Consider the following 121,896-nt stretch of genomic DNA (forward strand, 5'->3'; position numbering starts at 1 on the left):
CCCTACTTGCGGAAAGTGAAAGGTATCTGGAATACTTTATCCAACGAGCGCAAAAGGAAAGCGAACACATGGAACTGTACCTCAACAGCAAGAAAACGAAAATCATGACCACGGTAGGCAACGGTACAGTGAACATTAAAAAAAAATTAACAAAGCAGACTCTTAGTTAGAGCCAGTTGGGTTGTCTAATGTTTCTGAATAACCGCATATTGCTTATCTATTAACAGAAGCTTCTACGGTAACTTCATCTCCAAGTTTATTTGTTAAAATAAAAAGTATATATTTTTCTAAGCCTGGTGTCAGCATTGTACCCGATTCCTGTGTCACCTGCCCCAACTGCGACAAGTGAACTACCCAATCAGTCATGATCAGAGCAGTGACATAACTTGAAGCCATTGGGTCCCAATGCAAAATGTGTAATGGGCCCCCTACACTAGAAAGCTTTATTTATGCTACTAGCCTTCTATGAGGAAGAGAGACACTATGGGCCCCAATGGGTTTTTTCAGATCCCCTGAAAGAGCTTTACAGCAGTGTCGGGGAGTCAGCTGGAGGACGCGCCTGAGCGGCAGAGAGGTGGGCATATATATATATATATTTTTTTTTCTCCAGCTAGGGATGATTTTCAAGGAAGGGCTTATATTTCAAGCCCTTTCCCGAAAATCATCGCTGCATGGGTTGCCTGCAACCCACTACTTTTAATGGAGCCACAGCAGCACTGACCCTATTGAGAGCAATGGAATAGCGTCCTGGACACAATATACTCTCTATATTTTCAACGGAGCTAGCGCTGCTGCCGCTGGCCCCATTGTAAAAACTGAGCGATATCACAGATTTTTTTTCTCTGCGATGCGAGGCTGGAGTGAAAAATCGCAAATGAGTATGAATCCATTGGAAATCATTGGTTTTATAATCATCGCTCTCGCATCACAGGGAAAAATATCGCTTGTGGGTAGAAGCTCTTTGATATGGAATTGTTGGCAGAATTCTGCTATTTTGAGTTCCGCATAAAAATCTGCACATTAGCAGTGCAGATTTTTGTGCAGAACATTCCGCAGGAGTGCATATTTTTCAACGTGTGAAAGTACCTGAAGGGCGAAGTCAGACGAGCGTTTTTTGCGCGCACCTATGTGTGCAAAAAAGAAGCGTGTCTATTTGGACCATTGGTTTCCTATGCAGTGTTCACATGTCAGTTTTTTACAGGCGCAAAATCTTTGCACCTGCAAAAGATAGGACATGCATGCATCAGCAAGGTCCGTGCTGCTCGTAAAGATTTCCCGCTGAGAGTCCCCTCATCACTGAACACTGTAACAGCACTGTGATGGAACTCCCCGCGGGGACGAAAGAATCCCCTGCCACAGTTGTCACAGCTGTGGCAGAGGATTGCAATGTTCTCCCATTTCTTTCAATGGGGGCTGCGCTGCAGCCACCCCATTGAAAGCAATGGGATGCAGGTAACCCCCGCAGTGATTTTTGGTGAAGGGCTTGAAATATTAGCCCTTCCCTGAAAATCATCCCTAGCTGCTGTAAAAAAATTTATACATCACCTCTCCGCCGCTGTGCAGCTCCGTCACGTCTTCTCCCTTGCTCCCCGACACTGCTCTGAAGCCCTTTCTTCTGGTTGGGGATTTAAAAAAAACAAAACCCTGAAAGTGCTGGGTCTGATTGGTCACAGCGCTCAGCCAATCAGAGGCAGCGCTCAGCCATTTATTGAATTCCGACAGCGGGGGACAGGTGATGTATATATTTTTTTATCTTTTACAGCAGCTAGGCATGAGTTTCAAGTCCTTCCCCGAAAATCACTGCAGGGGTTGCCTGCATCCCATTGCTTTTAAAGGGACGGTAGTGGCGCCGACTCCATTGAAAGCAATGTGTACGGAGCTTCGGTCACACGCATTTTGAACATGCGTGGAGTACATTTTTTTGCGCATGTAGGTGTGCAAAAAAACGCTTGTCTGACTGAGCCCTAAGGCTCCCTAGCTTGGATGCAACCACATATTTTTCACCCACTATAATTACACCCTTGGATCAAACCTAAACACAATGCCTAGCAGCCATCATAAAACCGTAAGAAAAACCCTGCTGTCCCTCTTCCTCCAACCGCCCCTCGTGCTGCGCAGAATCAGCTGCCAAGATCTCACTAAAAACAGCCAGGAATGGTCATCTTTCCACAGAGTATTAAAAGTTCAATCCTAAAAACAACTCTCTCTCCATTAACATACCAACATAAAAATAGAAGAACAAACAGACTGCAGAAGTAAAAGGCAACTCCATGGAAATCTAAAAGTCACAGTCCTCTAATTAGGGGTATAAACCCCTTCCAGCCCAAGGGTGTAAGTTTATGTCCTGGCTAGGAAGGGGTACCTACAAATGGACATACATTTACGTCCTATGGATGGTGCTAGCTGAGACTGACAGCCAGCCAAAAGGTTGCCATGGCCTGTGATTGCAATGAGAAGCAATAGTCCATTGTAGTACAGAGGTACTGCAACTTATTATCAGTGCGATGATAGCATTGCAGGTTCAAGTCCCCTACAGAGACATGATAAAATGTAAATAGCAAAAAAAACTTTTTTTCTGCACTTCCCCCCTTTTTTTTTTACAGAGAAATAAAAAAAACACATTTGGTATCTTCGCATCCGTAATGACCTGTACAATAAATTGAACGCACTTTTTTTTATCCTGCACAGCAAACACTATAAAAATAAAAAAAGAATGAGCCAAAATGCATTTTTTGTCATTTCGCCCCCCCCCCCCTTCAAATAAGGCAAATAAAAAATAAAAAAAATCCATATGTATCCCAAAATGGTACAAATAAATCTTCAGCTTATCACACAAGAAATGCTAAATTGCCATGGATTCTACATCACATCCTGGAAAAATCCACATGGCCTGAGGGCGCTTTTATGCAGCCTAGTGATTGGGCAAGAATGTTTTTAGGAACAATTTTTGGACTGTATGAAGGCGCCTCTGAACACTGATGAATGAGCAAACACACAACTGGGTGATCGCATCTTTCTTCTGGTACCAAAAATCATTGTAAATTGGCAGTGTACTGCTGATGGGGGACGAACGATCAGACATACGACTGTTTGTGCCTATAAGTAATGAATTGACATGTATGAAGGTCACACAAATAGGCACCAAATCTTATTGATTAGCGGTCATTACACGGCTTAGATCGAGCCATATTAAAGAACTCCTATTGTGCTCATGCAGCTGGAGGCAACAGGGGACCATTTTCCCTTCTAGAGATTGTGATTGTCACATACGTCCGACCCCACTGATCTACCAATTACCACATAACCAGTGGATGGGCGATACATGTTTTTGGCTAGAGTATTAGCAGTGTATTTACACATCAAGACAGCAGAAATCTATGGGGCCTTCCTGCGGTTTCTTTTTTTTGCGTGCGTGCGTGAAAATGCAGTGAATTTGCATGCAAAAAAACCACAATGCGCACAGTCCATGAAAATGCTACGTATTTCAAGGACTGAAACGGCATACGCCTATATGTATGAGTCCTTAATGTGCACTAGTAGTCTAAGAAGGTATGCAGCAATCGTGAAATTGCATAGACGGTCCCCATGTACAAGCTGATCCAGGCACCAAGTGATCTTACTCCCCTCTTCGGTGCAGGCGCTTTAATGGAAAACTTTCTAATATACTTTTTATTTCAGTTCATCAGCATTTTTTAGATCTCTGCTTACTGTCAGTGAATGGGAATATTCTTGTTTACATACAGAAGCTGAAAACCTGTACAGACCCAATACTACTCACAGCTGCTACAACTATATCTAGTTTAGGAAACCCTCTGAGTTTAACACACCAGCAGCATAAGGCCGAATGCACATGGCCGGGTTGGATCCCGCAGAGGAATCCGACCTGGTGCCTGGCCGATGACCCTTGCGGACCCCTGCGGACCTGTCCACAGTGTTCTTCTTTTGTAATGCAGATGTGCTGGTCGGCACATGCGCAGTACAGATGACAACGTGCCATTGCTAGGAGATGACACGAATTCCGCGGCCTGTCCGCAGCTGTCACTGCAGGCGGGTTTCGGATCCGACGGCTTCCATTGACTTGGAAATCACGCTAAAATAGGACAGGCTGCGATTTTTCCCACCGCGAGCGGAAAACACTATTGATTTCCACTCATGGGCATGAAATGCAATTTTACATAGCAAGTCTATGGGCAGTATTTGCTGTGGAATCCGGAGGCAGACGCCCACTCTGGATTCCGCAATGCAAATATGCCCATGTGCATTGGGCCTAAATTTCCGGTGCTGGTAGTTTGTTACAATGTATCACTGCAGGTAACCTATCAGTCTGGAGTGCAGGCTTTGTAGCTCATAAAGGACTTTCCCCATTGATTTCAAAGGTCTTTAGTGGTCCCTAGATCATTTATCTTCAGCCATTCAAGGGGGTTCTTGACTGTGTCCCCCTCATCCTTAGAAGAGGATCCAATAAAGTCGTCCTGTAAATGGGTTGTTTTATATCAGACATTTAATTCATACTGATGGATGTGCCATAAATGTCTGATCAGTACGGACCCACAATCATCTGCCCCCTCAGTGCTCAGACCTCTGCCGTTAGAGGAAAGTCGGGTTCCCCCACTACACATCAGATGGATGGGCGTCTCTATTGGTGGTTGCAACCAACATTCATCTGATGTGTATGTTGACCTTTAAGGTGTTGTAGTGTACATAAGTCAATATACAAAACTTTCTATATGTTTCTCAATAGTCTATGTTTGTCTTGTGCCTATGTGTTGTCAGTGTCTTTTATGTGAGTGGATATGATGTGTATTGCATAGCTGCAGCACTGAATCGGTTACTGTCTGAGTTATGTCTGGAAATGGAAATGTATCTTTTGTATGTCATGGGACCTTGTCATATATAAGTGGTTGCAAGGAGCATGAGTGGGTCTTTTAGTTTTTTCAGCAGTCTTCTTCTCCCTTTGGGCTTTTGGCTTGCTCTTTCTGGGAACCTGTTGGCACACAGACACCTTCAGTCAGTGGGCCTAGAAAATGGAAGAGGCAGAGAGGATGCTGTGTATGTCCAGGGTCTAGCCTATCGGGGCCCCTATGCTGAATATCAAGAAAAACTGCAAGACTGTGTAAGTTGACCGTCTAGTGCTGAGTGCATTTCCTAAACCGTGAGTGTGTACTGGTAGAGAGTTGGTGAGTGCAAGTAGAAGACAGTCCAGGAACAGAGAACCACAGATAACTACGCCTGTGAAGGTCCCCGTCCTCCCGTGTTTCCTTCCTCTCACACCACGTGTCCTCCTGCAACAGTGTCTTGCCAGTGGATATAAAACTGTTTTGGACTGTTCTAAGTTTCTTCAAGTTATGCTACAAGTAAACAGCTTTACCGACCATTCCCGTTTCTGCCGTTAAAAACTCAACTCTGCGTGTGTGGATTCTTTATTACACCGTCTGGAGTTCACCGCAGGGGTCAGAACAGTGGCGTCACACGTGACAAAAGAACTCAAGGTAAACCACTCTTGGGTTTCCCTATTTAATAGCCCGCCCTCAGCCCCTTGGATGTGTCCCTGGTTACCCTCCGGGTGGGAGACGATAGAGCCACGTGACTAGGCCCAAACTCTACCCCGCTGTCTCCTAGGTTGGGGCCCCCTCCTCGGACGCTGCAGTGTATTTACAATAGTGATTTTCCCGTGTGAGTTTTGTGCATTGTAAGACACACAAAAACTCACATGGAAATAGAACCCATTTCTATGTGATACTGAGACACGGGAAAAATGCAGCATGTCCTATTTTTCTGCGAGGACAGGATTGTGTGGAGGTATTGAATGGAGTAAATTAGAGATAGTGAAAACCTGATCCAGAGCGCAAGGGACCTCAGACTGGGCAGAAGGGTCACCTTCCAACAAGACAATGGCCCTAAGTTCACAACCAAGAAAACACAGAAGGGGCTGAGGGGCAACTCTGTGAATGTCCTTGAGTAGCCCAGCCAGAGGCCTGACTTGAACCCAATGGAACATCTTTTATAGTGACCCAGAGTTGGGGTCCCTCCAGCACTTGTGGTCTGTTCGTCTTTATGTGCGAGTTAGTCTGTGTTTGGTGTATGTGTTGGTGTCATCAACCTTGTTGAAGTCTGTTTGTTTGTCCTCCTAACCTGCTGTGTGTGATGTGATTGGTGTTTGAGGGGTTAGAGAGGAGTTAGGAGAATGTGGAGAGAAGAAGAGAGAGTAGGATGTAGTCGGTGGAGGAGGTAGTATGCGCTGAGGTCAACAGCACTGACGCTCCTGCCGGGGCTCAGCCTCCATCCGATCTCACAAGCTAGGAGACTTATCCCCTCCGGAGAATGGAGCTCAGGGGATGCAATCTCGGGGCAGAAGTTGTAGTATGGTTGTCACACACTCCCCCGCTGAACTGCATCGCCAAGGGAAAAACAAATACCACTACAGCTAGCACAGGGTGCTGGGAAGGAAGAGGCGAGGAGAAAGAGCGTTTGAGAATTCTTTCTAAGACAGGAGTGACTGCCCCAAGAGAGTGTCCATCAGATAACTATGGCTGAGGATGTGTGTGCCTTGGGGGGAAAAGGACTCCTTGTTTTCAAGTCTGCCGGAAAGGTGTGCAAGGTAAATAAGCATGTCAACAAATGTGGTACTTAATTACTTCAAGAAGAACTTGTTTCTCATTTAAAAGCAAAAGCACTTACTTTTGTATTGGAAAATCAAGATTTGAAAACGTGAATAAAAGAAAAACGAGTGTCTCCGATTTTGAAAGACATTGTGGTTGTAGACTCACTTATTTACTGCGAGTGACTCGTCACTCAATTAGGGGCACTGGCGTCACAAAGATTATATAGAGCTAATCCTCAGTAGTAAGGACTGTTATATCTTATCCCTCCTGCAAGCGGGAAAGCTGGGCTGTACTTCGGCTCTCAGGAGAGGAGACAGTAGTGCCACCGTGAAACATCACCATCTTGTACCCTGCCTTCTACCCGTCTGAAGGTCTGGCTCTCGGTCGCTGTACTTTCGTTGTCCACAGACTGCCCTCGTCCAACCTGACAGAGGTCAGAAAATCCCCAAATCCAGATGTATAAACCTTGTGGCATCATCCCCAAGAAGACTGGAGGCTGGAATTGTGCCTAAGGGGCTTCAAAAAAGTACTGATACAGAGTGTGAATAATTATGTCACTGCAAAATAGGAATTTTTCATTAAATGTACAAAGATTTCTAGCATTCTGATGTCACTTTGTCATTATGGAGTGCTGAGTGCAGAATGATGGGGAACACAATGCCACAACATAAGAAATGTAAAAAAAGTGAGAGGGTCTGAAGACTTTTCAGACTGCCTGTCTGTACATTTTTCCACATTGCTGAACATTCCGCAGCATCCTGCAGAATGTTCCAGTAAAAGAGGTCCTAAAGAGGATATCTGGTCACCTCTCCATTGGGAAGGGGGCAGCAGCTGCTGCCATACTTGAGATTACCAGGGTCTCGGGGCTGAGACCCCTATACATAAAACTTTACTGCTTTGCTTCTCATCTTCGCTGCACGTCATGTGCTGTATTTCTAGGACACATCATATATATTACCTCTTACAAGCTAAAGTTAAGGTGTCAAGTAATAGACCCCACAGCAGTGAGAGTTCAGTTAGTAAGCAGTGCTCTCGGCTGGTGGGACCCTGCCGCTTCGGGTCCGTCACCTCAGTACTTTTCCATTCTCCCTTGGATTCCTCTAAGCTGACAGCTGCTTCAATAAACACGTGACGACTATCAGCTGCTGTGACAATTATACAGACGGCCCCTTCAGTGAGATTGCGACACGGGGAACATTTCTTTTTCTGCCTATAGAGCCAAGACACGAGATAGCCTGAGAATGCGCTGGCAACCAAGAAAAACGGAACGTTTTCCCAGAATTCCAGGCAAGGCTTTAGGACAACAGTGAACATTAAGCACCTCGATGAATCTCGCAGATCACCAGCTAGACGTTCCTGGAAAAAATGTTTTCTGTATTCTTAGAAAGAAGGAATCACGTGGCGTAATAAAGTAGTTATACCAGTGCGTCGCAGCGGACTTAGACTACATTAGATGTCCCGTTTTGTAGATAGTAATTCAATATCGCAGTTGTGTCGTGGAGTTTTCATTGACTTCATGTGGATACAGGAACAGGTCATTTTTGCTCCTTCCACACATGACCATGCCACCATACTGACAGATTATAATAAGGATGGCCTTAATGCAGTTTGTCTGTAGGCAAGGGTGACCTACCATTGGCGCCACCTTAATGGTGTTGTGCCAAGATATAAAGTTATTCCCTGTCCAACGTAATGATCGCTGGGGGTCCAAGTGCTGAGATCCCAAACGATCCCAAAACAGGGGTGCTGAACAGGGGTGTGAAATGGCACCCCCACCAAACACACAAAAACATCAATTTTACAAGCATGGATGGCACCAAAACACAAGATACCCAACTTAACTGACAGAGTAACAATGCCTCCAGTAAGGGCGCCAATAGTAATTGTGACCCCTGTAGCAGCTCCAGTAGTCAGTAGCCCCAGCAGTAGTAGTGCCTTGAGTAGTAATAATGACCCCGTCAGTTGTCCAAGTATTAAAAGTGCCCCTCTAGTGGCCCGGTAGTAATAGTGACCCAGTTAATGGTCCCAGTATTAATAGTGCCCCCATAGTGGCCCCAGTATTAATAGTGTCCCTGGACCTCTGGCCGGGCAGCAACCCAACAGGCATTTCATTCACTCAGTCCACAACCCTAGTCCAGTGGAAGCTGCTACTGCTGGGTGTATGACCCCTGCCCTCTCCGTTCGGCGTCTCTGCAGCGCACTGGCATAAATTTAAAAAGTCAGAAACCCACCTTTCTCCCTTTATTATGAACAAAAAAAAGTTAAAAAAAAAAAAATCTGGTATTGCTGCGTTTGTAAGGACCCACAGAAAAAAGTACATTATTTAACCTACATGATCCACATGATGAACAAAAAAAGAGCAAAAATAGCTAATTTTGTATACCTTGCCTCACAAAAGACAGAATAGAAACCGATCAAATAGTCATATGGATCAGCAAATAGGACCAATAAAACGTACAACTTGACCTGCTAAAACCTTCTTATACAGTACTGTTGACAAAAAAAACATTAGGGGTCTTTGAATCTGACAATACAAAAAAACACTTTTTAGAAAAAGTGTGAAAAAATAGCAAAATATTGTTAAAAAACTATATTAAATCAGTATTGACGTAATCATACGACGTGATCATACTGATCCCCAGAATTAATTTAACATATTATTTATATTAAACGGTGAAAACTGTAAAAATAAATTGCACATTTTGGTAATCTTGCCTCTGGAAAAATCTGAATAGAAACGTATCAAATCGTTTTATTTTCCCCAAAATGGGATGAATGAAGACTAGAGCTCGTCCCACAAATAACAAGCCCTCATAAAGCTCTGTCCATTTAAAAATAAAAATGTTCTGGCTCTTGGACTGCGGCGTCACAAAAGCAAATCTTTACAAAAAAGTGTTTTTAGAGTACAAAAATAGCAAAACATAAAAAGCTGTATAAACTTCCTATCACCGGAATTGTGCGGACCCCGAGCATAATGTTATCACTTTATGGCCGCCTGCAGCTGGCCGGGTCGGAGCTGCAGGGACCAGCGCAGTACTCACCTCTCACGCGGCTCCAGCTCTTTGATGTGCCGGCTGATGGCCAGCCGGCGCATGCGCAGAGCTGAGCCAGTGGCCAGGGAGTGACATTTCTGTGAGCCCCGCACAGAAATAGAGCATGCCGCGATTTGTTTGATTTCACGCGGACAAATCGTGTCCGTCTGCCTAGGATTGCGTTTTTAACGCAATCCTATGGCAGCTTCCACGGGCGGAAATTCTGCGGGCTATCCCGCTGCGGAATTTCCGCCCGTGTGCAGGGGGCCTATTTCATCTGCATGATGCATGCCATAAAAATGAATTCTAAAAAAAAATGGTTGCACTTCTTTTTTCCCTAATCCCCCTCCTCCCAAAATAAATAAATAAAAGTTATACAACACATTATATTTACCCAAGAATGATAGCATTGATCCAACTTGTTTTTCTAAAAACGGCTGTCAACAGAAAAATTAAAAGTTATGACTCTTGGAATGCGACTGAAAAAAACATGAAAAATTGGTTGGTTATTATGGCATAAAATAGCTCTGTCCCTGAGGGGTTAATGATCATACTCGCAAAAGTGTAAATAGCATCAGCATTAACACATACCCATGCAATCATCACCACATCATATGACAGCCTAACCCTGGGTTTTGCCTGACAGCTTCTTGGTTTTTTTCCTGGATGTGCTGTCTGGTGAGACCCAGGCTAATGCCTGCAGAGGACGTGCTTTAATACTGGTGATATTCACACCTTTGCAATTTTCCCCACTGATGTACTAAAATCTGTGGATCTGCAGCAGATACTTCCAGCTGTGGATTTCAATATCAATTATTTTTTTTCTTTTTTGATCATCCACAGCGGCAAATCTGCACTATTTGGTGTAGGTTTGATTTGCGGATTTCCCTACAGACTGTTTGCGGATTGCTGCAGTAATATCCGCAGAAAATCTGACCCATGTGAACAAAACCAAACCTTGTTATTGCCCACTGATTGCGTGTGCTAATGCTTTGCATTTGGCAGAATAAGGAAACCTACGCACAAGCGAGCGCGATATCGAGCCGTGAAACTTGGCCCAATATTGCGCTCATGAGTGTGCGATTTACCCGCGGATGTGAGACATTTTCAGACAAAAACGCCTCGCATGGCACGTGTGAAATTCTGTTCCTCTCGTGTGAGTTTCATTCGCAATAAAGGATCGGAAGTGTTCCCCATTGATTTCAATGGAAAACCTCACATTGCACGGCATGCGAGAGCCATGCGATGTATGAAAGGTCCCATTGAAATCAATGGGCGATGTGTTCCGAGGAACGTGATAAAATAGAGCATACCATAATTTTTTCCCGCAACACATCGCTCAGTTGACATTCATGCAAGATTTGTGCGTCTTGCAACGCACAAAACTTGCGTTAGTTTTACAGCCGCGTGAAAGCGGTCTAAGAGCTTATTCACATGAGCGTATATCGGCCGCCATTTTCACAGCCGGCCAATATACGCTACCATCTGATGCATTGGAGTCCAATGCATCAAATCACACAGGCGTATTCCCACGGCGTAAAAACGGCTGGCCAGCCAGTAAAGCACTGGGCAGGAAAGATAGTCCTGAAACTATCTTTTCCCGCCAGAATATGGCTGCTGCTATAGGCCCTATGGGAGCCAATGACAGCTGCTGGAGAGGGGAGGTGGGATGGAGTTTAGCAGCATGACTGCTAAACTCCCTTCCCCTTCTCCCTCCCTCTCCACCCCTTGCCTGCTGTTTGCAATGGAAGGGGGCAGGGTGGAGCTAAGCTCTGCCCCATCCCGCCCCCTCCCATTGCTGGCTGTCGACAAGGTGCAGAGAGGGGGCGGGAGCTTAGCACACTAGCTCCCGCCTGTTCCAACTCCTGTCCTTGTAGAGAGCCGGCGAGGGGGAGAACAGCTTAGCAAAGTTAAACTGTCTCCCCCCGCCCAACGGCATTGCGGTCTCAGCATATATGCGTCGGGCTAGGGACGTCTGAACGGCGCACTAACATTAGATTTGTGCGCCCGTTCACGCGTTTTTACATTGCCGGTGGGCGAACATAAAAACGCATACGCGCGTGTGAATCCAGCCTCAGCCTGCATTAACATGAATGATTTGTGCAATAGCTGACTGATTGTGATATGGTCAGATATCACGCGTAAAAAGAAGACATTGCTTTCAATATGTTTACTCAGATGAACGATTTTTCACCAATGGCCCGAAATTTAAAGATCGCTGCTATTTTTGGGGGATTCCATTTCAGAATCACCCAATTATTTCCCATGGCAGCAAAAAATATGTAACCGCACTCGCATATATATGTGATTTTCTTGCGAGTGCAATTTAATATTTTTATTTTTCCTATAAAAAAAAACAACATGTGATTTTCACGTGGGGGTTAAAACCGTATGTTCCAAAGATGCAATACCTTTTACTCATGAAACGCAACAAACTCATAGCTGAAATTGCAAGTTCTCAGATTGATATCGCACACGCCTATTTGAAGGCACACTTAGGATGGTTTAACACAGGTGATAAAAATCGCACAATTTTCACGTGATGCGAGAGTGAGTAAAAAAGCAGGTTTATGAAACTAATGATTTACAATGCTTTCCTTCACATTTGCGATGTTTTCACTTATGCAATGTGGAGTAGGAAAAAAATTGCAGCATGTCCTATCTTTCTACGTTTTGCGTTTTTTTTAATCTATGTTTTCCTATGGAGCCTCCTTTTTATAGCATCGCAAAGCATGGCAATGCAATTTTCGTGCGATGCATTTTTAACATCATATGGTCCTATTGACTTTCGTGGCAAATATGCGCGAGAAAATCACGAGCGTCAGGGATTTTTTATAGAAAAAGCAGTGCTGACACAAAAATTGCAGGAAAAAAAATATACTATTTTGCCGCAATTTTCACGTGGCAAAATCACAATCGTCCATGTGGAACTAGCCTTACCGGGAACCACCAGAGAAACTGGCACATGACTGAAGGATTACTAGAAAGACCCAAGGGAGACACTCTAATACCAGTGCTTCGCTCTCAAGTAATTAGGAGCTGGACAGCAAGCATCTGTATCTGGCAGGAAGCGTCAATAGTGCTGTTAGTCATAGAAAATCTGTATGAGGGATTATTCACACGAGCGTATATCGGCCTCCGTTTTCATGGCCAGACGATATACGCTACCATCTGATGCATTTGATTCCAATGAATAAGATCAGACAGGCCAGGCGCTTTTACGCTGGGCAGGAAAAATAGTCCTGGAACTATCTTCCTGGCCAGACTATGGACGCTGCCATAGACTCCTACGGGAGCCAATGACACAGCCGGAGAAGGGAGGTGGGAGAGAGTTTAGCAGTGTGACTGCTAAACTCCCTCCCCCTTCTCTTCTCCTCTCCGCCCCCTCCCATTGCAAACAGCGGCAGGGGATGGGAGCTCAGCACACTAGCTCCCACCCTATCCTGCCTCCTCCCCTTGCAGAGATACAGCGAGGGGGAGGGAAACAGCTTAGCAGAGCTAAACCCATACATCAGACAGTAGCGTATATTGGCTGACCATTAAAAAATGCCGGCCGATATACTCTCGTGTGAATAAGCGCTGAGGATGAGGGGCTTTAGGGCTTGCTAGGAGCTGACCAGACTGCATGGAGACCCTTTGTTCTCCTGTCCAGCCCCCCCTTGAGTACAAGCAGAATTTTATATAGTTCTTACTAAACATGTAGAGACTAAAATGAAATCAATTACACAGTACAGGTGGATTTGCTCTTTAATTTTAAAAAGATCCCTTAATCTTTTGGTATTGGAGGGTAAGACAAGGGGCTGATGTCAGGGTAATTGTGATGGTGGCGTGGCCCAGTGTTACCCTCCCTAAAGGTGCAGGACACTGGGGCACTAGTAATCCATTGTCTTCTCTGCCTCCCATTCATTTTAGTTACTGTGCGTGTTCCATGCAGAGCAGCTAATGTTCTGCTAATCTAGAGTTACAAGTAGTTTGGCTCCTTGGCTGCTGTGGTTTCTTGGTATGTCCCAACAGATGCGGCTCCAGCGTCACCATTTGCTTAAGAGGAACATATCTGTTCACTGACAAAATCATGAGAGCAAAAGAGGCGTCCAGAATTAGATTTGATTACATAATGACTATTCCATTCAGTTCAACGCCTGGCACAGCAAGAAAAATTAAAAAACTTGGGTGAGAACCTGGGCAATGAGTCCATCTTCATCAACCATATTTGAGATCCCCCCAAAAGTCTTAAAGGGGAACTCCGCCTTCATTTAAAGACTCATCACCACTCGCCGCATTTAAAAAAATACAAAATTCTAATTGCACTGGTTGGAGATTTCCAAGAAGGTTTTTGATGTGGTTTGATGCTGAAGCAGAGAAATCAGACATATTTAATATTCCGAGTTATGTAAATTGAAGGGGTCTCCTGGCTCTTAAAAATGCTATTCATGATAAAATTGTAAGGAGCTCCTCTAAAGGGTTACAATATAGCACCAAGATGGCTGCTCCAAACAGAACTGAGCATGCTCCATGGGAACTCTCTAGTGAGATGATGTCAGGACTGTTTTCGAGCTGAGAGAGTACAGGGAGTGTGTAAGTGAGCTGAGGTGCTGCAGGAGGCCGCTGCTGAAAGGATGCAATGATCTGCAGAGGAGCTGCTGCTGTGAGAGGAAAAGTCAGTGGGGGCATAAACCTCTAGATGAGAGAGGGGCTGTTTGGAGAAAGCAGAGCGCATTACGCTAAGAAAATTGCCCGTTGCCAGTGAAAGAGAGAGTGGGACTGTGCTGTAGAACCACGGATCAAGACCGAAGCGGAAAATTGAGGAGCACGTTGGAAACAAGTTGTAAGTGAGGCCAGCCTCAGTAAAAATGCTGAGTGTGCACATTGCTAGGGACAAAGTAATTAGTCAACAAGCATGCTCTGAACAGCAACAAGGACTGTAGAGAGCAATCAGGTGTTGTTATTTGAACAGACTGTTATAAGTTATGGGTCTTACATACTTAGAACTGTATTGAGGCATTGGCATTAAACAGAATTGTGTTGGAAATCACAGAGACATTGTTATTAGAGTTTATCTAAATTGTCTTCCGAACTGTGAAACATAAAGTGTTGTTCCCTTAACCAATGTAACATAATGCACAGTTCATATTTGTCTTTCTATTCTACAGGATTACTCCTTGTACTTTATTTTTAATACTCTTGTGTCTGCATTGCTTCAAATTGTGCATAGTGTTATTGATCCCAGGATTTACATAGACAGCTTGCAATAGGAGATTCTATAGTAACCATTTAAATTTATATGAGAGTAGGGACAGTTGAGATAGGGATCAGGCTTACAAATATACACTACCGTTCAAAAGTTTGGGGTCACCCAAACAATTTTGTGTTTTCCATGAAAAGTCACACTTATTCACCACCATGCATTGTGAAATGAATAGAAAATAGAGTCAAGACATTGACAAGGTTAGAAATAATGATTTGTATTTGAAATAACATTGTTTTTACATCAAACTTTGTTTTCGTCAAAGAATCCTCCTTTTGCAGCAATTACAGCATTGCACACCTTTGACATTCTAGCTGTTAATTTGTTTAGGTAAGCTTGTGAAATTGCACCCCACGCTTCTAGAAGCATCTCCCACAAGTTGGATTGGTTGGATGGGCACTTCTGGCGTACCATACGGTCAAGCTGCTCCCACAACAGCTCAATGGGGTTCAGATCTGGTGACTGTGCTGGCCACTCCATTACCGATAGAATACCAGCTGCCTGCTTCTGCTGTAAATAGTTCTTGCACAATTTGGAGGTGTGTTTAGGGTCATTGTCCTGTTGTAGGATGAAATTGGTTCCAATCAAGCGCTGTCCACTGGGTATGGCATGGCGTTGCAAAATGGAGTGATAGCCTTCCTTATTCAGAATCCCTTTTACCCTGTACAAATCTCCCACCTTACCAGCACCAAAGCAACCCCAGACCATCACATTACCTCCACCATGCTTAACAGATGGCGTCAGGCATTCTTCCAGCATCTTTTCATTTGTTCTGCGTCTCACAAACGTTCTTCTTTGTGATCCAAACACCTCAAACTTGGATTCATCCGTCCACAACACTTTTTTCCAGTCTTCCTCTGTCCAATTTCTGTGTTCTTTTGCCCATCTTAATCTTTTTCTTTTATTGGCCAGTCTCAGATATGGCTTTTTCTTTGCCACTCTGCCCTGAAGCCCAAAATCCTGCAGCCGCCTCTTCACTGTAGATGTTGACACTGGTGTTTTGCGGGTACTATTTAATGAAGATGCCAGTTGGGTACCTGTGAGGCGTCTGTTTCTCAAACTAGAGACTCTAATGTGCTTATCTTCTTGCTTAGTTGTGCAAAGCGGCCTCCCACTTCTTTTTCTACTCTGGTTAGAGCCTGTTTGTGCTGTCCTCTGAAGGGAGTAGTACACACCGTTGTAGGAAATCTTCAATTTCTTAGCAATTTCTCGCATGGAATAGCCTTCATTTCTAAGAACAAGAATAGACTGTCGAGTTTCAGATGAAAGTTCTCTTTTTCTGGCCATTTTGAGCGTTTAATTGACCCCACAAATGTGATGCTCCAGAAACTCAATCTGCTCACAGGAAGATCAGTTTTGTAGCTTCTGTAACGAGCTAGACTGTTTTCAGATGTGTGAACATGATTGCACAAGGGTTTTCTAATCATCAATTAGCCTTCTGAGCCAATGAGCAAACACATTGTACCATTAGAACACTGGAGTGATAGTTGCTGGAAATGGGCCTCTATTCACCTTTGTAGATTTTGCACAAAAAAACAGGCATTTGCAGCTAGAATAGTCATTTACCACATTAGCAATGTATAGAGTGCATTTGTTTAAAGTTAGGACTAGTTTAAAGTTATCTTCATTGAAAAGTACAGTGCTTTTCCTTCAAAAATAAGGACATTTCAATGTGACCCCAAACTTTTGAACGGTAGTGTATATACTTTTTATTTTAACACATAACCTTGGAGTTGAAGTTGCCGTAGAACCTTCTGTTAATACATAAGCAATACGCGGTTATTCAGACACGTTAAATAAGTTAACTGGGTGTAACTAAGAGTATGCTTAACTCTTACGTGAGTGGGAGATGGTAACAATCTGTTACACATCACAAAGATCAGCAACACACTTTAACTGTGCACTACGTGGTAGTACCACCCAATGTTTCAACTCAGCAATGGCGGTCGCCCACATACAGGCGAAAAGTAATGCAAGAGTTGTCCAATAACTTTTCTGCAACTGGTTGATTAATATGTGTTCTACTGGTGTCGAATCAAACTTGCATATTTTAACTGACAGGCCTGCGTTTAAGTTACTACTCGTGTGCACACGTTGGGCTTTTATCTGAGGTTCTACCTCACTTACATATCTCTAGCATGTTCAGTACAGTAATGTAGGTGACACATCTTTGGATGTCTGTTGACGATATGAATCCTTTGTAGCAGTCTTTGTAGCTGTAGTCCCTGCTGCTTTGTTCTCTCTATGATGTTGGTTCTGGAGTGTAACAGAGCTGTGCTTCTCAAACACCAGTTGCCTCCTTTTTTGTGTCACTGTCCCTCTTTAACTGGCACAGATTCTCTAGGACACAGCTCCCCAAGCCAACTCCTCACTTCTTTGACAGCTGCATCTGCTGTCAGTACAGTCTTTCTTAAAGATCAGTACCACTGGAATTGTTCTCTTGCTTGCAGCTCTCTAGGATCTCAAGTTCTCCAGATCTCCCAACTGACCTCTGCAGCCAATGGGAAGTCACATACAACACTCCATAGAGAGATACACAAACTACAATAATGAATGATGGCCAGTAGAGGTCACCCTTATACCGACCCAATTACATAACTATAGGAACCATAATTGAACTCAATACAACACAAACTCGAACCTGGGGTCCCTTCTTACATGCTCCCCCATACCCCGCTTTAAACTTGTCACTCCTCTGGCAAAGGAACTACCAACAAGGTTTTAAATTAACAATAAAAACATCACATTTGCACCTGAATTTTCCAGAAGAATTCTTTGGCAGTATAGCGTTGCACCATTGTTCTAGCTACACGTGTCTTCTTTCAAAGTGTTTGTCCTGCGAGCCATTGTATTGTTTGCAACTGATGCTGATACTTGCACACGCAAGACGTAACAGTTCTTTCAATTTTTATCTTCAGGTTACTCAAGATTCAGCTCAACAATTTCTCTTGCAGCTCATCCAAAAAGCAGCATGTAAGGCGTGTAACCTGTTGGATTGTTGTAAGCCAACACAAGCTTAGGGAGGTATCCAAGTCATATAATTTTCTTATCGTCCTCCAAGTTGTGGAGCATTTATAGCAAGGCCTGTTAAAATGTTCACATGCTCCATTGCCCTGTGAATGGTACGGGATTGTCTGGGATTTCTCAATGTCATACAGCTTATGCAACTCTTGCATGACCTTTCCTTGAAAACAGGCCCCTTGGTCTGAGTGGATACATTTTGGGAACCCATACACTCGAATGAAGTCTTGACAGAACACACAGACAGTGGATTCACTCGAGAAATGGTCTGTCATGACAAAACAGTACTGATGTTCACTCACTGACTGTCCGATGAGTAGGTAGTCGATCATCAGGACTTCGAAAGGCTCTTATGTGGATAGTTTGTACAGGGGCATGCTGTTTGGGACTTTTGGTTAATCCACACTACTGACAAGTCCAACATCCTTTTTAAAAAATGGCTTTTCTGATTGCAGATAATATACAAACTGTTGTAGCCACTGAAATGTCTAATAGGTCCCAAAGTGAGCTGCCCACTCATATGCTTCTTAAGCAGCGTCCTTCGCTAACTTCTGGGGATCACCACCTGCTGCCATGCCTCAAGATCCTTGGGAAGCTAAACTCTTTGATACAGGACACTTGATGACATTCCCACTGTTGCAGTACGGTGAGGTTCTCTTGACTAAAATGGGCCTTTTCTTCCTTTCCAGGTTTTTCTTGTTGAGCAACCCAGCTCTTCACCTTAGACGTTCCTGGGTCCTCACTCTGGACCTTGCTCCAATCAGTGTTCATTTTCCTAATACTGCCATGACTTGTAACAGCGCATCTACATTCGTGTTTTCTGTCTTTGACTGGCATCGATTAATGAAATTGTACTTCGCCAACCGGGCCACCTAATGCTTTTCCAGTGCTTCCAGTTAAGTAGCTCTATTTTGTAATTATTAGGGTTGCGCTCTGAGTCCTGTAGAAATTGGCTAGCATAAGCAATTACTCTCTCATGTCTGTATTGTACCTGCGCTAGCACTTCTCCTAGACCATAGAGGGTGCCATTGGTAAGCAGTAAGAACAGCTTGTCAAAATCAGAGTATACCAGGATAGGAGCAGTGGTCAGAGCTTCTTTAAATGCTAGGAATACTTTTTCTTGAGTCAGCCATGAGATGGATCTATTTTTCGGGCCACCACCTGTTCCTCTTAACAGTTCCTTCAGAGAGCCTGCAATTTTTGCAAAGTCTTTAATAAATCATTTGTAATACCCTGCTAGGAAAAGAAATGCTCTTAATTCTTGCAAAGTCTTCAGTAGTGGTCATTGTTGCACAGTAACAACTTTTTCCTGAGAGGGTAAAACCCCATCTTTGGAAATTCTGTATGGCCCAGATATTCAATCTCCCACTTAAATAAGTGGCACTTCAGTTTAACTTTCAGGCTATGGGCCTGCAGGCATTCCAGTGCTTGTCCCAGTCTTTTCAGATGTTCATCGAAGGTAGCAGTGTACACCATGATGTCATTCAAATAGATGAGAGTAGCTTCAAAATGTAAGTCCTCTAAGCCAGGGTTTCCCAACTCCAGTCCTCAGGGACTGCCAACAGGTCATGTTTTCAGGATTTCCTCAGTGTTGCACAGGTGATGTAATTACATTGCCACAGGTGTTCTTACCATAGGATATCCTGAAAACATGACCTATTAGTGCTCCCTGAGGACTGGAGTTGGGGATCCCTGCTCTAAGCACTCTTCCATTAGCTGCTGAAAGGTTCTGGGTGCGTTAGTTACCCGAACGGCATGTGATTGAATTCATAAAGCCCCATAGGCAGGATGAAGGCTGTCTTGGGTATGTCCTTTTCTGAGATGAGCACTTGCCAGTATTTGAATGGGGCAGGGAGGGCATTTTGGTAGAGAGCAGTACAGGGTGGGCCTGGGTTGGCAAGGACTGAATGCTTAATCGTCATCAATCTATGCAGAATCAAGTACCACTGTCTTTCTTCTTCACAAGCACTACTGTGGCTGCCCACGGACTTTGACTACTCTGAACAACTCCCATATTCAGCATCTGGGTTAACAGATTCTTCTCTTCTTGGTACAATTTTGGTGGCATCTGACGGACGGTATCTTTCTCAAATGGGAGCTGCATCTCCGGTTAGTATTTCATGCTGAACAGTGTCAGTGCACCCAAAGTCTTCAGCATGTCGGGCAAATGCTGCTTGGAACTGCCAGAATTAATCTTCAATTGCTAGTAATTGTTCTGGAATGAATGGTCAGGTCAGCTTTTTATCTGAAGTAAGATAACTCTGAGGCACCACTTATGTTTTGGTACATCTCTTTCTTCCGTGGACACAGCCAAAGTCCAGGCTTTACTTGGGACTGGTGTCAAAGACACTTCCTTCTTTTTGACTTCTTCTTGAAGCACATACACTCAGGTGAGTTCTGCTCCTGAGGCTAGGGTATTTCTTCAAACCCAAGATTAACACAGCGTACATAAACTTTCTCTTTTTTTGACCACAGCTAACGTCCGGGCGACCAGGGCATCCTGGCCAAATTCTCCAAGCTCCACTGGTTCCACCATCATTTCAACCCCTTCTAATCTTTAATATGTCTCAATCAGCCAAGTCAGAACAGTCTCATGCTGAGAGGCTAGGGTGAAAATGGTTTTTCCAAGGATTCTGACAGTCCCCACTGCCCAATGTCCAGGTATACTCTTATGTAAACCACATGCTCAGATTAGTTGCTGGAAGGCTTGGTGTCAGCTGATGGGGAGGTGTCTGCTTCCAATAACTGTGTCCCTTCTTAGTAAACATTATCTGGTCTAATTCACACAGAATATTCATGCTTAATATCATGGGTACATCTTGGAAGGGTTCATGGACGACAATTAAGCGTTTTTTGCCAATGTCTTGCCCACAAATTTGTACTCTCATCCAAGTGACTCCTGATACAAGAACAGGCAAATTAGCGGCAGTCGATTTCATTATGGTTTCAGGCCTAATTAAGGCCTGGAAATATATAGTAACATAGTATGTAAGGCTGAATGAAGACAATGTCCATCTAGTCCAGCCTGTCTATCCTCCTTTGTTGATCCCGAGGAAGGCAAAAAACCCCAAGGCCAGAAGCCAATTAGCCCTTTTGGGGAAAAAATTCCTTCCCGACTCCCTAATGGCAATCAGACTGTTCCCTGGATCAACCCCTAATAGTTCCTACCTGCCTGTATACCCGGATTGACAATTAACCTAAGATTTATATCCCATAATGTCCTTCTTCTCCAGAAAGACATCAAGTCCCCTTTTAAACTCCTCTATGGATTTTGCCATCACCACTTCCTCAGGCAGAGAGTTCCACAGTCTCACTGCTCTTACAGTAAAGAATCCCCTTCTATGTTGGTGATGAAACCTACTTTCCTCTAATCGTAGCGGATGTCCTCTTGTTACCGTCGTGGTCCTGGGTGTAAACAGATCTTGGGAGAGATCCTTGTATTGTCCCCTCATGTACTTATACATGGTTATTTGGTCGGCTCTTAACCTTCTTTTTTCTAGAGTAAATAGTCCCAATTTGGATAGCCTCTCTGGGTATTCCAGTCCTGTCATTCCATGTATTAGTTTAGTTGCCCTTCTTTGAATCCCCTCAAGCACTGTGACATCTTTCCTGAGCACCGGTGACCAGAATGTTGATTGAAGAAAGATTCAGGCATCATTGTTATTTGTGAACTGGTATCCGCAAGGCAATTGACTTCCTTTGCTTTAAATTCAGCCCTCAGCATTAGGCATCCAACAACTGGATGTTCGGAGCATTGGTTAATAGGTTCTCGCTACACATCCCCTGCAGTATCTCTAACTGCTATAGGGAGCTTTAGTTTAACAGCTCTTCTGGGCGTTTAGGCACCTCACTTTGACATTCTTTAGAGAAAAGTCCTCTTTTTCCACATTGCCAACATTGCAGCTCTTGCCAATCACAATGTTATCTCATTTCGAGGTGGGGGCGCATCTTGGCCTCTCAGACAGAGGCTGATGGATTCTAGCTTTAACTTGCATTAATTCTTATTTTACAAAGCTCAGAGCACTCTGTAATTTACAATCCATTTTCAGCCATCTTTCCTCTGGTTTGTGACTGTACAGAATATAAGTCCATAGTTTCATCCTGGCTCCAGGCAACAGCTTCAGTGAGCAATCATTGGAAAGTCAGTGAAGGAGCAACCAGCACCCGCTCACTGAGAATTTGGCAAAGGGGTACATTACTGTGTTTCCCCGAAAATAGGTCCTACCCCGATAGTAAGTCCTATCAGGGTTTTTGGGGGAGGCTTGAAACATAAGGCCTCCCCCCAAAATTGGACCAAGCTAAAGTGCCCCCCAAATCAATACTCACCTAGTCCGTAGCGTCCCGATGCCTCCCAAAGGTCTCCACCGGTGGCGCTGCGGTACACTTCATCCTCCTCATCTCACAGCTGAGCTTCTGCTGGTGAGGGGACTTTGAATACCCTGCCTCCAGCAAAGCGAGCACTGTGATTGGCTCATCGAGCGCCAGTAGCCAATCACAGCTGGCCCTCGATGAGCCAATCACAGCCATTGAGTGAATGACATCACTGAATGGCTGTGATTGGCTCATTGTGCGCCGGCTATGATTGGTTGCTGGCGCTCGATTAGCCAATCACAGCGCTCACTTTGCTGGAGGCGGGGTATTTAAAGCCCTGTCATCAGCGGAAGCTCAGCTGTGAGACGAGGATGATGAAGTTTACCGCAGCGCTGCTGCCGGAGACCATTGGGAGGCATCGGGACGCCGCGGACCAGGTAAGTATAAGGGAGAGTCTTATATTTGGGGAAACACAGTATGTAACCCGAGGATAAGTTCATCTCTCAAGATTTGGTCCATTGGCCCATGGTGTTAATTCCGGATGTGTCACGTTTTTGCTTTCTGGCTAGGATTTCCTGAAGCAATAACGTACTGCAGCATATTCTCTTTTTCTCTCTGGACTCTAAACGTCCCCAAATAACTTGATAATGGCGTCCACAGTCTGATGCTCAGATTCAGGTTACAGGAGGACAGTTTTTCATGCATCCCCTTCCAATTCATTCAGGGCCAACTACGTTGTACAAGTAGATAATGCTTCTGAGCCTAGCTACCCAGTCTGTGAGCATAATTTTGTGCCCATCACATTCGACGAGATGGCTTAGTATGGCACCAACCGGTAGCACCCTTGTGGGGGTTCTGCCACTAGCTGATGAGCCAGCTTCCACCATGTCAGCATTTGCGCTATGCGCCTCCGTGTCCGACATCATATCCTACTGCTGACTACGCAAAATTTATATCACAGTATGGGCAGGCGACACTCGCCTTACAAAAATATACATTTTTTAATTTTAACAAATAAACTTGGAGATGAAGTTGTCGTTGAAGCTTCTGGTAATAGATAAGCAATATGCGGTAATTCAGAAATGACGGCCCATTTACACGCAACTATTCTCTCGCAAAATTTATTCCAACGAACAAAAATGCACGATAATCGTTCCGTCCTAATGCAAAGCCATTCTGCACTATTCGTTTCTTTTTTTGTTTGTTGCTTAGTTTCAAGCAGCATAAAAATCATTGTTGGTTCGGCCACTTCTTGCTGCATCTAAACACTCCCCGCTCAGTATTTCACATAGGACGTGAAGCACTGAACCAAAAGTGAGCGAGAAGTCAGTGATACTCAGCGGTGATCTGCCTTTCTAAACATTCTGCCCAAGCGCAAGAACTATCACCTGCTCTTTTATCTGACAGTTGTCTTGTCAAAATAGGAAATAACATAGTATGTAAGCCCAAATAAAAAGATATATGTCCATCTAGTGCAGCCTATTACCACCCCATCCCCACCCCTGAATGTTGATCCAGAGAAAGGCAAAAAAAAACCAAGTAAGGTAGAAGCGAATTTTCCCCATTTAAAGGAAAAAATTCCTTCCTGACTCCAATCTGGCAATCACAATAATTCCCGAATCAACAAACCTTTTGAAGATTTTAATGATTATTTATAACATATAATATTGTATCAATCAAGAAAGGTGTCCAGGCCCCTTTTGAACTCTTATCGAATTTGCCATCACCACGTCCTCAGACAGAGATTTCCATAGTCTCACTGCTCTAAAGGCCCTTTTAGACGGGACGAATGACGGGCAAACGATGCCCAACACTTGTCCCCGCACATACTCGCTCTCGTGCACCTGCATGGGAGCTAGTATCATTAGCTCTCAGCAGGGAGGCTGGAGATTTCCCTCTTCTCGCACATCCGCCCCTCTTCATTGACATAACATAGCAACCGTTCAGTACTGAATGGCAACTATTTACACTGAACGATGAGCCAGCACTACTAGCTTCCGTGCAGGAGCATAGGAGCGAGGACACACAGGGACGATTTTCGGGCATCGTTTGACCAACATTCGTCCCGTCTAAATGGACCCTTACAGTAAAGAACTCCGATCTGTGTTGGTGTAGAAACCTTCTTTCCTCTAGGCCTCATGTCCACGGGCCCGCACAGTTTCCCCATGCAGAATCCCACAGTGGATTCCACCCGGCCCGCAGACATGAGGCCAAAAAATACATTTTACTCACCTGTTCGGACGCTGTGGGGGCTCTCCTCCTTCGCGGACGGATCTTTTTTCTTCTGCACGGCGGATGCGCTTGGGACGCTGTCGACGTGCCACGTGCATGTGCTGTGCCTTCTTTGATTTTTTTTAAAGTCCTGCTTCCCCGCGGTCCACGGCACACCCGCGGTTTCAACTGTGGACATGCCGCGGATTCGGACGGCTTCTATTGACTTCAATGGAAGCCTGCAAAAGCCATCTGTGCAGGAAAATTGCAGAAAATGGAGTGACTTGTAAAGAGGAGAGTGGAGTTCTTGTCATGTCCCCTAGACCTTTTTGGATGCACCTGACATGATCCTATTTGCTTTGGCAGCAGTTGCCTGACACTGGTTGCTCCAGTTAAGCTTACAGTTAACTAAAATCCCCAAGTCCTTTTATTCCCAGGGTATTTAGTGTGTAATGGTGACATGTATTCCCTCTGCCCATGTGCATAGCCTTACATTAATCAGTGTTAAATCTCATTTGCCACTTTTCTGTCCGAACCCCCAACATATCCAGATCCTTAAAGGAGATGTCCCGAGGCAGCAAGTGGGGTTATACACTTCTGTATGGCCATAATAATGCACTTTGTAATATACATTGTGCATTAATTATGAGCCATACAGAAGTTATAAAAAGTTTTTTACTTACCTGCTCCGTTGCTAGCGTCCTGGTCTCCATGGTGCCGACTAATTTTTGGCCTCCGATGGCCAAATTAGCCGCGCTTGCGCAGTCCGGGTCTTCTGCTGTTCTCTATGGGGCTCCGTGTAGCTCCGTGTAGCTCCGCCCCGTCACGTGCCGATTCCAGCCAATCAGGAGGCTGGAATCGGCAGTGGACCGCACAGAAGAGCTGCGGTCCACGAAGATAGAGGATCCCGGCGGCCATCTTCAGCGGTAAGTATTGAAGTCACCGGACCGCCGGGATTCAGGTAAGCGCTGTGCGGGTGGTTTTTTTAACCCCTGCATCGGGGTTGTCTCGCGCCGAACGGGGGGGGGGTTTAAAAAAAAAAAAACCCGTTTCGGCGCGGGACATCTCCTTTAACCGCCTTGCATCCTCTTGTGTTCATTTCTTTACACTGTTTTGTCTCTTCTGAAAATATTGATATTTTACTGTGCAATCCTTCTACCAGAGCATTAATAAATGTATTACAAAGAATAGGGCCCCAAACCGACTCCTGTTGTACCTCACCAGTAACGGTGACCCAATAAGAGTAAGTACCATTTATATAACCACCCTCTGCTTTCTATGACTGAGCTATTTACTTACCCGCTTACACGCGTTCTCGCCCAGACCAAGCATTGTCATTTTATATACTAACCTTTTATGCGGCACAGTATCAAACACTTTGGAAAAGTCCAGATACACATTATGTAATGACTCTCCCCGATCCAGTCTAGAACTTACCTCCTCGCAGAAGCTGATCAGACTGGTTTGACAGGCGCAATCTCTCATAAACCCATGCTATTTCAATATTACAACTATTTTCCTTGAGGTCTTCCAGGAAAGCATCTCTTTAAAACCCTTTAAACATTTTACCCACAATAGACGTTACATTTACCGGCCTGTAGTTTCCCGGTTCACTTTTAGACCCCTTTTTAAATATGGGCACCACATTGGCTATGCGCCAATCCAGTGGAACAGACCCCGTCACTATAGAGTCCTTAAATATAAGAAACAAGGGTGTGTATCACATTACCTAATTCCCTTAGAACCTGGGGGTGAATTACATCGGGACCCCGTGATTTGTCAATTTTAATCTTTTTTAAATGACTCTGCACTTCCTGCTGGGAATACACTGGAGAAAAAACTATTTAACAGATTTGTTTTCTCCTTATCACCTTCTACAATTTCTCCTACATTATTTATTAAAGGGCCAACACTTTCAGTATTAATCTTTTTACTATTTATATAGTTGAATAGTTTAGAGTTTTACTCTCTCTGGCAGTAAATCTCTCTGTCTTAGTAGTTTAAACGCTTTCTTTTTGCTGTTTATTTCCCCCTTTACATCTTTATTGAGCCACATTGTTTTTCTCCTATTAGTAAGTCTTTTAATTACCTCATTGTGATTTGCTGCTTTAATAATAGATTTTCAGTGGCTTCTGTTATATTTGGTGGTCTATAGAAAACCCCTATGAGGATTTTAATGTTGTTTTTCTCTACATGTAGCTCTACCCTTAAAGACTCTACATGTTCATTTCCCTCCCATATATCTTCCCATAATGTGGCCTTTAAACAGGGATTTACATAAAGATAAACCCCTCCCCCTTTCCATTTTTTACGACCTCTTCTGAACACCGTTATTCCCGCTATGTCGTAGTTTCCCTCAGACATTTACTTCCAGTTCGTCTACTTTATTGGTCAGGCTTCTAGCATTAGTCGCCATAGAGTTTAGAAGGTTTTGGTTTATAGGTTTTTTTAAAATATATTTTTATATGTTACGTGTATCCCTACTACCTGTTCTGCCTGTTCTAACTGTACTAACCCCTCCCACCGTTCCACCCCCATTTCAATTACTTAGTCCAAGGTAACGTTCTACACTGTCTTTTCCCCCATCTCTGGTTGCCCTCTCCCCCCCAGTCCTTAGTTTAAACACTCCTCCAACCTTCTAGCCATCGTCTGCCCTACTACAGCTGCATCCTTCCCATTAAGATGCAGCCCGTCCCTATGGTAGAGCCTGTAGCTGACAGCAAAGTCGGCCCAGTTCTTCAGGAACTCAAACCCCTCCTTCCTACACCAACTGTGGAGCCACTAGTTTACCTCCCTAATCTCCTGCTGCCTTTTGTAGTGTGGCACGTGGTACAGGTAGTATTTCAAAAAATACTACTACTGGTACTGGTTTATCTTGTCTCCACCAGAAGAATGGGTGGAGACAAAATGCATGCCCACAACCAATGCCCACAACTTGATGCCCATCATCTGCCCTCCTGCCTCGTATCACTCACCCCTCTGCCGCTCTCCCTTGTCCCCTTCCTGGCTCCTGCTCTGTCAGTCTCCTCGCTGTTGTTACTTATTGCAGCTATTGTGCGAGGCCGGCTGAGGAGACTGACAGCGGCTGACCAACTGCGCTGGAGCAGTGAGGGGAAAAGGCAGAGCACTGGGGCCAGTGACAGGTGAGGGGATGGAAGTCTGTAAGCGGCGGACACATTGCAGCACTGATGGGAAGCTGGCGGAGAGAATCTCCATGGGGGATGCACTGCACCGGAGCTGGTAAGCGACAACTTCCAGGAGGGGAGAGGATGTTACAGCAGCGGAGATGTAATGGCATGGGGGGGGGGGGGGGAATGACAGCGCCGGAGGCGAGATGGTAGAGCGCACGGGAGAGATGAAGCCAGCAAGGGAATAATGGGAGAGCAGCAAGAAAGTCACTTTCAGCAGCGAGAGCGCTCATGGCACCCCGGCGAGGGGAGAGCTTCAGGGTCGGCAGCAGCGGAGCTGAGATGTCGCAGCCTGGAACATGATGGGCACCCATTCTCCTGCCCTGCCAATTAAGTGGTGGGCGTTGATTGTTGGCGTGCATTTTGTCTCCCCCCATTCTTCTGGTGGAGACAAGATACACCAGTACTAAGACTACTTTGGAGGACCTTGCCCTACGTTTACATCTGTGAATGTAACAGCTTATGGCTTTCGGCTACAAGAAGTAGCCGAGAGTCTGAAGCTGTCACTGGAGACCGCGGGGTTTAGTTCCCAGTCATGCAATCACCGTTATCCAATGTATAATGACGATCATATGAAAGTTTTTAAAAAAGTTAAAGTTTCATCTCTCCTCACAGATCCAATCCATGAGCGGAGATGAAACTACTTAACCAAGGCCCCTGGATTTCTCCACCGATGGGATATTTACCTGCAGACCTTTCCCCGGATCCTGTGCATGCGCCCGCCGGCAGCATGGCAGACCCAAGTGCAGAAGCTAGGGAGAGCCCAGGAAATTTAAAATCTCCCTGCTACCAAAGCGATGATGCAGGTACCCGCATCATCGCTAAGCAACGGCGTGAAAAATATAAACAAACTGTGGGTTTAGAATACTCCGATACCTCTCACTGAATACATTAAGGGGTGTATTTTTTTAAATGGGATCATTTGTAGGGGTATCTTTCATACTGACACGTATGAGTTTTTGCAATATTGGCTTGGTGTAGGAAAACAAGATATTCCTCAAAATTTTAATAACTAATGTTAAATTTAAACATCTTCTAAATGGTTAAAAAAACTAACATTTTTCAAATGTGCTTCCAGAATAAAGCAAACTGATGGAAATATATATCTGAGCAAAAATGTTTACAGTATGTTTGCACATATTTGACATATTGCAGTTGAAAATGTAAAAAAAGACAATTTTTGCCCAAATTCTCACAATTTTGGTCCTTTTAATAGATATACACAAATTCTATAGGTCTATTTTTACCATCTATACCATTTATTCTATGCTAAAGGGGTACCTCAGATTTCCAAAATTTGGCCTGGTCATTAAGGAGCAAACAGTAGAGATGAGTGAGCATACTCGATAAGGCAAACTACTCAAGCGAGTAGTGCCTTATTTGAGTACCTACCCGCTTGTCTCTAAAGATTCGGTTGCCGGTGGCGGGCAGGGAGCGGCGGGGGAGAGCGGGGAGGAACGGAGGGGAAATCTCTCTCTCACTCTCTCCCCCCGCTCCTCCCTGCTCACCGCCGAAACTCACCTGTCACCCGGTCCGGCACCCGAATCTTTAGAGACGAGCAAGCAGGTACTCGAATAAGGCACTACTCGCTCGAGTAGTTTGCCTTATCGAGTATGCTCACTCATCTCTAGCAAACAGGCGATGATGTACCATGATCGCTGGATCCTCACCAGCCCCTTCCAGTAATCTGTCAACCTGATCCTCGATGTGTTGAACTCGAGCACCAGGAAGACAACTAGCTGCCTGCTCATCCTGCTGTCATGAACTACCATCTACCCCCACATCTGCCCCAGCGAGTGCCTACTCAGTCAGCAGCAAACTCCTTTCCACATTGCCAATGGATCTCAGTCTTGGAAGCTGCTCATTTAGATGCAGGATCTGGGCTTCCAAATGGGCGACACACTCACATCTCGTACAGCAGTATGCACCCTCGAGTGGCTGTTCAAGGACTGCATACATGGCACAAGATGTACACTGGACGTCATTGTCAATCATGGAGCACATTCTAAATGGGGACCGTACAAATAGATTAGATGAAAGTAGTATATGCAAAAATTAAAATAGATAAATAGTAATTAAATACAAATTACTTTTCCAAAGTCTCTGACTCAGTAATGTCACTAATCCCAAGTCACATTTATGACACAGTACACTTAGAACACTTATAAGACAACCATGCACACTGACTCAGTTCACATGCTCACGTAGGTTTGGATTGATATAGCACTTAGCTGTAGTGCTTCTGATCCTGCTCTGTTTGGAATGAAGTCTGCTTAAAGGGGTTTTCCAGGGAATTCCTATTGATGACCTATCATTAGTATAGGTCATCAATAGCTGATCGGCCAGGGTCCATCACTCGTGGCCCTCACGATCATCTGAGCGGGCGCATGCTGTCAGCGCTACAAATACACAGATGGGAGCCTGTAGTTACAAGCACCTGCCACTATACGGAGGTCAGTGCGGAGGCTTCCGCTCTAACCTCTGTGTATGTGGATCAGCCACATATTCCACAGCAGAAATCCATCTTTTTGATCTGAAGGCTGAAGTGGCAGAAGCCTGCAGCAAGAATGAGACATGGGCGCTGATAAAACACAGCAGGTATGTAAACATGATCGCTGAAGAAGGGCAACTATAATGAATATCTCTAGCCTAAAGTGGTTGTTTTTGCTTTGTTTTATTATACTTAGTCTAGTTTATCTTGCATCATGGTAGACGATCCTGGTCAGCTGACTGCACTCATATGATTTGCAGAAAACAACAAGTTGGGAATTTAGTTTATTTGGAGTTTAGAATCAACATAGATGTTAAAATAGATGAAAACCCCAGAATTATCCTAAAATGATAGAGCAAACACAAGAGCAGTCAGGTGCATTCATCATCATGTGCTTCACTCCTCGCTACATAAGATCTGCTGCTGAAAACATCAACCTTAAAATAAAGTAACAATTCATAATATTACCCCTAAAATAGGCTGCCTGTCCACGGGCGGGTTCTCATTGTGTTCCCTGTGGCGATAATCCGGCCGTGGGGAATGCAGTAAAAGTTTCCCATAGCGTTGCCATGGAGAACGCTTCCCCCCTGTCCACGAGCGGAGAATCATTGCGATTCCCCGCGGTCAGCCTATCTGCCAGATAGGCTGACCGGCGGAGATCCGTCTGCTGGCTCCTGCTCCCTGGCGCGGCTCCCGCTGCGGAGATCCGCCGCAGGATACTGCAACGCCCGTGGACAGGCAGCCTTCACCAGAACTTCTGAGTCATTCCGTGTTACATTCCTGGACCAAATATCATTGCAACACATACTGTGTATCTATACATGTCTATGTATATGTTATTGCAGCTGCTGCACAAGACAGACACGATAATCTTTAACAGCTCATGTAATCCTGTGTGTACATAACAAGCTGATTGCTTATTTCCCATCAAATTCCTGTACTGAGCCTCAAGGACACAATTTACAATCCAATCAGATTAAGAAAAATCCTACTTATTCATGTCTGAATTGTAGTCCATAGGGAGCAGTATTATGGTAGTTATATTCTTGTACATAGGGGGCAGTATTATAGTAGTTATATTCTTGTACATAGGGGCAGTATTATAGTAGTTATATTCTTGTACATAGGGGCAGTATTATAGTAGTTATATTCTTGTACATAGGAGGCAGTATTATAGTAGTTATATTATTGTACATAGAGGGCAGCATTATAACCGTTATATTCTTGTACATAGGGGGCAGTATTATAGTAGTTATATTCTTGTACATAGGGGGCAGTATTATAGTAGTTATATTCTTGTACATAGGGAACAGTATTATAGCAGTTATATTCTTGCACATAGGGGACAGTATTATAGTAGTTATATTATTGTACATAGGGAGCAGTATCATAGTAGATATATTATTGTACATAGAGGGCAGCATTATAACCGTTATATTCTTGTACATAGGGGGCAGTATTATACTAGCTATATTCTTGTACATAGATGTAGTATTATAGCAGTTATATTCTTGCACATAGGGGACAGTATTATAGTAGTTATATTATTGTACATAGGGAGCAGTATCATAGTAGATATATTATTGTACATAGAGGGCAGTATTATAACCGTTATATTCTTGTACATAGGGGGGCAGTATTATACTAGTTATATTCTTGTACATAGATGCAGTATTATAGCAGTTATATTCTTGCACATAGGGGACAGTATTATAGTAGTTATATTCTTGGACATAAGCGCAATATTATAGTTATTATATTCTTGTATACAGGGCAGTATTATAGTAGTTATATTCTTGGACATAGGAACAGTATTATAGTAGTTATATTCTTGTACATAGGGGGCAGTATTATAGTAGTTATATTCTTGTATGTAGGAGCAGTATTATAGTAGTTATATTCTAGCACATAGGGAACTGTATTATAATAGTTATATTCTTGTACATAGGAAGCAGTATTATAGTAGTTCTATTCTTGTACATAAGAGCAGTATTATAGTAGTTATATTCTTGTACATAGGGGGCAGTATTATAGTAGTTATATTCTTGTATACAGGGCAGTATTATAGTAGTTATATTCTTGGACATAAGAGCAGTATTATAGTAGTTATATTCTTGGACATAGGAACAGTATTATAGTAGTTATATTCTTGTATGTAGGAGCAGTATTATAGTAGTTATATTCTAGCACATAGGGAACTGTATTATAATAGTTATATTCTTGTACATAGGAAGCAGTATTATAGTAGTTCTATTCTTGTACATAAGAGCAGTATTATAGTAGTTATATTCTTGTACATAGGGGGCAGTATTATAGTAGTTATATTCTTGTATACAGGGCAGTATTATAGTAGTTATATTCTTGGACATAAGAGCAGTATTATAGTAGTTATATTCTTGGACATAGGAACAGTATTATAGTAGTTATATTCTTGTATGTAGGAGCAGTATTATAGTAGTTATATTCTAGCACATAGGGAACTGTATTATAATAGTTATATTCTTGTACATAGGAAGCAGTATTATAGTAGTTCTATTCTTGTACATAAGAGCAGTATTATAGTAGTTATATTCTTGTACATAGGGGGCAGTATTATAGTAGTTATATTCTTGTATACAGGGCAGTATTATAGTAGTTATATTCTTGTACATAAGAGCAGTATTATAGTAGTTATATTCTTGTACATAGAGGGCAGTATTATAGTAGTTATATTCTTGTACATAGTGGGCAGTATTATAGTAGTTATATTCTGACTTCTCCTGTTTCTGTCCTCTACTAACCAATCTCATTCTGACATCTCTATCTCAGTATATGGCACCACCATAACTCCCAGACAGTATACCCGTTGCCTTGGAGTTATATTCGACTTATATTCCCCCTGTATCCAATCTCTTGCCCGAACATGTCAGCTGCACCTCAAGAACATCGCAAGAATCCGCACTTTCCTCACCGTGGACCCTCTAAAAACGCTCACTGTTGCCCTCATCCACTCTCGGCTCAATTAGTGCAACTCGTTGACAGACTCCATCCTCTCCAGTCTATCCTGAATGCAGCAGCCAGGCTTATCTTCCTGCCCAGCCGCTACTTTGATGCCTCTGCCCTGTGCCAGTCACTGCACTGGCTGCCTGTGAAATACAGAATACAATTTAAACTCACCACCGTCATCCACAAGGGCCTCCACAGCACCACGCTGCCCTACATTGCTTCCCTTATCTCAACTCAACACCCAGTCCGCACCCTCCGCTCTGCTAACAAAATTAGACTAAGTGCCCCGTTAATTCGAACCTCTCATTCCTGCCTCTAAGACTTCTCCAGAGCAGCACCAGTCCTCTGGAACGTGCTACCAAAAGCTATCCGGGCAATCACTGACACACTAAACTTCAGGCATGCTGTAAAAATGCACCTCTTCAGGGAGACATGCCGTATCCCCTAAACCAAAGCCCTCGGTACTCCGCCTGATAACATGCTCCCTGTCCTACCGACTTCAGCTCCTGCTAGCCGTAATCAATCGGCACCTGCAGTCATACCGATTCAGCCACTATATGGCCCAATTTGACTATTGTCTATGTGTATAGCACCCCTCACTCTCCATCTTGCCATACCATGCACATCTCCAGCCCCTTTACCTTCTGTATCACCCCATTACTTGTAGTATGTAAGCTTGTTGGAGCAGGACCCTCACCCCTACTGTCTCCATCAATTGATTACTTCATGTAACCGTGGTCTTGTTTTTATTTCCCCTGTATTGTAAGCACTGCGGAATATGTTGGCGCTATATAATTAAAGATTATTATTCTTGTACATAGGAGGCAGTATTATAGTAGTTATATTGTTGTACAAAGGAGGTAGTAGTTAAATTCTTATACATAGGCGGGCTGTATTATAGGAGTTAAATTATTGCACGTAAGGGGTGTTGTTATAGTAGCTATATTGATATGCAAAACTCTTTATTATATTAATGTGAAAATCCACAGCAGAGAACCTGATTAGTCTTGCTTGGGCATTTCAGACATAGTCAATAGTTAGGCTGTATTTAAAAAAAATCTTCCATTTTTTAATCTACCCTTTGTTGGATCCTGTCTTTGTTGCTGCAGTGTTAAAGCCTTATTTCTGGGCTATCTACTAAGCATGTGTGGACATCTATAAAGTTAGTGTGTCTTTTTTGTGCTTTTCATTAGTAACATTAGGCCATGAAGTTACTGACCTTACCACTGAAGCACTTTAGGAATCCATTGCAAAGTTTAATAAGACCTCTCTTCACTTTAACACAGGTGATACAATCAGTTGCTATGTAACTTTCTTGCAGCTGATCCATTAGATAGTGCTGTCTGACCACATTGCCACAGTTCAGGATTCTTTGCAGAGGAGTTCCTATTGGTTACCCTTTCTTTAAACATTCCCATGTTCTGCAGTGTGTTGCTGCTTATAGTGTAAACTATTTAGATTTACATCTAGTATTCCTTGTATGTCTTTAGTGTCTTATTCCTATTTTATCTTGTGTCTTGAAGGTGTAGTCTTGTTTCTGTGGTTATTTATTTTTCAGTCCTTGCTTAGCATTGTACGGTAGTTGTTTTTGCTTTTTCCTGTTTGAATCTGTCTTGCTTTCAGCTCTGCTCAGTTTGGTTTCTTTTCCTCTGGGTCTTTGTACCCTCTCTTTGCTTGTCAGAGTCAGAAAGGGTTTCCATTAGGATAAGTTTAGGTGGGGTTCACACGGGGTGGATTTGCTGCAAAATTGTCGTGCGGAACCTCCGCATGGAAATTCCGTGGCATTTACATTAGCAACAAAGTGAAAGAACTTTTGGAAATCTCGTCCACAAGCTGTGGAAATAATCTGCACAAAACCCGTGGGGAAATTGACTTGCGGTGCGGAATTCATTTCCGCAGCATGTCCGTTTTATTGCTGTCTCCACTGCGGAATTCACCTCCTCGTAATGAGAGGCTGAAATCCACACAAGAATTCGCAATAAGACCCGCTTCAAACCAGTAAACAGTGTGAGTTTGGAGGCAGGCATTCTGTGGCTGATGTGCACCGGAATGCTCACTGTGGATATTCCACTGGAAATCAGCCCCACGTGGACACAGCCTTAGGGCTACTCAGGGACACTGGTGTTAAGGCCCATTTACACGGGTCGAATGTCAGGCAAACAATGCCTGATACTCGCTCCCATGCTGTTGCACAGGAGTATCTTTAATCATTTATGCAGCCTAAACGATGAAAGATGAGCTGAACGATGATCATTCAGTATAAACAGCAGCCGTTCACTACTGAATGGCTGCTGTGTTAAGTGAATGGAGAGCGGTGGCGGAGAGCGAGGAGAGAAATCTCCTCCAGCCACCCCGCTGTACATGTACATGTGTTGACAAGTGTCGGTCAGTGTCCATGATAGATTAGAAGAATAGTTAGTGAAAGCTAATATTATGGTGAGTTATGGTCAGTTTATTATCTGTTCGCCATCACTTATTTGCTCAATTATCTGACCACCATCATCCATCTGCTCCATTATCTGATATCACAACTATCTTCGTTTGTCCTATTATCCCCATTCTGTTCCTGTCATCTGTTTGTGAGTTCCTTTTCTTGCATTTTTGTTACCTACTAGTGTTACTACGTTCTTGATATAATTGTTCATCCGACTGTCCGGTTGTACTGGGAGACACTAATAGTATAGAGGAAAGGCAACTGCTGTAGGTGAAGTCCAGTCCTGTTGTCTTGTGTCCAGCTGGCGTTGCTACATCAGGGACACCAGTGTCTTGACTTCACACACTCAGTCGAGTTGCTTCTTGCACCTTGGTCCTTCTTTGCTCTCTTCTCAGTGACCTCCATTGAGGCTGCGGGTAGGCTTTCAACGTGTGCAAATCATTAAATATCCTTATTGGTGTCTAACAGCTGTCAACATAATCAAAAAACGTAAAAAGATAGCAAGTATCAATCTGCAGGGCTATTAATAGTCAATACGAGCTTCAGTTTACGTAGCAGCTGCTGCAGAAGTTCCCCAGAGTCCGCCAATTTAGCTGAGATAAAGTGAGGTTAATATGATCCATTGATGAGAGTGCTGTCTATGAATTCCCTAATGGTGAATATCGGGTTTATGGTCATGTGCGCTTCATATACCCAAGGCATCTTTATCACCAAAAACACAGGGCCAATTATGCTATAAACACTTTGTAAAAAGAGGTAGCAATGTGTTAAATGGCCATGCGCTTTCCAGCTCCAATACGTTCTTACAACGCATAATGGGGGAATCTATGACTACTAAACAGATGGTTTCCAAGAGGGCAACCAAGGAATAGACCCCAGGAGCAACCTGAGAGCGGAGTGGAAAATATTCCAATTCACTCTGTCCAGCAATAGAAAAACGAGTCTTAAGTCACTTCCATACTCTATTTTGCCATATCCTAAGGATCAGTGCAGAGGAGAAAGGAAAAGCTGTACATAATAATCTTTACCATGTTAAAGGGATTGTTCCACTTCTAGCTGTTTTGCTGCAGAAAGCAGACAGCTTCGTACATTGCCCAGTGGCCCGGGTTAGTACTACAGGCCGAGTCCTATTGAAGTGAATCATCTGCGGTTTTAGCCCATCCTCTGTGCTAAGGAATGGTGCATTGTGCATTAGGACACAGTTGGAGCCCCAGCATTGTATTCACCTGGCTCTGCAGCACTGATTGGTCATAACGATTCCTGACATCCTCCTCTGACCCCTTCCTTTCGGTAAGGAGTTTTTTCCGTCCACATGATTCCCTTTCACTAGATGTTTTTCCTTGATCATGCCATTCTCAGTATACTCTCCACATGGTTGGCAGAGAAATCCTGGCCCTGGTTAGTCTAGCACCGATGACAAGGCCTCGTTGGAAGTCGCTCAGATCACTGGATTTTCTCATTTAACATGGATTCACATTGAAACTGATCCATGGAAAACTTGTCGTGATTTTATGCTGCACTCCGTGGTCACGGGGATAATTCCCATATAGGGGAGCACCAATCATGAGAGGGCCGAGGGCTGTAATATAGGGACCGGGAGCTCTAATAAAAGGGCCATTCAGTGTTTATCAGATTCTGCTGTTGAAGATGCCATAGATGTGACTACTTCTAGCATGAGGCCTTCCTCAGGTTATCACTCCATGTATAGGATGAATTGCCATAGATGTGACTACTTCTAGCATGAGGCCTTCCTCAGGTTATCACTCCATGTATAGGATGAATTGCCATAGATGTGACTACTTCTAGCATGAGGCCTTCCTCAGGTTATCACTCCATGTATAGGATGAATTGCCATAGATGTGACTACTTCTAGCATGAGGCCTTCCTCAGGTTATCACTCCATGTATAGGATGAATTGCCATAGATGTGACTACTTCTAGCATGAGGCCTTCCTCAGGTTGTCACTCCATGTATAGGATGAATTGCTTTGCATGCAGTTCCCTATCAGACACTTTGGCCCTCATCACATAATGCAAACAGGTGTCTACAAGGAACTTTACATTCTTCTCGCTTCTGCCCCGTACGTCACGCAGTGAAATATCAAACCATTTAGCTGCAATTTGTTCCCAGACAGAAACAAAAACCCTTCACAGCTTGAGATTTGTTGCCTAAAAATAATTCATTAACTACTCTAATCTGATGCATTAGGGACGGCAGCGCAGCTGATTACAGTACACCTGACACAATGCATTAGGATTAGCCGGTGTTAGCGGAGGCTGGAGGTTGGCTCCTGTGAAACAGGTAAACAGCCAATATCAGGATGCAGCATGCTGGAAGTGCGCAGATCCCGGCTGAAGGTTTAATGCCTTCTGCTCCATTTGGTGCAAATCAATTTAGACAAATTTACTATTGATTTTGACCCAAAATAATATTTGTTCTGATTCTCAATTTTTCCGAAGTGTCTAGAAAGGGGGCGGGGTTTGAGTGCAGGGAGGTTTTTAGCAGATTTCTTTAAAAATTTCTTTTTAAAAAGTCGCAAGATTTGTCGCCATCTCACTCCAGTGTCTGGTGTCTTGGTGGTGTAGAAATGGACTCCACATGTCTAAACATTTAAGGATGCAACAAATCACTACATTTTGTGACATTTGACACATTTTAAACTCCAGAAGGGAAAAAAGAGCAGAATAGTGTCATCAAAAATTTGTCACATGATACATCTCCCTTGTATGTAACATCTGGCTACATAAACACCATACAAAAAATAGTGAAACCTCCCATAGCCTGGAATCACACATGCAGTTTTTCATGCAAGAAGCAGTAATATAAGACCCTCCTTTATATTCTCTATCATTCCGAATCCACTTTTGAATTGAAAAGGTCCATTTAGACACAAAGATGATCGCTCAAAAGCTGGCTTTTAAACGATCATTTTGCATAAACTGCTAATTGGTACTAATGCCTATTAGTACCAATTTGCAATTTGCAGTGTGTGAGCCACTGGAAGCTGAATTTATTCAGAGGAACGCCCGCTGTTCTCTGAATAAATTCCTTTTGTTTTGCTAGTGGGGCTGATAGCTGAGAACAGCTGATACAATGTTATCAGCTGTAATTAGCTCTCCCCAGGCAGAGCACAGTGTGCGGTCCGGCTTTTCAGCTGTTCTGCTGAAGGACAGTTTTCAAGCCAAACTGCAGACCATCATTTGGCAGAAAACTGAAAGATGGGCACATTTAGACACAACAATTTTCGCTCAAAAGATGGCTGGCAGTAGAGCAGGTTGCATCTAAAGGAAGACAATGGAAAAGGTGGGCAGTTGCATCCAGAGAGACTGAGCATAAGGGTGAATGCACACGGGCAACAGCGATATCGCGCAAGAAAATCGCAGAGATATCGCATTGAATGGCTGTAATTGGTTTATCGAGTGCTGCAGTGATTGGCTGAGTCATGGCAAGAACCAATCAGAGCCAGCGCTTCCTGGAGGTGGGATTTTTGAAACTCCTCATTAGGAAGCCCTGGAAGAAGACTACAGAAAAGTGCCAGAGCTGCAAAGGAGAAGTGCGCGCAGAGCGGACAGCGCCTGTTAGGTAATGTATTGTTTTTTTTAATGCAGATAAGGCTTATTTTAGGCACAAACTGTAAAAGTTCCATCGCACCACACGAAAACTGCGTTTCATGTAATGCGATGCAACAGAAAGGAAGGCTACATATGGAAACATGGGCTACAAAACATAGCAAATCGCGGCAATATTCAGCATGCCACGATTTTTTTTTCTCGCAAGGTAGCAGCCTACAACACATCGCTAAAATATAGGAACCTATTGGAAAGCATCGGGATTCATATACATGCGATTTGTAGCGCTGCTACATTGCAAGACCCTTGCGCGATTTTTTCGCCCGTGTGAAAGTGGCCTAAGGCCTCATGTCCACGGGCAAAAGAAGAATTAAAATCCGCAGCGGATTTTAACTCTTCTCCCGCGCGCGGATCCGCACCCCATAGGGATGCATTGACCACCCGCGGGTAGATAAATACCCGCGGATGGTCAATAAAAGTGATTTTAAAAAAAATGGAGCATGAAAAAATCTGGACCATGCTCCATTTTCGTGCGGGTCTCCCGCGGGGACGGCTCCCGCGGGCTTCTATTGAAGCCTATGGAAGCCGTCCGAATCCGCGGGAGACCTAAAATAGGAATTTAAAAGAATTTACCCATCCGGAGCGGGCGGGGAAGGTCTTCTCTTCCTCACGGCCAGATCTTTCTTGCTTCGGCTCGGCGGATGTGCCCGGCGCATGCGAGCGGCCCGTCGGCGAAGTGCCGCCGACGTGACGAGGTCATCCGCCGGCCGAAAAAGAAGATCCGGCCGTGAGGAACAGAAGACTTTCCCCTCCCGCTACGGATGGGTAAATTCTTTTAAATTCCTATTTTCAGCACTCATGTCCGCGGGGCAGGAGGGACCCGCTGCAGATTCTCCATGTAGAATCCGTAGCGGGCCTGATTTTCCCCGTGGGCATGAGGCCTAAGGAGTGCACATGGGCGGATTTGAATTGCAGAATCCTGGAGCGGGTGTCCGCCTCCGGATTCCGCAGCAAGTACCACCCATAGCATGCTATGCAAAAGTGATTCTTCATGCGCACGAGCGGAAACCAATTTCGTTTTCCGCTGACACATGAAAAATCGCAGCTTGCTCCATTTTTGAGCGGGTGAAGTTATTGCAAGCCGTCTGATCCGCGCCCTTCCACAATTGACATTGCAGAAAGGTCGCGGATTTCGCGGGAAAAGCAGGAGTTAAAAAAAAAATCTGTACTGCGCATGTCCGACGACAAGCCGTGCAGACCATCCGCAGTACAGATGAAGATTCAAGAAAACAGGTAAGCGCGGACACTGCTACTGCCAGGACCAGATTCCGCTGTAAAGTTCCACATGCGGAATCCGACCCACCCATGTGCAGGTGACCTAAGACCCAATGTCCACGGGCGGATTTGAATTGGGGAATCCGCAAGGGGCACCTGTGCGGTGATCTGCAGTTCAAGCCGCCCATAGGAAAACATGGGTGTCCGCAACTGAATTAAAGCATGCGGATTTGATTTGCGGACTTTTGGTGTGGAAATCAAATCACAGCATGCTGCATTTCAGTGCAGTCTCTGCATGGACGGCTTTCATTGAAATCAATGAAGCGGTCCAATCTGCGGCCCGTTTGCAATTGACATTGCGGATAGGCCACTGATTCTGCAAGAATGCAGGAGTTTTAAAAAAAAACCTGTACTGCGCATGTATGCCGGCGCTTCTGCACACATCCGCAGTGCAGAAAAAAAAGAAGATCCGGAGCAGTAAGCAGGGTCCTCAGCTGCGGGCAGGGTCGGATTCTGCTGCGGGCTCCCGCATGCGGAATCTAACCTGCTCGTGTGCAGGCGGCCTAAGTGTTGGGTCACACCAGGATAGCACAGTGACAGGTGTGACACCTGCAGCACAGTGACACCTGCAGCGTGAGGTCAGGTAAGTTTTTGCAATTTTTAAAGGTATCTAAAAATTCAAGGGAGGAGGGGAGGGCCACTCAAGACAGCTTTGCACTGGGCCCACCAAGGTACTAAAACAGCCTTGAGTAGGAACACTGCCAGACTGCACATCTGGGACTACAGTTCAGGCCCTTCGATCACTGACCCTGATACTTGGACCTCATCGCTGTGTAAACATGCACAGTACAGCAGGTAATAGGTTATCGACTCCTGAATACTTTCTGTTCACTATTTTAGCTTATTGTTTGACATAATCTTGTGTTTAGCAGGAAAATGTATGATAAAAGTCAATGAAAAGGTCAATACACAGTTCTGCACCAATTTCTCTGAACCAGTTTTAGAAGATGCTCCTAGAACTGCCCTGTGGGAAATTATGGCTGCGTTATTGTGTGTCTTTCACTTGCCAGTTTCTAAGTGGAAGGAGATAAAAGAGCGACAAAAACTTTAACGTGTCACAGCTTGAAAAAACACTACAGAAATTGAGCAGTTCTTTTATTTACATAGAAAACAATTAAAATCCTTTGTGTTGGGCAGAATTACGGCCCCCATATCTCTAATTTCAGACTCCCTAATTTAGTAATATGTAGGCGGCGGGATCTCTCATGTGCTGGACATCAAAGAAAAGTTATTTTATAATCAAGGGACATGAAAGGAGGCAGAAAGTCACGATCAGCAGAAGGGTCACATCTGTGAATTGAAAGAAGAGGCTGATCATGTGGTATGGGAGCAGCGGTACAAGGGGTAATTGTCGTAACGTGGCCCTCCTGAAGGTCCCACAGAGCCCCTGATACAGCAGAAGAGAATAGGCTGGATGGCAGGTTGTAGCCCCCCTGTAACGGTACGTAAGAGAGGGATGAAAGAGTAAAACAGGGATTATATCCAACACTAATTTTAATCATCAAATTATGGAATACATCTAAACAGATTTCGCAGCTAGATGAATTTATTATATACCCCCCTCCCCCCGCAGGAAGTATCCTAAACTGCAGGAGTTTTTGAGGTTGGAGGGATTTTCATCATGGGAGAAAAGAGTGGGAGAATCTTTTTGGAACTGATATATTCTGAGGTCTTTTTCTTTATAGTTGTGAACAATTTTGAGAGCTTTATAACGTTCCCCGCAGTTATTTTCTCAGTTCCTTCAGTTACGACATGCATTTACTGCTTGGGCCCAGTTAAAATCTGTGCTCGCGGTCCAACACCATTTGAGGAATTTTCCTGGATGTTCTAGAACTACGAAGGGTGAAACATCTTATTTATATGGACAGATGCTTTCTTACTACTTACAGCAATTTTCAATAAAGGTAAAAGAAAAATAGGAAAAAGATTTAGGCCACATTAGTGAAAATAAATGGGCTGCAATGTTGGGTATGATTAGAATGATATCGCTATCTGAAAGTCAACGAGTATCACGATAGTATATAATGCACAGAGTTTATGGCATGGGATTGTGTAGGCTGCTTCACATCTGTGGTGGTGGTTCCATTTTCCTGTTCTGTTCAGGAAGCAGGAAAGGGAAATTTCCTGGCCGAACGGATTCGAAACTGAACAGCGCTGAACAGACCCCATTGACTATAATGGAGTCTGTTCAGTTTCCGCTCAGCTGCCCAACATTTTACTGGAAGAAAAAGTGCTGCACACAGCACTATTTCTTTCAGTATTGTGTGCCAGGTCAGTGGCTGAACCTCTGAACACAGATGTGAAGGTAGCCTAAGGCTTCATTTCCACGGGCGGGTCAGATTCCGCCCACGGGAGCTCACACTGCCAACCCTGCCCACGGCCATGGACATTATCTTACCTGTCCAGATCCTGTGCGGGTCTTCTCTGTTTCAGCTGGATCTTCTTTCTTCTGCACAGCCTATGCGTGCGGGTGTCACGCGCATGCATAGTATACTTTAAAAATAAAAATCTCTTGCTTTCTCGCGGCACGTCCGCAGTGTCAGCTGTGGGTGTGCCATGGATTGGACGGTTTCCATTGATTTCCATGGAAGTCGCTTGTGTGGGATGCACATAAAGGGAGCATGCTGTGATCTGCTTTCCGGACCGAAAGGTCTGCAAATTAAATCTGCATGCTTTTATGTATTGGTGGATGCTCATGCATCCCTATGGGTGGCCTGATTTGTGGATCTTCCGCACGGGTGGCCTGCGCGGATTCTGCAAATCAGAATCCGCCCGTGCATAAGTTGTGTGAATTTTGGAATGGGGTACTAGAGATAAAATATTTTGTCGATATTGGTCTTAGTCCCAGAACTTGTGTAGTGGCCCAGAGTTAACGGGGCCCCTCCATAATGTATGAATGCATTTGTCTCATGCCTATGTGTTCTCAGTGTCTTTTATGCTATATGAATATGGTGTGTATTGCATAGCTGAAGCACTGAATAAGGTAACTGTGTGGTATGTGAGATGTCTGGAAAATGTATCTTGTTGTTTGTCATGTGATCGTCATATATATATATATATATATATATATATATATATATATATATATATATATATATATATATGCAAGGTGTTGTGCAACGGTCTTCTGTTCTAGTCTTGCAAGGGAGAGGAGCGTCTGGAGTTCTGCAAGTGAGCCACACAGACACCATCAGTTCTGTGTGGGCAGGAATCGCAGAGGCTGAGAGGTATCCTCAGCCTTCCCTGGGCCTGCTTTACTCAGGAGATACCAGTAGTATCCTTAACCACTGAGAAAAAGAGAGAGAGGGGAACCGAAATGAAGCGTGAAGTAGCTGCCTGCCAAATGTGAGTGCTGACCGGTATAGAGCTGGCAAGAGTGAAGGAGTTGGTACCGGGAGCAGAACCCTGCAGATAACGGGGACTGTAGATTCTTCTGATGTCCTGCGATTTCCTTCCTGTCGAACAATTTTGTGATGTTGCACCGTTTTCCTGCTGGTGTGAGTTTATACTGTTGTTGGACTGTAAATACTTTTTCAAGTAAAGGAGCACTGCCCACCGTTCCCGGCTTTTCTTTAAACGTTGCCCTATGTATGGACTACTTATTTTTCTACCATCTGGATTCACCGCAGAGGAAGGAATGGTGGCGTCACAAGTGACAGGACTTTATTGTAAACTGCCACTAAGTGTTTCCCCATGTGAAGGTTCCCCCAGCGCGGTAACTTGGACGGGTCCCATGCTACCCTCAGGGGAGGAGATGGTAGAGCCCCATGACATGGACCAACTCTACCCCGCTATCTCCTCAGCTGTGAGCCCGATCCTTGGACACTGCACTTGTATACTGGGTATTGTTGATAGGCTTGGTGGGCATATCTTCCGCGATATTCGATGAGTATTGTATAAGGCACGGAAGCTGATTACTTCCCATTGGAAACAGTCTGCAGGTGGGTGTTGGCTATCACAGACACCCGGCAGCTGCCTTGTATGTATGAACCCCACACATCCAGGATGTAAATGTATGCCCTGTGGTGTTAAGGGGTTAATGGCCCCAGTAGTAACAGTGACCCCCTTAATAGGGACGTTGGGTATAAACACTGCACATACGCAATGTATTACACACAGTAAAAAACGCTAATGTGAGTGGGTCAATAAAAATCAATGTACTACCGTGTTTCCCCAAAAATAAGACAGTGTCTTATATTAATTTTTGTTCAAAAAGGTTTAACTTTTTTACATGTATAGCTGCCTGGACACTATATAAATTGACTTTTTTAATTAACTGTTAGCAGGGCTTAATTTTGGAGTAGGGCTTATATTTCAAGCATCCTCAAAAAGTCTGAAAAATCATTTTGCAACCTCAAAAATTCTGGAAAATCATGCTATGTCTTATTTTCAGGGAAACAGGGTATCATTGACTCCATTTACTGTGTAATACGCAATGAAATTACGCTTCTGTGAGCCTGCCCTAAGTTTGAGGAAATTTGGGGAAGATTGCCTGTTATATATATAATGGATCAAGTGCTGGGTGCATTGAGGCATTGCAGAAAAATGTATAGGATTTGAGAGGGGGAGAGAAGAGTTTTGGGGGCTTTTTTGTATGTGTGGTGACTGACACCTGAGGCCCACGCTGAGGAGCTGGCAGGGTAGAGTTGGCACTTGTCATGGTGGCTCTACCAGACTTCTCCCGGAGGGAGGCATGCAACTTCGGTTCAAGTACCGCTAGGCCTCTTCCAGGCAACGCTAGGATGGTGGTTACCTGTAGAAGTGTTGTGGACGTGAAGTTATCACGCGTGACGCCACCATTCCTTGTTTACCGTAGATTATCCGGCGGATGAATAAAGAGAGTCCACACACTGATAAACTTGAATACCTCAATCGCTGGCAACGGGCAGTGACTGGAAACTTTAATGTAGAAGATGCAGCAGAACACAATTAACTTGCACGTGCAGGAAAGAAACGTTGCTAGTGTTAGGTCAGGGAGGACAACTCAGGATGATATCGGGCCTGCAGTCTCAATTATCTACAGTTCTCTGCTCCTGGACAGGGAACACTCACTCTGTACTCTTGTAGGCCTCATGTCCACGGGGAAAATCAGATCCGCTGCAGATTCTACATGGAGAATCTGCAGCGGGTCCCTCCTGCCCCGCGGACATGAGCGCTGAAAATAGAAATTTAAAAGCATTTACCTATCCGTAGCGGGCGGCGAAGGTCAGCTGTTCCTCACGGCCGGATCTTCATTTTCGGCCGGCGGATGAATTCCTGACGCCGGCGGCACGTCGCCGGCACGTCGTCGACGTGCCGCGCGCATGCGCCGGGCACATCCGCCGAGCCGAAGCAAGGGAGATGCGGCCGTGAGGAAGAGCAGAGCTTCGCGGCCCGCTGCGGGTGAGTAAATGCTTTTAATTCCTATTTTAGGTCTCCCGCGGATCCGGACGGCTTCCATAGGCTTCAATAGAAGCCCGCGGGAGCCGTCCCCGCGGGAGACCCGCATGAAAATGGAGCATGGTCCAGATTTTTTCATGCTCCATTTTTTTTAAAATGCCTTTTATTGACGATCCGCGGGTATTTATCTACCCGCGGGTGGTCAATGCATCCCTATGGGGTGCGGATCCGCGCGCGGGAGATCCGCTGCGGATTTTAAATCACATTTTGCCCGTGGACATGAGCCCGTAGACAGCTCTGCACCGCGGACTTCTCACTCCTTTCTCTCTTCAGAGGTGGCTTCTGGCATGGAAGGCCTCAGGATACCCCTTCTCTTCCTCCATCACTTTATCACATGAGGATTGAAGGTACCCTCATGTGGCCGGCACTCTCACTCCTTTCTCAACCGTTGAAGATGACAGAAGACCACACCTAAGGCCTCAGTCACACGGGCGCATCGGCGCCCGTGTTACTGCAGTGAGGAGACGGACGTACCTGAAGACGGCCGTCTCTCTGCAGCGCCGGAGGAAAGAACATGTGACCGGCTTCATTGCCGGTCATGTGTTCTTTCAGCAGCGCTGGAGAGGGACGGCCGTCTTCTGTCAGTCACACGGGCGCATCGGCGCCGCTGTACGGATGCCGATGCGCCCGTGTGACTGAGGCCTCACTCCCAATCACTCACATTTATAGGGTACAGATATCACCTGACCAGACAGATATTCATACTTTTCCAGACATATCCCAGCCACTTTCATACATTAACCTTTTACATGCTGCAGCTGTGCAATACACATAACAACAGACAAGACACTTTGCACAGTGCATCCACATTGAAGACATAACATGTATGACAATTATAGAGGGGCCAGAAATATAGACTTCGGGCCACTACATATATGCCTACATATTTTTCTAGGGGGATGGGGGAAGATTATGATTTGCTTAAATACAGTTATGATTAATTGCATTGTTTGGTCAATGATATGTTCTATGTATATTATGCATATGTGTGTATAAGGCCGCCTGCAGACGAGAATTCTCGCCGCGGGACCCGACCCGAGCGCCTGCAAGGATGAGCGCGTACTCACCCGCGCCCAGCGGCCCCGGCTCTGCGAGCCCCGCACAAAAATAGGACATGCCAATCAGGGGGCAGGTCTGACTCACACCCCCTTCACACCCACTGCAGGCCGGCCGGGCGGAACTCCGGCTGCCGGGAGCAGGTAAGTATATATATATTCTTTATTTTAACACTTTTCTGGATGAATTGCAGGGAAGGGCTTATATATTTAAGCCCTTTCCCACAATTCATCCCGCACTCGCCCGCAGCGCATTGCTTTCAATGGAGCGCGCTGTATTGCCGGCTCCATTGAATGCAATGCACTGGACAGCTCCGGCCCGTTTCTAATGACACGCGGCTAGGAGCAGATTTTCGGGCGATTTTCGGGCACCGGTCTCGCGATTTGCGGATGTGCATCCGTCATGCGATCCGCAAATCGCGCGAAAAAACGCCCGTCTGACTAAGGCCTAAGACACATGAAAGCTGTCTGGAGTTATCAAAAAGAGCCTAAAGGATCCTCAGACTGCGAGAAACAAGACTCTCTGCTCTGATAAAAAGGACATTTTTCTTGCATCCTAGTACAGCATGATAGCCTTCAAAATCCGGAACTGTTCTGCCAAATCCAGGACGGTGGAGAGATAAATAAGTGAGAGCTATCACCCAAATGTCATGGACAGGAGAAAGCTTTGTTTTGCTGTAATTATTCCACACCGGATTGTCTAGACCAGATATAATTATATAAAACCCTCAGCTGTAAAAAGAATTAGCTCTGTACAATGTTCCTATTCACTGACAGCAAGCAGGGGTCTTAAACATTTGGTCAAAATATTTGAAATATAAGTATATTACAAATTTGCAGAACTTTTCATTAACTTTTCTCAATTAAGTTCTAACATGGAAATCCCAGTTAACCCTGGGGCCAGAGGAGCAAAAAGTTACAGCCAAATGGGCACCACAAAATCTGGTATACGGGGATGCAGGTACGGGAACCCTGCTTGCTGTCCAGTACTCGCAGGTCACAGCTCTGTGCAGTGCCTTCTAATGATACAAGGGCAGTGGCGACGCTGACAAGGTGAGAAAGAATCTGCCACATCACATGACCCAGCTCGTTTATTGGGGCAAAGCTTAGGCTGGCAAATCCATGACAAGTACGAATTAAGCGATTAGTCCTGCCAGGCAAATCATACCTTTCTTTAATGTTGTTTGACCGGATAACAACCCAAGGACATAATGAGACACATTGATAAAAACTAGGGCAAGGAAGCCAGGGGTGACGTCCGTGCCAACTAGTGAATATCGGAATGAACGCTAGTGGTTGCTACAGGCAACAGCGCTAGCTTCTTTATCAGTTATTCTGAATATTATACATTGTGCCAGATTCCCATATACAAGTGAACAAGACACAGCCACCTGCCTGTGCCCCCCAAGTGCTACCCACCTGAACTCGCCCACGTATCCCTTGTCAGCCTCAACAGATTCCTGATGGATTGATAAACACACAAAACAACCACGCTGTGCAAAGTCTCACAGACACTGATTCTGTAAGTACAGATGGCCAAACCGATAAATCAACACACAGACGCACAATGTTCTCTCCAGGCCATGCACATCATCATTCCAATACTGTAATACACTGCAGTCACAAGAAATGGTCAGCATAACACTATCCACAGGGAGCAGTATTATAGTACTTATATTCTTGTACATAGGGGGTAGTATTATAGTAGTAATATTCTTGTACATAGGGAGCAGTATTATAGTAGTTATATTCTTGTACATAGAGGGCAGTATTATAGTAGTTATATTCATGTACATAGGGGGGCAGTATTATAGTAGTTATATTCTTGTACATAGGGGGCAGTATTATAGTAGTTATATTCTTGTACATAGGAGCAGTATTATAGTAGTTATATTCTTGTACATAGGGGACAGTATTATAGTAGTTATATTCTTGTACATAGGAGAGCAGTATTATAGTAGTTATATTCTTGTACATAGGGGACAGTATTATAGTAGTTATATTCTTGTACATAGGAGAGCAGTATTATAGTAGTTATATTCTTGTACATAGGGGACAGTATTATAGTAGTTATATTCTTGTACATAGGAGAGCAGTATTATAGTAGTTATATTCTTGTACATAGGGGGTAGTATTATAGTAGCAATATTCTTGTACATAGGGGGTAGTATTATAGTAGTTATATTCTTGTACATCAGAGGCAGTATTATAGTAGTTCTATTCTTGTACATAGGGGGCAGTATTATAGTAGTTCTATTCTTGTACATAGGGGGCAGTATTATTGTAGTAATATTCTTGTACATAGGGGGTAGTATTATAGTAGTTATATTCTTTTACATAGGAGGCAGTATTATAGTAGTTCTATTCTTGTACATAGGGGGCAGTATTATAGTAGCTCTATTCTTGTACATAGGGGGCAGTATTATTGTAGTAATATTCTTGTACATAGGGGGCAGTATTATTGTAGTAATATTCTTGTACGTAGGGGGCAGTATTATTGTAGTAATATTCTTGTAAATAGGTGGGAGTATTATAGTAGTTATATTCTTTTACATAGGAGGCAGTATTATAGTAGTTCTATTCTTGTACATAGGGGGTAGTATTATAGTAGTTCTATTCTTGTACATAGGGGGCAGTATTATTGTAGTAATATTCTTGTACATAGGGGGGAAGTTTTATAATAGTTATATTCTTGTACATAGGGGGCAGTATTATAGTAGTTATATTCTTGTACATAGGGGGCAGTATTATAGTAGTTATATTCTTGTACATAGGGGGCAGTATTATAGTAGTTATATTCTTGTACATAGGGGGCAGTATTATAGTAGTTATATTCTTGTACATAGGGGGCAGTATTATAGTAGTCATGTTCTTGTACATAGGAGAGAGTATTATAGTAGTTATATTCTTGTACATAGCAGGCAGTATTATAGTAGTTACATCCTTGTACATAGAGGCAGTATTATAGTAGTTATATTTTTGTACATAGGAGCAGTATTATAGTAGTTATATTCTTGTACATAGGGGGCAGTATTATAGTAGTTATATTCTTGTACATAGGATGAAGTATTATAGTAGTTATATTCTTGTACATAGGATGAAGTGTTATAGAAGTTATATTCTTGTACATAGGAGCAGTATTATAGTAGTTATATTCTTGTACATAGAGGGCAGTATTATAGTAGTTATATTCTTGTAGATAGGGAGCAGTATTATAGTAGGTTATATTCTTGTTAATGGGAGGCAGTATTATAGTATTTATATTCTTGTACATAGGGGGCAGTATTATAGTAGTTATATTCTTGTACAGTTATATTCTTGTACATAGGGGCAGTATTATAGTAGTTATATTCTTGTACATAGGGGGCAGTATTATAGTAGTTATAATCTTGTACATAGGGGGCAGTATTATAGTAGTTATATTCTTGTACATAGCAGGTGGTATTATAGTAGTTATATTCTTGTACATAAGAATAGTCATACAGTAGGTATATTCTTGTACATAGAGAGCAGTATTATAGTATATTCTTGTACATAGGGGGCAGTATTATAGTACTTATATTCTTGTACATACGAGGCAGTATTATAGCAGTTATATTCTTGTACATAAGGGGCAGTATTATAGTAGTTATAGTCTTGTTCATCGGAGGCAATATTATAGTAGTTATATTCTTGTTCATAGGGGGGCAGTATTACTATAGTTATAGTCTTGTACATAGGGATCAGTATTATATTACTTATTTTCTTGTACATAGGGGACAGTAGTATAGCAGTTATATGTGACCATCACCTATAGACATCTGTAGTAGATTGAGCATGGATCTACTGCTCTGCTTCTATTGATAGTGGCTTGATAAAGACCGGAAAGGTCGAAACGTTGCCTACATATCTATCTATGGAATAATAAAGGCTTCTGAAATCAGCTAATTGTGCAACATAGGACAGTACAGTCCTTCAGAGAGGCAGAGACACCCTTTTAACGGGTTAAACACGACTGTATTATTATTATTCATTGATGAATTTTTGCTACCTATTACAAACAGTGTTTTTACAGAAGAACAAGTGGTTGTCAAATAATCCGTGGAGATCATGCCAGGTCTCATGGACGCCCGATCAGAGTGTAAAACGGTCAGCTGGGGATAAAAGCAGTAAATCAATAAATAACCTGCACGTTTCTGTGTTCGGAGCAGAGTTAACTATTTAAAAAAAGTTTAAAAAAAAGTGGAAACATTTTTAAAAAATCTGTTAATGGTGTGTTTTATCAGCAGAAGCCAGCAAGTCATCAAACCCCGATAATGCTACATTGTGTGACTTTATGAGCCCTAAAGTAAATTACATGGTAAGTCCTTATCAGGGCGAGTGCCATCAAGAAAACAAAGCAGAAGTCAAGTCACAGGGTACAAGGAAACAAACAGTCTTGTGTATTGACTGACTGAGTGTTCAGCTTATCTAAGGAGATAAGGCTGGCGTAACTTTGCTTCTGTGGTTTACCTGTGTGACCCCTTGGGGAACAGAGACACAGCTCCCCCTACTGGTCACAGAGTTCAATATGGCTTCATGTACATAAAGCGACATTTCTGCTGGCAAAAATGTTTTTTGAAGATTTACTAGAACAGGACGAAGGAGAATACGGTAAAAGTCCGAGCTGAAGCCCGACATGTCACTCAGAAAAGTTAGTGTCTTTAAAAAATAATCCTTTGCACAATGTACACCAAGTCAGATCAGGCGTGGGCGATCCAGCAGTCTAAAGGTCTTTTTACCTGGCTCGATAGGTCCAACATTCCTCCCAACACTCGTTCAGCTGACAATTGGGCCAACGATTAGCCAATTAACAAGCAAACACGGACATACGCGCATTTTAGTCTGTGAAATACGCTGCGTTTTTACTGTGTGTATATATGCTTATTTGGTGTACATGCTTTTTTTTTGCATGCATGCATGTAATGTAATGCCCAATTGATGTCAGTATTTTTTTTAACCACCTATGAACATACGTAAAAAGTGAATAAGCATGCGCCTGTTTTTTTGCTGTGTTTTTATGCAGCCTCGTAAACTTTAACAAACATTTTTCGTCTGTGATTAGGGCCAAAAATAGAAAATGCAGTGATTTTTTTTTTCATGCAACCGAAAGTCGCATGAAAAATACGCTTGTGTGAATGCATAAATATAAATCAATAGGGCTTATTTGGTCTGTATTACAAGTACAAAAATAAGTGCGTAATATGGATCGTAAACACACCCATGTGATTGGGCTCTTACTCTTATCTGCCTTTATAGGTCTTCTGTTCGCTGACGTGCAGCCTTTATGATCCTGAATTGTGGGACCTTTTGGCTGATAAAGTCAATAAAGTTTGAAAGAAAATGTGTGGAATAAAGGCCCATTTAGACACAACAATTATCGCTCAAAATTCGTTTAAAAGCCATCTTTCGAGCGATAATCGTTGGGTGTAAATGTGCCCATCTTTCACTTTTCTGCCAAACGATGAATTTTAGTTTGGCATGAAATCCATCGTTCGGCAGAACAGCTGATAAGATGGACCGCATATTGTGTTCTGCCCGGGGAGCGCTGATTACATTGTTTCAGCTGTCAGCCCCGCTGGCAGAACAAAGGGAATTTATTCAGAGAACAGCGGGTGGTCTGTTCTCTGATTACAGCACCTGGCGTCTCACATGGTACCAATTGGTACTCATAGCCATTAGTACCAAGTAGTAGTTTATGCAAAATAATCGCTCAAAGACCATCTTTTGAGCGATCATCTTTGAGTGTAAATGCACCTTATGACTCGGAGACTGCAGCTTTATCTTTGAACTCCCAAAAGGCTCATGTGAATAAGTCCATTCAATATAATGTTCATATTTGTGCATATTTGCTGCATCTTGCAACAAACAAACCTCGTACAAAATTCTTGCCGTTTGAATGTAGCCCAAAGGCTTCCCATACAATTCAGATAGTCGATACTCATTTGGTTGACTACCATCTTTTCCATCACCCAGCACACATGGTTTGTGACTGAAGAGAGTGAAAAAACAAATCGCCCCAAAAGCATCCAACAGTTGAAATGCAGCGCCTGTCCCCCGCCATCTGCCGTCACTTAGATGATCGGCGGGATCGGTACGGAGACTCTAAGAGCCCGGGACTGATTTTTGTAAACCTACCCAGATGAAGGATTCCTGCAGCACAGATTCTTAGCAATAGATGCCTTGCAAGCACTTGCAGCACATTGCTACTACGATTATTCTAGGGGGGGGGGGGGGGGGCACAGACTACAAAAGCATTCTAAGTAATCTATCATGTTTAGAGAGGACAATAAGTCTTACTTGTCAACTACTTCAGGCCAGGATGCACAATTGTAATATGTGTGTTACAAAGCATAATGCATGGGGGCGCTACTGTAAATTATTAAAGGGGTGTTCATGTCTAAACTGTGGTTATTTGTCCTTAGGATAGGTCATCAATAGTTGACCAGCAGGAAGTGGAAGTTCACCACTCAGAACCCTCAGTGATCAGCTTTTATCAGACCCACTGTCAGTGTGTACCGTGCTCGAGGCTCACAGCTCCATATACCTTGCAACGGCTTGTGTTAGTAACGCAGGCACAACTTCTATTGAATTTGGTAGGGGGTCCCATACGGTGAACCCCCACCAACTATTGATGACCTATCCTAAGGAAAGATCATCAATAGTTCAGGCCTGAAGTACCCTTTAAAGAATAGTAAAAGTCACAGAGGGGTTCACCAAAAAAAGAGTACTTTAGCTTATAACTACAATATTACGTAATAGTTCTATCAGATCTCTCCGCTGTCCGAGGCTTGTTATACAACATGAAAACACATAAGACACCCTATTCCAAGTTATGGGGCAAGGCAGAGTCCAGATATTCTTTTCCAGAAGGAGAGAGTTAGGCATGATTCACACAAACATATTTGTGCAGCTTATTATGCGCAAAAACTTTTAGCGAGCAATTTGCAGTAAATGGAAATTATTGATTTCAATGGGTTAATTCACATAAGCGTGTTTTGCGCATTTTGTATGCCTAAAATAATACACAGCATGCTACATTTTCCTGCGTACTTGCGCAGAGAAAGAGCACAAATTGAACTAATTAGACCAACTGCCCATTTCAATGAATGGCAGCATAGTTGCATGTTTGTTGTGCATGCAAACTTGCAGTATCCGCGAAAATACGCAACGCAAATGTGTAAGTACGTGGCGCAAATGCACTTACGCCCGTGTGACACTGGCCTCAGGTTGCTGTTGGTGTGATGGGAAGCTTACAAAACCAAGAATCACAAAATATTCAACATCGCCCTCTGTCAAACTGCAAAAAAGTTGTCTATACGAGAGCAAGTCTCTTCTATGTAAAAAAAACAAGCAGCTAATATACTACTGCACCCCATATGTACAGGACTACAACTACTATATTATTGTCCCCTATGTACAAGTATATAGCTACTATAATACTTCCTCATATTTACAAGAATATAACTAGTATAATACTCCTCTATTTACAAGAATAAACCTACTATAATACTGCCCCCTATGTACAAGACTATAACTACTATAATACTGCTCCCTATGTACAAGAATATAACTACTATAATACTGCTCCCTATGTACAAGAATATAACTACTATAATACTGTCTCCTATGTACAAGAATATAACTACTATAATACTGACTCCTATGTACAAAAATATAACTACTATAATACTGCCCAGTATATACAAGAATACAAGTACTCTAATACTGCTCCCTATGTACAAGAATATAACTACTATAATACTACTCCCTGTGTACAAGAATATAACTACTATAATACTGCCCCTATGTACAAGACTATAACTACTATAATACTGCTCCCTATGTACAAAAATATAACTACTATAATACTGCCCAGTATATACAAGAATACAAGTACTCTAATACTGCTCCCTATGTACAAGAATATAACTACTATAATACTACTCCGTGTACAAGAATATAACTACTATAATACTGCCCCTATGTACAAGAATATAACTACTATAATACTGCCCCCTAAGTACAAGAATGTAACTACTATAATACTGCCTCCTATGTACAAGAATATAACTACTATAATACTGCCCCCTATGTACAAGAATATAACTACTATAATACTGCCCCCTATGTACAAGAATATAACTACTATAATACTGCCCCTATGTACAAGAATATAACTACTATAATACTGCCCTCCTATATACAAGAATATAACTACTATAATACTGCCCTCCTATATACAAGAATATAACTACTATAATACTGCCCCCTATGTACAAGAATGTAACTACTATAATACTGCCCCCTATGTACAAGAATATAACTACTATAATACTGCCCCTATGTACAAGAATATAACTACTATAATACTGCCCCCTATGTACAAGAATATAACTACTATAATACTGCCCCTATATACAAGAATATAACTACTATAATACTGCCCCTATGTACTAGAATATGACAATGAATAGTAAAGATTATTTTCATTAGCGTTATGGAATTCTTCCTGTTTTTTGGGAATGACTACCACGTTTCATCCAGCGTGTCTTGGGCCATAGTATCAGTGACACCATTACAGGTTAGTCATATACTGGTTTCCATGCAATCACTGTTTATGACCTGGAGCTGGCAAAGATGTGAGCTGGGAATTATGATGGTGTCATCTCTTGTGCGACTCCAGTGATCTTGGGAATATATGAAGGGAAATAATCTATATAATAACGAGCTCCCGGCTGACGTCTCACCTCCAGTTTTAGCATCTAGGCTCAGAGGGAAGAGCAGAATAGGAGATTCATTCTAGTCGGTCACCTCCTGCTGGATGTGAGGAATAAAAGATAGAAAGGTAGCACAGTCATAAAGTCGGACACTAACTTTTTGAGCTCGATCTAGGGCTCAAACATGTAACCCTACCCCAAAAAAAACCTGTTGATTCCTATTTTTGTGTTCCCCAATTTGGGTGTATAAGCAGTTAGTTGTCCACTTTGAACCCCAACTGATTTACCATCCGCACTGTGAAAGGCATCCCTGCCTCAGGAGCAGTATGTACGCTGCACACCTCTTCACTTCCACAGGACCATATAATGCATCTCATTCCCCCCGGAGAGGACAGCCAATTGTAAAAGATCCCAGCACTGAGACCCCCACCCAGCTGCTCCACTATAGGGGCTGTTCACAGGGGACAGCACTTAATTTTCCAGGGATGGATTTCACCTATAATCCCGCTCAGCTCTTCAGAATAGAGAGGTGAGAAGTTTCACTTACACATACAGTAGAAAAGAAAAAGCCCTCGGCCAAGACTTTCCGAAATTGCTTAAGACGGGGTCAGGTCAGCGGGAGATTACCAAGAGATTCAATTGCACTAGAACAAATCGGGTTAATGAGGAGGCGAGCTGAAGGCGGCATGAACTGTGGAATTCTATTGAGACGGCACAATATCTCATCAAGCCAGACATAACAAGAGAATTCATGACAGAGGGGGACTTAAAGGGAACCCATCCTCAAAACTAACTTATGGTATTGTAGCGCAGAGGCCGAGGACTGTACTTTTATACTTACCCGATGCTGCGTCGTCATCCCTGGAAGTCGGCACTTGGCCTACAAGCGGGACTCTTTTCTTTAGACTAGGGCTGGACAATCAATCCCATTACTAATTCGTCATTTTAGTGTCCTGCGATTCATTGATTTTTATAGACGTGGCTAAAATAATGCCCAGGAGCCTCCAATGTAGGAGAGGCCAAGATACTCAGCACCTGGTCCCCAATAGACCCTGCGGCTACTTCTAAAGCAGCCCCCCCCGGGCTCTCTCCGCTTAGCTGCAGCATAACTATACAAGTGCAGCTATAAGCTTCAACCTGTGCTAAACTACAATTCCCAGCATGCCCTGCAGCAATTTACTGAGCAGTGTTTTGTGGCTGCTGAGAAGATATGTGGACTTATATTTATCTGTTAAGGAAAGAAAGGATTCATTGTCATTAGTGACAGCCACCACTTCGGTGTCCATTTGTTTCCGATATATTTGGCTTATAGAATAACACAGTTCTGTACACTATTCTGTACTCCAGAAATAAGGCAAACAAACCAGAGGGGCGTCCGTTTCATTATTGACAGTGAATGGTTCTCGATCCCATCAGTACCATTTTTCGACAGCTGTGATGAACACCCCCACCTCTGACGTAATTACACAGCATTGTGAAAACCGCTGTAGGAACGCTCCCTCATACAGTATGCCAGAATCAATATACAACCCCTACCACTCTCTTCTATATATTACTGTAAGAAGGGGTGATATAATGCTAATACTACATAACAGAGAGGAGGAGGGGCGGTATAATGCTCATAATATGATGATTATACCGCCCCCTCCTACTCTTTATTAAACAGTATTAACATTATACCACCTCTTCTCCTTATAGTAATAATGTGTAGACGGCAGGGGAGTTGAATATTGACTATAATTAATTGTCCCTTAATTACCTAAATATATATAAAACTGAGAAATAATCAGAAATGTCCCTTTTAAAATAGAGGCTGCTCAAAAATTTACCCCAAAAGGAACAGCCCTGTATGTAGGTTTTGGCTTAGCAGGGAAAAAAAAGTTCAAATATTCATTTTCAATTTTTATTTTTAGGCCAAATTGCAGCCCTACTTCAGTCAGTGCAGACACACTCCCATAGAGAACAGTATGCTTGCACAGGCACTGACTGGAGGAAAGCGTTAGACCGGATTCACACGACCTGGTTGGATTCTGCATGTGGGAGGCCTGCAGCTGATTCCGGCTGTGGAGCCGGCCGGTGATCCTGCGTAGCTGAGTTTTCTGTTTTGGGGATGACTGTGGCAGGTTGCTGTCAGTAATGGGCAGTACAGTTTTTTTCTTTTTCTTTCAATATATATTTGCATCTCCCACGCCATCACTTAACAATAACACGGGTACCCGCGGCCCATGCGCAATGTTAGTTGCGTGTGGGCTGCGAGTCAGACAACTGCAATTGAATTCTATTTTGCTGCGGACTCTGTACATTGAGCATGCTGAGATTTTTCCTCCGCTCAGAGAATACATAACTGGTATCCGCATGTGAGCGAAAAAACGATTTTACATGCCTTTCAATGCGTGCGATTTGTTGTGGATTCCGCAGTAGAATAGGTATCCGGCCTTACGCTCACAGTAAGTGCTGACATTCAGGTTTGACAGTGATAGAACAAACCCTAGCAAGTAGAGAAAGTACTGGTCTGGGCGAGAATGTGTGGAAGTAACTGATCAGTGATAGGAAGCAGAGGGTGGTAATTAATGGTACTTACTCTGATTGGGGCCCCGTTACTGCTGGGGTACCACAGGGGATTGGTTTTGGCCCTATTCTTTTTAATATATTTCTTAATGACCTGGTAGAAGGATTGTGCAGTAAAATATCAATATTTGCAGATACAAAACTATGTAAAGTATTTAACACAAGAGAGGGCAGAATGTGGTTGCCAGAGGATCTGAATAGGTTGGGGACTTAAAGGGGTTGTCCCGAGGCAGCAAGTGGGTCTATACACTTCTGTATGGCCATATTAATGCACTTTGTAATGTACATTGTGCATTAATTATGAGCCATACAGAAGTTATAAAAAGTTTTATACTTACCTGCTCCGTTGCTGGCGTCCTCGTCTCCATGGAGCCGACTAATTTTCGCCCTCCGATGGCCAAATTAGCCGCGCTTGCGCAGTCCGGGTCTTCTCCTCTTCTCTATGGGGCTCCGTGTAGCTCCGCCCCGTCACGTGCCGATTCCAGCCAATCAGGAGGCTGGAATCGGCAATGGACCGCACAGAAGCCCTGCGGTCCATGGAGACAGAGGATCCCGGCGGCCATCTTCAGCAGGTGAGTATGAAGACGCCGGACCGCCGGGATTCAGGTAAGCGCTGTGGGGGTTGTTTTTTTAACCCCTGCATCGGGGTTGTCTCGCGCCGAACGGGGGGGGGGGGGGTTTAAAAAAAAAAAAACCCCGTTTCGGCGCGGGACAACCCCTTTAAAGCTCATTTGCCACTTTTTTGCTTAACTGATAACTATAAGGTTCTGCACATGGGCAGAGGAAATACATGTCCCCATTACACACTAATGGGGAAACCAATGGGCAAAACTGATATGGAAAAGGACTTGGGGATTGTAGTTAACCGTAAGCAACCAGTGTCAGGTAGCTGCTGCCAAGGCAAATAGGATCATTTGGGGGAAGAGTCGGCAAAAGAGGTCTTAGGGCTCATGATAAGAATGTTGTTCTTCTTTACAAGTCACTGGTCAGACCACCCATGGAATATTGTGTACAGTTTTGAGTACCGGTACTCAAGGAGGACATATCAGAGCTTGAGCGGGTACAAAGATGGGCCAATATAGTAATAAATGGAATGGGCGGACTACAATACCCAGAGAGGTTATCAAAATTGGGATTATTTAATTTAGCAAAACAACAGCTGCGGAGTCCCGATATATTTATACATAGTTATTAGGTGACAATACAGAGATTTCTCCCATGATCTGTTTATCCCCAGGACTGACAGTAACAAGGAGGCGCCCTCTTCGTCTAGAGGAAAGGTTTCTATACCAACATAGAAGGGGGTTCTTTACTGTAAGAGCAGTGTGACTACGAAACCCTCTGCCTGAAGACGTGGTGAAGACAAATTTGATTAAAGAATTCTAGAGGGGCCTGGTTGTCTTTCCTGAGCGATACAATATATTATTTTAGAATCATTAATAACTTCAGAAGGGTCAGTGATCATTCCGCTTTCCAGGCTGAAGTCAGGAAAGATTTTTTTTTTACCCTTAAGGCCTAGTGCACACGACCGTGACAGATTCCGCAGCGGAGACCGTCACAGCCGCCCCCTCCCCCCCCCGAAACCCTATACTTACCTCCGGATCCGCCGCCCCGCATGACGCTGCGGAGCACCTGCGCAGTAGAGCGCATGACGCGACGTCCGCGTCATGTGACACGCCCGCAGCGTCATATGACGCGGCTGGCGGGGAAGCGGCTTCACGCTATCTTCTGCAGTAGCACAGCAGAAGATAGCGTGACGGCCGGCTGCCATTGACTCCAATGGAAGTCGTCCGCACGTACACCCGCAGCAAAATAGAACATGCCGCGGGTGAGGATGTGTGATTTCACAGTGCGGCATTTCGCACCATGAGTATTGCACTATTAGGCTCAATAGAACCTAATAGCTGCGGGGCAATGCGGCGGATTTCCACCACGTAATAAGCGGTGGAAATCCGCCCGTGGGAATTAGCCCTAAAGAGGAAAACTTGCTTTTTCCCCCATTGGAGTTTTCTTTGCCTTGCTCTGGATCAACATTGGGGGATATTAGGCTGATCTGGATGGATATAGGTCTTTTTTTTGGGCCTTATATACTCTTACACCCCCAGACTCCAGGTCTCTTACTCTACAAGCACCACAACTCAGTGCAGCATGGTGCTTATAGGATGTCATCGATCATACTGCCACCTAGTGATGGGATTGCTTCATGACAACCTCAGTTCTTATTCTGCAGAGTGCATTATAATAAAAGAAACCTTAAAACATCAAAAAACACAAAACCAACACTGGAATCAGTTATCTTTATTAGTCACTCCCAAAGTAAAGCAATTTTTCTGAGTACAGTAAAACCTGTACTTGGTTTTATGTCACTGCTGCTCAACATAAAACTTGTGTTTTTCACTTTCACAAAAGAAAAGCCCAATTTGAGATAAAAGTAGAACTGCGGCATCCGCCAAGAAAGTGGAAATAGTTAAAGAAGACTCTAAATGAAAAACCGGAGTGGGAAGAGGATCCATATTTTGTATTATCTTCCTTTTGAAAACACAAGGAGACGGTACAAGCCCAATGAGTGAGCACATGGTTGGGGAAAGTATGGATATCCTTGTATTGAGGACCCCCGTTGCAGCCCAGATTCATCAGCCAACCCTCAACGGAGGAGCGACCAGCACAACGCCATCACCTCTAACAAAAAGCATGGGGATGTTCCTCTTCGTGGACTGGAAAAAGGGAAGAAGAAGAAAAAAAAGAAATACTCAAAAAAAGATCCCATAATATAACAGCACATCAAATGTGACCCGCCAGTTACAGCGTGGCAGAAATTCTTAATGGTAAGCAGATGTGCTGAATGACACTACAACATGACCTCATTAATGCAAGATATCCTCTAGCCACAGGATAACTTGCTGAGTAGGTGGTCCAACCATTGAAACTACCAATCCTGAGCACAGCATCCCAAGTGTCCAGGAATGACCATGATGGAAGTCGCACATGCGCACTGACACTCCATTAAAAAGGCACCCCCCCATGTTTAAATGGAAAAAAAGGGGAGGGGGGCTTGAAATGAACTAAAATTGAATACTCCCCTATCCCAGCAGCTACTTGTCCAGCGCTGCAGCCTCAGTGCCCGCTGCAGAGTACCCAGAAGCAGTGGCGGGCACAGTCACATGCTGTTCATTGCGGTCACATGCACAATGACCACCCACCACTTCTTCTAGGTTCCATGCGACAGCCAACGGAGGTGCACTGGGAGCGGTCAGGATAGGTGACCATTTCATTTTTTAGCATTTTAAGCCCTTCTAATGTCCCAGAAAACCTCTTTAATTTCAAGGGAACTGAAAGACGAAGTCGAGTGCTTGAACTCTGCCATCTCCAGTGGGCCCTCCGAAATGAAAGGAGTGACAGCAGCTCTGTTCATTCCTGGACACGATGGTCGCTGTGGAGATATCAACAGTCGGACCCTCATCGATTGGCAATTTATTCCCCATCAACAGGATAGGGAATATCTTACTTTGGTGATACAACCCCTTTAAGTTTTCACTATAGACTAGGATTTGCAGCAGACAGAAGGTATGGTGGCAGAGCGCTGAAGCCCACCTTGTGCTAGCCAATAGTGTCTGGACCTTATGGAAGAGAACTTCAGGGGGCGCTTATGAAATGCAAGAAGTGTTCTACACATGCCGGTACACTATAAATGGTAAAAAGTGTCTCTACTTATATATAGTCTGACATTTATGGGGTACATGAGGACCCAGAAGGAGAGGCCCAGGCAATGAACACCTTTGGGAGGGGACAGATTTAATTTTTTTTTCCACTTAAATGCATGTAATTTGGGCTGACAATCATTTTTGTAATCGCATTTCATGAAAGATGTTGCAGTATTTCTTTCTGCAGCTTCTGCATATTACACACATATATATATATATATATATATATATATATAGACACTGCAGCCTGAGTCTCAGTAGATCCATCAATGTGCTTGACTGATGGCTTACGTTATACAGAGCAAACAGAAGCTCAGATAGTCGCTCAGAAAAGCTGCTGAAGCGTACGAACAACAGTTGCTTGAAAGCTTTTACACAGAGTGCCTATTGTCCATTAGTTTGCCGACATGTCATTCGTAGACTGCGATATCCATGCAAATTAATTCACAAGTTGGTCGAATAGGAACGGAGGTGAAGAGACAATAACCTGGTTCAGGGTGCAACCATCCAAAATAGGAGGGTTTGTGAAATCCAGCTTTCTATTTGTGAAATGAATAGCCAGCATAAAAACACATTTTGGGGTGAAGGACCCCCTTCATCAGTCTAGCTGGGAATACTGCAGTTAGGGACTGGTGGAGAGTATGGTCCTAACTGCTATTTATTGGTGCTGGGGCATCCAATCTCAGGACGGTTGTGGAAAGAGTGGTGAACTAAACTGATGAAGGGGCTCCGCCCGCCCCCCCCCCCAAAAAATGCATTTTTATTGCTGGCTGTTCATTTCACAAACTCGTGTATTTTGGATGGTCGCGCTGTGAACCAGGGTCATTGTCGCCACCTCCATCAGATTTGTGCCCAGTATTGGCTCGTTCATCTGGTTGGCATCACCTCCACCTAACTTGTACTTCTATCCGTTACAATAGGGTTTCTTTAGCCCAATGGACCCCAAATGTCGTTCCACTTAACCCTTTTTCTACTTCCACCTCCTAGTTCAAACATGAACAATTCACTTTACATCAAACGATTTTCGATCAACCAGCGACTATTTTTTAGCTTAGCTGAAACTGAAACGACTAGTTACTAGTGAGCAAGTCATCACTCAGCACCCTGTTGGAGACCATATTTATATGGGATGACTGCCTTACTAGGAAGTAGACGACCCCTTTAAGCTTTATGACCATGCAATTGGAAACCCCTATAAGGGCCTCTCTATCTTCTGGTTTATGACCTTGAGCAAATAAGTATTAAATCATCCTGTACTGACTAATTTGAAGACCTGCAGGTCGCCCCAAATACCTTGTAGATCTCCTCATAGGTTTCCTCGTCGATCTCTATGGTAGTCACGGTTTCTTCTACATCCCCCAGTATCATGTTTAAATGCTGATCATAGGCCTGTATGGGAAGAGGGGGAGATTAATATAGGGACAGGCCAGCATCTGTAATAAACACCATATAGAGACTGCAGACTGGACACATACGTGCAACCGCCCCCTGAGCTCTCGGTCATTTCTCATCTTCACATAAATGCGCTCATCTAAGCTCAGCCGGATCAGATCGAGGGGCTCCTCCACCGTGTTTGTGGTCTGCTGCTGTTTAAGAGATACAAAAATGCACAATATAAAGAGAAATCCAACAAATATATAAAATTAGATCAACTATGTGTCCCAAGATTTACATTGTATATCCCATACTGATCCTGCGTTACATCCTGTATTATACTCCAGAGCTGCACTCACTATTCTGCTGGTGGAGTCACTGTGTGCATACATTACTTATCCTGTACTGATCCTAAGTTCCAGCCTGTATTATACTCCAGAGCTGCACTCACTATTCTGCTAGTGGAGTCATTGTGTACATACATTACTTATCCTGTACTGATCCTGAGTTACATCTTGTATTATACTCCAGAGCTGCACTCACTATTCTGCTGGTGGGGTCACTGTGTACATACATTGCTAATCCAGTATTATACTCCAGAGCTGCACTCACTATTCTTCTGGTGGTGGAGTCACTGGGTACATGCCTGTATGATACTTCACCAGCAGAATAGTGAGTGCAGCTCTGGAGTATAATACAGGATGTAACTCAGGATCAGTACAGGATAAGTAATGTATGTACACAGTGACTCCACCAGCAGAATAGTGAGTGCAGCTCTGGAGGATAATACAGGATGTGACTCAGGATCAGTAATGTATGTATGTATGTATGTATGTATACAGTGACTCCACCAGCAGAATAGTGAGTGCAGCTCTGGAGTATAATACAAGATGTAACTCAGGATCAGTACAGGATAAGTAATGTATGTACACAGTGACCCCACCAGCAGAATAGTGAGTGCAGCTCTGGAGCATAATACAAGATGTAACTCAGGATCAGTAATGTATGTACACAGTGACTCCACCAGCAGAATAGTGAGTGCAGCTCTGGAGAAGGTTTTGTAGATTTCACTTAGAGAACTACAAGTCACAGCACACCTCTTCCACGTGGGAATAAACCATTGTGGCACACAGCAAGTAAACCGAACTCGCCAAACCGCTTCAACCCGTCCAGGGACCACAAAAACCAGCCACCCTTCGCTCCAGCAGCCACACAATACCAGCCCCGGCTCCCTCTCTCACCTGTTCCCCATCATCCGCCATTTTCAATACCGCGCTCAGCGGAAGAGGCCGGTCGCCCTGGTAACAGAACTCTCGCGAGATTTATTCGGCTGTCTGCGGCGAAGGACAGTCAGCCAATGAGGAGTGAGCGGCGGTGTCAGGTGACTTCCTCTGCGTTTGTTATACAACAGCAGCATGTGTGTCTGAAGATACACCGAGAAGCAGCGACAGCGGAGGATGGGGAAGCGCCGGGGCCCCGCCGAGGACAAGCCTGCCGACAAGAAGCCGAGGAGGGGGGCGCAGTGCAGAGGTGGGAGAGGCTGCAGCCCCAGAGATTATTCCATGGCCCGCCATATTATAATGTGCAATATAAGCTCTGCCCTCTTATTAGCATTACTTATTAAAGGGCTTTTCTGTTGTATGTAAATAAAAATTAAAGGGATTTTCCACCAATAAGGAAACCTGCTGAGGATTCAGTTGTGATGATGTATTGTCCGTAACCATCACATGACCTCCGCGCCAATTACTATGGAGAAACCGCCATGGTCACATGACCACGATGGACGAGTCCTCCTAGTAGGAAAATCCCCGTGATCGTTAACAAGTGAAAATCTCTGCAACTTCTTAATCTGCTTTGTGTTTAAGGATCGGTACGATTATAGCAAAATGATATATTTATTTAGGTTTTTCCTCTTTTGCACAATAAAAAGCCATTTTTTAAAAGTAAAATGTATTCTTTTTACTCTTTTTTTTTTTTTTAATTTTTTTTATTTTGCATTTTTTTAATGTCCCTGTAAAGGAATTGAACCTGCGATGCTATGGTTGCACTGATAATGCAACTGCAATGCAATATCGCTTATCATTGCAATCACAGGTCATAGCAGACCCGGACTAGCAACCCACTGGCCATCCGTGATTACATGGTGGAGGGCCGATGACCTCAGAGGCAGTGTGCTTCCTCTGTGAACCTCTTATACGCCAGGATCAACATTGATCGCAGCATATAAGGAGTTAACAATTATGTCTTACAACCACTTTCATGCGATCTGTTATTTTCTCTCACTTTAGAGCGATCTAATTGTTTCTCTCTTCTGTCTTGCAGCTGGTGGGGAGGATGGAAGCGAAGACGGGAAGGCGCCAAACAAGAAAAGCAGAGCTGCAGCAGCAGCAGGTGCAAGAACCACAAGAAGAGCAGATGAGACGCCCGGTGGAGATGCTGCGGGGAAGAAACCGACTAGAAGCAAGAAGTCTGCAGAGAAGAAGGCGAAGGAGGAAGATGCAGAGAAGGAGATAGAGTGAGTGTGATGTGTGCAGCCCGGCACCACAGTAGTCAGTGGGAGAGAACGGTGTCTGTATTATTTGTTTTCCTTCTGACACTATCGTAGACAAGCATGGGACGGTAGTAGTTCTGGGGATCCATCTGCGAGCCCCCCCATAATACCCAGAAGTCATTCTGGTACATTAAAGAAATCGATGGTCGCTCTCTTCCAGGAATTGTCCTCCACCTGAATGTTATTTGGACTTGTCTTTAGAACCTCTCAATTATACACTGACTGACCGTGTACTAGAGCCCCCGGCTCTCTTACAATTGGCGCTTCCCTATATGGAACTTATCCCGTGACCCCGGAGTGCGGCATAAAATCATGTGACAAGTTTTCCGAGGATCAGTTTCAGTATGAATCCACATTCAATGGGAAAATCCATACATCACCTTAGGAACGCTCTCCGCCACCGCCGTAGCTTCTCCCGGGGTCCCGGAACTGCTTATCTTCTTAATCTGGCCAGGGATTAAAGAATCCCCGGCTCCTGGAAGCGCTGGCTGTGATTGGCTGACGCTTAGCCAATCACAGCCAGTATGAATGGCTGGGATTGAACCAATCCCAGCCATTCATCAAGAACCACCCCCCCCCTGAAAATCCTCACATGTGATGCTACAAAATAGCAGTGTTGCTGTGAGAAAACGTAGCGATATCACACGGACCAGCAATGCGATATCGCTGTGATTTCTCGCGGCGATGCTGTGTCGCCCATGTAAGGGAGAACTTTAAGTGCGAATCCACAAAAGATGGGAAAATCCAGCAATTTGAGCAACTTCCATCAGTGCTAGACCAGCCAGGGCCTCACTGACAACAGCGTAGGGTTTTCTTGTGTTGTAACAGTGTGGAGAGTATATAGAGAATGGCGTGATCGATGAAAAACATCCAGCGAAAGGGGATCCTGTGGATGGAAGCAACTCGTCACCAAAAGGGGTCAGAGGAGGATGTCAGGAATCACTCTGACCAACAGGTACTGCACAGTCAGCGGAATACAACGCTGGTGCTTCAACTGATGTGTCTGAACACACAAATCGCCATTCCTTAGAGAAACAGACAGGTGGGACTCCAACAGGCAAAAGAGCGCAAAACTTGCATCTCTGAGCAGCGGAAAAACATCACATGGTCAGATGAACGGCCGCTATGTTAAGTCAATGGAGAGGGGCGGGGGAGAGTGAGGAGAGAAATCTCCTCCAGCCGCCCTGCTGTGAGCCAATGATACTAGCTTCCATGCAGCAGCATGAGAGTGAGCATGTGCGGGGATGAGTATCAGGCATCGTTTGCCCGACATTCGTCCCGTCTAAATGGGCCTTAGCTATCTTCATTTGGTTTTGCTCCTCCTCTTTGAGCTCATTTGCATATGATGCTCTGCTACAACTGCACATTCAGCATTTCTTTAGCACTGCTTGTATTCCACTCACTGCAGATTATAATGTAAATCTATATACTTTATCTTCCTTCAGGGACTTATTAATCTTGGAGTCGCAGCCTGCGGTTTCTGATCCAGTGGTTAAAGAAGAAAGTGGCTTGGAGGATGGGGAGGACAGTGACGAGGAGTGGGAGGACGTGGAAGGTATTACAGGCAGCTGTAAATCAGGGGCAGCACTAGTAATTGCATGTTTCTTTGCACTATTGGGGTATATACAGGGCGAGCTTCAAAAGCCGGATCCAACACTATTTCTTAATATTGGTGACCTATACTGAATGGTGTATTTGAGTAGGAAGGCATACACTATGGTATAGCGCACAATGGTGTGGCCTCCTTCTGCTACAATACATGCATTGAGCCATTCGACAGTGCAGGCAAGGGCTGACACTATTATTGCGGGTCCATGTTGGTGAATGGTGATGCACCAATTCAGTGCAGATACAAAGTACTACTAAGGGCAGCATGAACATCTGGGTTGGAATTTGGTGGGCTTGTGTTCTTTCTAGGGACTATAACATGGATCGGTGCTTGAATCTCCTGCAGATGACAGCGGACGACTTCCTGGATGATCTGTCCCTATTGGAGGCTAATCAGTCATAGCAGCGGTCCCACAAGACTTAGGCCTCCCTCACACAGGGTGTTTGCAGAAATGCAACGTTTTTCAACGCTGCGTTACTGCAGATTCCGTCCCGTTTCAGCAGCGCTGGCATACTTTATACCAGCGTTTTGGCTGCGTTTTCAGCTCGGCTAAAAACGCAGCCAAGAATGCTGAAAAGAAAAAAAAAAAGTAATACTCACCTAGCCGCTGCAGTCCGAGTCGCGGCCGCTCGTCTCTGTCGCTGATCCGGGCTTCCTCTGCACTCACGTCTATTGCCGTAGGCCAGGTTTGAGAACCCCGCCTCCGGCAATAGAGTGCTGTGATTGGTTGTCGGTGCTTGCTCGATGCCCAATCACAGCCCTGCATTGACTGTCTCAGCCAATCAGAGCTTGCCGGCGCTGATTGGCTGAGACAGTCAATGAAGGGCTGTGATTGGTTGTCAGCACGCTCGATGCCCAATCACAGCACTCTATTCCCGGAGGCGGGGTTCTCAAACCTGGGCTACGGCGATAGACTTGTGAATGTAGGGGAAGCCCGGATCAGCGGCAGAGACCAGCGGCCCTGACCCGGACTGCAGCGGCTAGGTGAGTATTACTTTCTTTTTTTCCCCTAGCCTAGCTGGGACTGATTTTCGGGGTAGGGCTTCTATTGCAAGCCCTCACCCCGAAAATCGGCGAGCGGTTAACACTGCTAAAACCGCTGCCCATTCATTTTAATGGGCGACGCAGGGCTGAAAACGCCCCAAAATAGAACATGCATCGTTGCCAAAGCGCAGCGTTGGAGGGCGCTGCGTTTTCAGCCCTGTGTGAGCAGCCCCATTGAAATGAATGGGAGTCTTGTACAGCGTTTAGCGCTGGGCTGAAAGGCAGCGCTAAACGCTGTATAAAACGCCCTGTGTGAGGGAGGCCTTAGAGAGAGGCGGAAAGTGGATTTCTATTTTTCACATGCTGCTCTTCATCTTTACAATTAGGTTTAACTCTCTCTCATAGTCCGCATGCACGGGTCATATTCCGCATGCAGGAGCCCGCAGCGGAATCCGACCTTGTGCCCAGCCGGCATACGCACATACCTGTATATACCTCGCCATCTGACATGTGCAGTACCGATTATTTATTTTTTTAAATTTCTGCTTTTCCTGCAGAATCCGCGACCCGTCTGTAGGGCCACGGGTAGAATGGCTTCCATTGACTTCAATGGAAGACGTTCATGCGGAATCTGCAGGAAATGGAGCAACCTGCAATTTTTCATCCACAAGTGGAAACCACAATTGTTTTCCGCTTGTGTGCATGAAGAATCATTTTTCCATAGCATGCTATGGAGGGTTATTGCTGCAGAATCTGGAGGCGGATAGCCCGCTCTGCATTCCACAGCAAAAATCTGCCCGTGTGCATGAGGCCCTACAGGGGCCACAACACAACATTGAAATGCATGTTCTGAGGCCCCAGAGGGAGTTGTAGTGTTGCCGCAGGTCATATACTTCCCAATAGAGAACAATTTTAGGTTAAAATGTGTGGTAAAATTCAGTTTGGGGAAAAGTTATTTCTACTCCCGTCAGCCGTTTTCACTACTTGGAGTAGAGGGTGCGGAAATGGATAATGCTAATTTTTTCTTACTGTAATGGAAATCTGTTTTTCCTGCTTTTTCAACTAAATGGGTAGAGCTTTAGCATAAACATGGTGGAGAAACAGAAGAGCAGCACAAGACCCTGGTGAGACAGGAGATTGGTTTCAGACTACCTCAGACTCCAAAAGACAATGTAGCTGAGCCTCAGAGTCGCAGAACTGAAAAGCAACCAAAATAAGGAAAATGTATGAAGTTTTGGTTATAGCTGCGTCAAAGGAGGTGAAATTAGTTATTAAAGGACCACTCTGGCAAAAACTAATTTTTCCATCTCTGCCGCCCTCATCTGATTGCCCGTCTCACTCTGGAGGTCCTCTCTGTGTGTTGCAGCCCCTCTGTCTAATACTTATCCGGCACCATTTTCAGGCTGAGGTTTTGTACTTTTACTTTCAAATCATTCCCATGATGCACCAGCATACCAATAGCTAAGGCTGTACTATTCTGTTGGTAGGGGTGCAGTTTAATTATCATTACCTTCTATAGTTGCTGAAATAAGCTACAGCCCATAAGTATACAGTCAGGAGGATGAGCAGTGATCTCCTCTAATATTATCATCATCAGTAACTGTGACAGGAGAACCTGTGTACCCCTCTAGGCAGTTCTAGTGGTAGGTTCATAAATTAGCATCACACAGGTTGAGAAATTAAACACACAAATCACAATCTGAGCCGGTCAGAACTGAGGTCACATGACCATCTAAGGAGGAAGAGTCCGGGGGTCTTGGAAGGGAGTGACCCATCAAGGTGACAATAGCCAGCTTGTATATACTGGGGAGATGGCTACATAATGAATGAATTTAAAAAAATCCCCAAAGCGGCCCTTCAAGTGTAAGGGGCAGACAATTTTCATATTGCTGAAATGGTGTCAAATAATAGTACTCTTTAAATGATCAGAAATGTAAAGCATGTCAGGTATGAAAAAAATGGAGACCCTGGGGAAGGGGCCTCATACTTTTGCAATGTGTGTGTATGTATAACAATGAGTGACTTCCTCGTTAATGAATCCTCGTCTGTTTACCCTTTTACAACAGAGCTCAACGCCACAACACTGGATGCTTTACAAGCCACATCCTCCAATAATTCGGTGAAGCCTACAGAGTCCGTGGAGATAGAGATAGAAACGGCAGAAGCCGCCAAGAAAAGATTAAGACGGTAAATTCTCTTTACATGGGTGTGCAATACAAACCCCCTTTTATTGACTGTTGTGTTATAGTGCAGAGCTGTATTCACAATTCGGCTGGGTGTCACTGGAAATAGTCATCCGACTTGTTGTTAGACACTCCCTAACAACGTAGTGGAGCTCCTATAAAGTAGGTATAGTTATTTTACAGTGCTTAGAATAAGCCCTGTTGCAGGCACTGAACAAGCAGAAAATGCTGGGAGGTTTCAGCTCTGAAGCCTGTGCAATAGTAGCATCACCAGCAGAATAGTGAGTGCAGCTCTGGAGAATAATACAGAATATAACTCGAGAGCAGTACAGGATAAGTAATGTATGTACCCAGTGACCAGTAGAATTGTGAATACAGTTCTGGAGTACAAGTATAAGTAATGCATGTACACAGTGACTGCACGAGCAGAATAGTGAGTGCAGCTCTGGGGTATATTATGGGCTAAGTCATGTATGTACATGGTGACTTAACTCATTATGTAGATTAATTACATTTTTTTTTTGTTTTACAGAGAGAAGAAAAAGGCAGAGTTTGCAGCTTATCTTCGTCGAATGATGAATCGGTTTAGCAAGGAGTTGCGAGAAGACACACACAAGGTGAGACACAGAGCATGAGGTGTGTAAGTCTCTGGTATGATGTGTCTGTGGGTGGTGACTTCAATGAGCATAAATTTCAAAGATTTAGTTATTCTTTACTACATTGTTTAGGAGCGCTGGTTGCACTAGAGCCATAGCTCCCCAGAAGGCTTTCACTCCAGCTTACAACGCTTATGTTACATTTGGTCGAGCGGCGCACTAGGCCGGCAGCACCTATTTCCTGTTGACTTACTTGGCACGTCATACTTCTGGTCTATCTCCACCTGGAGGTTGCTCTGCCTGCTGCCCTTTTCTCACTTCACTACAGCAGCAGGTGTCAGACGTGTGTATTACATGTTTCTGTAGTCGTTTATATGGTAATTCTCCTTGGTACATGAGAAGCATAATAAGATCAGTGATAAAGAAGAGTCCTACGGAAATGAATAGGATCCACCATGCTGCAAGAAGGGTGACCCCAGCATTAAGTGCTTTTGTTCTCCATCTCCCGCAGGTACATTTGCTCTGCCTTTTTGCCAATGGCTTCTTCCGCAGTGACACCTGTAACTCCCCTGATCTTCAAGCGGTCGCGCTGTCTGTACTTCCAGTTAAATTTACAAACACGCCTGCTGCCCGGATAGATGTGGTGTACTTGACAAACCTGGTAAAGTGGTAAGTCACTCCCTATAACAAGATCATCATACAAAGGCCGAGAAAATTATTCGAGTTCTGTGCGGTCACGCAACGCACAAAACTTTTGTCATGTATGATCTTAATGTTTCCAATGGGTTAAATGTTATTTTGTGTTTTACGTCTCACATCAATGGTTCGAGACGGAAAAGCTGAATCTGGTCCTAATCGCTCAAGAACAGACCCATGTGCAGTGTCTTGCACAGCACGCAGTTGGGGTGTTCATGTGCGATGGGAGTTGAGTCAGAGATTCTCAAAAGCAACTTGTTATTGCCCGGTAAATCTGGCCTTCTTAGAACAGATGCCAGTATCAATGTGGAATAGTGGGATGATTTAGTGAATCCTGCACCAAGCAGGGGGTTGGACCAGATGACTCTATGATGCGGCATGTTTCATTGTTAACGTCTCTTCTTTTCTAGGTTCACAAACACATTTACTTTGAATCCGGACATGTCTCTTGACGATCAAGAGCAATTATCTGCCAGGCTGGAGCGAAGATTTGGGGTGTACGGAGTAAGGGATGCAGAAGAGATGGTCCATGTAAGATGACACATTGCTCACTGTAAAACCTCACTGCAGATGTCCCTTTATTGCCCAGGGTGTGAGGTCTAGCTTTGGAAACCTCCATGACTATCAGCAGGGAGACTGCAAGGTCTATACCACATGTCCATGTGAACTGAGACTTCCATAGCATCCTTTCTGATCAATGAATGCTTTGGGGCCCTAGTTCCAAAAAATATAGCAGCATCCCCCCATCTACTACAGGACTGCTGTAGTCTTGTATTGGACAGGGGTTTTGTTCCTCCTCGTGTGTGACTAAACTTTTGCATCCCCTATACTGTAGTTCTACCGCCGTCTGTAATGTAAAAGCGTTCACAGCACAAACCGCTTCTGTTCTCCTATATCTTACTTGCACTGATGTATATCAGCTCAGAGTCTTGGATGACAGCAAGCGGAGATCTTATAACTTATGAGGAAATGAAACCGTCTATAAGAAAAAATACTATACGAGGACTACTCTTTATTCACATAAATCAGGTGCCGCCTGGAATGTACACCGAACGGCCCTTTTATTAAAGCCCCATGTAGTAGTGCGTTAGACGGCCTTTGGCCTTCAGAACCGCAGCAATTCATTGTAGCATAGATTCCACTAGGTGATGACATTCTGCAGGAATATCGGCCCCTGCGGACAGGAAGCTTGTAGTTGTTACAGATTAGATGGAGGTGCTGACATGTTCTGACCAGCTGACAGAAAGGGGACATCGATTCATGCTGCTTGTGCCAAATTCTGACCTTCCATCAGCACGGTGCAACAGAAATCTGGATCCATCTGACCAGGTGATGTTTTCTGCTGCTCAGTAATACACATTTTGCGCTCTTTTGTCCGTTGGAGTCTTGCTGTTCTGTTTCTCTTAGACACAATGGCGCTGGAACTGGTCTCTTGCTGTTATAGTTCATCTGTGCTAAGGAACAGCGAGTTGTGTGCTCAGACTCATCAGTTGGAGCACCAGCGTTGTATTCTGCTGACTGTGCAGCACCTGTTGGTCAGAATGATTCCGGACATCCTCCTCTGACTCCTTTCGGTGACGAGTTGTTTCCACCCACAGTATCCCCATTTGTTGGATAGTTTTCCTGGGTATAATCTCCACGCCATTCTCGCTATACTCCTGCACTGCCTGGGGCACCGCCGCAGCTTCTCCCCGGAAGATAAAGAAGAGAAGCAGTGCCGGGACCCGGGGAGAGGCGTCGGCGTCGGAGAGCGTTTCTAAGGTGATGTATGTGTTTTTGTTTGTTTTTTTTGTTTTTTTTCTGCACCTCAGGCTTAACCCCTTAGTGACCAGGCTTTTTTGCTTTTTTCCATTTTTGTTTTTTCCTACTCCCTTTTAAAAAATCGTAGCTCCTTTATTTATCCATCGACTTCGCTGTATGAGGGCTTGTTTTTTGCGGGACAAGTTGTATTTTTCAATGGCACTATTTATTGTACCATATAATGTACTGAAAAACTTTTAAAAAATTCTTAGCGGAGAGAAATGGAAAAAAAAACGACATTCCACCATCTTTCGGTGCGTCCTGTTTCTACGGCGCACAAACTGCCAACAAAAACGACCTGATATTTTTATTCTATGGGTCAGTACGATTATTACGATACCAAACTTATATAGTTTTTTTTTTTTTGCTGTAGTACTTGTATTATTTTTATTTTTTTTAAGATATTTAATTTTTTTCAATTATTTTCTGCGGTCATTTTGTGCGCGCAATGACTTTATTTTTCTGTCGACGTAGTTGTGCAAGGGCTCATTTTTTGCGGGATGTCCTGTAGTTTCCGATAGTATCAATTTGGAATACATACAACTTTTTGATCGCTTTTTATTGCATTTTTTCTGGAAGACAGGGTAATTAAAAAAGTGTATTTCTGGCGTTCTTTATATTCGGACGACGTTCATCGTGCAGGAAAAATAATGCACTACTTTGATAGATCGGACTTTTACGGATGCGGCGATACCAAATACATATTTTTATTTTATGATTTTGATTTTTTTGTAATTGATATGGCAAAAGGGGGTTGATTTAAACTTTAATAACTTTTTTTTTTTTTTTTTTTTTTTTACTACAATTTAAAAAACTTTATTGATTTATTTTATTTTTTTTTTATTTATTTTTTTTACTTTACTTTGAAGTCCCCCTGGGGGACTTTAACATGCGATGCTTTGATCGCTCCTGCAGTATGACGTAATGCTATAGCATTACGTCATACTGCTTTTTTACAGGCAGTCTATCAAGCCACCCTGTGTGGATAGCTTGATAGGCAGTCTGCTAAGGCAGCCCTGGGGCCATTCATTAGGCCCCCGGCTGCCATGACACCTGTACGGATCCCCCGATCTCACCGCAGGGGGGGCGTGCGGGACCCCCAAACATCGTTCGGGGGATTTAAATGCCGCTGTCAGAATTGACAGCGGCATTTAAAGGGTTAATAGCCGCGAACGGCCGAGCGCGGCTATTGCCCGCTGGTGTCAGCTGTAATAAACAGCTGATGCCCGCGCTGTATGGAGGGAGATAGCGGCGCTACCTCCCTCCATACACGTCCTGCAGCTGCAGGACGTAAAAACACTATAGGGTGGTCACTAAGGGGTTAAATTAGGGCTTTGACAGTAGGATTTCCTATGTTTTCATGCGATGCAACAAAGAGGAAGGCTCCATAGGGAAACATGGGCTACAAAACATCACGAGTCGCGTACATATTGCCAGACCCGTGATGTTATTGTATCGGGGTGTTGCATGCTACAAAACATCACGTGTGAAAAAACCCATGGAAAGCATGGGCTTCACATACATGAGATTTGTAGCAACGCGACAAAATCACACGGCTTTGTCGCCCGTGTGACGGAGGCCAAACTGATCCACAGAAAACTTGTCACTTGATTTTATGCCGTACCCCGGGGTCACGGGGATAATTTTCATACTGGGGAGCTTCAATCATCACTCAGTGTAGTTATAGATCTATATTATTGCATTTATGGTATGTTGGTCATTGCTCATATAAAATATATATGCATTTTTTCCGTTGCAGCTGTTCTTGATTCTCGTTCGGGCGTTACAACTTCTGAGCCGTTTGGTGCTCTCCCTGCAGCCCATCCCCTTAAAGGAACCGCCCAACAAGGTAACTATGACTGAAAGACAAGACTTTGCTGTGTCTTGATAAACGTTATCTGAAATGTGTCTGAGCAGAATTTATCGTAGTTGACAGAAGGGATGTGAAGCTCAACTGCATCTTTCTACCTTCTAGATAACAAACAAGTCAAAAGTGAAGTCTAATAAAACTGTTAAATCCCAAAAGTCCCCCAGAGGAATCTCAAAAGCGGGACCAAAACCGAAGAAGAAGAAAGTAGAGACAATCTGTTTGGAAAGTTCAGAGGATGAAGACCGCAAACCATCAGAAGATACCGCATCTAAGAAAGAAGTTCATAAGGAAAAGTCGGGGAAAATGTCTGAAGACACTAAGAATAGAGCAAATCCCAAAAATCAGCTCAGGAGGAAAGCGGCCTCCAAAGTCTCATACAAAGAGGAAAGTGAGAGCCAGGAGGGCAGCAGTGATTCTGACTATTCCTGCTCTAGCAGCGAGGACAGCGACCTCTCCGACTGGGATGTGTCGATTGAAAGAAAAGTTAAAGGATATTCTTCTTCAAAAACAAGGCGGAGGTCGGGGGAGGGCACACCGAAGAGTCCTGCTGCCCCAGGACAGCCTAAAGCAAAGAGCACCCCCAAAGATAATAGCTCCCAACCTAATAGGAGAGGCAAGATCATTTCCACTGATGAGGAAGACGAGGATGAAGTCACAGCGCCACCTCCCTCCAGAGGTAGTGATCAGTGGGTAGAGGTTTACTTGGAGAAGGAAGAGAAGTGGGTATGTGTGAACTGTGTGTATGGGACAGTTAACCAGCCTGCGCTGTGCTTCAAGGCCGCCACCAAACCGGTTACTTATATTGTGGGGATTGACAACTCTGGGCACGTTAAAGATGTGACGCGGAGATATGATCCGGAGTGGATGACCAGCACCCGCAAACGACGCGTCAGTACAGAGTGGTGGGAAGAAACGCTGACTCTTTATAGAAGCCCCAGCATAAGTTGCGAAGAAAAGGAAGAGACAGAGGTACGGCGCGTAGACTACTGGTGGGAGGCAGAGGCACTTCACTGCACCTTCCTATTATATGGCTGCAATGCCAGAGGAACATCATGGGGGGGCTACCATCCTATAATGCAGGCTCCTCCAGCAGAATAGTGAGTGCAGCTCTGGAGTATAATACAGGATGTAACTCAGGATCAGTACAGGATAAGTGATGTATGTACACAGTGACTCCACCAGCAGCAGAATAGTGAGTGCAGCTCTGGTATGTTAAGGCCCATTTAGACACAACGATTATCGCTCAAAAGCAGTCTATTGAGCGATAATCGTTGTGTCTAACTGCACTGACCTTGTGCAGTTTTCATTAACCAGTCGCTGATTGTTGTCTTTCAGCAGAGAACAGCTGGATGCAGAAGACAAGTGGCCCCACCTGTCTTCTGTATACCCCGCTCAGAGCGCAAAGTAATCGCTCAACGTTTGAGCGATCACCTTGCGCTGTAAAGGCACACAACGATTATCGCTCAAAAGTTGCTCAAAAGACATCTTTTGAGCGATAATCGTTGTCTAAACCAGGCTTTAGGAATAAATCAATAACTTTTGCTTGTTTATAACTCTTTTTAATTATGTTATCTGGCGTATAACTCCAAGTTCCTGACTTTGTGTCTTAGTTTGAAGCTAAACTACTTGACCAGCCCCTGCCGACCTCTATCACAGAATATAAGAGCCATCCCCTCTATGCTCTGAAGAGACACCTACTGAAGTATGAAGCCATCTACCCGGAGTCTGCTGCCACCCTGGGCTACTGTAGAGGGGAACCTGTGTATTCCCGGTAATGGAGCTGTAGCCCCAGTTTTATGTATGTGGGGAATAGACAGATTTCAGATTTTCATACATCACTATTGGGATGTGACGCATCAAGCGTGTCTCTGCGGTGTCAAAGGAAGGGATCTATCACTGTGATTTGCTCCCAGGAAGAGCTGAGATTGGGAACAGGAGGCATTCTGAGTGATCAAATGGTGACTGAACAAGTAGCCCTGTATAATTTAACCATTTCATGACTAAGCGTCGTTGATGCTCCTGCATTCAGGGCACATTCTGCAGTTAAAAAAAAAAAATCATAACTTTAATTTTCCGGGTGAAATATCTACACGAGGGCTGGTTTTTTTTGTGGGATGAATTCTGTTTTTTGATGGTTCCATTTAACATATCATATAATCTATTGGAAGACTTTTATAAAATTCCAAGTGATTGCCATAGGCACGTCTTTAATAGGCATACAATCATGGCAGCCATAGGAGCCTTCAAAAGCCCTGAGGCTGCCATGACACCGGACAGCAATCCCAATGATTTTATTGCAGAGGGGCCTTTTGGGGCATTTAAATGCCTGGGACATTTTAAAGGTTAACAGCTGCAATAAGAATCCTCTCTGATTGCAGCTCTTGCAGGCAAGTGTTGGCTTTCAAAGATAGCCGATACCCACCGTGTATGGGGCAGGTTCAGCTCCCGAGCCCACTCCATATACAGCATGTTCTGTTTACTGCTTGTTACGTCCTAACAGCACTGGGTATGTGCAGTTAGGACGTAGATGGTCGTATGTGTCACAAAGCAGTTAATATGGCAGGTGTCAGCTACTTCTTGTGTCGGACGGTATAGGCCGGAGAGGTCAGGAATACAAAGGGCTGAGATTTGGGTTACAATCCTAAACATGAAATGACTTTTTGCACATTTGTGTAAAACACAACCTGTAATTCTCTCCGCAGGTCTTGTGTCCACACGCTGCATTCCAAAGACACGTGGTTAAAGGACGCCCGCGTGGTGCGGCTCGGAGAAGTGCCTTACAAGGTGATGGAACAGGCTGACAGCTTTACTCCATAGTGCATGGAAAATTGCATTAACACTGGAGTCAAACTGTTAACAGATATGGTTGAGAAAAAATGTTGAGGACACACTGGTAATGTCATTCATGTCACATCTGATCTGTTTCATGCACAGATGGTGAAAGGACAGTCTAACCGAGCGAGGAAAGCCCGCCTGGCAGAGCCAGAGAAGGACACCAATGACCTTGCTCTGTTTGGCCTGTGGCAGACTGAGGAGTATCAGCCGCCCATAGCTGTGGATGGAAAGGTAAGAGCAGATGTTCCCGAAAAGACATCGCACGTTCAGTGCTTGAAGTTTGCTGACTAAATTTAAAGGAGTATTCCCATCTGCAACTTGTATATGCTATGGAAGGTTGATAAATGTGGGCCCCACCTCTGGAACCTGCATCTTCCTCTTGTTGTGGCCCCCACTGGCACCACCCATGGTCTTGCTGAAAGAGTTAAGTGGACTTTGTTATACTGTTTCCGTAACTCCCGTAGAAGTGAATTTACAGCACAGATCGGTAGCACTACCACAGTAGTTATCCATGTGCTGCAAAATCCTTGGGTCGCACCTTCACAACCTCCAGCATCAACCAAAATAAAAAATAGGATTTGCACACAGTTACTAAAACAGTGCAGCAAATGGGCAGCTTCTACATTCAGCTAGGCTCTATCAGCCTTTTATTGCATATCCTGTGGATGTGCTATAAAGTTCTCAGATAGGAATACCCCTTTAAGGCTTAAAGCGACACTATGAATTGAACAAAGATGGCCGTACCAGCTTCTCTGACTACCTGATGCACACTGTGCACTAGTATATATCATTAGTCTAAGGCACTACACCTGCTTTGTATAACCAGTGCTGGACAGTCAGATCAGCATGTAGGGTCTTAGATTACCGATGCATCGGGTATTCAGAGAAGCTGTTTGGCCATCTTCATTTGTCCAGGGCTGGAGGGTCATTTTAAAGGGGTATTCTGGGACTAAATTAGTGATGACCTATCCCCAGGATAGTTGATCGTCAGGAGTCCACCACTTGGGATAACTGCCGATCTAGCCAATTGAAGCAATAGCAGTACTTTGGTAAGCACTGCTGTTACTTCAGACTAGACCAGGCACAGTGCTGTACATTTCATAGTGGCTGCGCCTCGTATTGTAGCTTGATCTTGAATGGTACGGAGCTGCCTTCAGGCCATGCGACTGATAAATGTGACATCACAGATCTGAGAAGAGGCTTACCTAAGTCAGCTGATCAGTGGGGATTCCATACAGTGAACTTCCACTAATCAACTATTGATGACTCCTGAGAATAGCTTATCAACAGTGTAGTCTTGGAAAAACCATATGGATTCCCTATACATGGTATATATCGATAAACGCATGTGAAATTACTTTAATGCAGCATTTGATAATTTGTCAGATGTTGTTTTTTCAGAGTAGGAAAAAAAAAAAGAGGACCTGTCGTCTTAAAATCCAACACACTGATCCTTCTTTCCCATCATCTGCTGTGGGAAATTGGAGGGAGACTTGTTAAGTTCTTGCTCATTACAAGATCCTCCTTTTCCTCTGCAGGTTCCACGCAATGATTTCGGCAATGTGTACCTGTTTAAACCCAGCATGCTGCCCATCGGCTGCTGCCATTTACAAGTCTCTAACTTGCACCGTGTGGCCAGGAAGCTGGACATCGACTGCGCTTCTGCCATCACCGGCTTTGACTTCCACTGCGGCTTCTCACATCCTGTGTAAGGCTGATGCACCCTCTGATGTAACTTTTGGGCTTTGTACCTAATATATCCAACGCACACAGTCTACAAACCCCACACTCTGCAGTTGTTTGCTTTTAGGCTGGGTTCCCACACAGCGTTTTCCCGGCCGAAATCTCGCGGTTTGGCCGAAGTGAAAAAACCGCAAGACTTCTGCCGTGAAAGCGCTGCTTCAAACCCGCGGCACTCAGCCACGGGTTTTGAAGCCGCTTGGCCGCACGCTTTTCTGTTGCGGCCGTCGCTCCCATAGAGGAGAGTGCAGCCGCAACGGGGAAAAAAATGGACATGCTGCGACCAGCTTTGCCACGACAGATTTGTCATCCCGTGTGGACGAGATTTCTGAGAAATCTCGTCCACGTGGCTGGCTAAGCCCGGGATTAGCGGCCGCAGGTAGATTTGCCGCAGCGACATTCTAGACGTAATTTCCGCTGCAAATCCGCCCTGTATGAACCTAGCCTTAGTGTTTAGAAGATGTCTGCTTGCTTTTAGTGAATGGGAGAAGTCATCATTTACATCCAAAGACTCAGAAACCCCTCGTTGTGTCTGACTGACTCCTCAATACACTGTAAGGCTGGATTCACACGAGCAAGTGTGATGTGTCTTAGAAACTCGGACTGATATTGCCCCTTCAACCCTGCGATTTCTGCTGTGAGTGTGATGCTGTTTGCAAGAAGAGCACATTGCATCTCTGCAACCTGACATTTTTTATACACATGAAAATCGTATGTTTCAATAGTAAAAATAAAAAAACAATATTGCAGTCGCATAAAAATCACATCAACATGCAAGTGCAATGCGATTCTTTTTACAACTCCCATAGAAAATAATGGGCGATTTTCTTTTTTTCTTCTAAATGAACAAGATTGGAAAGAAATATCACATGCAGCGATATTTTCATCTTGGATTATCGGTCAGAGAAAAAAATTGCTTGTGAATTAAATGTTTGAAATGCATATTTCTATCAGATATTGCTTGTGAAAATTGGCCGTATGAATGTACCCTACCTACTGTTTAAACCTGTGAATATAAACTCTTAATGTTCACTGATGGGGAGCTGGATCTGAAAATGAAACCTAAAATATTAGAAATTAGCAAAATTCTTTTTAAAAACCAAGGGGAGAGCAAGGTTCCAGATTTATCCTCTGCTTCTTCCGCAGGACCGATGGCTATATTGTATGTGAGGAATATAAAGACGTCCTGCTCGCTGCCTGGGAGAACGAACAGGTGGAGATAGAGCGCAAGCAGAAAGAGGTATCTAGCGCAGTACATACACTACATACGATTTGGCTAAGCCCGGTCCACTACAAAGTCGGTGAAGACCCAGAACTAAGACACCGATCCCTTTTTGTATTTTAGAAGCGAGAAAAACGAGCGATGAGCAACTGGAAGCTGCTGGTGAAGGGGCTTCTGATCAGGGAGAGATTGAAAGCTCGATATGGACAGAAGGTGAGCTGTGAACACTAAGGCTATGTACACAGAGGACGGATGTGCTGCAGGATGTCTGCAGCAGATTTTGATGTGAAATTCTATAATTGACCTGCTGCCACTTTAAAATCTGCATTGCATGTCAGTTTCCGCAGCGTGTGGCTGAAAATTATTAAAATCTCATCCACTTTGTTGCTACTGTAAATGCTGCAGATTTTCCGTGCGGAGCATCCATCCTGAGTGAACATAGCTAAAGGCTACAACAATCAAGATCCACATTTAAAGAGGTGCTGAAAATCTGCAGCGTAAATTGATGTACTGCAGATTTAAAATCCATAGCACAAGTCAATTTGCGCTGCAGATGAGATTTCTTAAAGTCTCATCCACATTGCTGGTACTGTGCAGAAAATATGCAGAATTTCTACTACATACCCTAATGCTACTTGCAAGTCCTCCACACAGCCCCGCTTACTGTGGGAGTAACTCCACCCACCACCCAAAAATGTTAATTACCTTCTTGTGTGGATTTTCTAGAACTTGACACACATATTGCATATAAAGAACGCTTGTGTTTTTTTTCTTTTAGTGATGCGGCCCATTTTTAGAACTAGGAGTGTGACGATTTTTGGGGGGATGTTGATCTCCACTTTTCAAAAGCCATAACTTTTATTTTCCGCATCATGCAATCATGAAAGCACAACTGGAGGATGCCGTCAGTAAGGGCATGGAGACTGAGCTTTTAAAGGCTCTTCCCACACCTCTCCAGTGTTCTTCCTGTCCCTACAGTGGACACAGACGTGACAGAACTGCTGCGTGTGAAGGAAATTGTTGGCAGCGTTTACACCTGGATTGGTGGGCCGGACGAGATTTTTCTCTCCTGTGCGCATGGCTATAGTGCCTTAGGGAGTCCCTTAGCCCATGGCATACTCTTCCTCCCTTATTCCAGCGCTTGCTCCCGACACTGTGGTTCTGCACAAACACCGTGCTTCCAGGGCTAGAGTGCATAGGCTCTGAAGAGGTGAGGTGGTCCCTTTGCTTGCTATTTCTGCCACAGGTAGGAGGTAAACCCCAGCACTGGCACAATTTTCAAACTCCTATTTAACCCATTAAGGACCAGGCACCGTAAATTTATGGCACTTGGTCTTGGGCTTAAATGAGCAAGTCGGGTACTTGGCTTCTGCCTTCTTTCTTGCAAGTTACATAGCGCTCAATGCGCGTTATGTAGAGAATAGTGATACTTTTGCTATTCATTTGACCGCCAGGTGCCCCCTGACAAGGCAGAGCTGCAGGTTCCTAGAAGACCCTGATCAGCTCTGCCAGTGACTGTCATTACAGGGGAATGTTTTCCCTTGCAACTGGGGCTCCTATGGATGCCACAGTTACAGTGGAGCCGTGTGAAATTAGAAAGACAATATGAATGACCCCCAGAGGTCTTATATGACATAGATTGTAAAAAAGGTTACAAGAAGTAAAAAAATACAGAATAAAATATATATATAAAAAGGAAAATTATCCACCACCGATGCCAACCTAAACTGTTGCCATATGCGCCCTGAAATGAGACTATACAAATTATATATAAATATGTCCGAAACAAAATGAACTCATTCCTGTACTTTATTTTAGCATAAATATACTAATTTTAAAAATAAACTTCAACTTTTTTTAGCTTTTTACACCCAATAAAACAAAAAAAAAGGAAAAATAACTCAATTAAATTTATTAAAAAATAGCCCTCTGTCACGGAAGAAAAAATGCTGCAAAAATAATTCTGGTAGCTGAAGAAGGAAAAAAAATAGGGCAGTCAAACTAAGATTTGGGGCTAAGGATGCGGTGTTGGGTAATTCAGCCAGAGGAGTACTTTGGCTGAAATCCTGGACTGGAGATACCGCTTCTAAAGATAAACTTTGTTGTATTCCCTTTCGAAGGGACTATGTGTTCGGCCCAGAGCTTGGCAAAATATTAGAAAAGGCAGTCGGTAGAAAGAAGGTATTCTCTGAGGATAAACAAACAATGTAGAAAAACGCCCCTTTCGTAAGTCTGGATTCCAGTGTAGGGATCCAAAAATACAAAAGGTAAATTTAGTAGATGGTCCTAACCGAAGAAGTAGGAACCTTCTTCATCCGATACAGCCAGACCTCAATCGTTGATGTAGGACCATTGGGGTAAGATTATCCCGATTTCAGGAATCTTGGAGGCAGGTACCAAATAACCCTTGGGTTCTACGTAGTTTCCTCAGCTTACAACCTAGAATGTTCTGTATTGCTCCACAACAATTCTCCTTCCTTCAGCAGAAATTGGAGGAGGGTATGGGCAGCGTATTATCAATGGGTGCTCCTCCCCTTTGAGGAGCAAGGACTAGGCCATTCTATGCTATTTTGGCAGGCAAGCCAAGTGGTTTGTATAGAACTATTATTAATATAAATATGGTGGCGGAATATTTGAGTCAGAGAAAAGACACAATTCCTGTAGTTTTCCACAGACATGGCTATTTTCTTGGAGGTCAGGAAGGGGTGGAAACAATTCTGCCATTGATATATATAAATAAAATCTTTTTATTTGGTTTTTCCACTTTTGTACAATAAAAATTTTTTTTTTTTTTTTTTTTTTGCATCACTGCATTGAAAATCCTATAACTTTTATTTTTCCCCACACTGAGTTCTCTGACAAGCTCTAGTTTCTATTCATACCCTTTTGGGGTACATATGGATTTTTTTGTTCACTGTTATTGCATTTTTTTGGCGAGCCAAGATTTAAAAAAAAAAAAATAAAAAATGTATTCAATAGTAACATAGTATGTTAGGCTAAAAGGAGACCACATCCAACTAGTTCAGCCTGTTTCCAACCCCCTTCCTTGTTGATCCAGAGGAAGCCAAAAGAAAAAAAAAAACGGAGTTAGAAGCCAATTAATAGTTTACTGTGCAAGAGAAAATGTTTATTCTGGAGCAGGTGTCTGCCTCTGGTTCCTGCAGCAAATACTGCGCATAGACATGATATTGAAAAATCGCTTTTTCTTTTTTGTCCACGAGCGGAAATCATTTGCAGCACGGATTCAACAAAAGCCGTCCAATCCATGGCCCTTCCACTGCATGGCATTGCAGAAAGGCCTCAGGATCCGCGGTAGCCTAGCGACGGCACGGCATTATCTGTAGTGCGCATGCCGGCATATCCGCAGTACAGTTAACAAGAATCCGGACAGTGACACAGTGGTCTCTGGTCAGGCACTGGCTCGGATTTCGCTGTGGAATCCGACCCAGCCGTGTGCATTTGGCTTTATTGTGGCCATTACGAATGCAACAATACGAAACTTGGACTTTAGTAATTTTTTTTTTTTTTTAAACAAAGGGAAAAGTGCGTAAAAAAAGTATATATTTTTCTTTTTACAGGTTATTTAACATTATTTAGTCATACAATTTCTATGTCCCTGCAGTGTATTATAACTTCTGCTATCGATCACAGGCCATGGCAGACCCAGATGCTATTGTCTGGCCTCCGTTTGCCATGGTATCCCATCAGCCCTCTGTGATTGCATCGTGGTGCACTGATGATGGTACTGAAGGCGCACCCTCCCTCTGTGAACCCTTTCCATGCCACAATCAACCTTGGTCATGGCATATAAGGAGTTAAACACCTTGGATAGCACAGGCTTAGCTTCTGACATTTGCTGGCACCCCTTCCAAGCCAAGTCGTAAACTTCTGTCCTGTGACGGGAAGGGGTTAAACTGTGATCAGCTGTTAAACTTGTTTTAAGGAATACGGGTTGCACGAACACCTTTTGATCTAAGATTTGCAAAACCAAGTTTGCTTGATCTGTGATCAAAAGGTTGAACCTACAAGAAATGTATCAAGTGTGGTGATTGGTGACTGTAGGCAGGTAATCTTCCCAGCATTCATAGCACTAGTAAAAACATGGGCGCTATCAGCTACAAACGTGAGAATTTCACCACCCAGAAAAAGCCTATCACCAAAGTCCACCATCTTGGATTTTGGGTGCTAAACTAAGTTCAATTAGTTTGATCTGCCAAAATTGGGGGATCAATTGAACTGAGATTTGAACCTGAATCACGGGTAAAACCCTGTTAATGCAACGTGTTTCTACTTAATCTTGGATTAACTCTTATTGATCTCGGATCAAAACTTTGCTGCGACATGCCCTCAGGCAGTCACACTGCTCTACGCCACTTTCCCAAAAAGGCTGCGTGGCTTGTTGGGAGTGGACATGGCTGTCCCAGGCTGACCTATTTAGAATTTAGGCCAGAAATGTACTCCTAGCTGGCGTAAGTTTCTGCGTAGGCTCACAAGGACCCGAGATGTGCCTAATATATAAAGAGGCGTATTGAGCGCTGATGGGATACGAGTGCCGTACGAAAGGTTGAACTCAATAAATATTTCCCTGTATTTTTTTCTCAGGACTCCGACCATCCGACCTCTGCAGCCGCAGACAGAGGATTCTCATCAGATGAGGAACAACCAGCCACAGCAACCCCAGCGCTGGACGCTCCCGTATCCTGGCCCCAAAACCGAAAGGCTGAAGAGCAGAAGGGTGGGAAAGCGAAGCAGAAAACCAAGAGGGAGAGAAGAGGAGAAGAGAAACACTTATTCCCATTTGAAAAGCTATAAAAGGTCTATTTATGAGCACGGGCAGGATGAACCACAAGTCTCAGCTACTCAGTGCCTGACCTTAAAGTTGCATTGTGGGCAAAACGAATACTGTTATAACAGTGCAGCGCCAGGCAAAGGGATTCAAAAAGAGAACATCCTGGTGTCATGGCCGCCCGCCCAGTGGCAGCTTCACCTGGAGTCTTCCTTTACAGATTGTGTGTTCGTTTTTAAAGGGGCTATCTGGGGTCTTACAAAATTTCTTTCAGTGTCCCACTCGGTCAGACCGGCCATTTGCAGCTGCGTTCTGACAAGGCGTCACATGGTACTGCGGGCGGTCAGTAACCTCATAGGTGAGGGATGGGCTGTCGCCTCAGTAAGAGGGGCTTGCTTAATTATAATATCACTGCAGTGATGGTGTCAGGCAGGATATTAAATCCCTGGAGCGCCCCTTTAAGGCTAAAGTAAGAATAGAAGTTTTTCTTCTTATAAACCTTTCTCCGCACTGAAAAATAAATCTTTTTTGTACAATTTTTTAAAGATGAGAAAAGCCAAAATGTGACAAAAGTGTGTTTATTATTCCACACGCTGGCACAAGTGTTTGTGTCTTCAGTTACCATCCAGCTCCGCTGTCTTCTTAAACATATACACAGTTTCTTTCTTTTCACTTCAGATGTGGCACATGCACTTACGTTCAGTCTGTGTAAGGGACCTTTCCTGGGGGACAGTTCTGCATCACAATGTTATCCTTACGGGGCTTGACATCCTCACCTGTTATCATCTGCATAGCTTTACTTCCAAACTCCAAGATTAAATTCCGTAGCAGAAAAGCTTGCTGTGGAATTGAGGACGTCTTGCAGATTTGTTGTTACGGATTTCTATCATACAGGAGATGTAATTCTGCAATTAAAGTCTACAGAATAAAACGCAAGAAATTCTGCAAGATGTCCTTCAGAACGCAACAGTTTGCACTAATTGACAAAATCTGCGCTGTGTCCTGTGGATAATTGCATCCCGTGTGATAAGCCCTTTAAAGGGCAGGACTTTTACTATTAATGACCTGTCCTCAGGATAATCAATAGTTGAGCCGCTGGAGTGCGCCATTTGGGATCCTCGCCACTGCTGGCTGGCGAGCGTGCAAGCTGGTTTGGTGCGGCAGGCACAACTCCTACTGCATTACAGAGGAAATGTTATCAATAGTAAAAGTACTGAATAATCCCTTGAAATTAGTACATAAAAAAAAAACAAGCTAGGTGCAGGTTACGGAGGCCAGAATCAAAGTTTTCGGATTTCTTGCAGTTTATGTTTGGAAATTCAATTAATCCCACATGGAAAGACCTGTATAGGATTAACAGAATTGCACCTGATAATCTGTCAAGAGCACCAGGTTGTGTCAGTGTTTTTGAAGAAAAGTGACACCTGCGTAGGCAAGTGCAAATCCTGAATATCTACTTCAGTAGAGCACCCGGCCCTCTCACAATTGGCGCTTCCCTGTATAGAAATCATCACTGTGACCCCGCCGTACAGCATAAAATCATCATGACGTTTGCTGGGGATCTTTTTCAGTGTGAACCCACATCAGATGGGAAGATTAAGTGATGTGAGCGACTTCAGATCTGTGTTGGGACCTTGGGTCGGAGGTTTTGTTGCAGATCCAGCACAATATACTGGAAGGAATAGTGCTGCATACAGAAATGCAACCTATTATTTACAATAGGTTCATTTGTCTGGGTGTTTTTTTTCCTCTCGGAGCATGTATGAATTTTTTCTTTTTAGGAGGGGGAAGATCTCACCCATGAATGCAGAATTAATTCATCTGGATGTTAGAGATGTGCAGCAACAATTCCACAAGACACACTTTATTCCGCAGCGGAATTGAATGTTGTGGTTTTGAAGTAAAGGCACACAGATTTTATCAGATGCAGGATCCAAGCCCCGTAGGAATAACACTGTGACAGAGAAATGTCCGTGAGGACAAATTCTGTACTGTCTGAAAGGTCCCCAAGGGGGGATTCCAAGGCCGCTTTCTTGCGAACACAGCGCCACCCTTGCCCATAGTGTTGTGTCTGGTATTGCTCCATTGAAGCGAAGAGGAGCCAAGCTGGAATGCCAGACAACCCACAAACAAGGAGGTGTTTGGAAGAAGGCAGCCATGTTTTACTAACCAGGGACACCCCCTTTAAAAAAAAACTGAAAAGTGAGACTCCAGTGGACAAAAGAGCACAACACCCACTTCCAGTACGGCCCTGTGCAGGCACCCTTGTGCTTTTATTGGTGTCCCATATACTGTAAAATTCTCTGTGTTGTCCAGGGCTGCAGCCTTACTAGCGGGCAGCTGAACGACATAACCTGGACCATCAAACCATCTTGTGTAAACCTTTAGCAACTTTTATAAAGCAGAAATTCACTTTAAATATAAAAACCCATAATAATATCATTAATGAGTACAAAGGATCATAGTTATATAAAGAACAGATAGCATAAGGTACAGAGTTCAGCTCTGCAGCACATTACGCACCTATACACACAGAACTCCCAGTCGCTTCTGACTGACCAGTCTGCGATGATCGGTCGCCGTGTCTTCCTATGTCACATTCCAAAAATGGACGGGTGCAAGGCTTAAAAGGGGTTGTCCCACAAAAAAAAATTACCCCCTATCCCCAGGACCCCAATCCATCAGTAAGCTATGAGGATAGGGAAAAGCTTATTGATCTGTGGGGTCCAATTGCTGGGATTGCGACAGATCTCAAGAATGGCCCTCCAAAGCGTTGGTCGTTTGTGAGCACTTCCGCTCCTTTTGTTTCTGTAGGACTGCCAGAAATACTCGAGTGTTGGACTTTGGCTTTCTCTGGGAGTCCTACTGAAAAGAGTAGAGAAGGGGCGAACCGGACGGCCGTTCTCAGGACTGCTGGAGGTCGCAGAGGGTGGAGCCACACCAATCAGTAATTTATGTAGATATGGGAGATTATATATTGGTAGAACAACCCCTTTAATCTATATGGCTAGATGATCTGTATAGGGCGGCAATTACATGGGCGAGCATGATTGGTTACAGAAACTCGGTCCAATATTACACTCGTGTGAAAACTGCATCTTACTCTAATTTATTTATTTATTTTTTTCTCCCATAGGAAATAATGGGCGATATAGCCTCAATTGCAAATAATGGGGTCTAATTTTGTGGGCCTTGCAATGCACAAAACTTGCACAATAAAATCGGCCAGGTAAATACGGCCTAAGTGGTGCACTGCGACCGCAGACTGGTGCAGGACTTTGGTTTCAGCTGCAGAAATTTAAAAAAATTAAAAATCAAGATCTCTGCTTATAATCATTGAATGGAAGCTTTCATGCCTGCCATAGTCAAATGACAATCACACAGGTGCAGGCTTCGTTACAGTAGTTATTGGAGCTCTTTTGTAACAAGACCTTCACCTGCGTAGGTTTGTGTCTATAGATGAGCGAGTATACTCGCTAAAGGCAATTGCTCGAGCTAGCATTGCCTTTAGTGAGTATCTCCCTGCTTGAGACGGAAGGTTCGGGTGCCGGCTGCGGGGGAGAGCGGGGCGGAACGGAGGGGAGATCTCTCTCTCTCTCTTGCTGACAGCCGCTACTCACCGCTCCCCCGGGCCGGCACCCGAACCAGAACCTACAGTCTCGAGTGGGGGAGATACTCGCTAAAGGCAATGCTCGCTTGAGCAATTGCCTTTAGCGAGTATACTCGCTCATCTCTATTTGTGTCCTCTGGAGGGAAACAATGAAAGTTGTTATTCAGTTAAGACAATCAGAGATCTTGAAAGCTGAGAAATACAATAATACAATTGCTCATAATACAATGAATAAGCTTATTTGCTTCATCCCAAGAACCCCTTTAATCATCACACAATGAAAAGTTTTGCAACTTTCTAATCTACAGTAATTTGTGCTTTATTACTCACAATAACTTCTGCTTGCTGTCAGTGACTGGAACCATTGAAGATGAAAACCTATCCCTGCCTTGTTAATAAAGGACTCCTGCACTGGTGCGAGCAGCATGTTATCACCATCCTTTGATGTTCACTGACAGCAAATAAACACAAAGTATATTAGAAAGTTGCAGGACTTTTCGTTGCACTTTTGGGAAAACCCCAGTAATGACATAACGACTATAGGGAGGCTGTAACAGCAGCGGGAAGCAGAGGTGGATAGTAAGTGCTGCCTATACACTGTCAATACAGATTAACATTCCTGCTTGGACTTGTAGTGCTGCAGCATTCGAAGGCTTCATGTACCATAAATGTTCAACTTATTCTGACAGCAGAAATGAGGCACAACAGGCCTCGCGCCTCGGCTGTCTGCATTAGGTTGATATACAGTAACGAGAATCTCTTTGTAACATCTGGACTCCATTTTCCATAAACTGAATGCAAGTGTACATTTACATTAAACAGAACACATTTAAGGCTCTGTTCCCATCCGCGTTTGCGATTTCCGTTTTATTGTTCCGTCACGAGCAGAGGAAAACAGATCCTCCCTTTTTCTGCATGTATTCCGACTGTGTATGGACAAAATCAACGTGCTGAATTTCCACCGCGATTCCACATGGATCTGCATTAAGAAGAAACATGTCGGAAATTTTGCACACTGATTTTCCTCATGCACAGGACCAAATCCACAGCAGAAATTTGCAGCTCAGCCACAAATTTCTGCCCTGATTTTTAGAGGTAGAATCCACACAGAAAAATCCATGTTGTGTTCTGCCCAGTGCACATACCCTTAGACAGGCATGCTGCGCTATTTCATCATGGATTTGGGGACGGCCCTGAACACAGCCTCCAACGCTGATGTGAACAGATGTGACCTTTAAGGGTACATTCACACGTAGCGGAAATACTGCAGATTTTCCACAGTTAAAAATTCTATAGCATGTCATTCAGCTACAGAAAGCAAAGTCATTCACGAACCGCGTGGAAAGATGATGAACGATATAAAAAAGTATAAAAAGTAACAAGAAGTTGAACAGACTGTTGCATCAGTGACCTAGACGGAGTGTTGTAACCTCATTACCAGCACATTCAGCTTCAAGACTCGAGCAGGGCAGTGCCCCCTACTGGTATTTCTTGGCAGGCACACGGGTTCGGGCGAGAAAGATAATGCCTATGGCGGCAGCGCTCAATAGCAGGGCCATCAGCGGGCGATAGAACAACCAGCCAGCGGCGACGGTCAGCAGAGAGAGAGACGCGGAGATGCACAAGGCGAACAGCTTGAGCCCCAGGTTGACGAGATCGCGAACGACAGGAAACCAGTCCACTGTAATGGGAGAAATATGAAATAAACCAGTTCTGATATAACAAACGGAAATATGGAAAATGCAATACTTTCTGGAATACACAATAGAAGTGGGCATGCAGCAGACTCCCTCTATACCGATCCCCTCCAAGCTATGACCCTCCTCATCTCATCATTGGTTTCCATGATCTCCACATAATGACATCCTGCTGAGCATCTACTTATACACAACAGGTGATCTGAAGAAGCAGAGCTATAGTGTAAAGCATGGAGGAAGATGGATTTTATCAGAGTCTCTGCTCATAGCTTTGTCCAAATTTGGCCAGTAAAAACTAGACCAATTTTAAGCCATGTGTAAGTCCATGTGGCATCTGCATGTGTTACGTCGGTTTCTTTTGACTTCCGTGTGCCATCTGAAGCCTCAAGTTTTCTCTAGGGTTCGAGACCCCATAAACGTGAGCAGATGACAGTCAGACCCTAATAAGACACGTTGCGATCTTTTCGCACGGACCATCCCACTCACAGTACGGCTACTCTCACACGATGGATTTGATGGGGCTGAAAGAATCCACATCAACACCTGCTATATAAACCACACAAACATTCTCGGTTTTAAGGCGCCGTTTTGCATTTCACACATATTCGCATTGATTGAATGAAGTTGCATTGATTTCTATGCCAAAATCCGATGCGGGAAATCAAAAAAAGAAGTGACATGTCCCTTTTTTCCCCACAATGCATATTTTAAATACACGCCAGGAAAAAAAAAATGTGTCAACAAGACAGAGACATGGTTTTACACTTCAAAGCAATGGGACGCGTATTGTAAGCACATTTTGGCATGGAATACGCGCCAAAATACGCTATGTGAAAAAACCCTAATGGTTCCAAGTGCAGTTAGTTGTAAATACAGACATGAAAATTGCCTCTGAACAAGCCCCAAGGACAGAATTAAAGCCGGAGCTTCTACTGAAGCAGGAGGTGGACTTCAGATTACCTGATACTCCAACCCACAGTGTAGCCAAGATGGAGCCTCTACTTCTTAAAGGGCCACTGTGGTGAAAACATATTTTCTATCCCTGCCCCCCTTAGCAGAGGAGGAAGGCAGGTGACACAACTGCCCCACTCTGAACTCTGGACACACTTTGGTCCCAGGTTCGGGAAAAGGGGTTTGCTTTAATATCTTAATGTCCCATAGAGGGAGCCGTTTCTCTCTATCTTCCATTTATAGGCTATTTCCTGAGAATTTTGTGCTCACCTAGGGTGTGGATGATCTTCGTCATCAGGCTTATGCCTACGAACATCATCAGCCAGCCGGCGGCACGCAGGGCCCAGGTCTTCATCATGTTGCTGTGTTGCTCCGCAAGGAACATTTCCTACAAGGTATGTTGGACTTTATGATGAGTATACTGCGGATGAGGGGCGATACCCGCAACCTCCTATTTATTATACTACCTCTGCCGTGTGACTTCCCAGGTACAGAAGCTCCAGCTGGTCTCCAGATTTGGTCTTGTAGGGCACCAGTTCACCCCCTCCTCGCTGCCGCGCGATGACGCTCACCTGGGAGACAGAAACTTTATATAACAGATGACGGTGAGCGCGTCCCCTTTAAGTGATTGCCCCAGCCATGCAGAACTGCTTATGTACTAAATATGCGAGGTCAGGTGCTACGGGACCAAAGGAGGACAGCGCCACATCCCAGTCAGTGGAAAGAGAGCTCCCGTTTTATCCAAAAAAATGTAACTTAGTATTGATGTCATTGACAAAATCCTGTAATAATTGAAACCTCAAAATTCACCAGTTATAAGAACAGACATGAAATCGAGTTCTCGATGTCAAGTTAACGGTGAGTGTAGAGGACAAAAAAGTCGCTTCTTTCTTGTATAGGAAGAAAAATGTAGGGAACACATGGCATATAGATCTGTCAGCACTCACAAACCCCTCTGCAGTCATCTTCCTCTTTTAAGACAAGATGACGTTTTAACCCCTTAGTAACGGAGCTTTTTTGCATTTTTGTTTTTTCCTACTCCCTTTTAAAAAAATCGTAGCTCCTTTATTTATCCATAGACATCGCTGTATGTGGGCTTGTTTTTTGCGGGACGAGTTATATTTTTCAATGGCACTATTTATTGTACCATATAATTTACTGAAAAACTTTTTAAAAATTCTAAGCGGAGAGAAATGGAAAAAAAAAACGACATTTCACCATCTTTCGGTGCATCCTGTTTCTACGGCGCACAAACTGCAACAAAAACGACCTGATATTTTTATTCTATGGGTCAGTACGATTACTACGATACCAAACTTGTATAGTATTTTTTTTGCTGTAGTACTTGTATTTTTTTTTTAAGATATTTAATTTTTTTCAATTATTTTCTGCGGTCATTTTGTGCGCGCAATAACTTTTTTATTTTTCTGTCGACGTAGTTGTGCAAGGGCTCAATTTTTGCGGGATGTCCTATAGTTTCCGATAGTATCAATTTGGAATACATACAACTTTTTATTGCATATTTTCTGGAAGACAGGGTAACTAAAAAAGTGTATTTCTGGCGTTCTTTATTTTTTTTTTTCGGACGACGTTCACCGTGCAGGAAAAATAATGTGCTACTTTGATAGATCAGACTTTTACGGACGTGGCGATACCAAATACATATTTTTATTTTATGATTTAGATTTTTTAATAATTGATATGGCAAAAGGGGGGTGATTTAAACTTTTATAACTTTTTTTTTTTTAATTTAAAAAACTTTATTGATCTTTTTTCTTACTTTACTTTGAAATCCCCCTGGGGGACTTTAACATGCGACGCTTTGATCGCTCCTGCAGTATGACGTAATGCTATAGCATTACGTCATACTGCTTTTTTACAGGCAGTCTATCAAGCCACCCTGTGTGGATGGCTTGATAGGCAGTCTGCTAAGGCAGCCCTGGGGCCATTCATTAGGCCCCCGGCTGCCATGACACCTGCACGGCTCCCCCGATCTCACCACGGGCGAGCTGTGCGGGACCCCCAAACAGCGTTCGGGGCATTTAAAGGGTTAATAGCTGCGATCGGCCGAACGGCTGATCGCGGCTATTGCCCGCGGGTGTCAGCTGTAATAAACAGCTGACGCCCGCGCTGTATGGAGGGAGATAGCGGCGCTACCTCCCTCCATACACGTCCTGCAACAGCAGGACGTAGTTTTACGATAGCGCAGTCACTAAGGGGTTATATCCAATATTAGATCAAGCAGTACTTTGTGTTCCAAAAAGAAGCAAAAATGTGCTGATTTTCCTGCCTCCAAGTGAATACCATCCTGCGAAAAATCCCAAAACCTGGCTGGCATTTAAAAAAGGTTTTTTTGGCTGCAGTGGAAGTCGATGCAGTGCATGTAAGTTCAGCTTGAAAACACATATTTCATACATCCGACAAGTCAGTTAGTTCCACCATTTACCGCATGCTGTGTAGAACATAGTTTACACGGAGGACAGTTTCATTTATGCGGGTTGCCCAGTTAGGAAGTTGAGAACAAAGATTGTGGAACAAATATTGGGTATTGAACAAGTTAATAAAAGCACATAGGGGCAGCCAGACACCATATCGAGCTTCATAGAGGTACGACTGCCACCTTTAAATTTATGGGTATTGAGAACATCAGAAAGCTGCCGGGAGGAGGAGACCGGAGGAGGAGCGTACGCAACACAGAAGCCTCTTGGATCTTAAAGCTGGGAACCCGATATGAGTCAGGGATGAATTATAAAAGTGACTTCTTATACATCTATTGGTACAGTATTGCCTGCTTGTAACATCCTTGTATTCTGTTGTTCATACACATTGTACACATCTGTAGTTTTTTTGCCGGCGGTTCTGCTTGTATACACACCCCCCGGATATGTCCAATTGGTCAGCTGTTGTATAAATGTACTGTAAGGTCGCCACGCTTTTCATGCAGTAACAAGAGGTGTAACCGCCACGAAACGCGTATGTGTGGGAATTGTGATCTTTTTATGTAATTATTTTTATACATGTTGAAATAAAGAAGATTCCTTTTTTAAGGATCTGGCTTTTCCTACATTTGTTTGGATGCACATGGAGCAGTCTGACTCTCCGCCAGCCGTGCAACTAAGGGGGCTCTCCCCAGCATTCCACTTCTCATGTGAACCCAGGTTTGTATTGGATCGCTGTGAAGCGCCTTCTCCCATTTGATCACTTTCTTGGCTCATGAGGCACATAATGCCTCACACTTACTGGTGCCGATGAAGAGGCTGCAGTCTCATTATTCTATAAAATTACCGTGTCAACTGATCCAAATGTGGGGCCTCCCATAGAAACTCCAGCGTACCAGAAAGAAATGCGCAAATCGCCCACCTGAAATACAGAGATTCAATGTGACCGACAGATCATGACACAGAGACAAGACAATGTGACCGATTATTACTGAGATTAGACGCATCCAGCTCATTCTAGCGGGTGCATTTCTATCCATTTTAGTAGTTTGAGGACCCTGATGGCTCTTGATAATCTGACATGTGATACAAATAATCCCATACCAGATTACCAGCAGTGGCACCCACAGCATCTCCTATGTAGATGGCTCATTGGCCACACATACATGCACATATCTGATGTCTGAAGTCTCCATTAATCCAGTATACCAGATTATCAGCCTGTCACAGTACTAGATACATTTGTGCCACTTACCTCCGGATTCTTGGGGTTGGCGCTCTGATAAAAGTAATTCCCTTCGGTCGTAACATCAGCATGCAGAGTTTTGATGTGAGACACAGTCAGCTGTTTAAAGTCATTAATCTTATCAATCAGCCCTGGAGGGAAAGTGAAGAGATCACGAGAGCAGGGGGGGGGGGGGGGGGGGGGGAGAGAAAATAATAAAAAGACACATCAATGCTACCATTGTTTTTTTATTTTAACAAAAGGGGAAAGTGAGCCAAAAAGGCTTTTTTATACATTTTTTACATTTTTTATGTCCCTGAAGGGGACTTGAATCTGTGATGCTATGATCGCTCTTATAATACACTGTAGTGTTTCTGTACTGCAATGCATTATTGCTTATCAATCACAGGCCCAGCAGACCCAGACACTACTGTCTGGTGTCCAGTTGCAATGGCAACCAACGATCCTCTGCATTACATGGCAAAGGGCAGATGGTGTCACAAAGCGAGCGCCTTCCCTCTGTCAAGCTTTTACATGCTACAATCAATACTGAACAGAATTGAACAATCTTTGTTCTCACTGATCGCCGCTACTGCTTCTGCTACATATGGTGCCGGCTCCGCTGAGCCCACGACATCCATAGGGCATAAATGTAAGCCCATTAATACGAAACCCTTCTCACCCAGGGCGTAAATATATGCCCTGGGGCAGTAAGGGATTACGTAAAATCACTGGATAGCAAATAAAAGGAGCTTTAAATTGAACATTTTTCTAGACTTCCTATTAGCCTTCCCACTGAATAACAGTCAAGTTTCCATCAAGCTTAAATCGCTGATAACAGGGAGCAGTAGGCTGCAATAAACTAATGAACAGAAGTCAGCAATAAGGGTTAATCCTGATTACACACACACTTTTCAAAAATAATCCCGCTCCTAGAAGAATTTTTTCTTTTGCTGAAAAACTCGTCCTGCAGTTCCATCTCAGGCAGATATACAAATGATGAGAGTTGTGGTGATTAGATGAACGGTCTTGTCACCGGAGGCCCTAAAAGTGGTTCCCCCCTTGGCCTATAAAAGGCTCTCGGAGGCTCCTTGTGTGTAGTGGCCTCTTCTTCCGCTTGTGTAGAGCTTGTTGACCACTAGACGCCTCTACGACGCAGAGAAGAGATGTCACCCCGTTACCAGAGTCTGAGAGGGGCGCAATTATTGCAATGCGAGAAGCTGGATGGGCGTGTTGACGAATTGCTTACTACCTGGGCCGTTCTGACCAGACTGTAAGGCCTCCCTCACACAGATGTTTTTTACTGTAGATTAGAGCAGCCCTTTCAGCACCCTGCTAATCGCTTTCAATGGGACCGCTCTGACAGCTGCTCGATTGCAGCGCTTTCCAGAGCCACGATTTTCGAACGGTGTCTGTTCTATTTTTGCCCGTTTAGCGCATCTCATCAATGATGAGGTATGCTAAACTTTGCTGTTGGCTGCAACTCCCTGCGGCCGAAAGTAAAATTGCAGCAAAACTCCGCAATTTACCACAACGCATATGTGAGGAAGGCCTTAGGAGGTGTTGGGACCAGTGAATGTGTGAGGGCTCAGGATGTCAACAGACCAGTAGAGATGATCTTCTGATCGTCCGACAAGCACAAGCAGCTCCAACTGTTTTGTGGTCTGCCATCCCTCTGATGGCATCATTGTACCAGCCTCTCTGTCAGTCAGAACCATTTCCAGGGGCTTGGCAGATGGACATTGGGTCTCACAATGCCCATTATGAGACACCCACTGTCGCCATTTGCAGTGGTGTCATGAACAACAAAACTGGACTGATACAGAGTGGAACCAGGTTTTCTTTAGCGACAAATCCAGGTTTAGGTTGGGCTAAGGTTGGGACATCGACACAAAAATATAGATAGCCGATAGTATCGACTATTGCTGAACAAACTATCGATTGCATCCTGCTGGATGTGATGGTTTGGGGGTTGGGGGTCTCTCTCGGTCTCTCTCTCTCAGTCTCTCTCTCTCTCTTTTTATTCCCTTCTCCATTTCTCTCCAGGCAGGTAGTTTGTTGTGGAATCGCATGCAATCTCTCACCTTTAGATAAATAATAACTTCCAACCTGCACATCTGCGGCCACCGCTGTGTACGACTCGACCGCCATGGCGCTGTAAGAGAAACATTTGTATCCAAAGATAACGTAACGTATTTTGACACAAAGTATCTGCTGTTGCTACAATTGTGTTATTGGCCACTAGAGGGAGCCCATCTATCTGAAGATATAGGCGCAATAGTTTCACACTCACCTAGGATTCTGATGTGCGATCTCTCTATCAAAATGCCGGCTACTGATGACCTCTGACCTCCATTCAGTGTCTGAAGGAAACAACAAGAACCAGAAAATATGTGGCCTCCATGCACTTTTAACCCCTTCAGGACCAGAGGTTTTTAGTTTCTTCGCCCCTACCTTTCAAGAGACATAACTTTTTTATTTTTCCCATTGACATAGCCGTATGAGGGCTTGCTTTTTTGCAGGACAAGTTTAATGGTACCATTTAATGTATGACAAAAATTGAGGGAGAAAAAAAAAAATTAATTGCGACATTTCTGGTAGGTTTAGATTTTGCAGCATTGACGGTGCAGTAAAAATAACAAATGAACTTTATTCAGTGGCTCATTATGATTACGATGACACCGCATTTATTAAGCTTTTCTTTATGTTTTTCCATTTTTAAAAAACTAAATGAAAGATTTTCTTAAATAAAAATTGTTTTCCGTTGCCATATCCATTTTTTCATTGACAGGGTTGAAATTTGAGCTCGTTTTTTGCAATTGGAGCTGTAGTTTCTATATCAATGTGGGGGTGACATCTTTTTACGCACTTTTTATTCAACATTTTTTGGCATTTCAACTTTTTTGTTTTCTATGCCCTTTACCGTGTGGGATAAATATTGTAATATTTTAATAGTTCGGACTTCTACATAAAGAGTGACACCAAATATTTGGGGTTTTGAATTGTTTAGATTATTTTTTATGGGTAAAGGGTGAGCTTTTTGTACTTTTAATATTTTAATTAATTTTTTTTACACTTTTATTTTGTCTCCACAGGAAAGATAAAATTGTGATCATTTGATCGCTTGTATTATATACTGTAATACTTCAGTAGTGAAGTATATGGCTATGTTGCCACAGATACGGCTCGATAGGCAAATATACTCACAGATATATATTTGGCATTAGTCGTACTGTCCCACATATAAAAGTTATCATGTTTTTGCTGCAGTGTGTACGCCGTAAAGTTCGTAAAAGTTTTTCATTACATTATACATTAAATACTACTGCTGAAAAATACAACTAATCCTGTTAAAAAAAAACAAACCCTCAGACAGCTACGTCGCTGGATACATAAGAGAGTTATGCTTTTTTCAAAATAAGGAGGGAAAAACGAGAAAAAAAGCTACATCATTAAGGAGTTAAATACCCCGCAGCATGCAGACACTAAGAGGAGTCGTTATCAATACGTCAAAACAACATACAGGATTTTAAACACAAATGAATGTAGCGGCTGCCATGACATAATAAGCAGTACTTTGGACAGTGGGGTGTGGGAGGTACTTACTGTACGAGTATCGGGTCTCCGTCTTCTTCTCTCCACCTTCTTCATACTCTCTGTAGAACAAGAACAGACACAGTGTAAATTTACTACACTGAATGCACTAGAATTCTGCTTTAATTTGCACCAAAAAGTGGCTTACATGTCATCCACCATATTTATTACATGTTGTGGACACTTTTAGGCGAGGCTTCGTGGAAAAATGATGAGGCTTAGGGGGGAGGGGGGGCTTAAATCTGATAATGCTCCAAAATAGCCAATTATGGCGCAAAATACCAGCACAAACTAAACCAAGTAATATAAGTTAGACAGAAGCGTCCTACATTGTTCCAGATTTATCGTTTCAGATTGCCTAGTTTAGGTTTATGCTACTAGGATTAGTAGAGCTGCGGCAATCACTACTTACCTCTCCCCAGTCTGAGGGCTAAAAGAGAGGAGTAAGTCACACATACCTGCACAGCAAACGGAGAAAAGAGATGGAAACTGTAGTTTCCCTTTAAGAGAGTGCTCACGTGGCAGATTCAACATCAAATCCGCGTTTCGTTACTTTTAGTGTATGTTTACTTGGGGCGGAAATGCTGCAGAATGTCTGCAGTGGAAATTACGCTGCATTTTCGCATCCAAAACAATGGTACAGATTTTGACTCAAAATCATCTGCGTAACTGCGGAAGTCCCATCACCTGACCAGCGCTGAAGGAAATGCTGCCAGCCAAAGACTTCTGAGGTGAGTGCTGCATCTTCTGAAATCAGCAGCGGGTAGTCAACAGATTTTGGGTCAAAATCCACACCAGTGTGTTTGGATGCAGAAATGCTGTGGAATTTGCCATGGAATTTTCCGCTGCAGACACTCCGCTGCATTTCCGCCCCATGTAAACATATCCTTAAGGGAAGCCGCACTGTAGTCTATACGGCATGAATTTTTTTGACATGTAGATTTGAAATTAGTGTACGGAAAAAGACATGTAAATTCTTGATGCAGATTCTGCCTCGTATCTGTGCGGGAATTCCACCCATACATTTGCCCACTGAAAAGGCCTAAATCACCATGTGAATCCATGCCATACATTTGCATAGCTGTGCTTTTTAACCTCTTCGCGCAACAGGACGTAATTTTACAGGGATTCCCGCAAATGGATGTAAACCCACATCCTGTAGATGGTGCGGGCTCAGAATAGGCCTGGGCAACCTAGAATTACTACCTCATCAATGACTGAATCAGGTTATTTTGCTATGCCTACTCACTAATACTGTAGGAGGTCTCATGGGATAAGAAGCAGCACTGGTGTCCTGTCAGCTTTCTGAACTGTGGGGTTATACTGCAGGGCGGGGAGGGGTGTATATGGGTTCTTGTGTTCTATTATTTATTCTTATTTAAAAAATAATAAAATTTATGGACATTGTTTGATCAAAATAGCTGGGTGATAACCAATATGGATTCCATTACAGCCATCACCGGCTTTCCCAGGACCCTGAAGACTAAATCTGGCCAAAAAAGGTCATCAAATGTATCTCTGTATAACCAGATGTGCAGTTTAGGATGCCAAGAGAGCCAGACGATTGCAAGTGCGGGAGCTGTAATGTCCCCATACCGGCAGTCATCAAACCTCCCCGCACAAGGCCATGTTGTGGTATAGACGATTCTTACTTGGACTCTTCATACTCCACCCACTGGTACATCTCCACCTGCCGCTTCAGCTGCACGCAGTGCATGGAAACCCCATAATTTGGATCAAAAAGCGGCTGTAGGAAAAATAAAATACAAAAATTAGTAAAAAAGTTTACTAAAGAAGCGTATGACTTCCTATCATCCTCCTGTCCTGAGGGTTTGTTACAATGCATCAGTGCAGGAAAAATGTATCAGTTTGGAGTAAGAAAACATCTAGGATTGTCGAGACTCGATACAACCATAACAAACCCTCAGCAATAAGAATGTTCCCATTCACTGACAGTAAGTAGAGATCTTGACAAAGCTTAGAAATTGGGCCAAAAAGTATACTAGAAAGTGTCAAACTCTTCGAAACACAACCCCAATTCCAAAAAAGTTAGCCACTGTGTAAAGAAAGTGTAAAGCAAAAGAATGCAATGATTTAGAAATCGCATCTAACCGTATATTATTCCCAGTAGAACATAGAACATATTAAATTGCTGCCATCAATTTCTGAATGAGTTATAAATGAGATGGAACAACACATCTCACAAATGGCAGGAGTACCAAAATGCTGGAAAGTAAATGGTACTAATGAAAAACAGCTAGAGAGTCAATTTATCATATGATAAAGTCACATGACTGTATAAAAAGAGCATGTTAGAGAGGCAGAGTCTCTCAGAAGTAAAGATGTCAGAGCTGTGGAAAACTGTGTCTAAAAATTGAGGAACAGTGTCAGAAAGTGTTCCTCGGCGTAAAATTGCGAAGACTTTGAATATCCCACCATCTACAGTATGTAATATCATCAAAAGATTCAAGGCCAACGGTCAATATCAGATGCTTGAGATCTATGGGACCTCAGACACTGGTGCATTAAAGATGGGCATGATTCTGTAATGCAAATCACTTGCCGTACAATTCACAAATGCAACTTAAAGCTGTATCATGCAAAGAAGAAGCCAAATATCAACACAATCCAGAAACACCGGCGTCTTTTCTGGGCCAAAGCTCATTTAAAACGGACTGAGGCAAAAATCAAAAACTGTTCTGTGGCCAGATAAATCTAAATGTGAAATTCTTTTTGGAAATCACGGATGCCGTGCCCTGCAGACTCAAGAGGAGAGAGACCATCCAGCTTGTTATCAGCACACAGTCCTGTATCTCTGATGGTATGGGGCTGTATTAGTGCCTATGGCATGGACAGCTTACACATCCTGACAGGCACCATCAATGCTGAGCAGTATATAGAGGTTGTAGAACCACATATACTCCCATCCAGACAACGTCTCCATCAGGGAAGGCCTTGCATATTCCAACAAGACAATGTAAACCACATACTGCATCCATCACAACAGCATGGCTTCACAGAAGAAGAGTCCGGGGGCTGAACCGGCCGCCTGCAGTCCAGACCGTCCACCAATAGAAAGCATTTGGCGTATTATCAAACGAAAAATCTGATAAAGACGATCCAGGACTGTAAGGCCTGCGAAATCCAGAGCGGGATGCCGCCTCCGGATTCTGCAGCAAATCCAGCCCATAGCATGCTATGAGAAAACAAGATTTCCTGACTATGAGCGGAAATCGATTGCGATTTTCCGCTAGCGGGGGGAAAAAAGGCAGCATGCTGCAATTTTGTGCAGGCTACGCAAGAGCAGCGTCATCGCCATAACGACAGCGCAGCATCCTCTGTACTGCACATGTGCCAGCCATCACATTCGCAGCAGAGGAGAAGACGCTGGACAGTTAACAGGCTGGGGTCACTGGCTGGGCATCGGGTCGAACTCCGCTGCGAGAATCCCGCACGCGGGGTCCAACCCACCCGCGTGCAGGCGGCCTTAAGCAGTTAAAATGCTACATCAGACAAGAATGGGACCACATTCCTCTCCCAAAACTCCAGCAATTGGTCTCCTTACTTCCCAAAAGAGGGGAGGCTACACAATTGTAGACATGGCCCTGGACCAACTTATGCGAGATGTGTTGCTGCCACCAATGTCTAAATGAGATGGAACAATGTCCCCCCCTCTGATATGTGTTCTATGTTCTACTGGAAATAATATATGGTAAGATATGATTTCCACATCATCACATTCTTTTTTTTCTTTACATTTACTCATATTTTACATAGCAAAAAATTGGGGGGAGGGGGGGATTGGGGTTGTACGAGGTCTGAAGGGGCTGCGCCAAGATTGCAGCTGTTGCGGAGTAACTGTCACTGGTCGCAGTTTCCTCCTGTAAAACCAGCTGTAGGTGCCAAGAGTGATCAGCTCACCACCCCCAGCCCTTCAGTCCAAAATGCATTGTGAATCTTGGCACATCCCTTTAAGATTTATTTACATAACAAATAAGAGACTTAACTCTTGGAGTGCTGCCTGGAAAATAAAACCATTTTGAGGCATGAGGTACAGCATACCTCATACCTTCAGTACTTAAACCAAATGCCAATCTCTGAGGTTGTTGAATCATCCCATACAAAGGCCGCCGGCGAGTGTTCTCTGTGCTGCAGGGCCTTTGTGCTTCCATGATGATTCATCTGCAGTAACACCCAGGGAACTTGGCAGCCCGTGCAGAACCATAAAATGCTACAAGACGGAGTCCTGCTATTGGCGGTGCAGCAACCTGCCGGCTATAAGAGCTCGTTGTCATCGCTCCATTGTTCATACACTATTTACATAAAGCGCTTTTCATTTAAAAGTGACAATTCCTCTTCAAGGAGAATAACATGTAGTCTACAAGGTGCTAAAAAGCGACCCTCCGGTCCTGAACCATGCCACTTCTCTGACGACTACCTGCTGTACACTGTGCACTAGTATACAGCAATAGCCTAAGGCACTACACCTGCTGCGATTAACCAAAGCCGCCCATGTGAGCAGCACCGGGCAGTAGTAGCAGCATGTAGTGTCACAGACGGCAAATGTATACTAATACACAGCGTGCATCAGGTAGTCAGAAGTGGTGCGGCCATCTTTGGCCAGGCACAGGGCTGGGTCATTTTAATCTAGCATTAAAGGGTATTAACGGGTGCCGGTTAATCAGGATTCCCCCCCCCACACACACACACCTTTGGGGTTTGCAGGGGGCCCGTCAAGTGCAACAACTTTGCTTCATTTAGATGGTCGACCCGATGGATATTTCCTATAGGAACCACAAGTGAGAGTCCCTCGTCCAGAGAGGCTGCTGTCTGCACGGCCCGACCCTGTAATTACAGCAGATACAGTCATAACCTATCAATGAGTATATATTATATATCCAGCTAGGATCATCATTATGTAGTATATATACTATAGAATTTGAGCCACTATGTACATACATTACTTATCCTGTGTTACATCCTGCATTATACTCCAGAGCTGCACTCACTATTCTGCTGGTGGAGTCACTGTGTACATACATTACTTATCCTGTACTAATCCTGAGTTCCATCCTGTATTATACTCCAGAGCTGCACTCACTATTCTACTGAAGGAGTCACTGTGTACATACATTACTTATCCTGTACTGATCCTGAGTTACATCCTGTATTATACCCCAGAGCTGCACTCACTATTCTACTGAAGGAGTCACTGTGTACATACATTACTTATCCTGTACTGATCCTGAGTTACATCGTAAAGTGTCTGGTATAAAGAGGACAACTCCCAGAATACAGATCACCAGAGCCAGCTCTGCGCAGACACACTCTCAGGGAATGTTGGGAGATTTCTGCTCTGAAGTCAGCAACATTGTGGCTGCAGCTCAATGTTTTTTAATGGCCTATCATACATTCTCACCTCATTAGTAAATAGGAGGTAGAAGGAGAGGGAGAAGGAGACGAGTCCGAGCAGCATCCCCCCCGCCGTGTCACTGAGACGCTGGAGAAATCCTGGGGCCGGCTCACTCCTGATTGTCGTGTGTTCTCTGCTGGAATCTCCATGCTGCAAACAACATCACGTGGAAGGTGAATAGAGGAGTCCAATTCCGTCATGCACAGGAGGCGGCTTTTGTGTATCAGTGCAGGTAATGTGTCTGGGGGATTCTCTGCACTGGACACATCTTAGCAAATGGGAGAATTCTTAGGAAAAGTTCACACGGCAGAATCTGACAAGGAAACTTCCGTGCAAATTCCACCTCTATAAACCATGGCTTTCTGCTGCAGATTTGGCGCGGTCAACGGGCAAATTCTGTGTGCGGAATTCCGAAGTTTAAAATTGTGGTTCCACATCAAGAAGTGACGTTAATTCCTGATGCAGAAACGCGCCGGCCTTCCACACGTGGACTTTGCCACGGGTTTTAGAGACGGAATTCACATTGAAATTTCGTAGCGAATTCTGCCCTGTGAAGATACCGTCAACGAGCAAAATCACGTGCGCAATTCTGATGCTTTTCCAATTTTTTCTGCATCAATAAATAATATGTCATTTTTGATGAGGAAATGCAATTTTCTACGTTTGAATTCCGCACATGGATTTTACCAGACCCGCGGCAGGAAGATTTGTATTTTGCCGCAGTTTTTAGTGGGGAAATTCACGCGGAAAATTTTGCCGTGTGAACATACCCAAAAGGCATGGATTCCACCTCTAGAAACCACGGCAGAAATCTGCAGCGGCTATGCAAATCTATGGCCGCGGTTCTGTGCTCGGATTTAGCCCTTTTCTATGGAATCCGTGACATCACTTTTTCTGCAAATGGATTTGAATTCCGTCTGTGTAAAATCTGTGCTGTATACACTATGGCGCGGATTCGCATCCATACTAATATTATAAATGCGGAAGTCACTCTGTTTGTTACCTTTTCACGGCTGAAGCGATTTTGATGAAATTTGGCCACGGGATAGCTTGCATCTTGAGGAAGGACACAGGCTATGTTTTAGCCCGAAAATGTATAGAGTTCTCTAGGGAGCGCGACAAGACAGATTTATTGGTGATGCGCAGGTGCACCTCCGCTCCCCCAGCGCGACGTGCAGCAAGGTGGTGGGGAAGGGGGTGCACATCATAAGCTAGGCCTCCCCAAACAGGCAGACATGTGAGGACAGATGTCATTGCCGCACGTATGTGATTATTAAGCGAGCAGGGATACCCAGCGTTGTCTGGGATTAAAATTTGAACCAAAGACACATTAACATGGATTGAGATTTTAAAGAAAATCTGTGTTGCCCATAGCAACCAATCACAGCACAGCTTTCATTTTACCTCAGCAGTATAAGAAATAGCAACCAATCACAGCGCAGGTTTTATTTTACCTCAGCAGTATAAGAAATAGCAACCAATCACAGCGCAGGTTTTATTTTACCTCAGCAGTATAGGAAATAGCAACCAATCACAGCGCAGCTTTTATTTTACCTCAGCTGTGTAAGAAATGGTTTCCTTTTGATAATCGTATTGCCTATCCATTGTTTTGGTCAGATACAGCAAAACACAGATTAGATTAAAAATATATAAATTCTGCAGGTAACAAGCTAGTTGAAAATAGTGGGATGAGGATTTGATGGGGAATCAAATTCTGCGTCAAAATTGCGCTATGCGAACACTCCCTTAGCTCTGTGCGTTTTTTCTGCTACGTAAGGCCGCATTCACATCCGTGCTGCACTATATCATCCGGGAAGATACTGGGTAACATAATGGGAGCCGGACAGACAGGCATAGTCTACGACAGAACAATGGCGCCCAGTAGCGCCAACGGGAGCCCGGCTGTAACAAGGACGTTCGCATTCACAGGAGATCCGTGATGTAGTGAGAAATTGACTTGTTACAGCTGAAGGGCCGTCACAGTTGTATCTAGACTGATACACTGTGACGAACTGGGAGATCTGCGCTGCAGATGTGTTTAGCTTGGGGCTCATTCACATCTGCGCTTTTGTTTTCCGTTCCGTTTGTTTTCCGTCCAAAAAGCAAATGAACCGAAAATAGCGATTCTGTTAAAGTTCCTATTGATTTAAGAGGGAAGTGAAGCACTGTAGCTCAGCTCAGTTTGCCTCCATTGCATTTGATTTTTTTTTATGGAAATACTAGAATTGCGCAAAATGCTGCACTATAGTTTTAGTTAAAATAAATAGATAAATAAATAATATATATATATATACACACACACACAGAAATTAAATGAAGCGGACATTTCCAGTTTGGTTTCACATTATAGCCAATAGCTAACAGAGCAGAGAGGGTTCTGTTTGGTTCCATTATTGATGTTCCATCGGGGAGCATTCACACTGACGAGAAAAATCGCACGATTTTCGTGCGATGCAAGAGGGAGTAAAAACGCAGAATTATAAAACCAATGATTTTCAATGGTTTCCTTCAGATTTGTAATGTTGGGAGGGGAAAAAAAAATAGCGGCATGTCCAATCCTTCGACAATGTGCGATTAATTTTTTATCTCCCCTGTTTTAGCGCATCACAAAAGCAGAAACTTGCGATTTTTGTGTGATCGTTTTGACATTAGAAAGTCCTATTGACTTTCGCGCGGAAAAAAAAAAAATCACTGTGATATCGCGATCGCCAGTGTGAAGGAGCCCTTAATCGATCAGGTTTTAACCCCTTCCCACACCAGCACATAAACTTTGTCTTGGGTAGGAAGCAGTTCCCGTAAATGGACATAAATTTACATCCTACGGATGGTGTAGCCTCAGCTTCTGAGCCCACGTCATCTGTAGCGGGAGACCGCTCTGACAGCTGGCCTACTACTGCAACAGCGGGGGATCAGCGAGAACACCAATCTGTACTGTTGTCACCTTACATGCCGCAATCTATGTTGATCGCAGTATGTAAAGTATTCACAGAGGAAGGGCGCTCCCTCTGTGACATTATCAGTTCACCACCATGTACTTGCAGAGTGCGGATGGGTTGCCATGGCCTGTGATCAATATGAAAAGTGATAATATACTGTAGTACAAAAGTACTGCAGTGTATTACCAGAGCGGTCATAGCGTCACAGGTTCAAGTCTCCTAAAGGAACATACAATCTGTAGAAAAATACATAAAAATGGTGGTAAAAAAACCCGCATACATAAAAGAAATCCTTTTTGCAGACTTTCCCTTTTTTTGTTTTAGGTCGGCTGCACACGGCCAGGTTGGATTGCACATGTGGTAGCTGGCAGCGGAATCGATGCCCAGCCAGCATCTGTGCGTACCTGCTTTTCTGCTGCGCCAGCTGTACTGTTGATGGTCTGCATGGCGAGCCATTGGACATGCGCAGTACAGTTTTTTTTTAAATCCCAGCCTTTCCCGTACCATCGCATAGCAAATCCGCGAACTTTACGCAATGTCATTGTGGAAGGGCCACGCATTGGAAGGCTTTCATTGACATCAATGGAAGCCATCCATATGGAATCCGCACAGAAATAGAGCATGCTGCGATTTTTCCTTCGCAGGCGGAAAAGCGCATTTGTGTAAAGGAAAAAGCGTTTTGCCATAGCATGCTACGGGTGGTATTTGCTGCGGAATCCGGAGGTGGCTGCTTGCTCCAGATTCCTCAATGCAAATCCACCCGTGTGCAGGCATCCTAAAAAGAAAAGCCCACACATATTTGGTATCGTCGTATCCATAACGCCCAGAATACACTTTTTATCCTGCTTGACAAACGTAATTAAAAATAAAATTGATCCAAAATGTTTTTTTCATCTTGCTTTCCCCCCAAAAAAGCAATAGAAGTGTTTAGAAAAGCCATATGTACCCCAAAATGGTACCAATAAAAACTACAGCTTGTTGTGGAAAAAGCCCTCACAGAGCTCTGGCCAAGGAAAAATAATAAAGTTAATAGGGGTTTTGAATACAGTTATGCAAAAATGTGGTATTTTATTTAAAAAAAAGAAGTTTCTCTTGTACAAAAGTGGAAAAACCGTAAAAAAAAAAAAAGTTTAAAAAAATAAAATGATATATATTTTGGTATTGCTGTAATCGTTCCCACCCGCAGAAAAAAATGCATCATGACATTTATGCTGCATGATTAATATTATTGTATCTTGTCACCACCAGTCGAATGGGTGGAGAGCTACTGATGGGCTGTATCCGCCTAGTGCGCGCCCACACGCTGCTGATTGGCTGTGTGCAGCCAGGCCCTCAAAGGTTCTAGCAGGGTGGGGATGAGCTTCATGTTGGGATGGCGGCTTAGGGTAAGGGGTTGTTTTAGTGTTAGGGATTACATTAGTAGCTGTTAATACTTCCATGTCAGAGCCAGCTTCATGAACATGGAAGTATTTACAGCAACTAATATAACCCCAACAGTGAAATGACCCCTCACCCTATTCCTCCATGCCAGGCACACTGTCACCCAGCGCTGTCCCCCTTCCACTCCAGCCTCCCTGTCCCCCTTCCTCACCCAGCGCTGCGCTGTCGCCGATCCCCCTCTCATGCTGTGCCTCCGCTGCCCTCTGCGCAGCCTCCCCGTCCCCCTCCCTTACTCACTCAGTCACATGTCAGCCAGCGGTGTGCTGCTGCCGGCGTCGCTCACCCCATGTCCGGCACTGCTCCCTCACTGTCTGCCACCGCTGCCCAGTTCAAAGAAAAGAAGAAGGCGCTGTGCCGCCAGGTAAGCCACTCTTACTGACTGCCAGGACCTGAGAGGTGGGGCGTGGTCGGCCTGTCAAGCAGACTATATCTCGTCAACACCCACACTTCCGGTGGTGACAAGATACAAGAATACCTGATTAATGCTGTTAAAAAAAAAAGAATTGTGTTTTTTCTCCCTGTCCTCAAAAAAATTAAATATAAGATCATTTACATACATTATATCTACCCAAAAACCAGTACCAATAAAAACTGTAGCTCGCCGCACAACAAGTAAGCCCTTATACGCCGATGTCAATGGAAAAATTTAAATTATGGCCTTTAAAAAATAAATAAATCGCAATGGAAATCCCCCTAAATAGGTTGTGTCACTAAGGGGTTAAATAAGCATGCAGGAAAGGCTAGAAAGACAAAATGGATGCGTTAAAAAACAAATATAATCACAAGCAAAAAGGTAGCTGCTGTCCATTTGTTTAACTGATCCGTCTGCTGCTCCGTTTTACAGATCCGTTCAGTACAACTAACAGAACGCCGCTGTGAGCGACCGGAGACATCGCAGCAAACCGCCAGTCTGGATGGATTTCAGCCTCTGAAAGCAGATAACAATGTTCCCATTCACTGCCAGCAAACAGAGATCTTGAAAAGTGACAGAAATGCTCCATTATACCCACTCACAGAGGGCATGCTGGCATTTGCAATTCCACAACAGCTGGATAGCAGAGTTACTTTACGACCTTTGTCACCGATGTCATTACCTGTTTGGCCATGTTGCTCCGCGCAGGTTTCAGACAACTGACTCTAGAGATGACTGTCAGCCCGAACACAGAACTTTTCTCTCTCTTCAGACCTTCACTCCAGCACCTTACAAAGTTACCTCCCTGTCCCCAGACACGTCTGCGCGTGCGTTGTCCTCCCAGCCGCGCGCTGCACCATGGGAGTTGTAGTTTTAATTCGGGACCCGCCGATCCCTGTTCCTTCTGGAGTCTATTTCTTTTTATTGCGTTTCAGTGACAGGATAAGATGTAACCTGCTTCAGAATTATCAAGCATCTTTGATAATAAGGGTTATTTAGAACAGGCTACATTCCGGGCAGCCCGCTCGTAGGCCTTGGTGTTTCCGGTGTCGCTCTGGGTGACGTCAGTAGAGTGCGCTGTGCCGGGCGCAGTGTGAGAGAGCTTCAGCCATGTCCTACTGCAGGCAGGAGGGTGAGGAAGGGCGTGAAGGGTCGGGAAAGCGGCGAAGGGGGGCAGCAGGCAGGAAAATCACGGGAGAGAGACAGGAGCGAAGCAGAAGGGTAAAGAAGGGACGAGGAGGGCACTAAGAGGGCGCACTGAGGGTTAATACATTTCAAGGGCAGCTTCAGGCAGTGCTAATATTAAGACCCTCCGGTGCTGTTTGGGAAGGGGGTTCTTAATTTAGCATTTTTTCTAAGCTCTCTATGTCCCCCACCATAACATATCAGGGGGGATGTGATCCGTTGGGCTGAAGTGCATTTCTTATCTGCAGTAAATGTCTCTGTCCCCCCCGTGTATTAGTGGGTCTCTCCACTATAATATGTTATACTGTAGGAGGCGCCCGAGGGAACTGGTGAAGAGGGCATGACAATGGGCATAAATGTGGGCACCCAAAAGTGTGATTCAAGGTGTTAAATGCTTTGGGCCACTGAACTATCACTGTTGGCACACAGAGGGTGATGCCCTAATATCTATAAGTTCAGTCTGGACCAAAGTGGTTCTGTGCCCCCCAGCTGCCATCAACAAAAACAGGCCTCCACATTTTACTGATTTGAATAAGTAACTGGTGTTTTCAAAGGGTTAAACAGGTTTGGGCGGCTGATCGCACACTGCCAGCACACAGCGGGCGATGCCACGCATCAAGTGCAGCTGCGTCTAGCCCGAACCAAAGTGGGTCTGGGCATCAAAATGGGCAGATGTCTGTTTTACTGATTTGAATACGTTTGCCCACCTTGACGGAAAGCCGACTGACAGCCTGACGCCGGGGCGCTCATTCAGCCTTCTAGGAGTAACAAATGGCCGATATGCGTAAATAGGTCGTACTGCAATTGACTCTTATCACCTATACATAAGTGATCAGTGGGGTTTTCACTGCTGAGACCCCCATCGATCCTGAGAACAGGGATCACTGCGCCCCCGCAGTGAGGAGGGAAATGAATGGAGCAGCGGTTGCACCTGTGCGGTGCTGATCCATTCATTTCAATGGGGCTGACGGATATAACGGAGTATAAGCGCTCATGTGTGACCGCTACTCCATTCCATCTCCTCCTCGTTGTGGGGGAGTGCAGAGGAGACACAGGACCCCTGTTCTCAGGATTGTTGGGGTTTCAGTGGTGAGACCCCACAAATCAGACTTTTCTCTCCTCCTATAGGTAGGTGATAGAAATCAGTCTTACTACAACCCCTTTAATCGTGCATCAATAAAGGAACTAATATGTATTAACCCTTTCAAGACCAAGCCTGTTTATGCTGTAAGGGGCTTGTCCCACTTCTAGCTGCACAGGGACCCCCGTTGGTATTGTAGGCTGAATCCTATTGAAGTGAATGGGACTCGGCCTGCAGTACCAACCTGAGGCCTCTGTGCAATGTATGGATCCGTGTGAAAATGGCTAGAAGTGACACAACCCCTTTAATGATTGGGCCAAATGTTGGAAAGCTGCCATGTGTCACCTCAAGGTCACACTAGTGAGAATCTCGCACTTTGCAAGATGCACAAAACTGACAGGAATATGAACTCCATTCTTTTAAATGGACCTATTTACATCTTCTGTTTTCTGGTATTCCCTTAGAACGCCTCGCCCATTGTTTTCAACGGGACCTTAAAAGACAAAGCAACGGCACTCGCAATGGGAAACACTTGCGATCAACTGGCATGCGTGAAACGGGCACCTGAGGATCGCTAATGCATAGAAGCAAGGCGTTTTTTAATTAAAAACACTTCGCATTTGTGCGAAAAACGCTCCTAAGCAAGCGCGAGATCTGTCCGAGTTTCTCGCTTACCTGTGTGAATCTGGCCTAACGAAGAATTCTGTAAAGGTTTTACACATCCAAGTAATCCTGACAGCTTTTCTTCACATGTTGTACTTTAATTAGCTGGTAAAAGTAGACTAAAACCATATGCGTGTATTTATTAAAAACCTCAACGTTGAGGAAAAGTTTAAAAAATTCGATTCCATCGCCCACTGACAGCAGTACATATATTTACAGAGCCCAGGCAGCAATGTAAATTTGCAATGGGCAGTCGCAAAGATGTTAAATGTTTTTTTCCTCTAATAGTAGAGTTCCCCTTTCCACAGGATAGGGGATAACTTGCTGATTAGTGGGGGTCCAACAGTGGAGCTGCCAAAGATTACTGAGTACTTAAAGTTGGCTATATGCAGCAGCCCCACTGAAATGAATGGAGTAGCAGCAGCCACCTGTTCTCGGCATCTGTGGGCGTCCTAGTGATTGGACCCTGGGTGACATCCCTTTTTGGAGCCCTGTTGGTTGGGTGACGATATGGCTGCCATCCCAAATTCTTCTTTGAAGCAAATAAATGTTTGGATTTGCTGATAGGAGGAGGATATAATGGCGTCTTTTGTACCCTACAGAGACCAATTAATTCCTGTTCAGCACAGAGAAGGTTAATAAGAATGTATAATAATTTTTGACACTTCTTATGGTTATTCCAGGAAAGGACAAAATTATCTTTGTAACCAAAGAAGATCATGAGACGCCGAGCAGCGCGGAGCTCATCCCTGATGACCCCAATGACCCTTATGAAGACCAAGGTGGGTGGTGTCTGTTATACAGGGTCCGGGGTGGTTGATGTGATGCAGCTTACAAGTCACCAAAGATACTTTTCTTCTGTATTTATATAACTTTATGAATATATCATCTGATCAAGGTGTGGTGACATCACAGCACCCTTTGTTACAGATGAACTGAACCTGCAGAATCTCTGTACATCCCTGTAGCGGGGTGGTATGTTATGGCACAATGTTGGACTATAAGAAAGGGGTATCCTTTCAGGGGGCCCCTGAATGTTTATCAAGAAGATCGGTGCTCATCAATCAAGACAAGTATAATTCATGCAATCATTCATCTTGAGGAGTTTCATCACTGTGGGCTGCACATCATCTATCTACACGGGGAAAATGTGCAGCAATGATTTTTGTGTGCGTGCGTGCGTGCGCGCGACATAACTGATGCGATCACACAATGACCGAGCATTTGCTCATTTGTCAGGTGATTGGTGGCACCATCACACAGCTCCATGATCGGGCAAACGAACGTTCCTAGGAATGTACGTGTTCGACCATTAGACCACGTAGAAGGCCTTTAAATGTAAATGCAATATGTAATCATACATACCCCGAAGCTGCAGGACATAACTGTGCGTCATATAGCGTTAAGGCGTTAAGTCTTAATGACCAAAAAAGGAAAAGTTCTGCAACTTTTTAACAAACTTTTTGTGTTTCAATTCCTCACAATCTTCAGTATCTTTACTTGCTGTCAGTAAATGGGAGCATTCTTATTTACATCCAGAGGCTGAAACCTGTCCAGACTTAGGGCTTCCGCAGCAGTTTACCAATTTGTGAAGTCTGCTCTGCCGACTGAGAGCTGGCATAGACCATGTATGGCTGCGAGTGCACTGCGTATCACACATTTTTAAAATTCCTGGCTCAGTTTCAGAGCGGGGATGCGTATTAGAACACGACCCATACACATTGCATATGCACAGCATTCCATACGCAGACTATACAAATGTTATGGGGCTCGTGTGGAACATAGAGAAATAGAGCGTGCTGCGATCTATTTCTAGTGCGTATTGATATGCAGTGTCTTAACGCTCGTGCATGGGTCAATGAAAAGTCCGTTGACTTTCATTGACTCCATTCACCGCATCTCACGAAGCCGTGCAACGCACTCGTAATATGCAGTGAAAGCGCGGTCGTGGGCATGAGCCCTTAATATGTCTCACAGCTGATAGTTTGGTACAGTTCTCTCCAGTGTAGACAGTCCTGTCCACAAGCAGCACAAATCTTTCTTTGGTCCTGATCATTTGATACATTTTACTTGCACTGATACATTCTAACAATGTGGGGTTCCAAAGGATTGTCTAGACTGAATACAATTGTAGCAAGAAGTATCAGGTGGGGCTGGGTGATTTGCTCGAAAATTAAAATCTCTTAATTGTGTTTTTCAATTTCTGCACGATTTTTATTTTGTTGCTAAAAATACGAAGATGCCTTTTTTATATATACACAGCAGTTCCTGGGGATTCTGTCATATTCATGCTGCCCAAACCACAAGCTTCATAAATCCAATGCAGATGTCCATTACCCTTGTGAATGTTTTATTCTGAAAGGCTGCAGTGTTTCAGAATTAGTACACTTTGAAGTTTGACTTGGAGCTAAACTTAGAGTCATTGGGGCTGGCGGTGCCAGCCTCTGTAGTATGCAGAGGGACAGCTCTGTCCCTGCTTGTGTGTAAGGACAGAGCTGTCACTCTGCATGATGCTGGTGGAGAAAGGCTAGCACATCCCGCCCCGTGACTCAGAGCTTAGCACCAAATCAAACTTTAGCGCTGCAGTGTTTCAGAATCAAACATCCAAGAGGGTAATGGAACTCTGTATTGGGTTCATGCTGCTCGTGCTTCAAGCAGCCTGAATCTGACGACGGAATCCCTTTAATATATACTAATTCTCAGAACTGAAGGGGACGTATCAGTTCTTCTCAAGGAATTGCTGTGTATGTGATTCCCTTATGTAGGGCTGTATTCATACGGGCAGTTTTTCTGTGTGAGTTCTGTCCGACGCAAGATGGACTGAACTTGCACGGGAAAGGAACCAGTTCACAAAAGCGTTTTTATTTCGCACCTATAACCCAACTAAAAAAAAAATCACTGCGCTTCCTATTTTTGTGCAGTTCGTCTTTCAGAATCACGCAATATTTTCAATGGGCGCGTTAAAAACTGCATTGCAATCCTATGCCGTTTGATTTGTATGCAATTTTCATATAAGCGCAACGAGTTTTTAATGCAGGTTGCTATGGGGACCAAATGAAAAAAAAACAGTAAGTGCAAAGCTGAGAAAATAGTAGTTTTTTTTGTTGTTTTTTTTTTTTTTTTTAAAACATGAAAGTCGCATGGAAAAAGGTCAGTTTTTCACTGACCAAAATTGCACTCACCTGTGAAAATACTGCCTAAAGAAATGGGTTATTAATTTTAGGTATATACACATGACAGATGGGGTTCAACACCCTCCAACCTCCCTACCCCTCCATGTAACTAAGCGTAAACCCCACTTTCTCCAACGTGATATTGACCCCGCCCATAGGGGGCGCGGCAAGTCTCAATTTCGTGATTTTGACAAAAATTCGAATTCTGCCTCAGCTAAATGATGATTTATTGAATTGATTAATTGCCCAGCCCTCGTATTGGGTTTGTATGGGATCTCTAACCTCTGGATGTAAACAAGAATGTTCCCGTTCACTGACCCCAAGCAGCGAACTTGAAAAAGAGTGAAGAATTGAAACACAAATATGGATGCCGTCAGTTGGAAGGCTTGTCCTCTTTCAGGACCCCTTAATTAAGCAGATCTTAGACAGCTTCAGAGAGTTGCTTCCAATCAGATCGCACTTCTGTCACATAGTCACCTGTTCAGCCGTCTCACAGGGTGTGCTCCCGCCGGGTGTCACAGGGCGTGCTCTCACAGTGGCTCCCAGAATGCAGGGCCCGAGCAAACAGCTGAATCTTCTGGATCCTGCTCTCGGGATCCCCAGCAACCAGCTGATTTTGCCAGTAGAAGCCGCAGCCAGCTACGCGTTTTCTCTGTAGCCACTACTACAGGGAAAATGTGACAGGACGGCAGAAGGTCTGCTAGTATTAGACCTGATCTTAGTGAGCTGCTCTCTGTTCTGGGTCATAGAGGGGTCCTGAGCAGGTGACCCCTCTCTGTGACTCTCCGATGCATGAATTTAGCTGTTCAGCCAATAGCTTCACTTAGATCGTATTGAGTCTCGTCTGGTGACGGCGAAGAACAAAGTGACAACACAAAGCAAGCGTGTTAAGAAAGTAGAGAATTGCTTATAATGCAAAGTACAGGGCATGCAAAATTAAACTTCCCCAACTCAAAGGCCTCCGGAATGCGTTCTTCTGCTCCAAATAAGACGCAATTCGGACAACAGCGACTTCAGACTATGTGCTTGCCATTTATGGTAAAAATTCTTTAGTTGGAACTAAAGTCACCCATAGGTTCCACTTTAGCTATTGAAATCGCGCTACAAATATTCAGTACGTCCGCTTGGTTTTCAACAACGCTCTCCATTCGCAAAATCATGTTTTTTACCGCTGAACACAGTGCATCAGCTTTAATCTCTACAAAACGCCGACAAATGATGTCCTTCAGATATGACACTGATGCAGATCTGTCACGGTAGGCCCGGTCCACTACTGCGGTATCAGCAACTTTTTTACTAAAATATTTTTTTCAGAAATGGCGAGTGCATCGTCTGAAGTAGTCATTGTTCGAATTACACCTCATGGAGCAGCAGAGTGTCCTCCAGAGGCCTCTGAGTTGGGGAAGTTTAATTTCACTAATCCTGTACTAGTGCTCAAGTTGCCCCTCTGTGAGCAGGGAAGCTTTGGGGGAGCAGTTGTGGCTGATATACTCCCTGGCTATATCCCACAAAATTGCAATTTGCAGTTTTTACGCAATATCAGCTACTCCTTATGCACAGTGAGTTGTCATCGTTGGCACTTAGGGCATTTCTATATCAGCTACCATGTTGCACATTCGTTTAATGCAGTTTTGCAGTTCTTTTTCTCACCTCCAGGGGGCAGCATTAAGACACTCCTCTTTCCTTTTGGTAAAGTTGTGTATCACAAAAAACACATAGTTCGCCCTTGGCAGACTTGGCACTGGTAACACGCTCAAAATGACTCATTGGACATTTTTGTCTCCAGACTAAGCATATCGCAAAAAAAAAAAATAGATTTGCCGCAAAGAGTTAAATTTGAAATAGACCCTGATCCAAAAACCAGATTATCCCATGGTGCAGAGTCAGCGGATGTCTCTAAGCATGTCCTGGTATGGGAAGCACGTACCCTCGGATTATCTGTATGTGTTCATTAAAGGGGGGCGGCGATACAGACGCAGGATGTTCCATGAAGGTTGATAAGGCCGTATTCGGTATGACGGTGACTATTTTAAAACCTGAGGACGTACATTTCATGCTTTATTAACAAACAGTCCAAAGTAATTGGAGGGTGACGGAAGAATCGCGTTGACTCTTGTTGCTGTGCCGCATGTTATACAGCCACATTGGGCACCAGCTTGCCAGTTATTAATGTTATGAAACTACAAATCCCAGAATGCACAGACACTCTGCATCTGTCATAGCATGCTGGGATTTGTAGTATCATACCAGCTGCAGTTCTGGTACTGGTGGCACCATGGTGATGCCAGTAGGAACTCAATTGGCTGGAAATCAGTTGACCAAACAAAATTGTTGCCGTTGCTACATATAGGCAATTGCATCCATTTTTGTACGACCATCCACAGTTGGTCATTTCGCCAGTACAGAATTTGAGCTACATCTAATTTTGTTCTCCATTCACACCCAAAGAGGAAGCAAACATGATTGATGGTGCCTTGATCGCCGTTTAGGCATTTGTTACATCATCAGACACAAAATCCATTGTCTAAGGACTTCTCGGAGGGTGGCATCGGGTTTTGAAGGGTTAATGCCATCCATCATTGGCTGACTGCTCCTGAAAGGGCTGGTGTAACAGGCGGGTTGCAGCTGGCAGCGAGACATGAATAGTCGGATTCATCCTGCCTGTCACTCGTATTAAAGAGGGGGGGGGGGGGTGGGTCTGTCGGGTGGGAGATATTGTCTAGCGCTGACCTCAAAAAGACTGAAAACATGGCCTGGCATTACTGAGAGCTTTGTGTGTGTGTGCGTACGGCGTTGGGCATTATGTCACCAGCAGCCTTACCCGTAGGTCATTGGGAATTACTACAGGGCACTGTGGCCACCCCTCCTTCCTCCAGGAGATGGATATCGTGGGTGGGATGGTGCCCTGACCTCGTGGATTCTCAGGCAATGCGGGCACCGCCACTTTCTGTTGTGTATGCCCAGGCTGGCTATTGTCATTCAAATGTGTGGTATATAGTGACCCAGTAATGTGTAAACACCGAGACAGCAGGCAACAAATGATATCAATGGGAGAAAAATGAGCAGTTGTTACTGAGGACGGGAGCGCACAATGAGGGCTCAGTGGTAAGGTGATGGCAAGATGCGCCATCACTTTATGACAGTGGAGTCTGACCTCTGGGACACCCACCGATCCCAAACTAGTGATGTGGTTCCTTGGTTCTCAGTATTTGTGATGTTCCAGAGGTTGGAATCCCACCAATTATGAAGTAATGTGGCATCATTGTACAAGATAGTAAAACTCCATTAAAGGGGTTGTCTTAGGATCACAAGTTAAAACACCACTGAGACCCCCACGATAACTTTTCCACTGGGCGCTGCAATCTTTCCAATCAACCCTGCAAATTTCTTGAACATGGCAAACTCTCCGAGTGTCCTCCGATGAATGTGATCCAGTAATGACGAATATCCCCGGCAGAGCATGGCTGCCATGCTCCAAGCTTGCTGAGAGAACAATGATGAATACCTGTTCAAAAACTACCTCAAAACGAATCTAGTGTAAAACAATCAGTTTTAGTCATGGAGGAGGGGGATGCAGCTGCAGTTACTCTCCAGAGGCATGCTGTATGAGGGGAGGTGCAGCAGCGAGGAGACGGCTGATTGGATCAGAGCTAATGGCACAGCTCTGACATTACACAAGAAAGAGCCCGCCTCTTCAGCAAGCTTGGAGAGAGAGAATATGCATTTACAGGAAAGGCAAAAGACCTCAAATCTGACAGGTTAATCTTTTTTAACCATTTTTGACTTTTCTTTTTGCTTTTTCCAGGTTTGATTCTACCCAATGGAGACATTAACTGGAATTGTCCGTGTCTGGGGGGAATGGCCAGCGGACCATGCGGGGAGCAATTCAAAGCGGCCTTCTCCTGCTTCCACTACAGCCAGGAGGAGGTGAAGGGCTCAGACTGCCTGGAGCAGTTTCGGGGGATGCAGGAATGCATGCAGAAATATCCCGACCTCTATCCCCAGGAAGACGACGAAGATAGCAAAGACCAGCAGAGCCCAGAACTGGCATCGACAGAGGCTTCCCCTGTGGTAGCGGAGGAGTCGTCATCCAGCTAATGCACGGGAGGGGGCACGGCCTCCAAGATTTTACCTCCCGCTGTTCTATGGACCATGTCATCCGGAGCTGCCCCTCTGCCACCTTATCTGACGTAGGGCCCTACAGGAGCACGATACGGGTCATTACCTAATAGCTGGAGCCCACTGCTAATCCTGAAAGAGCATTTCCCCTCTGAGATAAAGTTATGTTTAACAAATGCTATATCTGTTTTTGGGAAAGCTGGGTTATAACCATTATGGTCACCTTAGAGGGAAGCTGTCATCACAAAAATGTCTTTAAATCTGCTGCCATAGCACTGCGCAGCATGGCAGAAACAGGGCACATGAGTTATGTACAAGAGGAGCCTTTTAGCCTCACTACAAATTCTTCCTTTGCATATAGCGAGCTCCGTATGCAAATGTGCTGCCTCCGGTCAAAGTGACGGCACCATCATCCCTGCAAGTCACAGTAGAAACCCGGCCCCCCACTCCCCTCTCTGTATTGATGTCCGCAAATGCCTGTGGTGTAGACACCTTGACGTGACCAGCGCACTGCACATGCGCTGGAAGATGTGGCCGGGGGGGCCGCATGGCATGTTGGTGAGATTTCATGGCTACCAGAGCTGACCTCTATACACAGGACGAGGCGGCAAGCAGGAAGAGAGGCCGGGTTTCTACTCTGACGTGCTGACTTGGAGGGTGATGGCGCCGCCTCTTTGATTTGAGGTGGCACATTAGCATATAGAGACCCCCAACCTAAAAAATATAAGATTAGGGGTAAAGCTAAAAGGTTCCTTTTGTATAAAACCATGTGTACCCCGCTTGGGTCATGCTGCATAGCTCTATGGTGGCGGTTTTAAAACTATTTTTCTGCTGACATATTGCCTTTAAAGGGGTTTTCCCATCTTGGAAGTTATCCCCTAATTCACAGGAGGACGGTGGGGGTTTGACCACTGGGACCTGCACCAATCCAGAGATTTCACCCCTGTGCCTCGCTGAATTTCGACAACGGTGGCCACATATGCACACCCTCACTCCACTAACTTGCATGGGAATTGCCAGACTAAACCACTTGGCAATTTCTAGTGATCCCCTTCACTTCAGCGCACGGTTACTGCGGTCAAGAGCCTGGGACGCATCGGGGGTGATATCTCGGGATCAGTCTGGGTCCCAGTAGTTGGACCACCACCAATCAGCAAATTATTCCCTCTCCTGTCTCTTTATCATTAGGAAGATTTGCCATTCAGCAGTTTGGGAAAGCTGGGTAAGAGCAGTAATAGCAGCCATATTGGTAGCCACCCACTAAGAAACGCTTAAGAGGGTCGGTTTGTGCGTCGTTCATATCATCAGGGAACAGTAGGCTTTATTGTGGGGATTTCCTGTTCCTTTCTGTAATTCTAGCTCGCTCCTCGCTGTCACCCGTGGGGTACGGACAAAATGAAAATGTGTAGAGCAGCAGCTGCCACCCGCCTGTGCCTCAGACCTGCCACCAACTGCTGCTGCCTCTCCTCCCCAATGCACTGAGTAGACCAGACTCCTTATCTGGGGATCGCCTGCAGAGTCTGACTTGAAATATTAAATCTCTTTTTACCTTCTCGCAGGATTCCTCATCAGTATTTACTTTTCTTTTTAATATCTTGCTCTTCTATACTGCAGCGGTTGTAAAACTACAACTCCCAGCATGCTTAGAGTTTTGCAACTTCTGGAGGGTCACAGGGTGGTGATGGCTGCTGTGGACTGTGTTGCCCAGAGGTGGAGATCTTGATTTTGACTTGATGTGTGGGAGGAAATGGTAGCGACACCCATTGTGACCACTTATTGTGAGCGCCA

General features: G+C 44.2%; 4 protein-coding genes across 4 annotated transcripts; 2 read left to right on the forward strand and 2 right to left on the reverse strand.

Annotated features, from left to right (window-relative positions):
- Nucleotides 1-60,507: 60,507 nt before the first annotated feature.
- LSM3 (LSM3 homolog, U6 small nuclear RNA and mRNA degradation associated) lies at nt 60,508-64,616 on the reverse strand. The gene is made up of 4 exons (XM_066594694.1): nt 64,541-64,616; nt 63,401-63,511; nt 63,219-63,314; nt 60,508-60,938 (listed from the first exon to the last, which is right to left on the reverse strand). The coding sequence occupies exons 1-4, from the start codon at nt 64,559-64,561 to the stop codon at nt 60,858-60,860; spliced, it is 309 nt and encodes a 102-aa protein (XP_066450791.1). The 5' UTR covers nt 64,562-64,616; the 3' UTR covers nt 60,508-60,857.
- A 74-nt stretch (nt 64,617-64,690) lies between these two features.
- Nucleotides 64,691-89,584, forward strand: XPC (XPC complex subunit, DNA damage recognition and repair factor). The gene is made up of 16 exons (XM_066597016.1): nt 64,691-64,829; nt 65,622-65,814; nt 67,296-67,405; nt 70,510-70,630; nt 71,159-71,243; nt 71,734-71,891; nt 72,329-72,449; nt 75,478-75,567; nt 75,694-76,557; nt 77,199-77,359; nt 78,291-78,372; nt 78,523-78,654; nt 79,962-80,131; nt 81,310-81,403; nt 81,509-81,598; nt 85,988-89,584. The coding sequence occupies exons 1-16, from the start codon at nt 64,757-64,759 to the stop codon at nt 86,195-86,197; spliced, it is 2,754 nt and encodes a 917-aa protein (XP_066453113.1). The 5' UTR covers nt 64,691-64,756; the 3' UTR covers nt 86,198-89,584.
- Nucleotides 89,585-89,680: 96 nt separating this feature from the next.
- On the reverse strand, nt 89,681-110,729 carry TMEM43 (transmembrane protein 43). The gene is made up of 12 exons (XM_066597018.1): nt 110,570-110,729; nt 105,106-105,249; nt 104,397-104,531; nt 101,339-101,433; nt 99,699-99,748; nt 98,386-98,455; nt 98,177-98,247; nt 96,123-96,244; nt 95,715-95,789; nt 92,897-93,001; nt 92,700-92,817; nt 89,681-91,462 (listed from the first exon to the last, which is right to left on the reverse strand). The coding sequence occupies exons 1-12, from the start codon at nt 110,579-110,581 to the stop codon at nt 91,260-91,262; spliced, it is 1,200 nt and encodes a 399-aa protein (XP_066453115.1). The 5' UTR covers nt 110,582-110,729; the 3' UTR covers nt 89,681-91,259.
- Nucleotides 110,730-110,927: 198 nt separating this feature from the next.
- Nucleotides 110,928-121,661, forward strand: CHCHD4 (coiled-coil-helix-coiled-coil-helix domain containing 4). Its single transcript, XM_066597020.1, has 3 exons — nt 110,928-111,019; nt 113,500-113,598; nt 119,795-121,661. Exons 1-3 carry the CDS (start codon nt 110,998-111,000, stop codon nt 120,085-120,087), a joined length of 414 nt encoding a protein of 137 aa, XP_066453117.1. The 5' UTR covers nt 110,928-110,997; the 3' UTR covers nt 120,088-121,661.
- The last annotated feature ends 235 nt before the right edge of the window (nt 121,662-121,896 follow it).

Source organism: Eleutherodactylus coqui, chromosome 3 (assembly GCF_035609145.1).
Source record: "Eleutherodactylus coqui strain aEleCoq1 chromosome 3, aEleCoq1.hap1, whole genome shotgun sequence".
Lineage (NCBI taxonomy): Eukaryota > Metazoa > Chordata > Amphibia > Anura > Eleutherodactylidae > Eleutherodactylus > Eleutherodactylus coqui.

Bases quoted from the DNA above. Each gene is read 5' to 3' on its own strand.
- LSM3 (XM_066594694.1), bottom strand. From the start codon at position 64,561: ATGGCGGATGATGGGGAACAG. The intron at 63,315-63,400 runs GTATGTGTCCAG...CTTCCCATACAG, and splicing joins AGCTCAGGGGGCGGTTGCAC to GCCTATGATCAGCATTTAAA. The intron at 60,939-63,218 runs GTATTTGGGGCG...CCCTTTTTCCAG, and splicing joins CCTATGAGGAGATCTACAAG to TCCACGAAGAGGAACATCCC.
- CHCHD4 (XM_066597020.1), top strand. From the start codon at position 110,998: ATGTCCTACTGCAGGCAGGAGG. The intron at 111,020-113,499 runs GTGAGGAAGGGC...TGGTTATTCCAG, and splicing joins GTCCTACTGCAGGCAGGAGG to GAAAGGACAAAATTATCTTT. The intron at 113,599-119,794 runs GTGGGTGGTGTC...TGCTTTTTCCAG, and splicing joins TGACCCTTATGAAGACCAAG to GTTTGATTCTACCCAATGGA.
- XPC (XM_066597016.1), top strand. From the start codon at position 64,757: ATGGGGAAGCGCCGGGGCCCCGCCGAGGACAAGCCTGCCGACAAGAAG. The intron at 71,892-72,328 runs GTAAGTCACTCC...CTTCTTTTCTAG, and splicing joins TTGACAAACCTGGTAAAGTG to GTTCACAAACACATTTACTT. The intron at 81,599-85,987 runs GTGAGCTGTGAA...TTTTTTTCTCAG, and splicing joins AAGCTCGATATGGACAGAAG to GACTCCGACCATCCGACCTC.
- TMEM43 (XM_066597018.1), bottom strand. The intron at 93,002-95,714 runs GTAATTTTATAG...TCTGTCTCCCAG, and splicing joins CATTTGGATCAGTTGACACG to GTGAGCGTCATCGCGCGGCA. The intron at 91,463-92,699 runs GTGAGCACAAAA...CTCCCATTACAG, and splicing joins GAAGATCATCCACACCCTAG to TGGACTGGTTTCCTGTCGTT.